This window comes from Anolis carolinensis, unplaced genomic scaffold (genome assembly GCF_035594765.1).
Source record: "Anolis carolinensis isolate JA03-04 unplaced genomic scaffold, rAnoCar3.1.pri scaffold_11, whole genome shotgun sequence".
Lineage (NCBI taxonomy): Eukaryota > Metazoa > Chordata > Lepidosauria > Squamata > Dactyloidae > Anolis > Anolis carolinensis.
The window spans coordinates 20084005-20228183 of record NW_026943822.1 but is presented as its reverse complement, the minus strand read 5'-3'; the positions used below and the strand labels follow the sequence as shown (position 1 = coordinate 20228183).

Sequence of the window (144179 nt, the reverse complement as noted above, 5' to 3'; positions counted from 1 at the left end):
TAAACCTGGCAGCACAACCCCTCATCCATGCCTCTACGTTCATACAACAAAAAGAAAAGAAAAATTAAGTCCTAATTAGAGGGAGAGGAATAATTGTTTTTATCCAATTGCTGCCAGTTAGAAGGCTAAGCTCCGCCCACTTGGTCTCCTAGCAACCCACTCATGCCAGGGGACAGGGAGAGTTAGGCCTCATTTAGGCCTCTTCTACCCTGCCTATAAAATACAGATTATCAGATTAGAACTGGATTATATGGCAGTGTAGACTCAAGGCCCTTCCACACAGCTATATAACCCATTTATAATCTTATATTATCTGCTTTGAACTGGATTATCTTGAGTCCACGCTGTCATATAATCCACTTATACAGCTGTGTAGAAGGGGCCTCATATAATCCAGTTCTAAGCAGATAATATAAAATTATAAATATACAGTAGAGTCTCATTTATCCACCATAAACAGGCCGCTGCCATATAATCCACTTCAGTGTGCATTTTATACAGCTGTGTAGAAGGGGCCTCATATAATCCAGTTCTAAGCAGATAATATAAAATTATAAATATACAGTAGAGTCTCACTTATCCAACATAAACAGGCCGCTGCCATATAATCCACTTCAGTGTGCATTTTATACAGCTGTGTAGAAGGGGCCTCATATAATCCAGTTCTAAGCAAATAATATAAAATTATAAATATACAGTAGAGTCTCACTTATCCAACATAAACAGGCCGGCACCTTTACCCTTTACCTTAACTACCACCAATTCCTCAATACTTTATTTCCCATACCACCATACTTCGCCACAGCAACGCGTGGCCGGGCACAGCTAGTCATTTGTAAAAAAAGAAAAGAAAAAGAAACGCTAACTTCCCAATGGAATTTCCCTGCAGCCCTCCAATTGCTAGCACTGCAAAAAAGCGAAACATTGAAAACTATTCCACGCCTAAATCTCTCATATTCGCTGCCTTTTCCTCACCTTCCTAACATTATGAATAGGAACGTCTGTCTCCTCTCCCAAGCTTCAAAGCGCAGAACAGAGTACGGTTTTTTTTAATAGAGAGAGAGAGTTTCCTTAATTTCAGCAGCTCTGAAAAACCCATTAGCATCCTACTCGAGCCTGCCTAAAATATTCATCTGCAAGATGGTTTATGCAAAACTGCCATGCTCTCTTAAAAGCAGTGGCACACACACACACACAAATTCGTGTCAGCTTTTAAATCCGTCGCCCTTGCCCCTCCAGCCTGCCCATCCATTTAAAAAAATAGAGAGAGATGTTCCCGGAGCAAATGGATGGAGCTGAACTGCTGCGCAATTGCAGAAAAAGCTGCAACAGTTCCAAAGAAACTACTCCCAGATGCAGGTGATCACCTCAAAATTGATGCTCAGAAGTATCTTAAGGGCTCATCTACATTGATTCCCCAAATAGTATATTCCCAGCGACCCCATTAACATCACACAACAGTGAGATCACTATATCTGGCCACGTGCCTGCCAAACTCACCTCACTGTTAGGGTGTGCAAAAAATGAATTAAAATAAAATTAACTAGAGCTGTTCACAGATCCAGGTTTTATTGCATGATCTGAGGGGAAACGATGCCAGAAAAAGTGGTTTCTTAAGTCTGATGCTTTAAACCTAGGTCTTATTACATGATCCGAGGAGAAACAATGCCAGAAAAAGAGGTTTCTTAAGTCTGATGCTTTAAACCCAGGTCTTATTGCATGATCCGAGGAGAAACAATGCCAGAAAAAGTGGTTTCTTAAGTCTGATGCTTTAAACCCAGTTCTTATTGCATGATCCGAGGAGAAACAATGCCAGAAAAATGGTTTCTTAAGTATGATGCTTTAAACCCAGTCCTTATTGAAATATCTGAGGAAAAACGATGCCTGAAAAAGTGGTTTCTCAAGTCTGATGGGTTAAACCCTGGTCCTATTGCAGGATTTGAGGAGAAATAATGCCAGAAAAGGTGGTTTCTTAAGTCTGATGCTTTAAACTGAATGTATTGGTGGTTGTTTGATATTATTACTGTTGTATTAACTTTTGTTTTAACTTTTGTTTTATTACCTTATTGTGTTTTAACCTGTGTATATTGTGCTAATGTATTTGTGTTGTTACTTTTGTAACAATGTGAGCCGCCCCAAGTCCCCACGGGGAGATGGTGGCGGGTATAAATAAAGTATTATTATTATTATTATTATTATTACTACTACTATTATTATTATCCAAGGTCTTATTGCATGATCTGAGGAGAAACGATGCCAGAAAAAGCGGTTACTTAAGTCTGATGCTTTAAACCCAGGTCTTATTGCATGATCTGAGGAGAAACAATGCCAGAAAAAGTGGTTTCTTAAGTCTGATGCTTTAAACCCAGGTCTTATTAAAGTATCTGAGGAAAAACGATGCCCAAAAAGGTGGTTTCTTAAGTCTGATGCCTTAAGTTCAAGTCTTATCGAAGGATATAAGGGGAAACGATGTCTGAAAAAGTGGTTTCTTAAGTCTTGTGCCTTAAACCCAAGTCTTACTGAAGGATCTGAGGAAAAAAGTGGTTTCTTAAGTCTGATGCTCCAAAAATTATGGAAAGGGAAGCCTGGAAAGTTTCCCCATTGCTGCTAAGGGTCGAATCTTTCTGGATCTTTTAGCTGCTGGATCCCAATCGAAAAATAGATTTTTCTCCAGTGGAATTTGGGAAGCTCCCAAAAAACAGATCGGGGGGGGGGGGGGGGTTGAAATCCAGCCACCAAAATGGCATGGTTTGTAGCTGAATTGTACACCTCTAATATTCACTAAGAAGATACACAGTGCTTAATAAATACTGCCATTGGTGCAAATGTCCTCCCAAGTGTGAATACTCTCAGTGGGGCTTCTCCTATAACAGCAAGTATCCATAGAAAGAAATGCAAAAGCAGTGGTTCCCAGCCTTTGGTCCTCTGGATGTTTGGCCAAGGACAAAGTTAGCCAGTCCAGACACTGTCTGGAGACACAGGAATGCCAAGAGTCAAGGAGATTAAACTGTTGTAAACAACAAACATTCTCCACAAATGCTTGGAGATTTACAAGGGGCTGTCTCTGGAGATCAGGTGTTTGGTGAGTCAGCGTCTTCTCTTTAACAGATGGTGCATATGAATCTTCTCCTTCTCTTTTTTGGCAATTCCAAAGGGCGTATGTGTCTCTTCATCATCTGTCAGGAACTACTAAGAAAGGAGTCCCTCCAGCTCCTTAAACAGCCAACTTCTCAGCTTCAAGGAGAGAGAGTCTGGAGCAAAGAAAATCCTCCTCACGATCGGATTCCTCTCCATCAGATTCCTTGGATTCAGAAGACGACTTATGACAGACAATAATTTCAATGTGTTGTTGAAGGCTTTCATGGCCGGGATCACTCAGAGGTTGTGCCTGCCATAGATGTGGGCGAAATGTCAGGAGAGAATACTTCTGGAGCATGGCCATACAGCCCGGAAAACATACAACTACCCAATAATTTCTTATTCTCATACAATAAGGGCATTTACACCCCTTATTTGGTGTAGTTATAATTACAAATAGTGTTTGAGTTACAAATAACAAATAAAGCCAGTTTCTCATTATCCCATTATTTTTTCTCGTTCCTGAGTTTCATGACTCACGGGCACAAGGCAGAATCCCCCATGTTTTGTACAGTTTGGTATGGCAAGCAAAATAAACAGTTGGAAAGGACTTTGACTTGCTAACATGATCCGGGATTTATTGACATGCCCTTGCTAATGAGAGAGAAAGTCTATGGCTGATAAATACATTTGGCAGCCATGGATAGAGGTGGTGAGGGTGGGAAGAAATGCCAGAGGCATTGTGTTAAACAAAAAGCACCAAGCAAGCTGTTGGGAGGAAGCAGCCTGTTTAGAAAGAGGTTGAATCAGAAAGGGGGACAGGAATGAAGAGGTAAAACTAGGTTATGGAAGCCAGAACATTCAAGCTACACCTCAATGGATATCTTCTAAATGTCAGCATCCACCTAAAACCTTCCTAATAACCTGGAAGTAGGTAAGGTAAAGATTTCCCCCTGACATTAAGTCCAGTTGTGTCCAACTCTGGGGGTTGGTGCCCATCTCTATTTCTAAGCCAAAGAGCTGGCGTTGTCCATAGACACCTTACAAGGCCAAGTGGCTGGCATAACTGCATGGAATGTCGTTACCTTCCGGCTGGAGTGGTACCTAATTATCTACTCACATTTGCATGTTTTTGAACGGCTAGGTTAGTAGAAGCTGAAGCTAACAGCAGGCGCTCACTCGGCTCCCCGGATTTGAACCTGCGATCTTTTTTTTTTTTGTCAAATTTTTTATTGAAAATTTTATATTAAGGAATATGAGAAAGAAAGAAAAAAAATTTGCACATCGAAAGTGGTAGAACATTGTTTGTTTATAGTAAAGTAGGAAATAAGTTAGAAGAAAGAGAAAAAAAAGGATTTTGTTAACTTCCATCTAACTTTAACTGGTTCATCCTAAAAAAACAACTACAGTAGAGTCTCACTTATCCAACACTCGCTTATCCAACATTCTGGATTATCCAACACATTTTTGTAGTCAATGTTTTCAATGCATCGTGATATTTTGGTGCTAAATTCGTAAATACAGTAATTACTACATAGCATTACTGTGTATTGAACTACTTTTTCTGTCACATTTGTTGTCTAACATGATGTTTTGGTGCTTAATTTGTAAAATCATAACCTATTTTGATGTTTAATAGGCTTTTTCTTAATCTCTCCTTATTATCCAACATATTCGCTTATCCAACGTTCTGCCGGCCCGTTTATGTTGGATAAGTGAGACTCTACTGTATATATATAAAAATTCATAGATCACCGCATCCCCTTCGTCATCGATAACCTCAAAGATTGTCTCTAAATCAGCAGACAGGTTCCAATTTCATTTGTTTTAGATAGTCCTTTACCAAGTCCCAATTAGTTTCTTTCTTCGGTAAACCTTGATTTGAAGATAACCAATATGTGAGTTTGTCCATGTTCATCACCTCCATAACTTTATTTAGCCACTCCTCCTTATTCGGAATCTCCTTTCGTCTCCAAAACTTGGCATATGTTATTCTGGCGGCCGTTACTTGGAACCTGCGATCTTTTGGTCTGCAAGTTTAGCAGCTCAATGCTTTAACACGCTGTGCCACTGAGGGCTCCTTAGCCTGGAAGTAACAAGCTACAAATAGCTAAAGCGAGCCCTTCAGGGATGCATTTACACAGTATAATTAATGCAGTGTGACACCACTTGAACTACCATGGATTATTATTATTATTAATAATAATAATAATAATAATAATTTTTTTGTATGCTGCCTCCATCTCCCCAATGGGGACTCAGAGCAGCTCACAATACAATAATATAATATCTTAAATTCACAGTTGAGACATCAAAGAATGTATTTAAAAACAAATTAAACAAGTCATGATTTAAAATAGACATAATTAAAATATTAAACAATCATCCAAGGCGTTAAAAGGTCCACTATAGGACAACAGTCTGGGCGACAGTCAAAACTGATGAAGGGAGTGTCTATTACAGAATAGAACAATACATCAAAGTTTCAATGTGGATATGGGCCAGGTTATAACGGACTTGTCTACTCAAAAGTACAATGGAACAGCCATGTTTTTAATTGCTTCCAGAAGACAGTGAGGGTGGGAGTCAACCTAATCTAACTAACCTTAAGTGGGAATCCCTAACCTTAAGGAAATTGAATCCAAGGAGTTGCAGTTTGGTGAGGTGGAATTGTAGGCTCCTGCCACAAATTGTGATGGAATATCCTTCCCTAGAGAAGCTGGATGTCCATCTGTGTTTCTGTATATCCAGGGCTTGGACTGGATGGCTTTGGGGGTCTCTTCCCCACCTTGGATCCAAAGCATCACTGTTTTCCCATCCACCCTGAAAGTGTGAATCTTCTCAAGCTGGCAATGCAATGCTTCCCACTTGATTTGGATGAGCCCAAAGAGGGACAAAAGGAAGGACACCGTCTCATCCCACTTAGAGAACAGACGAAGGCCACCCCAAGGTTCCCTACCAAATGTAAATGAAATACCGTGAGATGAGCCGAGCTGATCATCTTCCCACCAGTTCCATTTCAGGAGGCAGCCAAGCACTTTGCGGATCTTTTTTTAAACCCAAAAATCTAATTAGCGCAAGGTCTCCTTGAGCAGGGTCAGCGCGCTGGGTTGCTCAATCTGATTGATATTCTCTCCGCCGAGGTCAGGACAAGGACGAGGTCAAACCAGCCTCGATCAAAGGCACCTTAATCTCCCACTGTTTGCTGCTTCCTTTCTGTGCTTTTAACACATTGTTCGGCTGGGAACTGGCGAGACTCGCCAACTTGGGAGGCTGGAGGAAGGAGGGAGACGGGCCAGGAAAGCATTGGGCTTTCTGAAACAGAAGGTCAAGTTCATCTCAACACATTTGACTCCCTGCAGCGAAGGGCACAAAGGAGCTTCTTCCATTCCTCGGAGTCCACCAGACTGTCTTTGATGCCGGCAGGGTCCTCCAAGGCATTTGCAGAAGCAGCAGGAAGTCAAAGGAGGTAGCTCTGCCTTTCAACAGCTTGCCGCCATTGCCTGGCAGCTTAAGACAGGTGCCACATTATTTTCACATCATGGCTGCCATGCCAGCCAGGTGATGAGAACACTAAATTTTCCATATAGGCTTTAAGATGAGCTCTCCAAGGTGCTGAAGCTTGTCCCTAAATAGGTCCAGTACCTTGGAGAGCTCCTTAAAACCTGTAAAAACAGTCATTTTTTAAAAAGATTGAGTGGTATTGGAAGGAGGGTTAACAGGAGGACTTTACGGATCTAGAAATGAAGAACCAGAGGGCCATGTGTGGCTTGCAGACTTCAATTACTGCTACAAATCTTTTTCCTTTCCACAACTGTGATGTCTGGTGTGTTGTGTTCCAGAACTTTGTCAGTCTGGATATTATTATTATTATTTCACTCTGATCTTATTATTATTATTATTATTATTGAATTTATTATTTTACTCTATTTATTATTACTTGTATTATTTTCCTGTATTTATTATTATTATTATTATTATTATTATTATTATTATTATTATTACATGTATTATTTTGCTCCATTATTATTAAAATGATACATAAGCACATTGACATTGAAGAGGATGAGAATAATGATTTGATCAGAGTTGGACAGTCTTATCTTAAATTTGAGCTTTATGTAAATATTCAAAAACATTTAACCTACTGATGCCTCAGTTAATGTAATTTTATTTGTATCTGTTTTTATTTCTGAAATTTACAACCCTCGGCTTATACTGGAGTCAATGTTTTCCCAGTTTTTTGTGGTAAAATTAGGTGCCTCGGCTTATATTCGGGTCAGCTTATACTCGAGTATATACGGTATATCTTTCTTTTAATTGCTATTAAATTTTTAAAAAAATTAATTTCCAGGGGGCACTGAGTAATATTTTTTCTGGAAATGGGGTGGTAGGCCAAATAAGTTTGGGAACCACTGGTTTAGACCAACACTCAACACTTGGTCATTTATCCATGTTTCATAGACTCATAGAGTTGAAAGAGACCACAAGGGCCATCCAGTCCAAATCCTTGACATGCAGGAACATAGAATCAAAGCACTCTTAACAGATGGCCATTCAGCTCTAAGCATTTTCTAGGTCCTCCAGTGGTATTCATAGAGCAGAAGTCTGCCTTTTCAATAGGTTTGCTATTATCCATGGTTTCATGTATCCAGGAAGATCTTTCCCATGGATACAGGGGTCGTACCATACTCTTAGACCTCCAGTCACTAGATGGCAATGTGGGAAAGCACACAAAAGTCACACAGTTGTGCAGCTACAATCTCAGCAGCTGTCGTTCCTTCTTTTCACTGGGGTTGAGGCATCACGGCGTAATCTTCTAGGTATTCTCTTGCCACCTGTCAAGGGAAAAGACATGATTTCCACTTAAATACAATTATTGCTGAGCAATTTATTTCTTTTTAGTATTTTGATTTCCGTGTCAGTCACTTTCTCAAGCATGTGTTGAGTTTCCTTTCCCTGAAGATCAGCATTGAAAGAATTGGAGATAACAGCAAAATTCCTCCCAGGATCAACAGCTTCAACTCAGGAGTTTTAGCAGTTGTATAAAATTGCTTGAATATCAGTCATCCCTTCACATTTGCTGGGGTTGAAAACATAGGATCCCTATGAAAATTGAAAGATCTTCTAGCATGATTCTGTGATCAACGTCTGCTGGAAACTGACCATAGACTCACACTGGAGGAAATAAAAGTTCCTAGCAATCTCTACTAGGTCTTCCATCATGATTGGAGAAAGTTCACCATACAAGCACACTGCAAGACCAAGAGCAAACATATCTATAAATAATCAAATTTGCAAAAAAATCAAAATGGCAAATATTATGTAGGAATGACTGTGCAAATACTCTATGTGTATTTGCAAATAATTTGTGCAAATACACATATCCAGATTATAAAATTGAGAAGAGATGAATTTCTGTCTAGTATAGAATACAGGAAGGCTACCAGGATACAAAGACCACTATCTTCCAGTCTACATTTACTTGTTTAATTCTGGAAATTTACAGAATGATCCTACTTTAATTGTGAACTAAAATAAACAAAGATCATTATGACTCTATGGGAAAAATGACCATTAAGCATATATGTGTGCTTGACATCTCAACGGGGTGTATCAAGTGTCATCGAAGGCTTTCATGGCCGGAATCACTGGGTTGCTGTGAGTTTTCTGGACTGTATGGCCATGTTCCAGAAGCATTCTCTACTGACGTTTCGCCCACATCTATGGCATCAGGAGAGAATGCTTCTGGTACATGGCCATACAGCCCAAAAAACTCACAGCAACTCAGGGTGAATCATATTTTTAATCCCCATTCAGGCTCCTTCTACACTGGCATATAAAGTCCAGATTGTCTGCTTTGAGCTGGATTATATAGCAGTGTAGACTCATATAATCCAGCATTCTCTCCTGACATTTCGCCCACACCTATGGCAGGCATCCTCAGAGGTTGTGAGGCATCCTCAGACCTCACAACCTCTGAGGATTCCTGCCATAGATGTGGGCGAAATGTCAGGAGAGAATGCTTCTGGAACATGTCCTCAAATAGAGTGGGCTAAATAATTGAGTTCGAAACACATTTGAGAATATTGGCTCAAATGATGCCCTTGATTCTCTTTAGCGCATCACTTGGTATGGATTTCAAGTATTTCTATTATGTGTGATTTTCTAAATCAGGATACAGATCCTTATCACTTTTCAAGTTACAGGGACCTTAATATCCCTTAACCGAATTCATCCCACTGGAACTGCTCTTGGATAATGTTACGAGGCCCCAATTGCGAAAGACTAACAAAAAGGTAAGTAGCAGTTTTGGAAAACTCCAAGAGAACTTAGCTTTGGGTAAAGAAGCATCTGGGAAGCAGAGATGTTGTTGGCTCTTTAGCACCATTTCTCATTTAATTCATAAAGAACTTAATTCTGGAATGGTGAGATTCCAACTTAAGTTAATCACTTCCATTTTAAAAAATAACTTTAATTAAGTTTCTCCTTTTCATTAGAAAATGTCCAGTTTAATTCAATTGAAGACCTTTTTTTGAGAGAGAGAGAGATTGGAAACCGTTTATGGATTTTGTTTGAGCAATCAGACACCTAATGATGTAATAATTTGTGGTTATGATTACTTGCAACTCTACCAGGATGATTTATTACTGATCTATAAAGATAGAACAATATAAATTTTACTAATTGTTTTTTTTTACTTATTGTAACCTTTGCACGGGGAGGGGAGGGTTTCAGAATTCTTCTGTGGTTTAGTCTCTGCTTAGTTAGGCTGTGTTTGTTGGAATAAAATAGAAAATGTTCTAGAAAGCAGACATCTACTGTGACTGCTGAAGTCCCATTTTGCACAATGGCATAGTAACATTGTGCCAATTGTATAAAATGGCAAAATCAAGGTTGGCCTTTTGGATGTTTTCCTTCCTTCCATGTCCATATCCATGTCCATGTCCATGTCCATGTCAATCTCCAGCTCCAGCTCCAGCTCCATCTCCACCATCTCTGCCTCCATCTCTGCCTCCAGCTCCATCATTTCCAGCTCCATCATCTCCATCATCTCCATCTACACTATCTCCATCCACCTCCACCATCTCCACCATCTCCACCTCCACCATCTCCACCTCCGCCTTCAGCTCCATCATTTCCAGCTCCATCATCTCCATCATCTCCATCTCCACAATCTCCATCCACCTCCACCATGTCCATGTCCATGTCAATCTCCAGCTCCATCTCCAGCTTCAGCTCCATCATTTCCATCTCCACCATCTCCAACATCTCCACCTCCGCCTTCAGCTCCATCATTTCCAGCTCCATCTTCTCCATCTCCACAATCTCCATCCACCTCCACCTCCACCATCTCCATTTCCATCTCCATCTCCATGTCAATCTCCAGCTCCATCTCCAGCTCCATCTCCAGCTCCATCATCTCCATCTACACCATCTCCACCATCTCCATCATCTCCACCTCCACCTCTGCCTCCAGCTCCATCATTTCCAGCTCCATCATCTCCATCATCTCCATCTACACTATCTCCATCCACCTCCACCATCTCCATCTCCATCTCCTTCTCATTCTCCTTCTCCTTCTCCTTCTTCTTCTCCCTCTTTTTTGGGCAATATTTTCAAGCCACGGATGGTTGAATCCATAAATACAGAATCCATGCATATGGAGTGCTGAAACTGTGTTATCTCGTAAGTGTAGATTCGTATAATGCAGTTCAATTGCATTATAGGAGTCTACACTGTCCAAATAACGCAGTTTCAAACTGCATTGTCTGGCAGCATAGACAGGGCCTCGGTGACTCTTCTCCAGACTCTGGAAGACTGGGAAACACCCAACGACGATGGCGTCCAAAATCAATATAGCTTTCCACGCTTATTAATTCCTCACCCAGGGAAAAACACACAGAACTTGCATTGAACTATGAAATGAAGTAGGCAGGGAGTAAGGAAAGCAAATATTAAAAGGTTTTAATGGCCTTTTGTTTTACCGGAGAAGCTCTATTAATCACCCCCGTGTGTGAGGAGGAGAAGCTATGCGGGGATCATGTTGAACGGAGTTTTAGCTGTGCAAACAGAAGATGCACATGAAGAATGAGGCCAGCTGGCTTAATGGCAGAGAGTTTCCACTCGGGCTGGCAATTACGGAGAAAGAGGGGGAAAGGCAGGTATGTCAGGCAAGGCAAAGTCCTGGTGTAATCTACCTTATGCTCCCCCAGCCGCCCTTTTGCAGCACGGAAGACCAGATGGGGTCATGCATTCACGGATTCATTTTTAAAACAGCAGGAGCTGGCAAAAGCAACCCTCCTCTGAACAAACCTTGCCAAGAAAACTCGTGATAGGTTTGCCTTAGGGACACCATAAGTCAGAAACGATGTGAAGGCACACAACAACAAGAAATTCGAACCACCAATCTCAGAAATTCCTCCCTTCTAGATCCTGAGATGGAATCCTATTTGGATCTTATATAAGTATACAGTTCCTTCTGAAAATATGAGTTGCACATTTTTGTCCAATACTGAACACCCATGTTCAGTTCAAGATTGTGGAAGCAGAGTTATAAATAATAATAATAATAATAATAATAATAATAATAATAATAATAATAATAATAATAATGCCTCAAGTACCACCTCCCAGCAGCAAAGAACTGGTGGGATCACAAACCTGCAAAAGGATTGGAACATGAACACACAAAGACACTGTGGGACTACTGAATCCAGACTGACAAAGTTCTGGAACACAACACACCAGACATCATAGTTGTGGAAAAGAACAAGGTTTGAATCATTGATGTTGCCATCCCAGGTGACAGTCGCATTGACGAAAAACAACAGGAAAAATTCAACCGCTATCAGGACCTCAAGATTGAACTTCAAAGACTCTGGCAGAAACCAGTGCAGGTGGTCCCGGTGGTGATGGGCACATTGGGTGCCGTGCCAAAAGATCTCAGCCGGCATTTGGAAACAATAGACATTGACAAAATCATGATTTGCCAACTGCAAAAGGCCACCCTACTGGGATCTGCATGCATCATCCGAAAATACATCACACAGTCCTAGACACTTGGGAAGTATTCGACTTGTGATTTTGTGAAACAAAATCCAGCATATTTATCTTGTTTGCTGTGTCATAATATAATAATAATAATAATAATAATAATAATAATAATAATAATAATAATACTTTACAGTAGAGTCTCACTTATCCAAGCCTCGCTTATCCAAGCCTCTGGATTATCCAAGCTATTTTTGTAGTCAATGTTTTCAATATATCGTGATATTTTGGTGCTAAATTTGTAAATACAGTAATTACAACATAGCATTACTGCATATTGAACTACTTTTTCTGTCAAATTTGTTGTATAACATGATGTTTTGGTGCTTAATTTGTAAAATCATAACCTAAGTTGATGTTTAATAGGCTTTTCCTTAATCCGTCCTTATTATTCAAGATATTTGCTTATCCAAGCTTCTGCCAGCCCGTTTAGCTTGAATAAGTGAGACTCTACTGTATTTATATACCACTCTATCTCCCCGAAGAGACTCAGGGCGGTTTCCAAAGAGTACAAATACAAATACAAAACAACATACAATAAAATATAACAAAAATACATCATAGGTAAAACACAGCAATTTCAGTTAAAAAAACAATCGCAGTGACAGCCTTCGATCAAGGCGTGGGAAACAATTCCTTGAGTGTAATAAAAACATGCAGTAGATTCTACTCCCGACTTCAGAGAAGCTATCCAATGTGCTAAACCTCTTTGGGGAATGCGATTCAGCACCTTGGATAGTTCCCTTAAAATCTGAACCAGACTCTTCAATAGATTCCCTGCCCAGCTGAGCTGCCAATACTTGTGATTAGTTGCTAAGCTCATCCAGCTGGGCATCCTACAAAGTCATTTTTTGAGTCAAAAATGGGTTGTAATGCCCAGTCTCCTATTCTGTTTCAGATCTACGCAATCTGGAGTCTAGATCTTCCTCTCCTTGTTGCCTTCTGCTACAAGGAAAGGAAGCCAAAGGCTTACCCTGCCTCTTTTTGGGATGACACGCGAGCCTTTTTGTTCTCATATTTAGTACATTTCTCTGCTTCTTTGTTACAAATGCTGCACCTGCTTCTGACAACTCTGCTGGCAAACTGCTGTCTGTCTTGCCTAGGAACTGGATATCACAACGTTGCTATGATGTTCTGAGTTTTGAAATCCAACCAACATTAGTGTTGCAGGAATGCGATGGCAGGTGTATACACAAATGTGCCAAACTCAAAGGTATGGCATTTCATGGAGAAGCGCCACTTTTCATTCCTGTTGAGCTGGAGGAAAGACACATTTCGACATTGCTCTTTCAAACTTTGCAAGTATTCAACATGACATCACCTTCCATCAAGTGACCGTGGCGATTCTAACAAAAGAGTTCATTCCAATGGACCCACAGCAATAGGTTCGAATTTCAGTTCTGAATATATATTAGGAAGCAATTCTTTGACAGCGGAGAAGGAAGAAGGATATCTTCGTTGGAGATATCTATCTCTATATATAAAAGAGTGATGGCATCATGGCGACCCACAAAACAATAAAACTATAGGCCCCCCAACCTCGAAATTTGACAACACAACCCATCATCCACGCCTCTAGGTTGATACAACAAAAAGAAAAGAAAAATAAAGTCCTAATTAGAGGGAAAGGAATAATTGCTTTTATCCAATTGCTGCCAGTTAGAAGGCTAAGCTCCTCAAACTTGGTCTCCTAGCAACCCAATAAAAAATAATTAAAAACACTAAAAATAATTAAAAACACTAAAAAATTAATACAATAAAATACTATAATAACAGAAAATAACTAAAACTAATACAAGAAAATAATAAAATATAATAAATAAAAAGATAACTTACAATAAAAATAATTTAAAAATACAAATTACGTCAAATAAAAATTACACAACAATTTTTAACCAATACCACCACCACTTTGCCACAGCAACGCGTGGCCGGGCACAGCTAGTATATATATAAAAGAGTGATGGCATCACGGCAGCGGACAAAACAACAAAAGTAAACACCCCACAACCTCGAAAATTGACAGCACAACCCCTCATCCATGCCTCTAGGTTGATACAACAAAAAGAAAAGAAAAATAAAGTCCTAATTAGAGGTAGAGGAATAATTGTTTTTAGCCAATTGCTGCCAGTTAGAAGGCTAAGCTTCACTCACTTGGTCTCCTAGCAACCCACTCAGCCCAGGGGACCCTTTACCTTAACTACTACCAATTCCTCAATACTTTATTTCTCATACCACCATACTTCGCCACAGCAACGCGTGGCCGGGCACAGCTAGTATTTTAAAAGACTGGCTGCCAACCTATGTCACCAACTTATGGCCCTGAAATATGCTGCACAGTTTCATCTATTCCTGATTATGGACCATGTTAATTTATGAGATTATTGATCCTCGCCACCCGATTGGAAGCTGTTGTATTATTATTGATTGTTATTTTTAGTGTAAAGGTTTTATTTTTTGTAATAATGTGTTTTTAATACTGTTATGTGCTGTATGTTGTTGTATTGTTGTTGGAAACAGCCCTGAGTTCCTTTTGGGAGATAGGGCGATATATAAATAAAGTTGTTTTTATTATTACAGTAGAGTCTCACTTATCCAAAGTTCTGGATTATCCAACGCATTTTTGTAGTCAGTGTTTTCAATACATCGTGATATTTTGGTGCTAAATTCGTAAATACAGTCATTACTACATAGCATTACTGCGTATTGTACTACTTCTTCTGTCAAATTTGTTGTATAACATGACGTTTTGGTGCTTAATTTGTAAAATCATAACCTATTTTGATGTTTAATAGGCTTTTTCTTAATCTCTCCTTATTATCCAAGATATTCGCTTATCCAACATTCTGCCGGCCCATTTACGCTGGATAAGTGAGACTCTACATTATTATTATTATTATTATTATTATTATTATTATTATTATTATTATTATTATTATTCTGGGCTATTTTAGACGCATATTACTTCTAAGAGACTAAATGCTATTTAGTGATGGATATCCCGCTGGTTTAAATTGCCTTAAATTGTCAAGAGGTTAAACTTTCGCACCAACATTGTACAAGGAGAGTTCCCCATGTGATACCACCACATGATTGTACATTGATAGTACATTGCATGTGAGCATTCACTGATGTGAAATAAGCTTGCCTGCACATCCATGTGCAATGCACATTTAGTGCCCCGACATTGCGATTCACTATTTGTTTGTTTGTTTGTTTGTTTGTTTGTTTACAGTATTTATATTCTGCCCTTCTCAGGGTGGATCACAATGCACATATACATGGCAAACATTCAATGCTATTTGACATACGACATATATAGACAGACACAGAGGCAATTTAACATTTTCCCGCTTCCGGCTTCATGAGGGTATGCTCGATTCCGGCCACAGGGGGAGCTGCAACTTCATTGTCCACTTGTGACACCGAGTCCTTGATGGAGTACTTCCTCATTCTTCTGCACGCTGCTGGAAGGGTTTTTTTAATGGTGTCGTAATTTTGTTAAATTAGCCTCCCCGCATAAAGTGGTGCCTAAATTTCCTACTCGACAAATGCAACTGTCTTTCGGGCTGCATAGGTGAGGCCACTCTGCAATTTCTTGAGTCACTCTTTTTCTTCTCAAGGTCGAATCTCAACCTATGCTTTTGATAGTTTAGGAACACAATTCTATATGAGGCTGCTTAGAAATAATGGCCAGTGAATCAACTCCCAGAACAGGGCTATTGAACTGTGGGCTATGGTATCAAATCCGTTCCTGGCTTTTCCTTATGTTTAGCTGGGCATCTAACAAATTGCTGGCCTTGGCTTAATGCTTCATCCTGGTACATTCGTGGCCTGAATTGGAGCACTGAATTCCCCATGTACAGCTAGACATTTAAAGTCTTCATATTTAATTCCAGAGTTAATCTGTCTGGAGCACGATGTGCATTTCTGGTCACTGCACATCAGAAAGGATAGTGAACAGTTGAAAAATGCACAATTAAGGGAAGCACTGGTCATAGTCAATAGAAACAGCCATACTGAACATGGAAAGGTTTTTATAAGTATCCTTAAAAGTATCCTTAAGTATTTTATAGGATACATGCAAAGTCCACAAACTTCAGAGTAGGAAGAGATCATCATTGAGAACTGTGTAAGGCCAAAGGTATTTCTAGCTACCAAGCTATATTCCTTTATGGATTATGAAAATCCCCATAAATAAGATGCAAAAATCTATCAACTTTTTATCTAGAAAGCAATGTTCTGTGAGGTTTTTAATCTGTTATAAGCTCTTTATAAATATCAGTAATTGATTTATATTGCATTATTATGTTGCAATATCATAGTGCAATGTTATATTTCACACTGCGGTGGCGCAGCGGGTTTAAAGCGCTGAGCTGCTGAACTTGCGGACTGAAAGGTCACAGGTTCGATTCCATGGAGTGGAGTGAGCTCCCGCTGTTAGCTCCAGCTTCTACCAACCTAGCAGTTCAAAAACATGCAAATGTGAGTAGATCAATAGGTACCGTTCCGGCGGGAAGGTAACGGTGCTCCATGCAGTCATGCCAGCCACATGACTTTGGAGGTGTCTATGGACAACGCTGGCTCTTCGGCTTAGAAATGGAGATAAGCACCAACCCCCAGGACTTAATGCCAGGGAAAAATCTTTACCTTTATCTATTACTGTATATACTTGAGTATAAGCCGAGTTTTTCAGCCCTTTTTTAGGGCTGAAAAAGCCCCCTTCGGCTTATACTTGGGTGAGGGTCCTGGTTGACTTATATTCGGGTCGGCTTATACTCAAGTATATATGGTACATTTATTATTTTTCTCTATTATTATTAGTATTATTACATGTATTATTTTACTCTATTGATTATTATTACATTTATTATTTTACTCTATTATTATTATTACTATTACATTTATTTTACTCTATTTTTATTATTAATACATTTATTATTTCACTCTGGTATAATTATTGTTATTACATGTATTATTTTACTCTATTACGATGAAAAGGATACATAAGCACAATTACATTGAAGAAGATGAAAAGAATCAGAGTTGGACAGTCTTATCTTAAATTACAGTTTCATGCAAATATTCAAAAACATTTAACCTACTGATGCCTCAATTAAAGTAATTTTACTGGTATCTCTTTTTATTTCTGAAATTTACCGCTCTCGGCTTATACTTGAGCCAATTTTTTCCCAGTTTTTTGTGGTAAAATTATGTACCTTGGCTTATATTTTGGTCGGCTTATACTCGAGTATATATGGTATATTGCACTTCATGTTGTGACCTGATCTAGACAGTTTGGTCTGATATAACTATCCATGGTAGTTGCTAGCTTCCATATTGAGTCTCCTTCTGCTTTCAGTCTAGATAAAAAAAATATTTTTTGCTGCTATTAGGAACTAATAATCCCATCATATATCACAAGGGGAGCTTTGGGCTGAGCATCATCTCTTCTGGTGGCGCACCCAGCAAGCCACAGTTACAGACCTTTTGGCTTCAAGCTGTGGCTTCCAAGCCTTCTGGCCTTGCAGAGCACCATGAGATCAAACCCACTGCCAGTTCAAGTCAAGAGGGTGCAGGTGAATTTAAATCTCTACTCTCGCCTTGAGGATAATATAGGGAAGATAGCCTACACTGAGAAATTCAGCCGGAGGATAAAAAAAATGCTGGCGGTACTTTCATTTCTTTTGTGGCTGATGCACCATCACCACCATTTGAAATGCATGTATTGATTCCGTAATGCTTTTAAGAAGCACATTATTACTGAGCACACTGGAGCCATTGATTCTAGTTCAGAGCAGCTCTGCCGAAATGGAAAAGCTCGAGCTCCTGTCTGCTTAGTCAAATCTAATTCGGATACTTTCTTATTCATTTTGAGGGGAGGATAAGAACCTCAAAGCGGTGGCTGCGGAAACGGCGAAATGCAACTCTGACAGTCTTGACCCCAGAGCTTTCCATAGGTGTTCCTTCCACCTCCTTAATAGAGTGGCCATGTGTTGTGGAAACATAACATACTCACGTATGTTTAGCTGGAACTCAGTCTTATTATTAGGACCAGCCATGGTAGACTCTGGGTGCATCTACACTGTAGAATAAATACAGTCTGACACCACTTTAAACCCCATGGTCTTTGACCTTCTCTGTGAAAAAGTGTTGAGTCACCATGGGGAGAAAGGTGGGGTATAAATAATAATAATAACAACAACAACAACAACAACAACAACAACAAGAAGAAGAAGAAGAAGAAGAAGAAGAAGAAGAAGAAGAAGAGAAGAAGAAGAAGAAGAAGAAGACTCCTTTGGAAGAAACCAGTGCAGGTGGTCCCGGTGGTGATGGGCACACTGGGTGCCATGCCAAAAGATCTCAGCCAGCATTTGGAAACAATAGACATTGACAAAATTACGATCTACCAACTGCAAAAGGCCACCCGACTGGGATCTGTGTGCATCATCTGAAAATACATCACACAGTCCTAGACACTTGGGAAGTGTTTGACTTGTGATTTTGTGATATGAAATCCAGCATATCTATCATGCTTGCTGTGTCATACTATGTCATTGTGTCAATAATAATAATAATAATAAATATAATAAATAAACAATAAATATAAAGGATGATGATGATGGTGGTGGTGGTGGTGATAATAATAATGTGTTGTTGAAAGCTTTCATGGCCAGAATCATAGGGTTGTTGTGTGTTTTCCGGCTGTATGGCCATGTTCCAGAAGCATTCTCTCCTGACATTTCGCCCACATCTATGGCAGGCATACCCCACTTGCCTGGTTTCCAACTGGCCTCACAACCTCTGAGGATGCCTGCCATAGAGGTGGGCGAAACGTCAGGAGAGAATGCTTCTGGAACATGGCCATACAGCGCGGAAAACACACAACAACCTAATAATAACAATAATAATAATAATAATAATATAATAACACAGTCCTAGACACTTGGGAAGTGTTCGACTTGTGATTTTGTGATACGAAATCCAGCAGATCTATCTTGTTTGCTGTGTCATACAATGTCATTATGTCAATAGTAATAATAATAATACATCACACAGTCCTAGACACTTGGGAAGTGTTCGACTTGTGATTTTGTGATACGAAATCCAGCAGATCTATCTTGTTTGCTGTGTCATACAATGTCATTATGTCAATAGTAATAATAATAATACATCACACAGTCCTAGACACTTGGGAAGTGTTCGACTTGTGATTTTGTGATACGAAATCCAGCATATCTATCTTGCTTGCTGTGTCATACTATGTCTCTGTGTCAATAATAATAATAATAATAATAATAATAATAATAATAATAATAATAATAATAATCACACAGTTCTAGACACTTGGGAAGTGTTGGACTTGTGATTTTGTGATACGAAATCCAGCATATCTATCATGCTTGCTGTGTCATACTATGTCATTGTGTCAATAATAATAATAATAAATATAATAAATAAATAATAAATATAAAAGATGATGATGATGATCTATCTTGTTTGCTGTGTCATACTATGTTGTTGTGTCAATAATAATAATAATGCCACACCAAACTACAAACCCCAGGATTCCAGAGCACTGATCCATGCTCCCAATGCACTATTATTCCCTACCTTTATGATACTCAAAAGAAACTGTAGAAAGAAGGAGTTTGACAGACATAAGCTGCGACTGTATTCCGTGCCACATCAATGGTCCATCTAGCCCAACGAGTCTTGATAGCACAGCAAAAAGCGGCCCATATTTTCTCCATCACAAATCATTAGAATATCAAAGGCGGCTCAAGTCCTAACACGATCCGGGCCGATATATCATCATTAGTGGAGTTTAGCAGCTTCCATGACTAGCGAAGCCAAAACGAGAAGTGTTCAACAAAACACAATGTTCAAACAGCTGGGCCAAGTCAGCGCTCAAACAATATATAATGAGTGGGAAGAAGAAAGTGAACCGTGATCGCTGGGGATGCCAAGACGGGCATAATCACTAGTAATCGAGAAGACGACATTACCTCCAATGTGTCACAGATGAAAATGCTTGAAACATCCTCGCAATGAAGAAACGTCAAGGCTTTGACTGGCTTTATTCTTCCTCCTCCTACCCAGCAACAGCCTCTCTTGGCCTGACTTCGGAAACAAAAGGCATTATTAAGACCATAATAATAACAATACTTGAAGATGATGGCAAGGGAGATTCCAAAATGCCTTGGAGCTGACTGTTAAAAGAGTTTTGGATCACTTCATGTTCTTTATTTTTCTCTATTATCATTGGTATTGTTACATTTATTATTTTATTCTATTAATTATTATTAATACATTTATTATTTTACTCTATTTATTATTACATTTATTATTTCACTCTATGATTATTAAAAGGATACATAAGCACATCTACATTGAAGAAGATGAGAATAATAATTTAATCAGAGTTGAACATTCATATCTTAAATTCCAGTTTGATGTAAAGATTCAAAAACATTTAAACTACTGATGCCTCAATTAATGCAATTTTATTGGTATCTCGGCTTATACTGGAATCAATGTTTCCCCAGTTTTTTTTGTGGTAAAATTAGGTGCCTCGGCTTATGTTTGGGTCGGCTTATACTTGAGCATATACGGTATATATGTTATTGTAAACTTTTATTACGGTCAATGACCAGCTCATATCAAGGGCACCCGTATATCCATATGAAATCCGAGAGGTTATATACTTTAAAATTAATAAAACTCCTATAAAACTAAATCATTGACAAAATTTAAAATCTAGGCTAAAAACTTCAATATTAATATAAACCATTATAAAATTGAATCATGTGAGTTTTCCGGGTATATATGTTATTTCCTTTACTGTTAGCTGCTTTGGCTCTCTAATAATAATAATAATAATAATAATAATAATAATAATAATAATAATAATAGGTAAAAGTTTTTCCCAGGCATTAAGTCCAGTCGTGTCTGAGTCTGGGGGTTAGTGCTTATCTCAATGTCTAAGCCAAAGAGCCGGTGTTGACCATAGACACTTCCAAGGTCATGTGGCCAGCATGACTGCATGGAGCGCTGTTATCTTCCTGCAAAAGCAGTACCTATTGATCTACTCACATTTGCATGTTTTCAGACTGCTAAATTGGCAGAATCTGGGGCTAACAGAGGGATCTCACTCTGCTCCCCGGATTCAAACCGCTGACCTTTTGGTCAGAAAGTTTAGCAGCTCAGTGGTTAAACCCGCTGCACCACCAGGGACTCCGTGATTCATTGTTGATATATAACAATGATTCATACCTTAATAATAATAATAATAATTGGAATGTATACTTTCATGTTTACATGTTAAGTTCTAAGTTATATATTGTATTTCCTTTACTGTTAGCTTATTTGGATCAATAATAACAACAACAACAACATTTTTTTATTATTTTGCCAACTGCAAAAGGCCACCCGACTGGGATCTGCGCGCATCATCCGAAAATACATCACACAGTCCTAGACACTTGGGAAGTGTTTGACTTGTGATTTTGTGATACGAAATCCAGCATATCTACCTTGTTTGCTGTGTCATAATAAAATAATAATAATAATAATAATAATAATAATAATAATAATAATAATAATAATAATAGGCCTATTGTACCATCAGCTAGGCCATTGTGCAATCCAGTGACTTAACTGCAGCTCCGCTGGCATAATTTTATGCTACACAACCCACAGGCCTTGTTGTTGTTATTTTTTTTAACTCAAAGGGAGGACAGATGCCAGAAATAACTTGACCTGATTTGCATATGATGCAAATCCACTTGGGAAGGATGCCATTTGCCGCTCTTCCTGGGGCAAACTATCTTGAGCTGAACCCTCACAGCTGTAGGGCACGCCGTACATCTGGGAAATGTCATATCCCCAGAGCTACCCAAACATGCTGGTGAACTGGGCTAACAACTTTTTTCAGGATGCTTCTGATGCCTAGGGAGAAGACGGGCATTTAAAAGGAGAGGGACAGACAGCCTTCGTTCTTTTATTCCAGATTTAAAAAGGGAACGTGGATATTTTTCTTTACGCGTTGAGCGGTCAAGTCATCTGTAATAATACCGACTCACCACTTCATTAAAAACATCCTCTCCAAATAGAAGAAAGAGTGGGAGTAACATGGAGCAATGGCAGGCGGCCAACCTTTCCTTTGCTGAGCAGTTTATTGCTTAATAGCCCAAGGTGATTGATTGATTGATTGATTGATTGATTGATTGATTGATCATTCATCAATGGGGAATTCATCACTCTCTGACAGATAGGAATAGGAACCACAGATCCTGGAACTGCGGGTTGCCAAGTGAAGAAACATAACATGTGTTGCTAAAGGCTTTCATGGCCAGAATCACTGATTTGCTGTTTGATTTACAAGCTGTATGGCCATGTTCCAGAAGCATTCTCTCCTGATGTTTCACCAACATCTATGGCCGGAATCACTGGGTTGCTGTGAGTTTTACAGGCTGTATGGCCATGTTCCAGAAGCATTCTCTCCTGACGTTTCACCAACATCTATGGCCGGAATCACTGGGTTGCTGTGAGTTTTCCAGGCTGTATGGCCATGTTCCAGAAGCATTCTCTCCTGATGTTTCACCAACATCTATGGCCGGAATCACTGGGTTGCTGTGAGTTTTCCAGGCTGTATGGCCATGTTCCAGAAGCATGCTCTCCTGACGTTTCACCAACATCTATGGCCGGAATCACTGGGTTGCTGTGAGTTTTCCAGGCTGTATGGCCATGTTCCAGAAGCATTCTCTCCTGACGTTTCACCAACATCTATGGCCAGAATCACTGGGTTGCTGTGAGTTTTCCAGGCTGTATGGCCATATTCCAGAAGCATTCTCTCCTGACGTTTCACCAACATCTATGGCAGGCATCCTCAGAGGTTGTGAGGCTGTTAGAGACTAGCCCGGAGGGGAAGTAAAGGAGAGAATTCCAGGAGAGCAATAAAACAAGCCTTTTATTGTTATCACAGCTGATGATAAGGCAAACAGCTGTAGGCACCGACTTTATTGGGTCCGTACCATGCAAATGGCCGTTGCGACATGTGCGTAGCAAAGATTATATACCTTTGGCTTATCTAAAATTGACCAATGGCTGAGGGTCTTCCTCACCTTCCACACCTACTTGGCATAAGTGATACCTGTGATCTCACTTGTTGATTTACTACTTTCTGGCTTATGGTCCCTTCAAGGCCTGTTGGAAACTTAATTTGCTTAATTTGTAAAATTTGTAAAATTTGATGTTTAATAGGCTTTTCCTTAATCCCTCCTTATTATCCAACATTTTCACTTATCCAACGTTTTTATTTTTCAGTGATTGGTTTGGGGGGGGAATTCTGTTCGCTTACACTTGAAAATTACCTAGGGCCGGCCTTGCACTCAACACCTCTTTGATTGGAAGGATGGGGGTAGATGTGTGCAAGGAATAAATTGTCAGCTTGGAGGTGGCAAGGAAAACGAGCCCAGGGAGTTGGCAACACCAAGGAATAGGAAGAAGCAGACTGAACGCAGCAGTGGCAGCGCTCTCTCCCTTTGAGAACAAAATAGCCCGTGAATCATTTTCTAACCAAAATCATAAATAAACATAGGAGGGAGAGAGCATGTGATGAGAGACCATAAAATGCACCTCTCATAACAATTTCAGGGTGATTAATCCATCAGTTGTTCCTAGTAACCTGTTCATAAGCTGCAGCCTACACTACAGAATAATAATAATAATAAAGACTTCAGCACACTTTGTGCCATTAACTGTCTCTGTAATTTTTCTATTAGGGATATGAACGGAATGAAGACAAATATCGCATTATCTCCCTGAGTTTGCACACAACTCTATACCTGTGCTGTATTTTCATACTCTCCGAGGCAGATGAACACGGTGGAAACTATTCCCTCTCTAATATTCTCTGTAACACAATTCATGCTAAGGATATTGCCCTGACACATAGTTTGTGTGTGTGTGCCTTCAACTGGTATTTGTTGGAGGTCTCCCATCCAAGTACTAACTAGGGCTGATCCTGCTCAGCTGCCAAGACCAGGTGAGATTTGGTGCCTTACTCAGTTGCCAAGATGCTACATCAGGCATGGGTGAGTGAATTCTGGATGAGTGAATTCTGTTGGCTTCAACTCGGTCCGGATTAAGGTTTATGTACAAGGTCTTGTGGATGAATGGCTCAAGTACCGTATATACTCGAGTATAAGCCGACCCGAATATAAGCCGAGGCACCTAATTTTACCACAAAATAACTGGGAAAACATTGACTCCAGTATAAGCTGAGGGTGGTAAATTTCAGAAATAAAAACAAATACCAATAAAATGACATTAATTGAGGCATCAGTAGGTTAAATGTTTTTGAATATTTACATCAAGCTCAAATTTAAGATAAGACTGTCCAATTCTGATTAAACCATTATTCTCATCTTCTTCAATGTAAATGTGCTTATGTATCCTTTCAATAATAATGGAGTAAAATAATACATGTAATAATAATAATAATAAATACAGGAAAATAATACATCTAATAATAAATAGAGTAAAATAATAAATGCAATAATACTAATAATAAAATAATAAGATCAGAGTGAAATAATAAATGTATTAATAATAATAATAACAAAATTAGAGTAAAATAAATGTAATAGTAGCAACAATAATAGAGAAAAATAATAAATCTAATAATACCAATAATAATAGAGAAAAATAATAAATGTACCATATATTCTCGAATATAAGCTGACCCAAATATAAGCCAACCAGGACCCTCACCTGAGTATAAGCCGAGGGGGGCTTTTTCATTCTTAAAAAGAGGGCTGAAAAACTAGGCTTATACTCGAGTATATACAGTATTTTATAATGTATGGTTTTAAATCTATTTATTGTATTTTGTTAAATTATCCAATTGTTTTAATTGCTTATGTTTTATCTTTTTTGTATTGTATATTGGCATTGAATTTTGCCAGATGGTGATCTGCCCTCAGTCCCTTCGGGTGAGAAGGGCGGGATAGAAATGATGGAAATAAATAAATAAATGTATCGGCTGAATATCTCTTACCTGAAATGCTTGGGAGCAGAAGAGTTTGGGATTTTGAGGAATTTTGGAATGCCATTTCGGGGCTTTTTTTGCAGTCTCTCCCAGAAGGCTTTAAGGGCTGGAAACTGTCCCCCAAAACGATGCAGTTTCTCATGTGTCTTTCTGGTGGTTCTTAATACAGGTGCCAGGAACGGACTCCAAACCCTTCTGTAGGTTAAGTGCAGGTTTTACCAGTACTGCTAAAAAATGCTGTTGCAAAAAGCATTTTGTTTTGGTCATCACAAAAGTATGCTGGAAAGAAGTATGTTAAATGAACCTGAATTGCACTAGTTCTGCTACGCCGCTCAGAATTGTTTATTATTCAGGCCAGTGTCTGGCTCAATGGTGTTTTATACTCTGTCATTTTGTATGCTGCCTATTTTGTTTATTATGATGTTGCTTTTATGAATCCTATGCTATATTTTAACTGTGTTGATTGGGCTTGTCCCCATGTGAGCCGCCCGAGTCCCTTCGGGGAGATGGAGGCGGGATATAAAAATAAAGTTATTATTATGATAAAGGAGCTCCCAGTGGTGCAGCGTATTAAAGCACTGAGCTGCTGAACTTGCAGACCAAAAGGTCCCAGGTTCAAACCCGGGGAGCGGAGTTGAGCGCCCGCTGTTAGCCCCAGCTTCTGCCAACCTAGCAGTTCGAAAACATGCCAATGTGAGTAGATCAATAGGTACCGCTACGGCGGGAAGGTAACATTGGTGCTCCATGCTGGCCACATGACCTTGGAGGTGTCTATGGACAACACCGGCTCTTCGGCTTAGAAATGGAGATGAGCACCAACCCCCAGAGTCAGACACGACTGGACTTAATGTCAGGGAAAACCTTTACCTTTACCTATTATTAATATTATTAGCATTAGCATTAGCATTATTATTAGCATTATTATTACTGGTATTATTATTGTATTATGAACCTTGAGGCTGGCGTGCATACTTATGAACCTTGTTCAGGAGGGCTCGAGAGAACCCCAATTTTAATCCAATTCTCCATTTGATCCATTTGCATGGAGCCATAGAATACAACTTGGCAGGCTGTTTTGACCATGATATCAATGTAGAGGTGTTTTGGGTTTTTTTGACATACAGTAGAGTCTCACTTATCCAATTATTGTTGGAAACCGCCCTGAGTCCCTTTTGGGAGATAGGGCGATATATAAATAAAGTTGTTTTTATTATTACAGTAGAGTCTCACTTATCCAACGTTCAGGATTATCCAACACATTTTTGTAGTCAATGTTTTCAATACATCGTGATAATTTGGTGCTAAATTTGCAACTACAGTAATTACTACATAGCATTACTGCATATTGAACTACTTTTTCTGGCAAATTTGTTGAATAACATGATGTTTTGGTGCTTAATTTGTAAAATCATAACCTAATTTGGTGTTTAATAGGCTTCTCCTTAATCTCTCCTTGTTGTCCAACTTATTCGCTATGGCGCAGGCTGTTGAGCAACCAGCTGCAGCCAGCTGCAATGAATCACTCTGACCAGGAGGTCATGAGTTCGAGGCCAGCTCGGAGCCCCGTGTTTGTCTTGTCTTTGTTCTATGTTAAAAGGCATTGAATGTTTGCCTTATATGTGTATATTGTGATCCGCCCTGAGTCCCCTTCAGGGTGAGAAGGGCGGAATATAAATACTGTAAATAAATAAATAAATATTCGCTTATCCAACGTTCTGCCGGCCCGTTTATGTTGGATAAGTGAGACGCTACTGTACTTGCTTCCACTTTATGAAAAGAGGCCCATATTTTTAAAATAAGCAAATGAACCAAATCAGAATACTCTCGGCCAGCATCCAGATATGTCCAGGATGCTCTGTGCCTTTAAATCCTCCTGCTCGGCTCAAGCCTCGCCTCCTTTTCTGACACAGCACAAGCTGAGCATCTTTAAGCTGAACCATAGTCTCCAAGCTGGAAGGCTGGGAAGCGAAGGAACACAGTTCTCTCCAGTTTCTTGGCAGGAGAGGAAGAAGAGGAGGAGGAGGAAGAGGAGAAAGAAAGAGGCAGCTAGCTGCAGTGCTCTTTCATTTGCGCACACATGCCCATCTCCCCATCTTCACATCCCCTGCTGAGCAGCCAAAGACAGAGAGAGGAGCATGCATTAGGAGAAGAGGAGAGGAGGAGGAGTAGCTGTGCCTTTCGGATGGAGCCGTGGGCTTCCAAAGCACTAGCTGTCACTGTCAGCAGAACTGGGCATCTCTGAAGCTTTAAAGAAGACGTGCGTTCTTTTTTGGAAAGCCTTAGTCTTCTAACCAGCTTGGCTTCCTCGGTTCGGTTCCATCAGGATGTGAGCTGCATCCGAACTCGGTGACTTCTGGATCCAGCCAGAAGACAACACAGGACTGGGCTTCCCCAAGGAGTTAACCCACCTGAGAAGGACAGGGACTCCATCCTCTTCTTCTTCTTCTCCGAGGTTCACCATGTCACCTGTGGACTGGAGACCAAGGCCCACGGCACGGTGGGGTGGAACCCTTCTGCTATGCAGATGGAAAGGCTGCAAAGCCAGAGCTTCTGAACTGAATTGATTCATCTTCCCAGCTGGTTGCAGGGAGAGGAGGAAGAGGCTCTTTCTATTCATGCAGAGAGAGGGTTCGGTGCCCCCCTTTCCTCCTCACTCCTTCCAGCATTCTTGAAAGAAACCACGATGCATCCGCATGGGATCCAAGGGTTAATCTGAGAGGGTTAGGAGCTCAACATACCCTGGATTATTATTCTAATTTCTTCTTATTATTATCATTTTTGATGTACCCAAATGGTTCTCCATGAATGTCCAGACTCACTCAGCCAAAGAGGACTGAAGGATCTTTTTTGAACACCCAAAAAAAAAAAAAGAGGAGAAGGAAAGGAGTTCTACGGCGTTCTGGAGCAGCCGTCTTGCTCGTAAGTTGCCTTTTTAAATTGTCTTAATGGATTAAAAATAAGCTGCTCTTTTCCTTTGCAAAGGATTTTTTGGAATGGAAAACGTTACCCAATCCAGGCTATTTAAAGGCCCGGGAGAATGTGGTTGGGGAGAAGGGGGGAGAGATTAAAGTTTGCATTGGACGGTGTGCAAAAGTCAGCACACAGAACACATTGACTCATCTCTGTGTCTTCTGTTCATGCGTGTGCCCTTGTGTGATGCCAACATCTCACAGTCGGTGGGGATCCTTGCTTGAAGGGCTGATCCTTCCAAGGGGAAGTTAGCCCTGCTTGGGGAGGGATGGGGTTAGTCCCATGTTTGTCCCAGAAAAAGGCAAGCTTCCTTTGAGATAGAGCAAAAGCTCATTCTGGCATTGCTCTCAAGGGTATGGGAAGCCACCACAAGAACCTGAGATCAGGTTGAATTGAATTGATGTCAATGATGTGTGGTGTTGTCCAAACAAAATCTCTTATATGTAGAGCAAAAGCTTATTCTGGCATTGCTCTCAAGGGTATGGGAAGCCACCACAAGAACCCACGACCAAGTTGAAATGAAGCGATGTCAATGATGTGAGGTGTTGTCCAAATGAAATCTCTTGTATGTAGAGCAAAAGCCTATTCTGTCGTTGCTCTCAAGGGTATGGGAAGCCACCACAAGAATCTGCGACCAAGTTGAAATGAAGTGATGCCAATGATGTGAGGTGTTGTCCAAACGAAACCTTGTATGTAGAGCAAAAGCCTATTCTGGCGTTGCTCTCAAGGGTATGGGAAGCCACCACAAGAACCTGAGATCAGGTTGAAATGAATTGATGTCAATGATGTGTGGTGTTGTCCAAACAAAATCTCTTATATGTAGAGCAAAAGCTTATTCTGGCATTGCTCTCAAGGGTATGGGAAGCCACCACAAGAACCCATGACCAAGTTGAAATGAAGCGATGTCAATGATGTGAGGTGTTGTCCAAATGAAATCTCTTGTATGTAGAGCAAAAGCCTATTCTGTCGTTGCTCTCAAGGGTATGGGAAGCCACCACAAGAACCTGCGACCAAGTTGAAATGAAGTGATGCCAATGATGTGTGGTGTTGTCCAGACAAAACCTTGTATGTAGAGCAAAAGCCTATTCTGGCTCTCAAGGGTATGGGAAGCCACCACAAGAACCTGAGACCAAGTTGAAATGAATTGGTGTCAATGATGTGTGGTGTTGTCCAATCCAAACGTCTTGTATGTAGAGCAAAAGCTTATTCTGTCGTTGCTCTCAAGGGTATGGGAAGCCACCACAAGAACCTGAGACCAAGTTGAAATGTAGTGATGTCAATGATGTGTGGTGTTGTCCAAATGGAACCTCTTGATCTGATGTGGGTTCTCTTGTTGCCTTGCTCTTCCCCTCCCCTCTTTCCTTTTGATGCAGGACATGATGTAGAACCTCCTGTGCTTCCAGCGTCCCATGGATGCCCAATTTTTATGCTTAACCCAAACCACGTTTGCCCTTCAAAGGCACTTACTGTGAACCCTACAAAGAAACTCCAGACCTCAGTCAGGGTGGACATCTCCCATAATGGAGCCTTCCAAAGAAAGGCAGGTGGCAGTGGCAACAAGGTTATCCTGTTCGGCGAGGAACCCGTTGACCAAGGAAGCTGTGTGAACGTGACCAGCTTGAGGAAGGGAAGCAGAAGACATTGTCTTCAGGATCTCCTCAAGGAATGCCTCCAAAAAGACTGATGAATTAAGGAATGGGAATGCCCTCCCTGTTGGGACAGCATATATGGCATAGACTGGAGCTTTCTTTCTGCAACTTTTTCTAGACCCTGGCATTTCGGAGCACAGATGCAAACCCTTAACTTCTTAAGGTGGCCATTCCTGGTGATTTCATCTCAACTGGCTTTGCTGGTGGTTCTCAACCTTCTAGACCTGTTTTGCAGCAGGAATGGATGGCGTGTGCTGGGTTGGTGCTCGCCTTGATCCCGACGCAATGGCTCCGGCTTTGTCGCCCCGATCCGACTAGGGCGGGGAGATCAAGGGGTGGCAGGTCAAGGTGCGGCTGAGGCGTTCTGGGGCAGGGTGGGGGAGCGTTAAGATGTGGAGATCTCCCCAGCCGAGAGACGTTCCGTGGAGGCACAGTCTGGCTGGGCAAAAGCAGAATGCACAGCGCGGCTCTGCCCCAGCTCCCTGGCACCGTGTGAAGGATGAACTCCCGGGGCTTGCAGGATAGGCAGCCCACGGACAACGCGACCAGCGGCAGCAACACCGGCGAGAGGGAGCGCATCAGGGGACGCATGAAAATGGTGATCGGACAGCTGGAAGGCATCCTGCAGGAACTCAAGGAGGTGGCCAAGGAACTCCGAGACGTAAGTGTGGCTTGGGATGCAATGGGAAGGGCGCAAAGGTGCATCTAGAGCAGGCATGGGCAAACTTGGGCCCTCCAGATGTTTTGGACTTCAACTCCCACCATTCCTAACAGCCTCAGGCCCTTTCCTTTCCCCCCTCAGCTGCTCAAACCCTTACTCTGCAACCCTTATGTGAGTAACATAAACATACAAATCTTGCCATCCAATCGTGCGACTATTAAAGGTAAAGGTTTTCCCCTGACGTTAAGTCCAGTCATTGTCGAAGAGATAAGCAAACACTATAAAGGTTCAAAACATAAAAAGAGATGTGTATATTAGAGCATCTTGCAAAGGCCACAGAAATAGTCAGGCCTCTCTGAGTATAGAGCTATCTTCCTTCTATGTAAAAAGGATAAGCAAATACTATCGCTGTATTTATTGTTAAATCCAGTCATGTCTGACTCTGGGGGTTGGTGCTCATCTCCATTTCTAAGCCGAAGAGCCAGCATTGTCCGCAGACATCTCCAAGGTCATGTGGACGGCATGACTGCATGGAGCGCCATAACCTTCCTGCCGGAGTGGTACCTACCTATTGATCTACTCACATTGGCATGTTTTCAAACTGCTAGGTTGGCAGGAACTGGGGCTGACAGCGGGCACTCATTCCGCTCCCGGGATTTGAACCTGGGACCTTTTGGTCTGCAAGTTCAGCAGCTCAGTGCTTTAACACACTGCGCCACCGGGGCTCCCCTTGCGACTATTATGCGATGAAATCTGCCACACTCCTCAGCTGAAGTGGCTGAGGTGAAAAAGGAAGGGGCCTGAGGCTGTTAGGAATGGTGGGCGTTGAAGTCCAAAACTCCTGGAGGGCCCAAGCTTGCCCATGCCTCTTCTAGAGTCATAGGCGGGAAATTAGATCTAGAACAAAGGCCCGGTCAAAGGAGTTATGGAAAACTGGACATGCATAAAGTAGGTGTAGAATTTATACAAGGTCTCCAGTAAAAAAATAAAGCATGCATACAAGTAATGAATAGAGAATCTGCAGAATCTATTTCTCCTTTTCTGAAAACCTATGTCCAGTTCTCTGACACTCTTATGATGGTCCTAGTTGTTATATCCATATGACTACACCTATCATGGGTCCAGTGATGTTAAGGTTGTGTAAATGTTCTGCAGTTGTGAATTTCATCCGCGGTTGCACTGCATCTTGGGACTTGTCATCTGAAAGCCATGTCAATGTTTCTTTGGCTAACTAGGGCATGTGTGTTTCATTCTAGGTTGCCTTTGATATTTTACCATCCTCATAGGAGATGTTTTAGCTGGATAGTACTAAACTATTGCAAGAAGGCAACCACTTGGTCAGCTAACAAGTATGATGGGTATACATAACAATTGAGAGCCTCATTCAAGAGCCATAGGAGACGTTGAGCCATATTTTTGGGAAATGGAATCTAAAAGTGCCATGATCATGTTATTTAAGACACATAATTTTTGTGGTTGTCTCTGTAAGTTGGGTCTACCTTATGGCAACTGTTAGGAATTATGGAAGTTGAAGTCCAAAACACCTGGAGGGTTGAAGTTTATCCATGCCTAGTCTACCTCCTTTGTCTCCCCAATTTATGTTGGGAGATAGCCAACCATGTCATTTTTGGAGACACATCTGTCAGGGATGTGTGATAGGGCCTTCTCAATGTCTATCCCTAGGAAAGTTTAGAGAAGGGCAATAAACATGCTAAGACATATGTCAAACAAGACATAAAATGAAAAATTGAGAGGTTTGGGCCTGTTCACCCTGGTGAAGAGAAGATTGAGAAGAGCTATTTCAATATCTAAAGGGGTTCCCAAGGAGATCATGGGGCAGGTATGTTCTCTGCTGTCCCAAGTTTAATGGTGTGGAAGGTATATTTTGTTTGAGCATTGGAAGGAATATCTTGACAGTAAGAGTGGTTTATCAATGCAACCAATTATTTAGAGCAGTGGTTCCCAACCTTTTTTTGACCAGGGACCACTTGACTAAGGACCATTTTCCAACATTAGTACCAAAAAGGTTACAAATCAGTTTTTGGTCAATGTTAGATTCGGTTTGGTTATTTAGGGTGCTGATTTAGAAAATTGCATTGGATAGACCACATCAGCTCTAGTTTCTGATCCAGAACATATGCCATCCAGTAGTTGCCATCTGTTCTCACATAAGAAAGCCATATTTATTAATCTAGAGCTGATGTGGCCTATCCAATTTAATTTTCTGAATCAGTACTCCAAATCAACCCTTTTTGAGGCTTGAAAAGTTGAAAAAAGCATAAATTGAATGGCTTCAGGCTACATATAGCTCATGGGGCACCCAATTCCCATTCTTATCATAGAGTGCCTCTGGGGTTGTACAGAGTAACCACATTCAATAGTTGGAAAAAAACAGTCCAGATCCCAGCCTTGCTTTGAAAGATGAATATACTGTATATACTTGAGTATAAGCCTAGTTTTTCAGCCCTTTTTTTTAAGACTGAAAAAGCCCCCCTCGGCTTATACTCGGGTGAGGGTCCTGGCTGGCTTATATTTGGGTCAGCTTATACTCAAGAATATATGGTACATTTATTATTTTTCTCTATTATTATTCGTATTATTACATTTATTATTTTTCTCAATTATTGTTGCTACTATTACATTTATTTTACTCTATTTTTATTATTAATACATTTATTATTTCACTCTGATCTTATTATTATATTTATTATTTTACTCTATTTAATATTACATGTATTATTTTCCTGTATTTATTATGATTATTATTACATGTATTATTTTACTCTATTATTATTAAAATGCTACATAGGCACATTTACATTGAAGAAGATGAGAATAATGATTTGATTAGAGGGTTGTTGTATGTCTTTCGGGCTGTGTGGCCATGTTCCAGAAGTATTCTCTCCTGACGTTTCACCCACATCTATGGCAGGCATCCTCAGAGGTTGTGGTTTATCCATACCTCACAACCTCTGAGGATGCCTGCCATAGATGTGGGCGAAACGTCAGGAGAGAATACTTCTGGAATATGGCCACACAGCCCGAAAGACATACAACAACCCTGTGATCCCGGCCATGAAAGCCTTCGATTTGATTAGAGTTGGACAATCTTATCTTAAATTAGAGCTTTATGTAAATATTCAAAAACATTTAACCTACTGATGCTTCAATTAATGTAATTTTATTGGTATCTATTTTTATTTCTGAAATTTACCACTCTCGGCTTATACTGGAGTCAATGTTTTCCCAGTTTTTTCGTGGTAAAATTAGGTGCTTCAGCTTATATTCGGGCCAGCTTATACTCAAGTATATACGGGTAATATACAACTACTTTAAACACTTTTTATTATGAGGTTTTTAATTATACTTTGTTTCAAGCTTTGTAAACCAACCCAAGTGAATGAATGAATGAAATATATGGTAAATTACCTATAGGTTTTGTTGCATTTCCCTCCTTATCCCACCAACAGTTTCAGAGAAGCTCAGACTATTTATCTGTTCAGCTTAGTATTATCTTCTTTCGGTCTCCAGAATCTCGGTTAGGATTTTCCCCCCACAACCACCTGCTCACTGAGCCTTTTCACCCGATAGCTTCTGCATGCAAAGTGTGTGTCTTTCAGTTGAGCTGTGGGTACAAAACCCTTGCGCTTTTTGTGTTGTGTATTACAGAAAACATGAAACCCTGCCTATTTTTGGCTATTCAATTTGCATTTAAAATATAGCCTGAAGCTGGTGGCCTCTAGGTTTGTGAGACAGCAAACCTACACCTCCTTATTATCCAACATATTCGCTTATCCAACGTTCTGCCGGCCCGTTTATGTTGGATAAGTGAGACTCTACTGTATTCAAGTATAAGCCGACCTGAATAGAAGCTGGCCAGGACCCTCACTCGAGTATAAGCCAAGGGGAGTTTTTTCAGTCTTAAAAAAAGGGCTGAAAAACTAGGCTTATACTCGAGTATATACAGTAAGTTGTAGTTTACAAGGTGTTGTCCGTAGACACATCCAAGGTCATGTGGCCAGCATGACTGCATGGAGCGCCGTTACCTTCCCACCGGAGCGGTACCTATTGATCTACTCACATTGGCATGTTTTCGAACTGCTAGGTTGGCAGAAGCTGGAGCTAACAGCAGGCACTCACTCCGCTCCTGGGATTTGAACCTGGGACCGTTCGGTCTGCAAGTTCAGCAGCTCAGTGCTTTAACACACTTCGCCACCGGGGCTCCGTAAAATAATACATGTAATAATAATAATAAATACAGAAAAATAATACATGTAATAATAAATAGAGTAAAATCATAAATGTAATAATAATAAGATCAGAGTGAAATAATAAATGTATTATTAATAATAATAAAAATAGAGTAAAATAAATGTAATAGTAGCAACAATAATAGAGAAAAATAATAAATGTAATAATACCAATAACAAGAGAGAAAAATAATAAATGTACCATATATTCTTGAGTATAAGCTGACCCAAATATAAGCCAACCAGGACCCTCACCTGAGTATAAGCCGAGGGGGGCTTTTTCAGTCTTAAAAAAAGGGCTGAAAAACTAGGCTTATACTCGAGTATATACAGTAAGTTGTAGTTTACAAGGTCTATAGTCTTTTTTTTGCCAAACTATAAATCCCAGGATTCCATAGCATTGATTGATACCTCTTAAAATACAGTAGAGTCTCACTTATCCAAGCTAAACTGGCCGACAGAAGCTTGGATAACCTTTTTTAGGGCTGAAAAATCTCCCCTCAGCTTATACTCGAGTGAGGGTCCTGGCCAGCTTCTATTCAGGTCGGCTTATACTTGAATACAGTAGAGTCTCACTTATCCAACATAAACGAGCCGGCAGAATGTTAGATAAGCGAATATGTTGGATAATGAGGGATTAAGGAAACATCAAATTAAGCTATGATTTTACAAATTAAGCACCAAAACATCGTGTTTTACATCAAATTTGACAGGAAAAGTAGTTCAATACGCAGTAATGTTATGTTGTAATGACTGTATTTATGAATTTACCCTGTTTCCCCAAAAATAAGACATCCCCAAAAAATAAGATCTAGTAGAAGTTTTGCTGAATTGCTAAATATAAGGCCTCCCCCGAAAGTAAGACCTAGCAAAGTTTTTGTTTGGAAGCATGGAGGATCGGTAAATGTACATACCATAAATTGTTGTACATGGAAATAAAGGTAGTAACAACAAATAATAATAATAATAATAATAATAATAATAATAATAATAATAATAAAACTTTATTCTTGTATCCCACCTCCATCTCCCAGAAGGGACTCAGGGCAGCTTACACAGGCCCAACAACAACATAAATTTACATATGAACAGAAATTTAAAACAGTAATTTAAAAACAGTATAGCAATAAAATATAATATAGACATTCTTGAAAGGATTCACAGTTTGGTTATGCTGGTTTGTGATGACAACTACTCTACAGTAGATAATAAATGTTCATTTTTTTAAAAATTCAACCATAAATGTGAATTCTTTTTTGTGGAAAAATAAGACATCCCCTGAAAATAAGACCTAGTACATCTTTGGGAGCAAAAATTAATATAAGACACTGTCTTATTTTCGGGGAAACAGGGTAGCACCAAAATATCATGATATATTGAAAACATTGACTACAAAAATGGCTTGGATAATCCAGGACCTTGGATAAGCGAGGCTTGGATAAGTGATGCTCTACTGTACTGTCAATCTACATTCATTCTACAGTGTTGACTCAACCTATGTGTTCATTGTGTAATCAATGTGAAGGCAAAAAAAAAAAAATCTCAAAATTCATAACTGCATAAATAAAAGTTTCCAGATTGTGGAAAGTACTAAGACCACTCGGGTTTGCTTTGGTCAAGGGTTCTTTGTCCCGTCAGAGTTTTACGACGTGGGCACGGCAGCTTAAAGCAAGCTGGAAAATATCCTGAGAAGGACGCCGCTAGTAACCTAGAGACCAAACCCTGTGATGATAAGTTGTAGGAGTATGTTTATCCTGGAATGGAGATGATTAAGAGATGGCATGATAGGCGGGCGCCTTCAAATCTTTGAAAGGCTGTCATGGAGATGATGGAACAAAATCCATCCCTGTTGCCTCGGAATAGAAAGCTGCAACGAAAAGCATTTGCATTACTAGAAGGAGAATAAACAAGTGTATTATAGGAATAGTCTCATCCATGATGTGATGCGGCAGTTCGAAAAGCCAATGGGATTTTCGCCTGCATAAATAGGAGTATAGTGTCTATATATCAGGGGTCCCCAAACTTTTTATGCAGAGGGCCAGTCCACAAACCTTCAAACTGTTGAGGGGCCAAATTATCATTTGAAAAAAAAATACAAACAAATTCCGATGCACACTGCACATGTCTTATTTGTAGTGCAAAAACAACAACAACAAGAACAATGAAATAACAATAAAAGAGCAATACAATATTTAAAAATAAAAACAATTTTAACCAACATACATTTATCAGGATTTCAATGGGAAGTGTGGGCCTGCTTATGGCCAATGAGATAGTCAAGTCAATTAAGATTGTTGTTGTGTGCTTTCAAGTCATTTCAGACTTTGGGCGAGCCTAAGTCTAAAATTTATTTATTTACTATATTTATTTACTACATTTGTATCACACCCTTCTCACCCCAAAGGGGACTCAGAGTGGCTTACAAATTATATTGTTATATTGTTAGCATAGCACACTATTATATATTACTATACTAGCTGTGCCCGGCCACGCGTTGCTGTGGCAAAGTGGTGGTGGTATCGGTTAAAACTTGTTGTGGAATTTTTATTTGACGTTATTTGTATGTTTTAAAATTAATTTTATTGTCACTTATCTTTTTTATTTATTATATTTTATTAGTTTGTTGTATTATTTTTAGTCATTTTGTTATAATATTTTATTGTATTAATTATTTTAGTGTTTTTTATAATTTTTTATTGTATTATTTGTATTTATTTTTTTATCATTATTTTATTAACACTGGGCTGAGTGGGTTGCTAGGAGACCAAGTGGGCGGAGCTTAGCCTTCTAACTGGCAGCAATTGGATAAAAACAATTATTCCTCTCCCTCTAATTAGGACTTTATTTTTCTTTTCTTTTTGTTGTATCAACCTAGAGGCATGGATGAGGGGTTGTGATGTCAATTTTCGAGGTTGTGGGGCGTTTACTTTTGTTGTTTTGTCCGCTGCCGTGATGCCATCACTCTTTTATATATATAGATTGAACTATACCACTATACTGTAATATTATTAGTAATATTATTAGTAATATATAATTAATACTATTGTATGGTATTATCATTATTAGTGTTATATTGTATTACATTATAATATTATCAATATTATATGTATATACAATATATTATATTATAAAACTGAGGGCGGGGGCTAGGTAAATGACCTTGGAGGGCCGCATCCGGCCCCCGGGTCTTAGTTTGGGGACCCCTGCTATATATCATGCTACCCTCGATTCTGCCTTGGTCAGACCACACCTGGAATCACATTGTGTCCTATTCTGGACAATTGAAGGGAGATGTTGACAAGCTGGAATGTGTCCAGAGGAGGGCGACTAAAATGATCAAGGGTCTGGAGAACAACCCCTATGAGGAGCGGCTTAAAGAGCTGGACATGTTTAGCCTGCACAAGAGAAGGTTGAGAGGAGACATGATGAGGGCCATGGATCAATATGTGTGGGGAAACCATAGGGAGGAGGGAACTATATAATGAGTTTTTCCTGCTTCTTGGCAGAATGGGGTTGGTCTGGATGGCCCACAAGGTCTCTTCCAACTCTATGATTCTATGAAATGGACTGACATGGGAGGTGATGCATGGCCCTTTTTAGAGTCTGGATGCCCATGTTGTAGACAAGGGGCCCAAGCACTGAATCAATAGAACCTATACAATTGTTGACTTCTCAAGTTCCAACTGGATTTATGCTATAGATTTATTGCAGTTTGGGAATCATCCCTTGAAGCAATGATTCAAGGAGAATGGGAAGAATGGACAATACAGTATTATGTGTGGGATTTCTGGACCCTTCTACATAATCTGGAATCCTATTTTTCATATCTCTAATGAATAATAATAATAATAATAATAATAATAATTATTATTATTATTATTATTATTAGACACTTGGGAAGTGTTCAACTTCTGATTTTGTGATACGAAATTCAGCATATCTATCTTGTTTGCTGTGTCATAATAAAATAATAATAAATAATAAATGTGGCCCCTGGTGGCGCAGTGTGGTAAAGCATTGAGCTGCTGAACTTGCAGACTGAGAGATCACAGGTTTGAATCCGGAGAGCGGAGTGAGCGCCCACTGTTAGCCCCAGCTTCTGCCAACCTAGAAGTTCGAAAACATGCGAATGTGAGTAGATCAATAGGTACTTCTCCGGGGGGAAGGTAACGGCGCTCCATGCAGTCATGCCAGTGGCCACATAACCTAGGAGGTGTCTACGGACAACGCCGGCTCTTCGGCTTTGAAATGGAGATGAGCACCAACCCCCAGAGTCGGACATGACTGGACTTAATGTCAGGGGAAAACCTTTACAATAATAATAATAATAATAATAATAATAATAATAATAATAATAATAATATGCTTTATATATATTCTGCCCTTCTCCCCAAAGGGACCCAGAGCAGATTACAGTATATATAATGCAGACAGAGGCAAACATTTAATGCCTTAGTTGTAATCAATTACATACAATGGGACACACAACATAGACAAGGCAAAGGCCTCTCCTTTCATTTCCGGCTGATCTCTAGCTTTGGGGAGATGTTCTCCATTTTCAAGCCATGGAGCCTCTTAGTTGTGTGACTGACATCTTTTTCCTTTTCCCTCTAAAGTTGTACCTATTTACATACTCACATTTGCATGTTTTCGAACTGCTAGGTTGTCAGGAACTAGGGCTGTCAGTGGGAGCTCACCGTGTCCTGCAGATTCAAGCTGCCAACCTTCTTTCTTGGCCTTCGGTCAATTCTGTGGTCAAGGTCCAATGGAAATATTGGTGGAAATTGACCATAAAATGGTATTTGAGGCCTAGAGGGAACATTTCTCTTGGCCTTTTCTAGGTAATTCAGAACTCTTTTGAGTCTAAATGAGCTCGCATTTAACGAGCTCATGCAATAAGCGGGCCAACCTTAATATATTCACAAAGTGATTGTTGTAATTAAATATTAAAGAGTTTCCCGCATGTTGGCACTACAGAGCGTAATCCTTTACCAAAGGATGGACCTCTGGAAGCGGCTGGGTAGACTAGAAAGGAGATGTGCCGCCTATCACAACCTCCCTTTGTGTTTATGTCTGATTAACCTCCTGGCTATATATATTGGAGGCTTGAAAGGCTAATTAGGATATCAGGATGACTCAGTGTATTGAACCGACTTTGTATCTGATAGACTGGGCGAAATGAAAAATTTGCAAAAGCAAAGATAATGCGAACGAGGGAGCCGAGACCGACCTGTCTATTGAGCTGAGGCTGAGATCGTCACGGGGGATATTTGAATCGATGTTTGCAAAATTTGCAGAGGTTGGGAAGGCAACAATACATTTGGAAAATATAATATGTCAGTCTCACCTTCACAGTAGTCAATAGTCTATTCGAGATTGAAGGGAAGGTCTCTGAGCATCACCCAAAGATATCCAACATAGAAAGAATGACTCACTGGACTTCCTAAAGGAAAGGAATCCTTATGGAAATACCAGGATGACCAATAGATGTTAAAGAGTTCATCTGATGATATTTATCCAGGGTGGGATTCCATCCTAATACAAAAGCTTTCTGGGAGTCATCGCTTGAGATGAATGGGAAGAGTCAACTGTGCCTTTGACAGCGTGAGACAGGGAGAGAGAAAGAGATTGAGAACTAGAGAACAAGCCCCATGAGGAGCGGCTTAAAGAGCTGGGCATGTTTAGACTGCAGAAGAGAAAGCTGAGGGGAGAGAGAAAGAGATTGAGAAGTGGAGTTAGAAAAAGAGAACGGAGAGGTTCGGGAGGAGGGTGACTTCAATGATCAAGGGTCTGGAGAACAAGCCCCATGAGGAGCGGCTTAAAGAACTGGGCATGTTTAACCTGCAGAAGAGAAGGCTTAGCGGAGAGAGAAAGAGACTGAGAAGTGGAGTTAGAAGAAGAGAACGGAGAGGATCGGGAGGAGGGTGACTACAATGATCAAGGGTCTGGAGAACAAGCCCCATGAGGAGCGGCTTAAAGAGCTGGGCATGTTTAGCCTGCAGAAGAAAAGGCAGAGGGGAGAGAGAAAGAGATTGAGAAGTGGAGTCAGAAAAAGAGAATGGAGAGGGTTGGGAGGAGGGTGACTACAATGATCAAGGGTCTGGAAAACAAGCCCCATGAGGAGCGGCTTAAAGAACTGGGCATGTTTAACCTGCAGAAGAGAAGGCGGAGGGGAGAGAGAAAGAGATTGAGAAGTGGAGTCAGAAAAATAGAATGGAGAGGGTTGGGAGGAGGGTGACTACAATGATCAAGGGTCTGGAAAACAAGCCCCATGAGGAGCGGCTTAAAGAACTGGGCATGTTTAACCTGCAGAAGAGAAGGCGGAGGGGAGAGAGAAAGAGATTGAGAAGTGGAGTCAGAAAAATAGAATGGAGAGGGTTGGGAGGAGGGTGACTACAATGATCAAGGGTCTGGAAAACAAGCCCCATGAGGAGCGGCTTAAAGAACTGGGCATGTTTAACCTGCAGAAGAGAAGGCGGAGGGGAGAGAGAAAGAGATTGAGAAGTGGAGTTAGAAGAAGAGAACGGAGAGGGTCGGGAGGAGGGTGACTTCAATGATCAAGGGTCTGGAGAACAAGCCCCATGAGGAGCAGCTTAAAGAGCAGGGCATGTTTAGCCTGCAGAAGAGAAGACTGAGGGCAGAGAGAAAGAGATTGAGAAGTGGAGGTAGAAAAAAAGAACGGAGAGGGTTGAGAGGAGGGTGACTACAATGATCAAGGGTCTAGAGAACAAGCCCTATGAGGAGTGGCTTAAAGAGCTGGGCATGTTTAGCCTGCAGAAGAGAAGGCTGAGGGGAGAGAGAAAGAGATTGAGAAGTGGAGTTAGAAAAAGAGAATGGAGAGGGTGACTACAATGATCAAGGGTCTGGAGAACAATGGAGCAATGGCTTCAAAAAAATTATTTTAGTGCCTGGAGTGACTTGAGAAACTGCAAGTCGTTTCTGGTGTGAGAGAATTGGCTGTCTGCAAGGACATTGCCCAGAGGACATTGCCCGGATGTTTTGATGTTTTACCATCCTTGTGGGAGGCTTCTCTCATGTCCCTGCATGGAGCTGGAGCTGACACTGGGAGCTCATCCACGCTTTTCCTGGGTTGGATTCGAACCAGCAACCTTCAGGTCAGCAGTCTGCCGGCACAAGGGTTTAACCCGTTGTGACACCAGGGACTCAGCATCAAATTACAGATTCCACCTGTATGAATGAGCTTGGCTACTCCTTCCCCACAAAACTCTGCCGCTTGCGTCCTCAACGCAGCGTTTTGGCGACGATGCGCAGCTGCGGAAAGGGGTGACTGGCTGGTTGAGGATGCAAGTGGCAGAGTTTTGTGGGGAAAGAGTTGCCAAGCTCATTCATCACTATGATAAGTGCCTAGATTTGAATGGCGACTATGTTGAGAAGTGGTATTTGGGTGTGGCTTTCAACTGCATATGGTCAATGTTTTCTCCTATACTTTTTGAGGACGCAAGCGGCAGAGTTTTGTGGGGAAGGAGTTGCCAAGCTCATTCATCGCTTTGATAAGTGCCTAGATTTGAATGGCGACTATGTTGAGAAATGGTATTTGGGTGTGGCTTTCAACTGCATATGGTCAATGTTTTCTCCTATACTTTTTGAGGACGCAAGCGGCAGAGTTTTGTGGGGAAGGAGTTGCCAAGCTCATTCATCGCTTTGATAAGTGCCTAGATTTGAATGGCGACTATGTTGAGAAATGGTATTTGGGTGTGGCTTTCAACTGCATATGGTCAATGTTTTCTCCTATACTTTGTTTATTTTTAATTCCAAAACGTAATCTACTTTCTGGATAGCCCTCGTATATAATAGAGACTGGGCAGCCTCAGATATTGGTATCCTGGGAACCAAGACCCAATAGATGCCAAGGTCCACTGTTCTTGCTTTTTGGCTTTTTCTCTGCCGACATTATTCCTGGGGGAGTGCAGCCTTAAATGAGAAAAAAGAAGAAGTTTCCCACCGCAGTGGCATTCCTCAACCTGCTCTTCATTTCGTGCCCTCCTCTCTTTCTTATGGCTGCTCTGACTTGCTCAACAGTCTCCTGGGCCCAGTTCATCAGGGATCAGGGCTGCGTGTCAGTGGCGGCAGAGAAATTATTGTGGTCAGTCGGTGCTGCCTGCAAATCTCCTTGGGAAAAGTCTGAAGGCAGCGAGTGAAACACAAAGGCACAGGAAGAAGCAGCAATATTTATTAGCAGTGAAGCTTCTCCTTGCCCACTGTTCCTTTGAGATGTGACCAAATGTCCATCAATGACTTCTCAGGCTTGCAGATGACTTGGTGGTTCAACTCCAAAGCTCAGTGTGAAATTTGATGGGCGAATCCTCCGTCTCTGTAGACTTGGAGTTGGACTTGGGATTTGTCCACTGTGACCCAATCCATTTCCATAGTGTGAGCAATAGTATACGTGAAGCTTCTGGACTTGTGCCAGAAGCGAGTTGAGACAAGTCTCTTCTGATGTGAGAGATTTGTCTGTCTTCAAAGACGTCGCTCAAGGGATGCTCGGATGTGTCACCATCCTGCAGGAGTCTTCGGTCATGTCCCTGCATGGGAAGCTAGGGCTGACAGATGGGAGCTCAATGATAAATACACACAAATGTCTATACTTGACAATGTTGAAGAGATAAGCAAACACTATAAAGGTTCAAAACATAAAAAGAGATGTGTCATGTAAAGGCCACAGAAATAGTCAGGCCTCTCTGAGTATAGAGCTATCTTTGTTCTATGTATAAAAGATAAGCAAATACTATAAAGGATCAAAACATAAAAAGAGATGTGACATGTAAAGGCCACAGAAATAGTCAGGCCTCTCTGAGTATAGAGCTATCTTCTTTCTATGTATAAAAGATAAGCAAATACTATAAAGGTTCAAAACATAAAATGCACTATGTAATTTAGAGCATCATGTACATACATTATTACCTGAGATTTAACAACAATAATGAAAATAATAAGTACAGTCAACTGTTGTAATCCACAGTAGTATCTTCCAGACTGTAATGTTTAAAAGAAACTGTAATTATCAAGGCTTAAATGTGGACCAAAGTCAAAACATATCAAGTAGTCTCCACTATTTAAACAGTTTCTGAAGACTCCAATTGGATTTGGCAACCAACATAATATAAACACATTCAACCTTTGCAAAATAATATTGGTTAATATATCTTTTAAGACTTCACAGGTATTGAAAAGTTTATTCTAGAAAAAACCTTGGGAGCTCAACCCATCTCGTGGGTTCAAACCGCCAACTGTAGGGTCAGCAGTTCAGCTGGCACAAGGGTTTAACACATGAAGAAACCTTTGAAAGATACCTGAGGAAAGAGATACTTCTCCTGAAACAAGGATTATAAACACCTGGGAACCCTTGTTGTTTTCTCATCACGAACTTCTAAGACTTTGTATCTCAGTTTATACTTGAATGGGACAATACTGGATTCATTTAAAGAAGAACATTTATGGAAGAACTTATTGTTTATTTGGGAAAACATTTAAGCATGATTATAATGTTTTGTAAAAGGTAAAGTTTTCCCCTGATGTTAAGTCCAGTCGTGTCCGACTCTGGAGGTTGGTGCTCATCTCCATTTCTAAGCTGAAGAGCCGGCGTTGTCCGTAGACACCTCCAAAGTCATGTGGCTGGCATGTCTGCATGGAACACCATTACCTTCCCGCCAGAGTGGTACCTATTGATCTACTCACATTGGCATGTTTTCAAACTGCTAGGCTGGCAGAAGCTGGAGCTAACAGCGGGCGCTCACTCCGCTCTGCGGGTTTGAACTTGGGACCTTTTGGTCTGCAAGTTCAGCAGCTCAGTGCTTTAACACACTGAGCCACTGGAGGCTCCATGTACAATGTTTTGTACATCTTTGTAAAACAATCCTAATTTGTTTGTTCCCAACGTTCTTGAATTATAATAATAGTATTTTCTTATCACATACTTTTAAGACTTGTATCTCAGTTTATACTTGCATGGGACAATACGTGATTTATTGAAAGCATTGACCACACCATTTATGGATGAACTTATTTATTAGTTAAGTTGTAAAACATTTAAGCATGAATTTAATGCTTGGTACATCTTGGTGGCGCAATGTGCTAAAGCGCTAAGCTGCTGAACTTGCAAACCGAAAGGTCGCAGGTTTGAATCCGGGGAGTGGATTGAGCTTCTGCCAACCTAGCAGTTCGAAAACATGCAAATGTGAGTAGATCAATAGGTACTGGTATGAATCATTATTATATATCTGCAAGAAATCCAGGAGCACCCGGTGGCACAGTGGGTTAAACTGCTGAGCTGTTGAACTTGCTGACCAAAAGGTCGGCAGTTTGAATCCAGGGAGCAGAGTGAGCTCTCTCTGTTAGCCCCAGCTTCTGCCAACCTAGCAGTTCGAAAATATACAAATGTGAGTAGATCAATAGGTACTTCTCCAGCGGGAATCTAACGGCGCTCCATGCAGTCATGCTGGCCACATGACCTTGGAGGTGTCTATGGACAACACTGGCTCTTCGGCTTAGAAATGGAGATTGGCACCAACTCCCAGAGTCAGACACAACTGGACTTAAAGTCAGGGGAAGCCTTTACCTTTACCTACATATTTGTAAAATAGTCCTAAATTGTTTGTTCCCTATGTTCTTGTATTATAATAATAGTCGGTTATAATTATTATTCTATCCTGTATTACTGGTGAGTCTATAGTAACAGGACAACTTTGTGTTTCAGGGTTGTTGTATGTCTTTCGGGCTGTGTGGCCATGTTCCAGAAGTATTCTCTCCTGATGTTTCACCCACATCTATGGCAGGCATCCTCAGAGGTTGTGAGGTACCTCACAACCTCTGAGGATGCCTACCATAGATGTGGGCGAAACGTCAGGAGAGAATACTTCTGGAACATGGCCACACAGCCCGAAAGACATACAACAACCCTGTGATCCCGGCCATGAAAGCCTTCGACAAAACTTTGTGTTTACACTAAATTTATAGATATCTATATAGTTGGCACAAGGGTTTAACCCATTGTCCGCAGCTCTTTAACAAGAACGATGAAGCTTTATTTTGCTACTAATGCCATTTCATTAGCAAGGTTTGATGTTTCAAGGCAGCATTCTCACCCAGAGATTCTTCCCTTAGCCTTGAAAACTGGAGAAGAGGTTCCAGTCAATTCTAGACAACTATTAGGAATATCTTAGCTTCTGCAGGAATAGGAAGACAGGTAGGAGCACTAAAAGCAGAAGGGTCAAACAAGACCAATCCAAGTCTATCAGTCATTGCCATTCTCTACTACTTTCTGTCTACAAACGATGCACATTGGCAGCTCAAGGGACTGCAGAATTCCCACAAGACTCGCAAAATGAGGTTGGAAAAGATGAGTTCCAGCTAAATTAGGATCTCTTTCAGGCCCAGGCAGGATGGAGAATATTGTTCGGCTTGCAATTTTTAAACAAACTGACCCAATTTGGAATTCCCAAATGAAGGCGTGGATCAGAACACGGTTATCCTGCAGCATGTAGAGCCCTCCGCCTTTGCGATGCAGCTCTTTTCCTCGAGAAAGGCAGTTTTAGAAAAGCTGCACGTGAAAGGAAATGAATATTTATATTTAAATCAAATTACAAAATGATTTGAAAATAATGATACTAATACAGTAGAGTCTTACTTATCCAAGCTAAATGGGCCGGCAGAAGCTTGGATAAGTGAATATCTTGGATAATAAGGAGGGATTAAGGAAAAGCCTATTACACATCAAATTAGGTTATGATTTCACAAATTAAGCACCAAAACATCATGTTATACAACAAATTTGACAGAAAAAGCAGTTCAATACACAGTAATGTTATGTTGTAATTACTGTATTTACGAATTTAGCAGCAAAATATCACGATATATTGAAAACATTGACTACAAAAATGGCTTGGATAATCCAGAAATTTGGATAAGCGAAGCTTGGATAAGTGAGACTCTACTGTACTAATAATAATACTAAAAATACTAATAATAATACTAATTTTATTTCTTACCCGCCTCTCTTCATGACTCGAGGCATCGACAACGTACACTCATGATTATTATTATTATTATCAACACAACGACGTTGTATGGCACAGCAAACAAGATAGATATGCCGGATTTCGTTTCGCAAAACCACAAGTCGAACACTTCCCAAGTGTCTAGGACTGTGTGATGTATTTTCGGATGATGCGTGCAGATCCCAGTAGGGTGGCCTTTTGCAGTTGGCAGATCGTGATTTTGTCAATGTCTACTGTTTCCAAATGCCGGCTGAGATCTTTTGGCACGGCACCCAATGTGCCCATCACCACCGGGACCACCTGCACTGGTTTCTGCCAGAGTCTTTGAAGTTCAATCTTGAGGTCCTGATAGCGGCTGAGTTTTTCCTGTTGTTTTTCATCAATGCGACTGTCACCTGGGATGGCGACATCAATGATCCAAACCTTGTTCTTTTCCACAACTGTGATGTCTGGTGTGTTGTGTTCCAGAACTTTGTCAGTCTGGATTCGAAAGTCCCACAGTATCTTTGCGTGCTCATTTTCCAAGACTTTTGCAGGTTTGTGATCCCACCAGTTCTTTGCTGCTGGGAGGTGGTACTTGAGGCATAAGTTCCAATGAATCATTTGGGCCACATAGTTGTGCCTCTGTTTGTAGTCTGTCTGTGCAATTTTCTTACAGCAGCTGAGGATATGATCAATGGTTTCGTCAGCTTCCTTGCACAGTCTGCATTTTGGGTCATCAGCTGATTTTTCGATCTTGGCCTGAATTGCCTTTGTCCTGATGTCTTGCTCCTGGGCTGCAAGGATCAGGCCTTCTGTCTCCTTCTTCAGGGTCCCATTCGTGAGCCAGAGCCAGGTCTTATTATTATTATTATTATTATTATTATTATTATTTCATTTTCGTCTTTAACACTAATTTTATTTCTTACCTGCCTCTCCACATGACTCGAGGCATGGACAAAGTAGACTCATGATTATTATTATTATTATTATTATTATTATTATTATTATTATTTCATTTTCATCTTTAACACTAATTTTATTTCTTATCCGCCTCTCCCCATGATTCGAGGCATGGATAAAGTAGACTCATGAGTATTATTATTATTATTATTATTATTATTATTATTATTTCATTTTCATCTTTAACACTAATTTTATTTCTTATCCGCCTCTCCACATGACTCGAGGCATGGACAAAGTAGACTCATGAGTATTATTATTATTATTATTATTATTATTATTATTATTATTCCATTTTTGTATTTAACACTAATTTTATTTCTTACCCACCTCTCCCCATGATTCGAGGCATGGACAAAGTAGACTCATGAGTATTATTATTATTATTATTATTATTATTATTATTATTATTACATTATACCGGCTGTTAGGAATTGTGGGAGTTGAAGTCCAAAACACTTGGAGGGCCGCAGTTTGCCCATGCCTGATCTACACAGTTAACACCAATTAACACTATTGGATTCCACTTGAACTGCTAGTGAGCCCTTGGCAACTAAAGTGGTGTCAATCTGCATTAATTCTGCAGTGTAGATGCACCCTACATCTGAGACATGTTAGGCTGGATGAGTCATCACTGGTGTTTTGTATTGTGCCCAGCATCCAGAGATGATCATTATTCTTTTATCCTGGGCTGTATGATATGGCATTGTGTTGCCAGTGGCTTTTAGTTGACAGCGGAATTTACTGTCTTCTATTGTGCTCGAATGTGCACAGCGCCTGGAGAAACTCAGGCTGTGAAGCATTTAAGGAATTCAATAAATAAATAAAACATATATTTGCTTTGGAGTAAACGGAGTTAAGAGGACTCTTCCTGGACTTTTAAAAAAGTATCTTGCAGTAGGAATATTTGCATGCAAAGTGAGTAGTAGAGAGTCCTTGATATGAATACAATTAGGGGCCATTGCCATTGGAAGAGACACAGAACGAACACAGAACGACTGTGTAAAATATTAGTTTGAAGTCCAATTCTCATTCTCCTCCAGGGATGTAGTTATGATGCCAATCTCCATTTCTAAGCCAAAGAGCCGGCGTTGTCCGTAGACACCTCCAAGATCATGTGGCTGGCATGACTGCATGGAGCACCGTTAGCTTCCTGCTAGAGCAGTACCTATTGATCTACTCACATTTGTGTGTGTGTGTGTGTGTGTGTGTATATATATATATATATATATATATATATATTAATAATAATAATAATAATAATAATAATAATAATAATAATAATGCAAAAGGCCACCCTACTGGGATCTGCTCGCATCATTCGAAAATACATCACACAGTCCTAGACACTTGGGAAATGTTCGACTTGTGATTTTGTAAAACGAAATCCAGCATATCTATCTTGTTTGCTGTGTCATACAATAAAATAACAACAACAACAATAGTAATAATAATAATAATAATAATAATAATAATAATAATAATAATAATAATGTTTACCTGTAATGTATACTTTCATGACATTAGAATAACTATTATTATTTTGAATGGGATGTTATGTCATAATATTCAATAATAATAATGCCTGGAAAGTATACATTCCAAATATACATAATATATATTGAATTCTCCTTTTATAGTTCCTTTCTCTACCTCATTAGATTTTAATCATGCACTTTGCACCACTGCCCAGCCTTTTTATTATCTTGTTCTTATTCGGCGATTTTACTTACCATTACATTACTGTAAATTGTTGGTTTGACCTGTGTAATGTTAAATGTTAATGATGTTTTATTGTGAATGTATTTTTTAATTTGTTTACTATTTGGGCTTGGCCTCATGTTAGCCACTCTGAGTCCCCACAAGGAGATGGAGCCGGGGTATAAAAATGAAGAAGTTGTTGTTGTTGTTATTATTATTATTATTATTGACACAACAAGATAGATATGCTGGATTTCATGTCACAAAATCACAAGTCGCACACTTCCCAAGTGTCTAGGACTGTGTGATGTATTTTCGGGTGGTGTGCGCAGATCCCAGTCGGGTGGCCTTTTGCAGTTGGCAGATCGTAATGTTGTCAATGTCTATTGTTTCCAAATGCCGGCTGAGATCTCTTGGCACGTCACCCAATGTGCCAATCACCACCGGGACCACCTGCACTGGTTTCTGCCAGAGTCTTTGAAGTTCAATCTTGAGGTCCTGAGTTTTTCCTGTTGTTTTTCGTCAATGCGACTGTCACCTGGGATGGCGACATCAATGATCCAAACCTTTTTCTTTTCCACAACTGTGATGTCTGGTGTGTTGTGTTCCAGAACTTTGTCAGTCTGGATTCGGAAGTCCCACAGTACCTTTGCGTGGTCATTTTCCAATACTTTTGCAGGTTTGTGATCCCACCAGTTCTTTGCTGCTGGGAGGTGGTACTTGAGGCATAAGTTCCAATGAATCATTTGGGCCACATGGTTGTTTGTAGTCTGTCTGTGCAATTTTCTTACAGCAGCTGAGGAGATGATGATGATGATGATTATGATGATGATGATTATTATTATTATTTGAAACACAACAAGATGAGTCCACAGCAGACACTCTGCTGGCTGTTGTACTGGATTACACGTCGGACACTTCCCAAGTGTCTAGGACTGTGTGGTGTATCGGCAAATAATGTGGGCAGATCCAAGTAAGGTGGCCTTCTGCAGCTGGCAGATGGTAATTTTGTCAGCACCGATTGTGTTTAAGTGCAGGCCAAGGTCTTTAGGCACTGCAGCCAGTGTGCCGATCACCACTGGGACCATCTTGACTGGCTTGTGCCAGAGTCTTTGCAGTTCGATCTTTAAATCCTCATATCGTGTCAGCTTTTCCAGTTGTTTCTCCTCAATCCTGCTATATTATTATTATTATTATTATTATTATTATTATTATTATTATTATTATTATTATATAGCAATCATCATAATCATTACCATCATCATTCCCTGCCTTCCTCTCGCAAATCAGACTCAAATGTATCAGGAACTGACGTTGACTAGATGTAGACTGGTTCTTAAATATCTAATCCTAGCCTACATTTAAGTACATGCCTCGAATGTATATTTTCATGACTATATCTAAAGGATTATTTAATGTATTTATGTCTTTGTTTAATGCATTCCTTTATGGCCTCCAGCTACTTCTGGCTGTCTCTCTTTGCAATTGCGATGAGTGGATCACCAATAAATTTACTGAGGAATGACTGGCATTTTGTCCTGTTTCCAAAATTATTTATCAGCTATTTGTCAGGATGATGGGGCTTCTCACACAGCCCTGCATCCAAAGGATTTGTCATTTCGAAAAATAAGGAAACCCAACCAATGTGATCTTCGGTACAGCCATGGCATGTGTCTGTGAGTCGAGGCCCTGACATTATAATGAGAATGGGAGGCGAAACAGTAAGGGAAATGGAGTAGAACAGGTAAAAAGATTAAATCAAATGAGAGGCCATGCGGAAAAGGTCACGAGAGAGCAATCTTTCCTGAGTCCGTTTAGCCTCTCTGCTTCTCTAATCTTCTTGGGTCTCACGTCTGAGAATTAATGCCAGGGAGGCATTGGGGTGCCATAAGTGAATATAGGGATCGAAACCTCCGTTCGAGCTCTCCAAGTTGGGAAGACGTGACCTAGCCTCAATTCTTTCAATATATCCTATTGAGGGAAGCAACCATTTGATTGGCAACCTCGTAGCATTGCAGTATGTATGAGGAAGGTCACCGGGTCAGTCCCTGGCAGCGCCAGTGGAAATAATTAGACAATAATAAGAAGGAGGGGGTTTGTTTTGCAGACAAAAACAACACTGGGTGAACATCATGAGACCAAGTGTAGAATGAGTGCAGTTTGACTCCACTTTAACTGCCATGGCTCAATGCTATGGGATACTGGGAGTTATAGTTTGCCCTCTTTGGCTTTGTGAAACTACAAATCCCATTGCTCCATAGTCTTGAGCCTTGACAGTTCAAGTGGTGACAAACTGTATAGACCCAAGTTTCCCATGGACCTACTGATCTACTCACATTGGCATGTTTTCAAACTGCTAAGTTGGTGGAAGCTGGAGCTGACAGCGGGAGCTCACCCTGGGATTCGAACTGCTGACTTTTCGGTCAGGAAATTCAGCAGCTCAGTGGTTTAACCCACTGTGCCATATTTTGTGATTATAATTTATATATATATATATATATATATATATATAGTGGTGGCGCAGTGTGTTAAAGCGCTGAGCTGCTGAACTTGCAGACTGAAAGGTCCCAGGTTCAAATCCCAGGAGCAGAATGAGCGCCCGCTGTTAGCCCCAGCTCCTGCCAACCTAGCAGTTCGAAAACATGCAAAATGTGAGTAGATCAATAGGTACCACTCTGGCAGGAAGGTAACGGCGCTCCATGCAGTCATGCTGGCCACATGAACTTGAAGGTGTCTACGGACAATGCCGGCTCTTTGGCTTAGAAATGGAGATGAGCACCAACTCCCAGAGTCGGACACGACTGGACTTAACGTCAAGGGAAACCTTTACCTTTACCTAGGTTGGCGGAAGCTGGAGCTGATAGCGGGAGCTCACCCTCGGATTTGAACCTCCGACTTTTTGGTCAGCAAATTCAGCAGCTCAGTGGTTTAACTCACTCTGCCATTTTTTGTGATTATAATTAATATTATATATATATATATATATATATATATATATATATATATATATGTACGTTTGTAGGACTGAGTAAACAACAAAACTACAGAACCAAATCTCACCAAATTTGGCCACAAAAGACATAGTCATCCAATCTATGTCTTTCAAATAAAAATGTCTACAGCAACTCGTGGCCGGGCACAGCTAGTTAATTATAAATACAGTAGGGTCTCACTTATCCAACATTTGCTTATCCAAGGTTCTGGATTATCCAACGCAGTCTGCCTTTTAGTAGTCAATGTTTTTGTAGTCAATGTTTTCAATACATTGTGATATTTTGGTGCTAAATTTGTAATACAGTAATTACAACATATGCACAACAGTTTGTATGACTACTATTAGAATGTACAGTAGAGTCTCACTTATCCAAGACTCGCTTATCCAAGGTTCTGGATTATCCAAGGCATTTTTGTAGTCCAAATCCAAATCCAAATTTATTTAATGCTTAGACCATATTATTAATACATTTACTATTTCACTCTGATATTATTATTATTATTATTGCATTTATTATTTTACTCTATTTATTATTACTTGTATTATTTTCCTGTACAGTAGAGTCTCACTTATCCAAGACTCGCTTATCCAAGGTTCTGGATTATCCAAGGCATTTTTGTAGTCCAAATCCAAATCCAAATTTATTTAATGCTTAGACCATATTATTAATACATTTACTATTTCACTCTGATATTATTATTATTATTATTGCATTTATTATTTTACTCTATTTATTATTACTTGTATTATTTTCCTGTACAGTAGAGTCTCACTTATCCAACACTTGCTTATCCAATGTTCTGGATTATCCAAGGCATTTTTGTAGTCCAAATCCAAATCCAAATTTATTTAATGCTTAGACCATATTATTAATACATTTACTATTTCACTCTGATATTATTATTATTATTATTGCATTTATTATTTTACTCTATTTATTATTACTTGTATTATTTTCCTGTACAGTAGAGTCTCACTTATCCAACACTTGCTTATCCAATGTTCTGGATTATCCAAGGCATTTTTGTAGTCCAAATCCAAATCCAAATTTATTTAATGCTTAGACCATATTATTAATACATTTACTATTTCACTCTGATATTATTATTATTATTATTGCATTTATTATTTTACTCTATTTATTATTACTTGTATTATTTTCCTGTACAGTAGAGTCTCACTTATCCAACACTTGCTTATCCAATGTTCTGGATTATCCAAGGCATTTTTGTAGTCCAAATCCAAATCCAAATTTATTTAATGCTTAGACCATATTATTAATACATTTACTATTTCACTCTGATATTATTATTATTATTATTGCATTTATTATTTTACTCTATTTATTATTACTTGTATTATTTTCCTGTACAGTAGAGTATCACTTATCCAACACTTGCTTATCCAATGTTCTGGATTATCCAAGGCATTTTTGTAGTCCAAATCCAAATCCAAATTTATTTAATGCTTAGACCATATTATTAATACATTTACTATTTCACTCTGATATTATTATTATTATTATTGCATTTATTATTTTACTCTATTTATTATTACTTGTATTATTTTCCTGTACAGTAGAGTCTCACTTATCCAACACTTGCTTATCCAATGTTCTGGATTATCCAAGGCATTTTTGTAGTCCAAATCCAAATCCAAATTTATTTAATGCTTAGACCATATTATTAATACATTTACTATTTCACTCTGATATTATTATTATTATTATTGCATTTATTATTTTACTCTATTTATTATTACTTGTATTATTTTCCTGTACAGTAGAGTATCACTTATCCAACACTCGCTTATCCAATGTTCTGGATTATCCAACGCATTTTTGTAGTCAATGTTTTCAATATATTGTGATATTTTGGTGCTGAATTCGTAAATACAGCAATTACTGCATATTGAACTACTTTTTCTGTCAAACTTGTATAACATGATGTTTTGGTGCTTAATTTGTAAAATCATAACCTAATTTGATGTTTAATAGGCTTTTCCTTAATCCCTCCTTATTATCCAACATATTCGCTTATCCAACGTTTATGTTGGATAAGTGAGACTCTACTATGGTAACTTTCCGCACATAAATGTTATAGAGAGTTGTTCGGCATCACCCGCCTCGGATGCTGTCAACCAGTATAGTTGGCACCCTCCGCTGCCCTCTGAGGATGCCACCCATCTCTGGGTGTCTTGCTGTGCTTATTCCCTTGGCACAAACAGGGCGCCTTTGTGCTGATGCATCTCTTCCCGAGTCCCATAGCCCTGGAGGTGCAAGTGACTGTCGAACAGCATGGCGTGCCGGGCTCCGTTCCAAATGGCACACGCCATTCCCTGAAATCCACCGCGGCCGCGACGCAATCCCTTGCCAAGTGGCTCCGTCCGATCCCGGGGGCTCGCTTGGATGAAAAGTAAATCTTCATTAAAATGAAATCATCCACGCCGCGGCCCCGACGGCTCCCCGAAAAGATGCTAGGAGCGACGCCAGAGAGGGCTTAGCCCTCTCTGGCGTCGCTCCTAGCATCTTTTCGGGGAGCCGTCGGGGCCGCGGCGTGGATGATTTCATTTTTATACCCATCTTTCATCAGCAAAGCCCTCCGCCCACACTGGCATCTCCGCCTTGGCGCATATTTGGGTTTCCTATTGACAGCCGTCAGGGAAAGAGAGCCGCCTGGCTTGGTGCCGTCAGCTGTCAGGGCTTCTCAGCTGTATCCCCAAATCCTCGATGCCGAGAAGCATAGATTGAATTTTCCAGACTGACAAGGCCTTTTGCTGTAAATATAATAAGGGGGGGGGCTCTTACTCCTCCTGCTGTTGCTATGGCGATTCGGAGTGACCAGCCTCCAGCAAATATCAAATCTTTTGAACTGTATGATTTATATTCCCCAGTAGTCCTCAAACGTGTTAAATACAGCGTCTTAATTGACTCGTTGTTCAGAAGTCGGGTCAAGTTAATTAAAAATACACAGTGCTTCCGAACTGGCGCCGTGGTTTTCCCCTTCAACCCAACCACCCATTTCCCCGCTTTCTCCAAGAAAAGGCTGGGTTTATCTTTGCAAGTCATGAATCGTTCCGTTTCGTCTTGAAATCCCCTCCCCACCGGCTGCGATGCAACAGCTTTTAGCTTGGAAATGTGCGCCTGGACCAGAGATTTTTATTCTTAGCTAAGGAAACAGCTTGTACATCACTTAATATGTCAGAGAGGGTGCTATACTAAACTAAGATTAAACCAAGCAATATTCTTGGCTCTCTATATAGGGCAGTTTCCATAGCTGTGCTCTCTCTAAAATATCTCTAGATCCTCCAATTCAAATGTATGGTCAGCTTCCAGAAAATGTTGACCAAAGATCAGGATATTCCGCTTTGTTTTTTAAAAAATAACAGTAACATAGTGTATATACTCAAGTATGAGCCTAGTTTTTCAGCCCTTTTTTTAAGACTGAAAAAGCCCCCCTCGGCTTATACTCGGGTAAGGGTCCTGGTTGGCTTATATTTGGGTCAGCTTATACTCGAGAATATATGGTACATTTATTATTTTTCTCTATTATTATTGGTATTATTACATTTATTATTTTTCTCTATTATTGTTGCTACTATTACATTTATTTTACTCTGTTTTTATTATTATTAATAATACATTTATTATTTCACTTTGATCTTATTATTTTCCTGTATTTATTATTACTTGTATTATTTTCCTGTATTTATTACTGGAGCCCCGGTGGCAAAGTGCGTGAAAGCGCTGAGCTGCTGAACTTGCAGACCGAAAGGTCCCAGGTTCGAATCCCGGGAGCGGCTTGAACGCCCGCTGTTAGCTCCAGCTCCTGCCAACCTAGCAGTTTGAAAACATGCAAATGTGAGTAGATCAATAGGTACTGCTCCGACGGGAAGGTAATGGTGCTTCATGCAGTTATGCTGGCCACATGACCTTGGAGGTGTCTATGGACAACGCCGGCTCTTCGGCTTAGAAATGGAGATGAACACCAACCCACAGAGTCGGAATGACTGGACTTAACGTCAGGGGAAACCTTTACCTTTTACCTTATTATTATTATTATTATTATTATTATTACATGTATTATTTTACTCTATTATTATAGTGTATTATACAATTTTATGTGTGTGTTTATTGTAAGCCGCCCTGAATCCCCTGTTGGGTGAGAAGGGCGGGATATAAATATTGTAATAAAAAAATAAATAAATTAAAAGGATACATAAGCACATTTACATTGAAGAAGATGAGAATAATGGTTTGATCAGAGTTGGACAGTCTTATATTAATGTATTAATAATACATTTATTATTTCACTCTGATATTATTATTATTGCATTTATTATTTTACTCTATTTATTATTACTTGTATCATTTTCCTGTATTTATTATTATTATTATTACATGTATGATTTTACTCTATTATTATTAAAAGGATACATAAGCACATTTACATTGAAGAAGATGAGAATCATGATTTGATCAGAGTTGGACAGTCTTATCTTAAATTTGAGCTTTATGTAAATATTTAAAAACATTTAACCTACTTATGCCTCAATTAATGTAATTTTATTGGGATCTATTTTTATTTCTGAAATTTACCACCCTCGGCTTATACTGGAGTCGATGTTTTCCCAGTTTTTTTGTGGTAAAATTAGGTGCCCCGGCTTATATTTGGGTTGGCTTATACTCGAGTATATACAGTATTCATTTCTAGTTTTTCACTTTCATAGAGGTCTTGTTCTCCTAAATGTGGAGGATTCACTGTTTTGTCCAGTGGCTTCCCTATCATACGTGTAGTTAAGGCATTATTGCAGGCTTTGACGTAGCTATCCATGGTCCTGAATGCAGACTAGATTCAGCACATTGGACAGCTCCTTTCAACTCTGCAATAAACCCCAGACTGGATTTATTATGCCCAACACATGAAAGCCAAAGGCAGCCACTGTGCTCAGCATCAAATTTATGAAGTCATTTATACATTTTAGAGAGTTTTTTCATGAAAGGTTTTTTATACATAAATATATCCATGTATGAAAAAAACCACGTTGAAAGGAATGGAGCAAAGATCAGCTGCATCCAGCCTCCAGTTTAGGAATGAAATACCTAATGAGGTTTCTCGAGTTCGGAAGAAGAATGTATTTCTTTTCTGCTGTCTGTAAGATAGCAAAATTTTGTTGCAGGGGAGGTGAAGAGTGCATGCAAAATTTGTGTATTGGTGCCATGTCTCTCTATATAAAAGTCAAAGTATGTGTGTTTGTTTGTCCCACAAAGGCTGCTGCTAGGTGAAGTGGCCATCTGTGATGTCACTGGGAATGAAAAGTGGCATGTGTATAAGAGGAAGAGATGGAGGAAGAGAGGGAGGGAAGGAAGGAAGGATGGAAGGGAGGAAAGAAGGAAAGAAGGAAAGAAGGAAGGAAGGAAGGAAGGAAGGAAGGAAAGAAGGAAGGAAGGAAGGAAGGAAGGAAAGAAGGAAGGAAGGAAGGAAGGAAGGAAGGAAGGAAGGAAGGAAGGAAGGAAGGAAGGAAGGAAGGAAGGAAGGAAGGAAGAAAGGAAGGAAGGAAGGAAAGAAGAAAGGAAGGAAGGAAGGAAAGAAGGAAGGAAGGAAGGAAGGAAGGAAGGAAGGAAGGAAGGAAGGAAGGAAGGAAGGAAGGAAGGAAGGAAGGAAGAAAGGGAGGAAAGGAGGGAGGGAGGGAGGGAGGGAAGGAAGGAAGGAAGGAAGGAAGGAAGGAAGGAAGGAAGGAAGGAAGGAAGGAAGGAAGGAAGGAAAGAAGGAAAGAAGTGAAAGGGAAAGAAATGAGAAAGGAGGGAAGGGGAGAAAGAAAAAGGACTGATGGATGGAAGGAAGGGAATACTGTGTCCAATTCTGGGCACCGCAACTTAAGGGAGATCTCGAGAAACTGGAATGTGTCCAGCGGAGGGGGACTAAAATGACCAAGGATCTGGAGAACAAGCCCTATGAGCAGCGGCTTAAAGAGCTGGGCATGTTTAGCCTGCAGAAGAGAAGGCTGAGAGGAGACATGGTGAGGGGAAGTCATAGGGAGGAGGGAGCAAGCTTGTTTTCTGCTGCCTTGGAGACTAGGACGTGGAACAATAGCTTCAAACTACAGGAAAGGAGATTCCACATGAACATTAGGAAGAACTTCCTAACTGTGAGAACTGCTCAGCAGTGGAACTCTCTGCCCCAGACTGTGGTGGAGGCTCCTTCTTTGGAGGCTTTGAATCATAGACTGGATGGCCATCTGTCAGGGGTGCTTTGAATGCGATTTTCCTTCTTCTTGGCAGGGGCTTGGACTGGATGGCCCACGAGGTCTCTTCCAACTCTATGATTTTGTGCTTCTATGAAGTGGTGACTATTTGCAGCAGTGTTTCAAACTTAAGAGTTAGAAAGTCTTAACATGTATTGGGAAAAGCAGTGGTGCTTAATATGTTTATGCTGTATTCTCATATTCGGTGTGATATAGTACTATATGCACTAAGAAAAGGACTACAGTCCACCTGATGAAGACTCTTTTGAGTTGAAACTGGTTGTGGTTTTGGAGTCTACTATCCATAATAAAGAAACAAGAACAATCATTATATATAAGAAGAGGACTCAATTTGTGTATTTGGAACAATCAAAGAACTAAAGAACATTTATTGTTTATGAGAAGAGGAGTAAATTCATCCTTCAAGAGAAAGATATTGTGTTTACTGTGAATGTAACAGTCCTTTGTTTGATTGTTTAACAACGCCTTTTGTATCTGTTTTCATATTGATGTATTGAACTAAATTTAGGTTTAATGATTTCTATATTACTGTAATAGTGGATACTTGTCTTTATAGTACTACTAGCTGTGCCCGGCCACGCATTGCTATGGCACTGTCTGGTGGTGTTGGTGAGAAATTGTTGAGGTAGTGGTGGTATTGAATGTCTATTGTATGGTTGTTTTTATGTTTAGTATTCACACTGAAGTGGATTCTATGGCAGTGCGGAGTCAAGATAATCCAGTTCAAAGCAGATAATATAAGATTCTAAATGGGTTATATAGCTGTGTGGAAGGGCCTTGAGTCTACACTGCCATATAATCCAGTTCAAATCTGATAATCTGTGGAAGAGGCCTAAGTGAGGCCTAACTGTGCCTGTCCCCTGGGCTGAGTAGGTTGCTAGGAGACCAAGTGGGCAGAGCTTAGCCTTCAAACTGGCAGCAATTGGATAATAACTACTATTCCTCTCCCTGTAATTAGGACTTTATTTTTCTTTTCTTTTTGTTGTATTAACCTAGAGCCGTGAATGATGGGTTGTGTTGTCAAATTTCGAGGTTGGGGGGCCTGTAGTTTTGTTGTTTTGTCCGCTGCCCTGATGCCATCACTCTTTTATATATATAGATATGCACCACAGTTTGTATGACTACTATTAGAACGTATTAAGTTACTCTCTAGACTATAGCTGCTGGAATGTCTTAGGGTCCAATTGGACGTTGCCAAGGCTAGGTTGGGGATTATGGGAGTTGTAATCCAACTAAACTTTCCCATCTTAATTTCCTCCACCACTCGTCTTAAGAACCAAATGTTTCTGTTGTTTCTCATCTTGGTTTCGAGGGTAACAAGTGGCAACGAAGAAATACCGTAATATTCTTGCAATCAATAGAGGAGGAGGAGAAATAGTCTCGGAAGATGAACAATTAGGGAGACGGGTTATTATCCTAATGGGTGTTGTTTGAGATCTGCGTAAATGATTCAAAACGGTGGAACACACGGTTCGGCCGCCAAAGGAGCGAGGGCCTGCGCCAGCATTGTCAATGGAGCTCCATCGCCATTCCAACCCTCGCCTACGACGCCAGGCCTTTACTGCCACATCCAGGCATTTGCTCAGAAACCGGCTCCAGTTCATCATGAAAAGTCTTATCAATTATTTACACATGTTGCTTACTGCCAGCAGGCTTTTGGGAATGGGGTCGGGCTCCTTTTCTAGGGGAAAAAAACCACTCACACCGGGTTTTTCTCTCTCTCTCTGTGGGTGGCTTATGCTTTTTGCTTTTGTGAGCAGTTCAATGCCAGGTCTGAGTTTTGGTTATGCTTTTTAAAGTCAATAATAGGCTAAAGCTGGCATAGGCGACTGAGTGAGGAATTCGAGGATTGCGGTGGCCATCTGTGGCTGCTTTTGAGGGCCAACATACCCACCAATTGCACCTCCATGCTGCCACTTTTGCATTGTTTTGTGGAAGAGAAATCTAAAATATCCCCAACAATTGTATAAGATAAAGGTGGGCAACTATTGCGGTTTAGGGAGCTGCGCCACAACTTGGAGTTTTGGAAACCAAACTCAGAATTTGGGATTGCTGAGCATTTCAAATTTGGTTACTCACCTCATTACATGGGGTGAAAGAATGGGTGACCATCCCTTTAAGAATAGAGAATCGCCCTTCTTATTTGCTCTTATATCTTCACTCAGCATTATACGAGGGCTATCCAGAAAGTAGATTATGTTTTGGAATTAAAAATGAACAAAGTATAGGAGAAAACATTTACCATATGCAGTTGAAAGCCAGACCCAAATACCACTTCTCAACATAGTCCCCATTGAAATCTAGGCACTTCTCATAGCGATAAAAGAGTTTGGAAAGTCTTTTCCCACCAAACTTTGCCGCTTGGCTTGCGTCCGCAACCAGGCGGGCATTCCTTCCCGTAGCTGCGCATGTGCATGCTCCTCCTGGATCGCTCTTCTAAGGTTTTGCAAGAAGCACACCTTTCCTATCCCAAAAAAAGATCCTTGCAAACATTTGCAAAACAGAAGAGCGATCCAGGACAAGCGTGGGGAAAAGTTGAGCACATGCACATGCGCAGCTGCGTGAAGGGACACCCACCTGGTTGACGATGCAAGCCAAGCGGCAAAGTTTGGTGGGGAAGAACTTCCCAAACTCTTTTATCGCTATGAGAAGTGCCTAGATTTCAATGGGGACTGTTGAGAAGTGGTATTTGGGTCTGGCTTTCAACTGCATATGGTAAATGTTTTCTCCTATACTTTGTTCATTTTTAATTCCAAAACGTAATCTACTTTCTGGATAGCCCTACTGGCTGTTAGGAATTGTGGAAGTTGAAGTCCAAAAGGCCTGGAGGGCCAAAGTTTGCCCATGCCTGGGCTATATTGTCAATCTGGCTGCCCGCATGAAAAACAATCCAAAGCTATGTTGGCTCTCTTTTCCTCCTAATGTAAGATTCAGGCTGAAAGGTGAGTTTTCTGAGATATCCCATGTGTCTGGAGGGGACGAGAAGAAGATAATGGACCCAGTTGCTCTTACCAGGAATGATTGCTTTTTTTCCTTCGGTCTTGGCGATTACTGAAGGCATAACAAACAGGAAGGACTAATTAGCAAACTGCGGTGAGAGCTTAGACTTCAATTTCCTTTTTCATTTGGCTCTGGGCAGAGGAGTCTAGGAAAGACACAGAGAAGTGAGGTTCTGCCGTATCGATGAGAAAAAGACCAGCAAGTGTGCAAATAACTTGTGCACAGGTCTCTTTTCCTTTCATTTCTGCCCATGAAAACAAGTACCATATATACTTGAGTATAAGCCGACCCAAATATAAGCCGAGGCACCTAATTTTACCACAAAAAAACTGGGAAAACATTGACTCCAGTATAAGCCGAGGGTGGTACATTTCAGAAATAAAAACAGATACCAATAAAACTACAGTAGAGTCTCACTTATCCAACATAAACGGGCCAGCAGAATGTTGGATAAGCGAATATGTTGGATAATAAGGAGAGATTAAGAAAAAGCCTATTAAACATCAAAATAGGTTATGATTTTACAAATGAAGCACCAAAACATCATATTAGACAACAAATTTGGCAGAAAAAGTAGTTCAATACGCAGTAATGCTATGTAGTAATTACTGTATTTATGAATTTAGCACCAAAATATCACGATATATTGAAAACATTGACTACAAAAATGTGTTGGATAATCCAGAACGTTGGATAAGTGAGACTCTACTGTACATTAATGAGGCATCAGTAGGTTAAATGTTTTTGAATATTTACATAAAGCTCAAATTTAAGATAAGACTGTCAAACTCTGATCAAATCATTATTCTCATCTTATTCAATGTAAATGTGCTTAATGTATCCTTTTAATAATAATAAAGTAATACATGTAATAATAATAATAATAATAATAATAATAATAATAAATGATACAGGAAAATCATACAAGTAATAATAAATAGAGTAGAATAATAAATGCAATACAGTAGAGTCTCACCTATCCAACACTCACTTATCCAACGTTCTGGATTATCCAACACATTTTTGTACTCAATGTTTTCAATACATCGTGATATTTTGGTGCTAAATTCGTAAATACAGTAATTACTATGTAGCATTACTGCGTATTGAACTGCTTTTTCTGTTAAATTTGTTGTTAAACATGATGTTTTGGTGCTTAATTTGTAAAATCATAACTTAAATTGATGTGTAATAGACTTTTCCTTAATCCCTTCTTATTATCCAACATATTCTCTTATCCAACGTTCTTCCAGCCTGTTTATGTTGGATAAGTGAGACTCTACAATAATAATAATAAGATCAGAGTGAAATAATACATGTATTAATAATAATAAAAATAGAGTAAAATAAATGTAATAGTAGCAACAGTAATAGAGAAAAATAATAAATGTAATAATATCAATAATAATAGAGAAAAATAATAAATGTACTATACATTCTTGAATATAAGCTGACCCAAATATAAGCCAACCAGGACCCTCACCCAAGTATAAGCTGAGTGGGGCTTTTTCAGTCTTAAAAAAAGGGCTGAAAAACTACACTTAGACTCGAGTATATACAGTAACTTCAAATATTTTCTTCCTGTTGGATGAGATTACAGGAGTGATTTTATGCACGTCCCAGTGGTCTTTCTGCTTTCCAGGAGTTCTGTGTGAAAATTTCATGAAGTTTTTTTTTCCTTTACAGAAAACCATCTATATTTTATACCGGTGGTTGGTTTTAAGCAAAAACAATGTACGATATCGCACGGCGTTATGTTAGACGGCGGATGCTTTTTGTCCAACACAACTGCTTAAAACTCAAGCAAAACTCAGTGGTTCTGTCCTATGCTAACAAAACGCAATATGAATGAATGCATTTTATTGTGGTGGTCACTACCCAGGAGTATAAAACTTTACAACTCTGCAACATTAAAAAACAGAGGTTTTTATTAAGTATCAGCAGTAAAACTAAAAATTCACATTAAACGTCCATGAGTAAATTAGAACTAAAGCTCAGTGGTTCTGCCCTATACTACCAAAAAGAAAGATGTGTGTGTATGTGTATGTATATATATAAAAGAGTAAAAGTAAAGGTTTCCCGTAACATTAAGTCCAGTCGTGACCGACTCTGGGGGTTGGTGCTCATCTCCATTTCTAAGCCGAAGAGCCGGCGTTGTCCGTAGACACCTCCAAGGTCATGTGGCCGACATGACTGCATGGAGCGCCGTTACCTTCCCGCCGGAGCGGTACCTATTGATTTACTCACATTTGCATGTTTTCGAACTGCTAGGTTGGCAGGAGCTGGAGCTAACAACGGGCGCTCAAGCCGCTCCTGGGATTTGAACCTGGGACCTTTCAGTCTGCAAGTTCAGCAGCTCAGCGCTTTAACACACTTCACCACCGGGTCCATGTATGTGTGTGTGTGTGTGTGTGTGTGTGTGTGTGTGTGTGTGTGTGTGTATATATATATATATATGGAGAGAGAGAGAGAAGTTTAGGTACCCAGCATTGCCCAAGTTATTTTTTTAAAGTCAATTTTAATTGTACAAAATGCATAAGCTTGTGGCTTAACTACAACTCACATCATGCCGGGCTAACCCCAAGAAACTCCATCAGTACTTAAAGTTTGTTATGTTGGGCAAGTTTCCTCTAGATGCATCATTGGTGGAGTTCAGTGTGCTCTCTGACTGTAGGGTAAACTACAACTCCCACTATGGTGAGTCAGTCCCGTCAAAACCCTCCAGTAAGTTGAGTAAGTCATGGAGGGATCTCTGTGCCAAGTTTGGTCCTGGTCCATCATTGGTGGAGGTCAGTTTCCCTGGTTGTGGGTGAACTACAACTCCCAGAAAGGAAGGTCAGTTTCCCCCAAACCCCATCAGTAATCAAATTTCAACATATCAGGTATGTGTGCCAAGTTTGGTCAAGACCCATTGGTGTTTGGGTTTACTGTGCCTGACGAAGAAGCCTGTGTAGATCTCCAACAACAGTGTAGTTTTCTGCTGCTTCCAACTCAACCCCACTCCCCAATGTTTCTAAATATCTTCATTGGGATCTTTTTTTAATGGGTCTTAATTGGGAAGATTAACGGTGGGAAGAGAACCGATAAAACATCCTGCAGGATAGCCAGCTGCCTCCGTTCTACTCAGGAGCAGAATTTGGCAGAGCTCCTTTCTTGGGGGGAAGCTGGTGGAGGTAGCCCAGCTGCTCTGCCTTCCACTAAACATTGCTCTAGGTGATAAAGCTGTTGCAGAGAGATTTTAGTTTATGTTATATTGTTTTAAGAAAGTCTTCGCCATCTCGCAAAACCTCCAAAAAGTTCCCAAGCTGGCTTGCAATGAGTGCTTGATTTATGAACTAGGTTTATGCATTTCGGCTGAACCACGATCCGGATAGCAGTAGACCCCCATATGCATTTTTGTGTGCCTCCCAAAAATGGGTGGATAGCCGTTTTTGTATCACAGTCGGAAAATACAGCTAGATATGTCCCATTGGCTTCCCTTCCCATCATTTTAGGCTTTGTTTTTACTTATATCCTCCATTAAGATCTGGATTAAAAGCATCAGAGTTAAGATATCACTCTTTCTGCGATCTTTCCTCCTTTGGTCTGTAGAGGAGACCTGAGTTTAAAGAAAGGGCTTAAGATACCACTCTTTCTGCAATCTTTCCTCCTTCGGTCTGTAGAAACCTGAGTTTAAAGAAAGGGCTTAAGATACCATTCTTTCTGGGATCTTTCCTCCTTCGGTCTGTAGAGACCTGAGTTTAAAGAAAGGGCTTAAGATACCACTCTTTCTGGGATCTTTCCTCCTTCAGTCTGTAGAGGAGACCTGGGTTTAAAAAAAGGACTTAAGATACCACTCTTTCAGGAATCTTTCCTCCTTCGGTCTGTAGAGGAGACCTGAGTTTAAAGAAAGGGCTTAAGATACCACTCTTTCTGGGATCTTTCCTCCTTCAGTCTGTAGAGGAGACCTGGGTTTAAAAAAAGGGCTTAAGATACCACTCTTTCTGGAATCTTTCCTCCTTCGGTCTGTAGAAACCTGAGTTTAAAGAAAGGGCTTAAGATACCATTCTTTCTGCGATCTTTCCTCCTTTGGTCTGTAGAGACCTGAGTTTAAAGAAAGGGCTTAAGATACCACTCTTTCTGGGATCTTTCCTCCTTCCGTCTGTAGAGGAGACCTGGGTTTAAAAAAAGGGCTTAAGATACCACTCTTTCTGCAATCTTTCCTCCTTCGGTCTTTTAGAGGAGACCTGAGTTTAAAGAAAGGGCTTAAGATACCACTCTTTCTGGGATCCTTTCCCTTTGGTCTGTAGAGGAGACCTGGGTTTAAAGAAAGCGCGTAAGATACCACTCTTTCTGGGATCTTACCTCCTTCAGTCTGTAGAGGAGACCTGGGTTTAATGCTTTGTTAAAGCTGTTAGGAATTGTGGGAGTTAAAGTCCAAAACACCTGGAGGGCCAAAGCTTTCCCTTTCTTGGTGTAGATACATCCTTAGACATCTGAAACCTTCCATACATTCAAAAATGGGCCCCACAGGTGTGCATATAAGGTCCTATTATTTTAAACATGCATTCACTATGTTTAATACATTTTAATGGGCTGGTGTGTTGGAAACCTTCTATGCCATCTCGACTCAGACCGGACAAGCATAACATGTCGAATTCTGACAGCATCACAATGTTGCTGAAAGGCTTCAGGGTACTGAACAAAGGGTCCTTTCCAACATCCCCATTTTGCTGGGAAAGAACTCCGGGCACATTTGCTGTAGCTGCAGAAAATAGAGAATAACAAAGGAGACAGGTGGACTTTTTTCATGCCAGAATTCTGTCTTTTGATGAGCAGGGAAGGGACAATAAAAAGGAAGTGCCTTAAAATTGCAATTGAAAACGTAAGAATGGTTCCTCTAAAGGGGCTCAGCAGTCCTGAATAGAAGCACCAATAGCAATGACCCTCTGCTTGGGAATGTTAAAATCCATGCCTACCTTCTGTTGTCGAAACCATCTCTGTGGCCAGAGAAGAGGAAGCAATGGTCAAATGTTATTATATTAGCTAGGAGAGATGCCAACTGGCTGTCCAGCAAAAGGACACGTTGTTTCATCTCCATCGAAAGGAGGGCTAGGGAACAGGACGTAGCCAAGAAGAGGACAACGTTCCAGGGCTTCTGTATTAGAAAGGATGGAGAGATGCGCCAGGTACCTTCAACGTTTCTTTTTCCCCCTGGGATTGAAAAATGCTTAACCTGGACTGGGCTGGGGCCAAATTGGCAGGACCGCAGATATCTTGAAGAAAGCCTGTCTGCAGAATCTTGATTTCCTTAGTGGATTCTGTCAGTCTCAGCGATGCTGTCTTCCACTATCTGGATGCGTTCAGCAGGAACACATTGCACACCGATTTTCAGGGCTACTGTTTTCCCAAATGAAAATGAGGACCTTTCCCTCTTCTTCTAGGACAGAGAATGCATCTACACATTTGGCTCCTATCTTACACTTGTGTGGTTGGTAGTAGAGTTGTGCACAGATCCGTTTTCCTTCATTACATTCGTTATTTCGTTACTTTCATTACCTCTGGGAGCACGTAATGGGAAGCCCCCTCCCAGTACGAGAATCAACTCGACATGAAAGCAAGCGGGAGCTGATCCAGCTCCTCATCTGTTTTTTGTTAGCAGCCTTCTTGCTTTGGAAAGAGAGTGTGTGTGGCATGCAAGCCCAGAAAGTGTGTGCACCTGCCTGCAGCCAAGCGCCTCCTCTAGAGTAAGAAACAGAACTTGCCTCCTTGCCTTGGAGAATATGTGTGGTGCGCAGGCCCAAAAAGCACGTGTGCCTGCCTGCAGCCGAGCGCCTTTCCTCTAGAATAGAGAAACAGATAAAAGCAGACTCCTTAAAGCACTACCTGCCTGCAACCGAGTGCCTCCTCTAAAGTAAGAAACAGAACTTGTCTCCTTGCCTTGGAGAATGTGTGTGGTATGCAGGCCCAAAAAGCATGTGTGCCTGCCTGCAGCCGAGCGTCTCTCCTCTAGAATAGAGAAACAGATAAAAGCAGACTCCTTAAAGCACTGCCTGCAGCCAAGTGCCTCCTCTAGAGTAAGAAACAGAACTTGCCTGTTGCCTCCTTATCTTGGAGAGTGGTCTGTGGCGTTCAGGTCCAGAAAGCGTGTGCGCCTGGACCTGCAGCCAAGTGCCTCTCCTCTAGAGAAACAGGTAATAAGCCTCCTTAAAGCGTGCACCTGCCTGCAGCTGAGCGCCTCTCTTCTAGAGTAGAAAGAAACAGCTTAAATGCCTATCATGGGAAGGGGAGCCTGGGAAGCCCACCCATCCCCCAATAATGGGCCAATAGAAAACAGGTCTTTCAGCACTCCAGAGCAAAAAACAGATATCTGCCCTCCCGATTTCGGGAGGCTCCCAAAAATAGAGTGGGGGCCCCACCAAAAGCCTAGACATGAAACGGGTCAAGGTTTACCCAGATTGCACAACCCAAGTTGGTAGCAAATTGTGAGTGCATATGTGCTTTCTATTTTCATTTGTCCATCCGCCTCACCACATTTCCCACCATTTCCTAGGACCTCATCACACTTGAGTATTTTCCCACTTCAATCCACTTTAAATGCTGTGACTGCCTCCTGCAGAATTCTGGGGTTTGTAGTCTACAGAAATCCTGGGTTTCCCTAAACTACAAGCCCCAGAATTCCGCAGGAGACAGCGACAGTATTTAAAGTGGATTAAAGTGGGAAAATGCTCAAGTGTGATGAGGCCCTTCACATGCTTCCTATGAAACTGTCAAGGTCGGATGAAATTCTTGACAGTTTCAAGGAGGCTGATTGCCTTCACCGAGCCATTTCTTTGGACTTGGGTGGTTTTTATTACACCCAACCTAATGGGAGTGCTTCTTTCTCCAGCGGCATCAGGATTTATGCATTTTCCGTAACAGCATATTACCCTAAAGTCTTGTTTGGTGTTCCTTCCCCCCGGCGGCATGGTTAATGTCAGGATACGATATGCCTTGGTTCCTTTACAATCATCTTTTTGTTCTCAAAACATAAGGATGGGAGCTGTTTGATAAGGAAGGTCACTCAAGGCTGGAACTTTAATACTTACTACAGAACAAATGTTCCCAAAACAAGAACATGATGAGGTCTGTATTATAATGAGTGCAGAGAGCCAGTCTCAGCAAGGAGAAAATCAAAGCTTGGTTGATTTGTGCTTGTGGCACCTGGGCTGTCACAAATGCCAGGTTGGCACCCCCAAGCCTACCTGAAGGTGTCAATCCTATATCAGCCATGGCACATCTGCCAAAAGCACAGGAACGGAGAAATTTAATTTAGCAAAAGTTGGCATGTGGATGGAGGTGTTTCCAGCCTATGTAATCCAGTGAAAAATAAACGTTGTTTATACCTATACTGTGCCAGCAACCTGCCCACTAGACAGCAGCCCATCTGCATGTTGAATATCGCCAAATAGTTCTGGGCAATGGAGTTCAAGCAGCACCAGTTTTCATGCTGTTAATAGAAAACCAGACCTACTATTAGGCAGAGTGAGGCAGTGCCCTCAAATGGAGCAAATTGAGAAAACAAAGTGTTATGGACCCCATAGCCTGCTTTCTGTAAGCTAACCTGCTGGCTTCAGGTGCCGTGGAGAATGCTCTTCCATTATCAATGTTAAAGAAAACCTTGTCTTTCACTGTAGTTGGCTTTTAGAGATTGGAAGAGAAGGAGTGCCATCTTATCCTAGACCTCAAGAAACAGAAGGTTCTGACCTTGGGAGGAAAGCAAACCATTTCCAACTGGCATTGACCAAGTTCAGAAGAATTTATTCAGAAGCAGAAGGTCTCCTCGGCTCAGTTCTAGTCCTTTCAGTTAAAAGGACCAGGTCATAGATGATGGGGAAAACCACTGTATGAGATATAAGATAATTGCTTCCACTTAATGTAGAATATATTTTCCCAGATTTGGGTCCCTAGATATTGTTGGATGTCAGATCCCTTCAATCCTATCCATTTCTCAGAATATAGTTCAACCCCATCTGTGGAGTCAAGGGGAACAGAAAATGGTGGGCAAGAGGCACCTATATTTTGACCTTCTAAGCTAGTGGTTCCCAACTTTTGGTCCTCCAGGTGTTTTGGACTTCAACTCCTAGAAATCCCAGCCATCTTACAGATGTTAGGAATTGTGAGAGCTGAAGTCCAAAACATCTGGAGGACCAAAGGTTGGGAACCAATGTTCTAAGCAGTTATGTACTGAGCAAACTGTGGACTTCAAGATGTTTTTGGGATCTCATTCCAATCTATTAGTCATGATATCTGAGAGTAGAGTGAGCCAGCATCCAATGACATCTAGAAGATTTAAATTCTCCATTTATCTTGACGAAGACATTATGGTGTGCCATCTGACCAGGTTTGTAGATAACTACCAAGAATGGAAGACTAAGAAGTCAATATTCTTGACTCTATCTGGTTAGCCTATTCAATGGATGATGCAATATATATTAAAGGACTTAGTCTAGCCAACCCTTCAAAGAGAGAATCTGTTCAGATGGAGAAGTGACCTTCAACAACCTTCCAAATAAAATACTGTCCACAATAAGCTTTGGATATGTTGCCATCTTACTCAGGAACAATTGGCCTTTTGAGCTGGGCCTAATGGAAGATGTATGGAAGACATCTACGAAATGTCCTATACTTCAAGACTGGATTGTCTTTGCTTTGTCTTTCAATGGATTCTATCTGGATGTTCTTATCTGTTGTTGTTATTTTGTATGGCGGCATTTATAAAGCTTCAACTGGTATTATTTCCCATCTTGATAGTAACTCTGATCCATTTTCAATACAGTTAAGGAGAACTAACAAGTAGCATGTCATCTTTCCTCATTTTGTGGTGGCACCTTGTCCCACAATCTTCATCTATATGATTCCCAACTTTTGGGCCTCTAGATGCTTTGGACTTCAGTTCCCACACTTCCTAACAGCTGGTAAGCTGGCTGCGATTTCTGGGAGTTGAAGTCCAAAACACCTGGAGGCCCAAAGGTTGGGAACCACTGGTTTATGTCCATCTGTTTATGCCCCTTGCAGAGAAAGGAACAGAGAAGCCTGCACATGGAGAAAATCCCTTCTCATGTTTCTCGTGATCCTGTTAGATATCAAGCATATATGAAATAAAACTTGCTATCTCTGATCAAGGACAGTGAGATCCCCCCACTTGCCCCATTTACCTTCCCAGTTGGGTTCGTTTGCTTGGCACAGCATTCATCTCGCTTGTGAAAAAGGTAGGAGAATACAATTTTTAGAAAATGAATACATAACTGAAGGACGTGGCTTCTCAGCCCACAATGAATAGCTTCTGAAATACCCAACTTGGCCTTTCAAGGACTGGCAGCTTTGTACATTTGATGAGTAGTTCTGTGAGGCTTGATTATGGCTTTCAACTTGTTGGAGTCCTACAGTTTACAGCAAATCTGTTTCTCTGATTGAAATAAAAAGCCGTGACTACAACCCAGCCCTCCAAAGAAAAACAAACCCTCATGACTTTGAAACTAGTCTAGACTTTTGTAATTTGACAGGCAGGGGGTCCGATTCCCAGTGTTAAAGATCAGCAATGTCACTCACAGACTGTACGCCTGAATATATGCGAACTCTTTGACTTCCAATGCCGGCTCTTCTCAGACCCTGGGATTCCATCGACGGGATTTCTGTTTGCTCGTTCACCTGATTGTTTTGCCTGGCTGACTATGGTGTGCTTTCCCAATGCAATTTAGCTTCAGTGCTGTTTTTATAAGTTAAACAAATCAACTGCCAGCTTGGAATCTGGTTTGTGCTAATAGCCTGTTGCTACTCCCTCTGCTGTCGGGGTTGGGTTTAATTATGTTGTCAGGAGAGCTTGGAAGCCTGCCAGTGGCAAGGCAAGGCCAGGCATGCATCTACAATGAAGAATTAATGCAGTTTGACACCACTTTAACTGCAATGGCTCGATGCTATGGAATATAGGAGTTGTCATTTTTATCAGGTCTGCCAAAGGATGCTGGTGCCTCACCAAACTGCAACTCAACGCCATGGAGTCCTGGGTGTCGCAGTTTTACTTTTCTCTGCCAGAATGTTGGTGCCTCACCAAACTACAACCCCCATGATTCCCTAACATTGAGCCATGACAGTTAAAGTGGCATCAAACTGTATTAGTTCTACAATGTACCCATGGATTGGGACCACAACCACACTGAGATGGAAGCCACAGCCATAATGAAATCATGCAAATCATCTAACAAGCTGATGGATGCTATGCCAAATGTATCCGATGACTTGTGTTGGAGACTAGCCCGGAGGGGAAGTAAAGGAGAGAATTCCAGGAGAGCGATAAAACAAGCCTTTTATTAACACAGTTAATGATAAGGCAAAACAGCCGTAGGTACCCACATTTTGTGGGTCCGTACCATGCAAATGGCCATTGCAACATGTGTGTAGCAAACAAATAATTTTATATCTCGGCTTATCTACAATTGACCAATGGCTGAGGGTCTTCCTCACCTACCACGCCTACTTGGCACAAGTGATACCAATGACCTAACTTGTTTACTGTGAGCTTTCTTCTCTCTCTGGATCTTCCTGAAGAAAGGCACCAGCTCACAGGAAGTAAGGGGCACAGGCCCTGTATTGCACATACTACTTTGGTTCATACAAAGTGCTTATATTGTCTATATAAAGGCTATATGTTATATGCAGAGACAAAGCTATATTAGGCAAAAGTTTATTATTTTCTGTCTTATGGTCCCTACAATTGTTTGGGGCTCAGCAAGCAGGAGAGGATTTTTCAGAGGATGAGGGAATTGATGGGTCTCAAAGTGGAGTCTGCTAGGAATCAGAGAGCATTGCAGTCCAATGTTTGGGATTCCTGTGCCCAATCTCAGGCAACAGAAAGTGAAGGTTTCAGTTTCCTTGTGAAACGGCCTTCAGCCAATGAGGAGTTCTCTTGAGAAGCCAGATTAGATTTGAGAATGGAGGGAGTAAAGAATAGACCAATTAGACGGTCTGAGAGAATTCGTGAGAAGTCCTTGAAGCCCAGGTGCATTCAATATGACCTCATGGCTACTTGGTTGGGCAGAAATAGGGGCTTTGGGGCCTCAAGCTCTCAGAGGAGACAATGTTGCCATAATAAAGATGTTCCTGTCTCGCTCTCAAGTTCATGATTCAAGTTTCTAGTTCTGGTTCCTGTTTATGGAGTAAGTTCCTGTTTTCATGCTTACTGATCAAGTTCCTGTCTTCATGCTTATGAATTTATGTCTGAATGTCTGCTGTGGATTTTGGCTCTCTTGACTTTATGTTCTTGGATTGCTACTATTTTGGAATTTAGACTCTACTGCCTTTTTGGGAAATGTCCTTTTTTCCTTTGTACATGCTTTCTTTGATAAACTTTTGTAGGTAGTATTACTGGACTCTGGTGTGATGCTGGGTGAAAAGCTGTTAGAGTTCAACATGACCAAGAAAATGTAACCATTATGTATTTACATCCTGCTGGGATAACTTTCCAGGTTCCCCAAGTGTGTTCTTGTGTTGGTGGGACTGGGAAGTTGTATTTTCTTTTATTGGAGATGTATAAGGAATTATCAAATTCACTTCTTTTAGGGATCTTCTAGCTGCATCCTGCATTGCAGATCTTTCACGGAGCCATATGTTGAATTAAATAAAGGACAAGCAATTGGAGTTTACGAGATGTTGAAAGAGGATCAGAGCTGGAAGTATAACTGAATACAGAAATGTTACAGAACCATAAATCTAAGTTACAAATCCAATACAGGATACATCATTAGATGACCTTGCTTTGCAAATTCCAGTGTGCTGTTGACTCCATTTGCCTTACTTCCACCAGAGAACTGCCTATGAATTAATTCATTCATGAATGATGGGCTCATTGAATGCATGTTTTGCCTAACAGCCTATGACTGGAACAAACCCCATGCTGACTTCACCAAGCACAGTAGGGGTGGAAAGATTATCCCTGGCTGAAAACTCAGATTTCTGACAGTTGGAGATGGCAGAAAACGGTGACATTTTATGCAGTTTTTATTCAGTACTTGCACAAATTATCGCTGCTTTGTGTGTGAATACCGGGCTCTCGCATAACATAGATGCAAATATGGGACTATGACATATACAAATACAGGTCTTCCAAGATCCAAGACATTTTCAATCCTAAGCATTTCAGACAAAAAATTACTCAGCTTGTATTTGCAGTGAAGCAAATCAAATGAAAACTTGGTTCAGGTCTCAAGTAGGGTTGTGCTTTTGGGGTAAACCTTGACCCGTTTCGTGTCCCAGCTTTCAGTGGGAGCTCGGCTTTTTGGGAGCCTCCTCAAATTGGGATGGCAGATACCTGTTTTCGCTCTAGGGTACCAAAAAATCTATTTTCTATCAGCCCATTATAGTGAGGGGGGGGGCTTCCCAGGCTCCCCTTCCCATCATTTTAGGCATTAAAGCTATTTTACTCTAGAGGATAGGCACTCAGCTGCAGGCAGGCATGTGCTTTAAGGAGGCATCTTATCTATTTCTACTCTAGAGGAGAGGTGCTCTGTATCAGGAGAGGCCTTCCCGTTACGTGTTCCCAAAGGTAACGAAAGTACCAAAAGAACAGACGAAATGAAAGAAAACGGTTCTGCGCACAACTCTAGTCTCTAGTGTTGTGTTGATTATTTTGAATGTGTAAATACTCTCCATTTAGCCAAACTCTCGACAAATGTCCTAAAATATTAGCAGCTGCCTCAATCCATGGTGGCTTCCAATTTTAGCACTTTTCAGTTTTACCGTGAGCAGGTTCTTTGTAAAGATGAGGAGCCTTGATTGCCTATTGAGTCCAATCCAACCCCAAATGCATGATGCTCCAACGGAGATCATTTATAATATACTGTTGCTGGGAAAATTCACTTTGCCCTTGACATTTCTCCCTTTCTGGGATTCAGATGAGCAGGTTCGGTCCTCTTATTTGTGTTTTACAGTATTTCTCTATCTAGCAGCTCCAGAAAATCCTTCATTCTCTGCCTTATTAGGTTTTTATAATTAACATGCCCGAATCCACCGCTTCTTTGGTTCTACCCGTATGGATTACAGTTTCTTCTTGTTTTATATAAAATAAGCCTCTGTCTCTTTTCTGCCCTTTTAATATCTTCCATAACATTGTTCTTCCCCCCTCCCCTCCTCTGAGTTTTAATTAAGGTTTGCATATTTATGCAGAACTTCTGATGTGGTCTTTTCAAAACAACTTCACATCTGGGTGTTTTCCCCTGATTAGCTACTCTTTGAATCATTGTTTGCGCTACTAACACCTTCGTTTGCAGTTGAAGATAATAGCATCCGTATCGGGAGGGTCGGGAAACTGCTCTGGGATTTTAGTACAAACTTTAAAGGATTTCTCCAAGATAAGGAAACTATTTGGTAGCTAATATCACTCCTTTAATATTCAGACAAAACCCAGAACAGATTCACTGCCTTTAGCAATAATGGAGGGGTGCAGGGGGTGTGAACTGCATCACAACACCCAAATGACAATCTATAGACTTTCTTTACAATAATGGGTTTTCCTCTGAAGCTGAGAGAGTGTGTCTTGCCCAAGGTAACCTAATGGATTTCATGGTTGAGTGGGGGTTTAAACTTTAGACTCCAAATTTGTAGACCAGTGCTTGAACCAATTATGTTCAACCTTTGATCCGCTGGATGTTTGGGTCTCCAACTTTTGGAAGCCCTGGCCAGCTTGTCCAATGCTCAGGAAATCTAGGAGCTGAAGTCCAAAACTCCTGGAGGACCAAAAATTGGAAACTACTAACTTAATGTCAGGGTGGGTTTTAAAAACATCAGCTCCACAGCACCCTGATTTATTGGTGATCCTTTGACTCTCACCAATTCCTCCTTGGTCAGACTGCTTCCCGTCTGGAGAAGCAGTATCGACAAATGACACCTCAGTCGCAAATCAGTTGATCTTAGTGGTTCAAAGGCTTTATTCCATATATATACAAAGATATTTACAAGCTACAAAGTCCATCGCTTGTTGCAGACATGCTTTCTCCTTGCCGTTCAGCAAAGCACACACACTACTGATAACATCACATTCCACACAGAATGACGAATGTCCTGTCAGACTGGAAGTCACGACCTATTGGCTGCAGCAGGCTATCACTCAAACTGGCCTACTGTTAACAGTTAAGGTGCCAGAACACATGTCTGGTATGCACAGTTGCAAACAGTAAAAATACTTGATTCATCATTTCATCCTTACACCCAAAATAAACCAACACTTAAACTATTACTCTATGTTGGCCTTCGACTCTGACTTATGATGACTCTGAGGGCAGTTCCACACAGGGCTTTAACCCGGGCGTGATTGGGTTTCTTAAATCTGATTGGGTCCGGGTTGAGGTCCACACACTTACCCCAATTTCTGCGCTTTCCTGGGTGGTGGATGTCCAGATGCCTCGCCAGACTTTTTGTCAGGGCACCCGTACACAAAACAACCCCCCTCCCAGAAAAGCATTAAAACTGAAAAATAACGTGCCAGGAGAAGACGGGGCAGAAGCGATTTTACGAGGGCACCGTCTGTGTTTCCTTAATCCATTCGTATATACAAAACTTACGAATTAGATACAACTTACGATTTAAAAACAAAGATTTGCGCACACCTAGTAAACATATTAAACTACAGTAGGGTCTCATCCAACATTCGCTTATCCAACGTTCTGGATTATCCAACGCAGTCTGCCTTTTAGTAGTCAATGTTTTTGTAGTCAGTGTTTTCAATACATTGTGATGTTTTGGTGCTAAATTCGTAAATACAGTAATTACTACATAGCATTACTGCGTATTGAACTACTTTTTCTGTCAAATTTGTAAAACATGTTTTGGTGCTTAATTTGTAAAATCATAATCTAATTTGACGTTTAATAGGCTTTTCCTTAATTCCTCCTTATTATCCAGCATATTTGCTTATCCAACATTCTGCCAGCCCGTTTATGTTGGATAAGTGAGACTCTACTGTACCTACTTTTTCAAATTTTGGAGTAAACAAAGGAATTCAGGAAAGAAACTTCAAGAAATTGAGATACATTGTTGCAAATGCAGGCTAATTTCTCATACTTTTCTGCAAAAGCACAGACATCCTGGGAAACACTAATTCCCTGAACTGCTTACCTAAAGACCTGAAGGTTGGTGGTTCAAATCTGTGAGATGGGGTAAGCTCCCATCTGTCAGCCCCAGCTTCCCATGCAGGGACATGAGAGAAGACTCCCACAGGATGGTAACACATCCGGGCATCCCCTGGACAATGTCTTTGTAGACAGCCGATTCTCTGACATCAGAAGTGACTTGCAGTATATTTTGCTTCTGACATGATAAAAAAAATATGGTCAGTGCTGATCCAAATAAAGTAGTTCAATGCAGTTTGAACTGCATTATATAGCAGTGTAGATCCAGCCTGGTGGGATTGTACCAGAAATTTTCATCCCCTTGTATCCTGATAAACAATTCCATCAAGAATCTCATCCAGGCATAACACATCATCAGATGCCTGACCATTACGTTAATAGTTAATATTCTCAAAGATCTGACTCAATGGTGTTTGTGTTGGAAAGGAACATGTTAACAATTAAGCTAATTTTAAATTGGTGTTTAAATAAATAATACATCGACTGAGGTCCTACATGCAGGCGATGGAATGTAACTTTATATTCATCGTTAAGTGATAATTGCGCATAAATAAATTGCGATTCTGGGCACCTGAATGCGAAAACAGATGTAAATCCGTACAATTGCAATGCTCAATGTGTGTGCCGTGCACAAAGGAATTAGATGCTCAGTGGCACCATATGTTCAACTCTGCTTTGCCTGGATCCAGATAATTTTCCACAGCCAGAAAAAGGACAATGGCTTTAATCAGGGAACATATGTCTGTTAAAGTCACTAAGAGCCTTTATATTTATAATTTTTAGAAATGAGGTTGGGGGTTCTCTCTCTCTCTCATTCAGAGGATCATCATAAGTCAAAGTCAACAGTAATTCAAACCAACAAAGGTTGTGTGGTTGAATAAATTAGATTATTAACTCGCCTGCTTTTATTAGGTCTTCATCATTAAACCCATTCAAGAGATTGGAACTATTTCTTAGTCAGTGGTCACTTAAATCTTATAATTTCTTCAATATCAATAGAGTAACAAAAGCAGGAGTAGTCAAAAAATCAAGAGAGAGCCGGGATTCGGGCAAAGGACCAGTTTGGCAATCTAAAATGTGCTGACTTTAACTCTGTCGCGTATTTAGTTAATTAATTTTGGAGGAATATCGGAATTTCTGCTCAATCCAATTGCTTTTAATTTGCCCCTATTAATGTGCAGAAACCGAACTGACTTGGTCGCTGTCTTATGCTACCAACGTCATTGCCGTGAGTTTGACGCCTCTTCAATGGCCATGGCTCAAAGGGATGGCATCCTGGGATTTGTAGTTTGCAACTTTAGGCAGGGAGTCCCCAGTGACGCAGCGGGTTAAACCACTGAGCTGTTGAACTTGCTGAGCAAAAGGTTGGTGGTTTGAATCTGGGGAGTTGGGTGAGCTTCCACTGGTAGCTCTAGCTTCTGCCAACCTAGCAGTTTAAAAGCATGCAAATGTGAGTAGATCAATAGGTACTGCTCCAGTGGGAAGGTAATGGCGCTCCATGCTGTCATGCCGGCCACATGACCTTGGAGGTGTCTATGGACAATGCCAGCTCTTTGGCTTAGAAATGGAGATGAGCACCAACCTCCAGAGTCGGACACGACTAGACTTAATATCAGGGGGAGACCTAAAACATTTAGGCAGAGAAGGCGAAAGGCTTGTCAAACTACAACTTCATGATTCGATGCCATATTGATATTCCAGATTAACACGGCTACGTCTATGTACTCATGATTACGATGATCATGATAACTGTTTGCTATTAACTGAGTTTGCTCATCAAAAATACACACACAGATGCAGAGCATAAAACAAATGGCATGCAAGAATGTGTGCATTACGGAAAATAGCAGAGCAGCAGACATATATTAGCGCATTATCCTCATCACAAAATGTGTTACATCGGGGCAACTTGCCTAGGAAAATGTATGCGCGTTTCGGAGCAAAGGCGTACGACTTTCTCGGTGGCTTAAAAAAACCAATCCTCAAGGAGTTTTGGAAATTGACCAAGCTTGACTCAGGCTGGATCAAAAAGCGAACGCTACAGAAAGTCAAAACAGATGGATCTCTCCATCCTGAATCAGAGCAACGGCATCTGGTATGTTGCGCCATGGCAAAGAGGTCAACCGTTTTGGCCTGGTTTTGGAATGCCTGCAATGAAGACAAGGCTGGAAATGCAGGGACCATATGTGTCACGTTTTTCCAAAATATGAGTCACAGATCTCCCTTTCCGTCCCTTGACCTCTTCTCTCTTTGCTACTACCGTTCTTTGGGAGCAGATGGCACAAAACAGCTAACCAGCTGACCAACAAGGTGCAAAGGATTCCTTGTCAGAGTCTCAATCTATATATATATAAATGAGTGATGGCATCATGGCGACCAACAAAACAACAAAACTACAAACCCCCCAACCTCGAAATTTGACAACACAACCCATCATCCACGCCTCTAGGTTGATACAACAAAAAGAAAAGAAAAATAAAGTCCTAATTAGAGGGAGAGCAATAATTGTTTTTATCCAATTGCTGCCAGTTAGAGGAGTAATCTCTGCCCACTTGGTCTCCTAGCAACCAACTCAGCCCAGGGGACAGGCAGACTTAGGCCTCGGCCTGTTCCACAGATTATCTAATTTGCACTGGATTATACGGCAGCATAGACTCAAGGCCCTTCCACACAGCTATATAACCCTTTTATGATCTTATATTATCTGCTTTGCACTGGATTATCTGGACTCCACACTTCCATATAATCCACTTCAGTGTGCATTTTATACAGCTGTGAAGAAGGGGCCTCATATAATCCAGTTCTAAGCAGATAATATATGATTATAAATATAATATGTAATAATTACTGTGATATAGAATCATAGAATCATAGAATAGTAGAATTGGAAGAGACCTCATGGGCCATCCAGTCCAACCCCCTGCCAAGAAGCAGGAAATCACATTCAAAGCGATTAATAATAATACAGAACAATATAATCTCTAAAATCAGGACAGTAAATAAAGAGCAACACTCTGAAAGCATAAGCCACAGCAATGCGTGGCCGGGCAAAGCTAGTGGTATCTATTTTGGAACACTAGCCTCAATCCTATTTCTGTTCCAAACTAGAGTAGATCTACCAAATCACTGATATTTACTTGCATGTGGATTCACCTTCAATGGTCTTCTCTAGATAGAATTCAGTTAGGACTGTGGTTCCCAACCTTTGGGACTCCAGGTGTTTTGGACAACAGCTGGTTAGCTGGCTGGGATTTCTGGGAATTGAAGTCCAAAACACCTGGAGGCCCAAAGGTTGGGAACCACTGAGTTAGGAGGAGAACATCAGGGGAGAAAGAAGCATCGGTGGTGACGTTCACATTTGAGTCTCAGACTTCTCTTAATATCCTCATGTCTACTTTTGAAGACATGTAAATATGAAGTGCAGCGAGAGCAGGTGGATATTCCTTCAATGGTTATGGAATCATGGATGGATTATTCAATAGAGCTCTCTAAAACATTAGCCCACAATACTTGGCCTTCTGAATGTCTTGGAGCAACTGTGACCCAAATGGTTGATGGTTGTGGATTCAATGAGATGATTCAAACTATCTGGAAGACTAAAGATTGAAGACCTCTACCTTAGCCTAATCTTCACTAGAGATTTAGCTGTGACTATGTGATTATGGATTCAAGAAGATGGTTCAAAATACCTGGAAGACTAAAGGTTGAGAACTTCTAACTTGGCCTAATCTTCACAAGAGCTTTTAAACCAGTGGTTCCTAACCTGTGGTCCATGGACCACCAGTGGTCTGCAAGAACTAAAATATGGTCTGCAGCTTCACTGTTACTACTACAAATAATAACACAGCCTAACCAAAAAATAATAATTTTTCTTGGTGTGTTTATTTTTAGGTCTGTTCCTGGGGTTATTTGGGGTGCTGATTCAGAAAATTGCATTGGATAGACCACTTCAGCTCTAGATTATTAAATATGGTTTTCTGTGGGTGAGCAGATGGCAACTACTGGATGGCATATGTTCTGTATCAGAAACTAGAGCTGATGTGGTCTATCCAATGCAATTTTCTGAATTAGCACCCCAAATAACCAAACTGAATCTAAAGTTGACCAAAAACTGATTTGTAATCCTTTTGGTACTAATGTTGGAGAATGTTGGTCAAAGTGGTCCCTGGTCAAAAAAAGGTTGGGAACCACTGCTATAAATGCTATAAATTTTATGAACCCAGGGTTAATAACGAAAAGTTATGGCCGCATACATTGCCAGACCCTGAGAACATCCTTTTAAACAACAAACAAACTTTGACTACATTCTGTGCTGCCCCCGTAGACCTCAGATAAGGATTCTGCTTTATATAATGTTTATTTATTTTCATACATTCAAATATATATACATTGCAAGTGTTTGTTGCATACAGCGCAATAATTTCATCTATTAGCCTTTCATAATCATTTCTCAGACAATATAGTTTCAATAAGGGGTCACAGTCTTCTATTTGAATAGTACATATAAAAATATTATAAGTTCCAAATTAATATCCATTTCCTCCCTGCCTTCAGTCTATTAGCTTCCTCTATGTACATTTTTAGATTCATTTTACATTGAGATGTTGGATCATTGGTTGCCATTCATTAACAAAGTTCTCTAAAGGTTCTCCTCTTAAGTGTATCGTTATTTTGTCCATCATCAGCAACTCTATAATATATTGTTCCAATTCTGCTAAGAAGGGTTAATAATGAAAAGTTATGGCCGCATACATTGCCAGACTCTAAGAACATCCTTTTAAACAACAAACAAACTCTGACTACATTCTGTGCTGGTCCCATAGACCTCAAATAAGGATTCTGCTCTAAACAGAGAAGTCTAACTAGGTCCTCCAAGTGATTCAATGTTATGCTACCCCTGGAAACACCAGCGAGTCATACTGCAGGGTCCTAGCAAATTCCTGGATGGGATACCTTTCCAGGGATCTCTAGGTCTTACGGCATTATTATGTAGCATACTGGGAAGTCTGATCATTTAATGGGTTGTATGCTGGAGTTTCAGGTAATCGTGGTCCGGGAGGGAACACCTCCACTGTGGATACTGGGGGTCTTACTGTACCTCTCTAATTACAAATCTCAGAATTCCATAGGATTTACTTACAACAGTTAAAATACTCTACCAGCTATAGCTGTAAAATGCACGTACGCTCAGTTTGAGGAAAATATGCTGATGATGCTACGTTGGCTGACAGGAATGAAGATTAAGATGATAAGAAAATTGTACGTAATGAATTGGGTATATGATTAAGGCCAAGCCCTGATGAGCGGCAACCTGCATAAAACAGAAGATCGTATCACCAGAAATAATCTATGGTGGGAGCTCTCTGTCGGGATGTGACAGAGAAACAATGAACACCTGTGTAAGTGCTGTAAACAGAGCTGCTGGGAAAGAGGATAAACCAGGCATGAAAGAGCTATGTCTGCTACTTCTTCTCTCCATCTGAGGACAGGGCAGTGGCCGTTGTGATGGAAGGAGGACTTTTCTTCTTCTTGGCTCAGATGTGATAAAGCTATGTCTCCTTTTTTTCTCCCCCTTCAAGGCTAGGACAGTGACAGTTGGGATGGAGGATCTTTCATCTGCTTCTGGGTCCAGGCATGATGAGTTGTGGTTGCCCCTTCTCTCCACCTCCATGGTCAGGGCAGTGGCAGTTGGGATGGATGATCTTTCATCTGCTTCTAGGTCCAGGCATGATGAGTTGTGGTTGCTCCTTCTCTCCACCTCCATGGTCAGGGCAGTGACAGTTGGGATGGAGGATCTTTCATCTGCTTCTAGGTCCAGGCATGATGAGTTGTGGTTGCTCCTTCTCTCCACCTCCATGGTCAGGGTAGTGACAGTTGGGATGGAGGATCTTTCATCTGCTTCTAGGTCCAGGCATGATAGGTTGTGGTTCCCCTTCTCTCTATCTCCATGGTCAGGGCAGTGACAGTTGGGATGGAGAATCTTTCATCTGTTTCTGGGTCCAGGCATGATGAGTTGTGGTTGCTCCTTCTCTCCACCTCCATGGTCAGGGCAGTGACAGTTGGGATGGAGAATCTTTCATCTGTTTCTGGGTCCAGGCATGATGAGTTGTGGTTGCTCCTTCTCTCCACCTCCATGGTCAGGGCAGTGACAGTTGGGATGGAGGATCTTTCATCTGCTTCTAGGTCCAGGCATGATGAGTTGTGGTTGCCCCTGATGTTTCGCCCACATCTATGGCAGGCATCCTGAGAGGTTGTGAAGTCTATCGGAATCTAAGCAAGTGGGGTTTATATATATATATATATCTGTGGAATAACGTCCAGGGTGGGAGAAAGAACTCTTGTCTGTTTGAGGCAAGTGTGAATGTTGCCATTGGCCACCTAAATTAGCATTGCCCTTGTTATTTTTACTCTGTTTAAATGAGCCGGGTTGGGTTTCTTGGACACCCACAATAGACGGTAGGATGAACACATTTAAATAAATCAACATTCAATAATTCATGGCAGAGTGAAACAGCAACCAACTAACAGCTTGCTCCCCCTTTGAAGGTGCTCTAACTCTGCCACCTGAAATAGGGCACTCGCTCTACCTAATGGCAGGTCAAACCTTGGACAAATAACTTCCCAAATGTATATGCAGAGGCAGGTCTGGAATTGCAAGATGCATATAAATAAAGAGAGGGCGTCTCATTGGAAATGCTAATGCCTCCAGTCTCATCAGGCAGTCCCAAAGTTCTCTGTTTAACCCATTGCCCTCTCCCGAAAACAAAGATCTTAATTTCCATTCCAAACCATGTCTGCTAAAGGTAATGTACACATTTAATTTTAGCAGCCAGTTTAGCATTTGAATTGAGTTTGCAGAAGAATCTCACCATAGGAAAGGAGCCCCGAGAAATGCTCACCTTTGCTGCAGACACGGCCCTTGTCCTTGCTGCATAACATCCAACACATCACAAATCAAAACTGGGACACGTGTAACTGAGGAACATCAAAGTGAAATTGGGATTAATGAATTAAGTGATTAATGAGGATGAAGAGAAGAGTTAGGAAGCCTTGCAGTGGCTTGCTGTTGTCTGGGTCTACTGGGATGAGCAACTTTCTATCCCTTCCTTTCTTCCTTGGCTGATTTAACTGAATTGAAAGATTTTTTTTCATTTTGAAATCAGTTTGTATTCTCTGCAAAATTCTCATGTGGTTGTTTTGTCCCGAAAATACAAAATAAAAGTAATAGCCAATTTTCAAGATCAGCTATGTAAATAGGTTAAGGTAAGATTTTCCCCTGACAATAAGTCTAGTCATGTCTGACTCTGGGGGTTGGTGCTCATCTCCATTTCTAAGCCGAAGAGCCAGCATTGTCTGTAGACACCTCCAAAGTCATGTGGCCGGCATGACTGCATGGAGCACTGTTATGTTCCCACCGGAGTGATACCTATTGATCTACTCACATTTGCATGTTTTCGAACTGCTAGGTTGGCAGAAGCTGGGGCTAACAGTGAGAGCTCACTCCACTCCCTGGATTCGAACTGCTGACCTTTTGGTCAGTAAATTCAGCAGCTCAGTGGTTTAGCCCATTGCACCATCGAGGGCTCTATATACCAAAGTAGCATTCCTCAATTGAATCCTGATTTGGTTAGGGAGCAGCTGCTGCAAGCAATGTGGGTCTGTCCTCCTCTCAATTTGGATCCTGCTAGCAATCTTCATTCAAAAATTTAAATGCAGGATCCCTGTCCCAATTCCTCCTTGTTCCAGAGTTTTCTGGAAGGAAACGGATGGGAAAGTGAGTTTATTGCATCCGCATTGACAGGAGATCAAAAACCCTCTGCTCACAGCAGCTGCTTAGCAGGGTTGTGAGGCCTATGTATTCCCTACACTACTGAACTGATATAAATATGAATTTGTTAAAAATGTGCAAATTTACATTAAAAGGGTAAAGGTTTCCCCTTGACATTAAGTCTGGTCGGGTCCGACTCTGGGGATCGGTGCTCATCTCCATTTCTAAGTCGAAGAGCTGGCGTTGTCCGTAGACACATCCTAGGTCATGTGGCTGACATGACTGCATGGAGCGCCATTAGTTACATTCCCACCGAAGTGGTATTTATTGATCTACTCACATTTGCATATTTTCAAACTGCTAGGTTGAAAGAAGCTGGGGCTATGACAGGAGCTCACCCTGTTCCACAGATTTGAAAACTTCCAATCTGCAAATTCTTCAGCTTAGTGGTTTAATCCACTGCACCACCGTGGCCCATTGACTCTAGATTATACATTCATAAATGTGATTATACATTCAATTTTTCTGGCAAAAAATACCATGAATAAGTTTCTAATTTTGAATAATCTTAAAACAAAAAAAACATCATTTTTTAAGACTTTCTTGTAACTGGAAGAAAATGGCTAAAATTACTCACCGCTTTCTCTTAGTAAAACCTTCCATCCCTAGAGATAGGCATAGCTAGTAAACATTGGACAATAGAGCTTGCTGTGTATCCCTTAAGCCGGTGTGGTTTAAACAAGTTCTGGTCTAGACCAATATAGAGTTCAATAAATAATACTGATTTTAGCTTTAACAAAAGAGTAATTCTTGCAAGAGCAGCCCCAATCCGACTCCTGTTTGGTACTGTTTTGGTGACTCAGAGGGTTTCTGTTCTATTCCTAGCTACTTTCTTTGAATTGTTGCCAGGGGGTAGAAGGAGCCAGTCTTATTTCCTGAGAGACAGATGGGCTTTGGGATATAGTGTACTTGTGTGTTTAAGGAAGCAAGTGGGTCTAGCACAAACCAATGGAAGCCTAACGTCATGCTTGGATCACTTTCCGGAAAAGAGTGGAAACCTCTGTCTGGTTGGGACTTTTACAAGATCTTCCTCCTCCTCTTCCAAGGAGTGCTGGAGTCCTCATCAAACTACAACTCCTAGGATTCCATAAAAGTGAAAGTGGGATAAAATAGCATTAATTCTACAATATAGATGCACCTAAAGGGGTAGATATTAGAGGTGTGCACAAAATTTTTTCCTTTGTTTCCTTTGTGCTATCGTTTTGTTTTGACCGTCTACACAAAACCAATGATGATATTTTCATAGGAAACGAGAGGCAACACGAAAACAAAAGCAGCACAATAATCGTGTTTGCTTTTGTTTCCCTTCGTTTGGGCCCTGCAACAATAAGCAAGTATTGACAGAGGGCTGCTTTCCCATTACAGATGATGTGTACCAATGGGTGTTAATAATAATCTATATACAGTAGAGTTTCACTTATCCAACACTCGCTTATCCAACGTTCTGGATTATCCAACACATTTTTGTAGTCAATGTTTTCAATACATCGTGATATTTTGGTGCTAAATTCGTAAATACAGTAATTACTACATAGCATTACTGCGTATTGAACTACTTTTTCTGTCAAATTTGTTGTATAACATGATGTTTTGGTGCTTAATTTGTAAAATCATAACCTAATTTGATGTTTAATAGGCTTTTCCTTAATCCCTCTTTATTATCCAACATATTCGCTTATCCAACATTCTGCCAGCCCATTTATGTTGGATAAGTGAAACCCTACTGTATATATAAATGTAATGTGCATTTTACTATGGAGTAAACAACAAAACCACTGAACCAAATTTGGCCATAAAAGACATAACCATCAAAAATATGTCTTTCAAACAAAAAAACCTAGAAAAATAAAGTCAAAATTAGAGGACCAAGAAAAGCCTGTTTTTCCCCTTGCTGCCAGTTAGAAGGGTAGGCCCTGCCCACTTCGTCTCCTAGCAACCCAGTCAGCCACAATGGAGCTCAGGGCCTCTTCAATCAGGCCTCTTCCACACTGACTATAAAATACAGATTATCTGATTTGAACTGGATTGTATGACTCAAGGCCCTTCCACACACCTGTATAACCCAGAATGCCAAGGCACATAATCCACATTATCTGCTTTGAACTGGATTATCTTGAGTCCACACTGCCATATAATCCAGTTCAGTGTGAATTTTATACAGCTGTGTAGAACGGGCCTCATATATTCCAGTTCTAAGCAGATAATATAAGATCGCTGCTATTCCACCTGGCCAAGAAGTGATTCCCATAAGCCGCAGCAACGCGTGGCCGGGCACAGCTAATATTAATATAAATACAGTAGAGTCTCACTTATCCAACACTCGCTTATCCAACATTCTGGATTATCCAACGCATTTTTGTAGTCAATGCTTTCAATATATCATGATATTTTGGTGCTAAATTCGTAAATACAGTAATTACTACATAGCATTACTGCATATTGAACTACTTTTTCTGTCAAATTTGTTGTTAAACTTGATGTTTTGGTGCTTAATTTGTAAAATCATAACCTAATTTGATGATTAATAGGCTTTTCCTTAATCCCTCATTATCCAACATATTCGCTTATCCAACATTCTGCCGGCCCGTTTATGTTGGATAAGTGAGACTCTACTATAATGATACTTACTCTGGTACCCTAAACTGAGTCTGAGAGATCCAAAATTTTTAATTTTTCATAAACCAGGCGAAAATTTGTGATGTATAGGCGGCCCATTTTCGTTAGCTGGACACGAAAGCGAAAATGAGACGATATGAATGAAACTACACAAAACAAACAGCAATTCTATACAAATGCACACCTCTAATAGATATACAGTAGAGTCTCGCTTATCCAACGTAAACGGGCCAGCAGAATGTTGGATAAGCGAAAATGTTGGATAACAAGGAGAAATTAAGGAAAAGCCTATTAAACATCAAATTAGGTTATGATTTTATAAATTAAGCACCAAAACATCATGATATGCAACAAATTTGACAGAAAAAGTAGTTCAATACACAGTAATGCTATGTAGAAATTATTGTATTTACGAATTTAGCACCAAAATATCACGATGTATTGAAAACAGTGACTACAAAAATGTGTTGGATAATCCAGAACGTTGGATAAACGAGTGTTGGATAAGTGAGACTCTACTATACGTATAGATATTCCACCTATGCCATCTTAAACTCCAACTGGACTCTAGCTATGAGCAAATCCTTGCTCTTCTTAATCCTTAGCTGTGATGCGCAGTAATTTGGATGATCACAGAGTTTATTATTATCCGATTATGCAGACGAATCCAGTTGGAAATATTAAGGAATCGGGAAGCAGCTCTGTATCACGAGGGAAAGAGTAAGAGCCGGATCATTTAACCTTTGCATCTTTTGTAGCCCCACGATCTGCTGCCCCTGTTCCCTCCATGCCTCTCTTTACATCTTCCAAATGAGGTCAGGAAAGCTGCAATGGAAAACGTGGTTTTTTTCCTCCCATCTCCTCCCTGTCTGCAGCCTGTGGCTGAGGAGCTGGTTGCATAATTGTGTCCAGAGGACAGGCAGCAGAGAGAGACAGAACGGGGAGGGGCTTGGATGCTATATAAAAACCAGGACAACAGCTGGGCAGGCTTTTGCTCCATACACAAACCGATTTGCAAGGGTAAGCAAAAACCTGCACAACCAGAACACAGGCCATGGCTTAAAGAGAAAAAAAAAATTGCACCTGTTTCCTTTCTTTGCACGACCACTCCAAATCCAGATTGTTTCTGTTTTTCGCACAAATCTATCCTTGCCTAGCTTGCTGATTCGCTGTACAGAATGGATACGGTTGGACTAGGAAAAGGTAAAGGTAAAGGTTTTAACCTTTTTAACCCTGGTGTTAAGTCTCGTCGTATCCGACTCTGGAGGTTGGTGCTCATCTCCATTTCTAAGCCGAAGAGCCGGCATTGTCCGTAGACACCTCCTAAGTCATGTGGCCGGCATGACTGCATGGAGCGCCTAGGTAAAGGTAAAGATTTTCCCCTGACATTGAGTCTAGCCGTGTTCAACTATGGGGGTTGGTGCTCATCTCCATTTCTAAGCTGAAGAGCCAGCGTTGTCCGTAGACACCTCCTAGGTCATGTGGCCGGCATGACCGCATGGAGCACCGTTACCTTCCCACCAGGATAATACCTATTGATCTATCCACATTTGCATGTTTCTGAACTGCTGGGTTGGCAAAAGCTGGGGTTAACAGCAGGAGCTCACCCTGCTCTCCAGATTCGAACCGCTGACTAGCAAGTTCAGTAGCTCAGCTATTTAACCCACTGTGCCACAGGTGTTAGGAATGGAACTACAACTCCCAAAATTTCAACCATGCTGGATGGCAAGGTCTAGGAATTATAATTTTGCATCTGGAAGATATAAACAGACGTTGTTTATCAGTTGCAAAAAAGAAAAAGAAAGAAGTTAATTGCACAATTTGGGAAGAGTTCTGCAGAGAAGCGCTGCTTAATGAACCAGATGATATTGAGCATTGGGAAGACGAATCAGTTTGCTGCAAAAGATGCAAAAGAGAAAGAAGATGCCTGAGAAGATGGCTTTGTATTCCGTTATTGGTTTCATTTATATCCCATTTTCCTCTAATATTCTCAATGTCTCTCTTCTATCTACTTCATCTTCCAACAGTCCTGGCAGGTAAGGCAGACTGAAAGTTAATCTATATTGTAGAATTAATGCAGTTTGACACTGCTTTAACTGCCATGGCTCAATGCTATGAGATGATGGAAGCTGTAGTTTTACAATGACTTGAGCCTTCTCTGCCAAAGAACACAGCTGCCTCACCAAACTACAAATCCCATGGTCCCATAGAATAGAGCCATGGCAGTTAAAGTGGTGTCAAACTGCATTAATTCTATAGCGTAGATGGACTTGGAGAAAGACTGATTGACCCAAAGTCACTGGATTAATTAATTAAGTTAAACCAATGCTGAACGAAAGGTTCGAATCCAGGGAGCGGGATGAGCTCCTACTGTTAGCTCCAGCTTCTGCCAACCTAGCAGTTTGAAAACATGCAAATGTGAGTAGATCAATAAGTACGAAGGTAATGGCACTCCATGCAGTCATGCGATTGGCCACATGACCTTGGAGGTGTCTATGAACAACACCGGCTCTTCTGCTTAGAAATGGAGATGAGCACCAACCCCCAGAGTCGGACACGACTATACTTAATATCAGGGGAAAACCTTTATCTTTACCTTAAACTGTCTGTGGAAATTTGAAAGAGAAAGCCAGGCAAGTGATCTGAGATGTCATTTAAAAAAAATAACTGCTTCTCATGTAAATGTAATATCTGTGATGACAATGATTTATGAGCATCAGTTCGGTAGCTGATGAACATCAGTGGCTCACATATCATACATAACTTTATAAACTGGAAATGAGTACAAAGATAAATCAGTGGAAGTCTCTCGTGAATTTTGCCATTGTTAGTGACGATATCCTTGAAAATCATTATTGCAATGTGAGCACAATCCACACAAAACAGGGCTTTCCCTATTGTGGAGCCAAAGCTTTGGATCTCCTTCCTTAAGGAGGTTAGAATGTCTCCTTTTTGTTGTCTTACTATCGGCAAGTGGAGACATTATTCAGACCAGCTTTTAGAAGTGCCGTCTTCTACCAAAGGGCTCTAAATGTACTGTATATATTCGAGTATAAGCCGAGTTCTTCAACCCTTTTTTTAATACTGAAAAAGCCCCCCTCGGCTTATACTCCCTTCCTGCTTCTTGCACCTGAAAACCATCATCATTAACAACATCATTTCTTCCTGTGGGAAAGCCTCCCTGCTCCTCATCTCCCACAGCAGGAACACTCTGCACCTGAATCCCATAATTCCCATCAGAGTCATCTTGAAATTCATCTTGAAACTCATCCTGAACCTGAATCCCATCATTACGCACTTGCATCCCAAAATCCTCATCAGAGTCACACAAAGGCTGAGTCACAACAGCTCTCAAGTTCAAGATTCAAGTATTCTGAAGCTCCCTGGTTCATGTCCTTGTTTCCTGGAAGGGTTTACCTTGGAAAGGTTCTTGCTTTCTGATTTATGGATTTATATTTGAAGTACTGCTGTGGATTTTGGTTATTGATTTTATGTACTTTGGCAGTTTTGGATTCCCTATTCTGCTGACCCCTTCTGGCATTTCTCCCTTTTTACCTGCTATCTTCAATAAATATTTTTAGATAGAAATACTGGACTCTGTTGTGGTGCGAGATGAGCAGGTGTTATCAGCACTAGAGTGCAACATCTATATATATAAAAGAGTGATGGCATCACGGCGACCCACAAAACAACAAAACTACAGGCCCCCCAACCTCGAAATTTGAGAACACAACCCATCATCCACGCCTCTAGGTTGATACAACAAAAAGAAAAGAAAAATAAAGTCCTAATTAGAGGGAGAGGAATAATTGCTTTTATCCAATTGCTGCCAGTTAGAAGGCTAAGCTCCTCCAACTTGGTCTCCTAGCAACCCAATAAAAATAATAAAAAACACTAAAAATAATTAAAAACACTAAAAAATTAATACAATAAAATACTATAATAACAGAAAATAACTAAAAATAATACAAGAAAATAATGAAATATAATAAATAAAAAAATAACTTACAATAAAAATAATTTAAAAATACAAATAACGGCAAATAAAAATTACACAACAATTTTTAACCAATACCACCACCACTTTGCCACAGCAACGCGTGGCCGGGCACAGCTAGTCCTCTATAAGCTCAAATCCCAGGGTATGGTATCAAAATATTCCAATTCAGTTGTGTAAACGGGCCTCCTGGTTTTACAGGATCTGTCCAAGGTGCTAATCTATAATCCTGCCACAGGTTCAGCACCTTGGATAGTTCCCATTAAAACCTGGAGTTGCTTTTTCAAAACCTAATGCACCAGAACTGGTGTCACCTTCCGAACCTTACCATGCAGCTCATATTCTCCAGGAATTCATATCCACAACCCTACAACACAAGGGAAGGTGGTTCAAGATTAAATCTAGACACAACCACCACTATCACCTGTTGCTTTTCCCTCCTGCTGCGAAGCTCTCATGGGTTACAAAGCTTTGCATTTGACAAGTTCTAGTTTGGCATTCATTTACTGCCAGATCATCAGCTGCTTTCCCCAGGGAGGTTTGAAAAAAGATGTTTTTTTCCAGAGTCTGTCGACTTTATTCCTTCTGGGCATAATGAACCGGGTAGTGTGTCATTTTCAAAGCCCGCTCTCCCTGAGTCGAGGCACTCGGAAATGGGCGAATCATTGCATTGATTATTTCTCCACCTCCATCGTTACATTTCCAGCAAGGTGGGGCTCGGGGAGGTAGGAAGCTCAAAGAGGCAGCAGTAATGTAGTCCTTGCGGAACGGGCTCTCTTCGCGCATGAATATTGCATGGGCGAAGCGTCTTCCTGGGCACATTGGGAGTGGGAGTAAACTCCGTCTCTTTGAACGTACCCCCCAAGTCAGCTTCTTCAAACGCATGCCAACCCATTTAACCATGCCACTTAGTGCGTGGCAGTGATCAAATGCATTGAGAGTCGAAATGAAATGATGTGGTATATGGCGCAAAGGGGCGACCCGCTGGGACTTCGAATGCTCCGATAATGAACAAGCATCAAAGCCAAAAAGAGCTAAACCTCCAGTTCTGCAAGTGCATCCTTTGCGTAAACAAGAATACGGTATGTACTCTAGTATAAGCCTACTTTTTCAGCCCTTTTTTAGAACTGAAAAAGACCCCCTTGGCTTATACTTGGGTGAGGGTCCTGGTTGGCTTATATTCGGGTCGGCTTATACTCGAGTGCATAGGGTACATTTATTATTTTCCTCTACAGTAGAGTCTCACTTATCCAAGCTAAACGGGCCGGCAGAAGCTTGGATAAGCGAATATCTTGGATAATAAGGAGGGATTAAGGAAAAGCCTATTAAACATCAAATTAGGTTATGATTTTACAAATGAAGCACCAAAACATCATGTTAGACAACAAATTTGGCAGAAAAAGTAGTTCAATACTATGTTCAAAAGTAGTTCAATATTACTAATGCTATGTGGTAATTACTGTATTTACGAACTTAGCACCAAAATATCACAATATATTGAAAACATTGACTACAAAAATGCGTTGGATAATAATGTATAATGTATATTGTATATACATATACAGTAGAGTCTCACTTATCCAACATAAACAGGCTGGCAGAAGCTTGGATAAGCAAATATCTTGGATAATAAGGAGGGATTAAGGAAAAGCCTATTAAACATCAAATTAGGTTATGATTTTACAAATTAAGCACCAAAACATCATGTTATACAACAAATTTGACAGAAAAAGTAGTTCAATATGCAGTAATGCTATGTAGTAATTACTGTATTTACGAATTTAGCACCAAAATATCATGATATATTGAAAACATTGACGTCAAAAATGGCTTGGATTATCCAGAAGCTTGGATAAGCGAGGCTTGGATAAGTGAGACTCTACTGTATTATTATTGACATTGTTACATTTGTTATTTTACTCTACTTATTATTATTATTATTATTATTATTATTATTATTGTTATTACATTTATCATTTTACTCTTGTTATTATTGCTGCTGTTCCATTTATTTTAATCTATTTTTTATTATTAATACATTTATTATTTCATTCTGATATTATTATTGTTATTGCATTTATTATTTTACTCTATTTATTATTGTTAATACAGTAGAGTCTCACTTATCCAACATAAACGGGCCGGCAGAATGTTGGATAAGCGAATATGTTGGATAATAAGGAGCGATTAAGGAGAAGCCTATTAAACACCAAATTAGGTTATGATTTTACAAATTAAGCACCAAAACATCATGTTAGACAACAAATTTGGCAGAAAAAGTAGTTCAATATGCAGTAATGCTACATAGTAATTACAGTATTTACGAATTTAGTACCAAAATAACATGATGTATTGAAAACATTGACTACAAAAATGTGTTGGATAATCCAGAACATTGGATAAGTGAGACTCTACTGCACATTTATTAATTTATTATTACATTCATTATTTTACTCTATTTATTATTATTACTATCACATTTATTATTTTACTCTATTATTATTATTTTATTATGACACAGCAAACAAGATAGATATGCTGGGTTTTCTCTATTTTCACTCTATTATTATTATTATTATTATTATTATTATTATTATTATTATTATTATTAAAAGGATACATAAGCACTTTTACACTGAAGAAGTTGAGAATAAGGATTTAATCAGAGTTGGACAGTGTTATCTTAAATTACAGTTTTATTTAAATATTTAAAAATCTAATTTTATTAATATCTATTTTTAGTTCTGAGATTTACCACTCTCGACTTATACTTGAGTCAATGTTTTCCCAGTTTTTTGCGGCTTATAGTCGAGTATATACGGTAATTCTCATTGCTATGGAGTCTTGAGAGTTGTCGTTTCAGAAAGTCTTCATTTTTATTTCAAAACGGATTGACCATTGACCATCCGTTTTATTTCAAAACGGATTTCAAAACGGATTGACCATTGAGTGCTGGTGCCTCCCTAAACTACAATTCCCATAACTGCAGAATATTGAGCTATGGCAGTTAAAGTGGTGTCAAACTGCATTCATTCTACAGTGTAGATGCACCCTAGGATACCAATAATAATAGAGAAAAATAATAGATGTACCATATATTCTCGAGTATAAGCTGACCCAAATATATGCCAACCAGGACCCTCACCCGAGTATAAGCCGAGGGGGGCTTTTTTAGTCCTAAAAAAAAGGGCTGAAGAACTAGGCTTATACTCGAGTATATACAGCAGGGGTCCCCAAACTTTTTAAACAGGGGGCCAGTTCACAATCCATCGGACCGTTGGAGGGCCGGACTATGGTTGGACACCGAGCAATAATAATAATAATAAATAATAATAACAACAATAAAAAGAGGGTTGGCAGAGACCCTTTGGGCCATTGAGTCCAACTCCTTCTGCCTTTGTGCACCGAAAACACAAGCAAAGCACCCCTGACAGATGCCCACCCAGCATCAATGTTAATAATAATAATAATAATAATAATAATAATAATAATAATAATGATAAAAACAGCAATAATAATAAAAAAGAGGGTTGGAAGAGACCCCTTGGGCCATTGAGTCCAATCCCCTTCTGCCTTTGTGCACTGAAAGCATAAGCAAAGCATCCCTGACAAATGGTCACACAGCCACAATGTTAATAATAATAATAATAATAATAATAATAATAATAATAATAAAGAAGGTTGGAAGAGACCCTTTGGGCCATTGAGTCCAATCCCCTTCTGCCTTTGTGCTCCAAAAGCACAAGCAAAACACCCCTGACAGATGCCCACCCCGCCTCAATGTTAATAATAATAATAATAATAATAATAATAATAATAATAATAATAAAGAAGGTTGGAAGAGACCCTTTGGGCCATTGAGTCCAATCCCCTTCTGCCTTTGTGCACCGAAAGCATAAGCAAAGCATCCCTGACAAATGGTTACACAGCCACAATGTTAATAATAATAATAATAATAATAATAATAATAATAATAATAATAAAGAAGGTTGGAAGAGACCCTTTGGGCCATTGAGTCCAATCCCCTTCTGCCTTTGTGCTCCAAAAGCACAAGCAAAACACCCCTGACAGATGCCCACCCCGCCTCAATGTTAATAATAATAATAATAATAATAATAATAATAATAATAATAATAATAAAGAAGGTTGGAAGAGACCCTTTGGGCCATTGAGTCCAATCCCCTTCTGCCTTTGTGCTCCAAAAGCACAAGCAAAACACCCCTGACAGATGCCCACCCCGCCTCAATGTTAATAATAATAATAATAATAATAATAATAATAATAATAATAATAATAAAGGTTGGAAGAGACCCTTTGGGCCATTGAGTCCAATCCCCTACTGCCTTTGTGCACCGAAAGCACAAGCAAAGCACCCCTGACAGATGGCCACCCAGCATCAATGTTAATTAATAATAATAATAATAATAATAATAAAGAGGGTTGGAAGAGACCCCTTGGGCCATTTTGTCCAACCTCCTTCTGCCTCTGTGGACCAAAAGCACAAGCAAAGCACCCCTGACAGATGGCCACCCAGCCTTAATGTTATTACTATTATTATTATTAATAATGGTTGTAAGAGAAGAAGAGAACCCTTGGGTCATTTAGCCCAACCCCTCTCAGCCCTTGTGCCATGGGGGCCGGATAAATGGCTTCGATGGGCCGCATCCGGCCCCCGGGCCTTAGTTTGGGGACCCCTGATATACAGTATATTTTTAAGTCTTAACCTGCCTACAAATATCTAACAGGAAGGTGCCTGGCTTTTTACGGGAAGGGTAAAGCCAACTGGCATCCCATAGGATCTGATGTTCCGAGCTCTCCGTCCTTTTCGCATTTGAATGACCTACATGCAGGGGAAGAAAAAAAGAGAAGGAGAAACTCAACATGAATTAAATGTGGTGTTCATGCATAACAGAAACAGGTGGGGATGTAGGATGCTGAGTACAGAGACAACCGACGCTGGTGACATTTACGGGATTCTGGCTCGGCTTCGACACAGAGGGTGAAGCCTGCGGGGATCAAGCCGAGGAACGGGAAGATAGAGATGGGTGAAGGAAATTATAAGAGAGACAAAATGGGCAGAAAGAGATGGCCTTTTGTTGACAATTTGCTGGACGCAGCTTGCAATTCAGACCCAACCATAAAGGATCCACTAACCAATGTCTCTTAGTGTCCATGTCTGTGTGCAATATTCAAATTTGGCCTTTCCCTGAATTAAAACTGACCATGAGTAGCTGGGGATTTGGGGAGTTGTATTCCTAAATTGGAGCCCCCAGTGGCGCAGTGTGTTAAAGCGGTGAGCTGCTGAACTTGCAGACCGAAAGGTCGCAGGTTCGAATCTGGGGAGCGAAGTGAGTGCCCGCTGTTAGCTCCAGCTTCTTCCAACCCATGCATCAACACAATAGCAGGTGCTTCGCAGCTAGCTATTGTATTTGCTGTCGCCCATTCTCCTGAGCTTGAAAAAGTTCTTTTAAAAACAATATTATTATTATTATTATTTTATGACACAGCAAACAAGATAGATATGCTGGATTTCATATCACAAAATCAAAAGTTGAACACTTCCCAAGTGTCTAGGACTGTTGTTGTTGTTGTTATTATTATTATTATTATTATTATTTAATATTATGACATAATACTACATTTAAAATAATAATTATTATTATTATAATGTCCAGAAAGTATACATTCCAGGTACTTATTATTATTATTATTATTATTATTATTATTATTATTATTATTTAGATATGAATCATTATTATATACCTACAATGAATCCAGGAGCACCCAGTGGCACAGCGGGTTAAACCGCTGAGCTGCTGAACTTGCAGACCAAAAGGTCGCAGGTTTGAATCCGGGGAGGGGAGTCGGCACCCGCTGTTAGCTCCAGCTTCTTCCAACCTAGCAATTTGAAAACATGCAAATGTGAGTAGATCAATAGGTACCACTCCGACAGGAAGGTAATAGCGCTCCATGCAGTCATGCCGGCCACATGACCTTGGAGGTGTCTACGAGCAATGCCGGCTCTTCAGCTTAGAAATGGACATGAGCACCAACCTCCGGAGTCGGACACGACTGGACATAACATCAGGGGAAACCTTTACCTTTACTTATTCGTAAACAAGTCCCTGGTGGTGCAGCGTGTTAATGTGCTGAGCTGCTGAACTTGTAGACCAAAAGGTCGCACATTCGAATCCTGGGAGCGGAGTGAGCACCTGCTGTTAGCTCCAGCTTCTTCCAACCTAGCAGTTCGAAAGATGCAAATGTGAGTAGATCAATAGGTACTGCTCTGGAGGGAAAGTAATGGCTCTCCATGCAGTCATGCTGGCCACATGATCTTGGAGGTGTTTATGGACAATGCTGGCTCTTTGGCTTAGAAATGGAGGTGAGCACCAACCCCCAGAGTCGAACACGACTGGACTTAACGTCAGGAGAAACCTTTACCTTTACTATTCCTAAACAGCCAATGTTTTTCCAAGCTCTAAAGACAAGTACATGGGGAATAATATCTGCTTGCAATGCTCGGGGCTGCTTCTCTCAGAAAATAAATGCAAGTCAGGGAGGCATGACAGAGGTGTATAAAATTATTCATGAAGTGGCAGAAATCGATAGGGAGGCTGTCCACTCTCTGCCTCCATTTCTCTTTCTCCTATACTAGGATCAAATGAAGTTATCCATGAAACAGTTTGAGACTCCAGATAGAAAAATGAAGTATTTGTTCCCCTGGTACATCATTAATCTGCAGCTTCTGGATATTATCAGACTGCAACTCTCATCAGTCCTTATGTAGTTTTGAGGAATGTTAGGAGTTGCAATCCAAACATATCTGGATTCCAATCCCTGCTATTCGGAATGTGTGACCAAAAGATGTGAAAGCCTGAAACAAATTACTGGACTTTCCATAGTATTTACTAGAGTTGTGCATGGAATTAGTTTCTCCCATTTCCTTTGTTTCGTTCGGTACTTGGGCAGCACTGAATGGGTAGGGTTGTGCATTATTATTATTATTATTATTATTATTATTATTATTATTATTTAATACATTTATATCCCGCCCTTCTCACCCCGAAGGGGACTCAGAGTGGCTTACAAATTAAATGTACATACATTATATTATTAGCATAGCACAATACTGGCAATAAATTACTATATTGTACTATATAAATATATTGTAATATTATTAGTAATATTACATTTAATATATAATATATAATTAATATTATTATATTGTATTATTAGTATTATATTGTATTACAAAATAATTTTAATATTATATGCATATACAATATATTACAATATTATATATTATTGTAAGTTATATTGTATATATAACTTATTGAACTGGGTTCCGAGGTGGTTTGGCGCTTCTGAATTAACATTCAGGTAAACCTTGACCCGTTTCATGTCCCGGCTTTTGGTAGGGCCTCAATCCATTTTTTGGGAACTTTCCAAAATCAGGAGGGCGGTTATCTATTTTCAGAAGGGTAGATATCAGCTAGTGTTGTGCATTTGTATGGAATTGCTGTTCATTTTGTGTAGTTTCATTCATTTCATCTTATTCTTGTTTCGTACGAAAATGTCATCTATTGTTTCGTGTAAAAACGAAGCAAACGAAGGACAATTTTTCATGCACATCTCTAATATCTGCGAGTGTCTAAAGTAGAAAGAAATAGCAGGTAAGAAGAAGACTCCTTAAAGTGCAAGATAAGCCCTTCCCGATAATGGGCAGATAAAAAATGGATCTTTCGGCATCCCAGAGCAAAAACAGATACTTTCCCTCTCGATTTCGAGAGGATCCCAAAAACCATATCAGCCAGGACACAGCCGGGACACAAAATGGATCAAAGATCTGTTCCTGGGCATCCTTGCACCCACAAAATTTGTATAGCTCAATAGTTTTCCTTCAGGTAAAAAAATGTATTGTATTGGTGAAGCCTCCTTCTCTGGATGGCCATCTGTTAGGAGTGCTTGGACTGTATCTTCCTGCATGGCACAATAGGGTTAGACTGGATAGCCCATCCAATATTTTGGGCCTATAAATCTATGAAGGAACCCACACATAAACACATTCTCTGTGTTGGTATACATACAAAAAGATAAAAGGAGGAAGTGAAAGCATAAATACACCTCCCTCATCGATTGTCTGGATTTGTTAGCGGGATAAAAATGGTTTGAAACTACCTAATAACCACTCACATTTCCAGAAGGAATGTGGGCTATAACAGACGGGAGGGACACCAATAAAATGTCCTTGTACAATGCCCAGGGAGCTCTTAATGTCCTGGCACACGGCCTGGCTGAGCTATGTGAGGCTGGCCCTGCCAGAACGGGTGGAAATTAAATCCTGTAGTTGATCAAGGGTTACCGTGCCAGATGCTATCCATGATGATTTTCACAGGGCTTCAGAAATAATGAAAACGGGAGGACTGTTTGTGCCAAATCCGAGTGTCTGCCCAGTCCAGCGTTACCTGCTCCTATGGGCTATGCAAGTTTCAGGATTTCAGGTAGAGAGTAAAAACATAAGAACCTGGTTTGAATCAAACAACAGGGTCTTTTTGGTTCTCATTGTGTTCAATCAGTGGTCAATCAGTTGCTGATGGGAAACCCAGTAGCAGGACAAGAATGCAACTTTTTCACAAATTGATGTACAGAGGCCTATTGCTTTCTTACAGTAGAGCTAAAATACAGCCATTCTGGCTACCATTTGTCTTGGGCTTACTTTAGTTGCTGTAAACAAGGTTGATAGGGAAAAAGGAATTTGCATTCTGTTGGTTGAGCAGCCAGTTGCAGCCAGCTGCAACAAATCACTCTGACCAAGAGGTCATGAGTTCGAGGCCAGCTCGGAGCCTGCGTTTGTCTTTGTCTTTGTTCTATGTTAAGGCATTGAATGTTTGCCTTATATGTGTAACTAGCCGTGCCCAGCCACGCGTTGCTGTGGCTAGGACTTTATTTTTCTTTTCTTTTTGTTGTATGAACATAGAGGAGTGGATGAGAGGTTGTGCTCTCAATTTTTGAGGTTGTGGGGTGTTTAGTTTAGTTGTTTTGTCTGGTGCCGTGATTACATTACCCTTTTATATACATAGACTAGATGTGCCCAGCCACGCGTTGCTGTGGCGAAGTATGGTGGTATGGGAAATAATGTCAGGGGAAAACCTTTACCCTTTACCTTAACTACCACCAATTCCTCAAGACTTTATTTCCCATACCACCAGACTTCGCCACAGCAACACGTGGCTGGGCACAGCTAGTCTATATATATAAAAGGGTCTATATATATAAGTATATAAAATACAGATTATCTGATTTTAACTGGATTATATGGCAGTGTAGACTCAAGGCCCTTCCACACAGCTATATAACCCACTTATAATGGACTTAATGTCAGGGGAAAACCTTTACCCTTTACCTTAACTACCACCAATTCCTCAAGACTTGAAGTCCATTATAAGTGGGTTATATAGCTGTGTGGAAGGGCCTTGAGTCTACACTGCCATATAATCCAGTTAAAATCAGATAATCTAAGTGAGGCCTAACTCTGCCTGTCCCCTAGGCTGAGTGGGTTGCAAGGAGACCAAGTGGGCGGAGCTTAGCCTTCTAACTGGCAGCAATTAGATAAAAACAATTATTCCTCTCCCTCTAATTAGGACTTTATTTTTCTTTTCTTTTTGTTGTATGAACGTAGAGGCATGGATGAGGGGTTGTGCTGCCAAGTTTAGTGTTTCTGCGATGTGTCGTTTTGTTGTTTTGTCCTAGGCCGAAATTTCATTACCCTTTTATATATATAGATGTGATACGCCCTGAGTCCCCTTTGAGGTGAGAAGGGCGGAATATACAGTAGAGTCTCACTTATCCAACATAAACGGGCCGGCAGAATGTTGGATAAGCGAGTATGTTGGATAATAAGGAGGCATTAAGGAAAAGCCTATTAAACATCAAATTAGGTTATGATTTTACAAATTAAGCACCAAAACATCATGTTAGACAACAAATTTGGCAGAAAAAGTAGTTCAATACGCAGTAGTGCTATGTAGTAATTACTGTATTTACGAATTTAGCACCAAAATATCACAATATATTGAAAACATTGACTACAAAAATACATTGGATAATCCAGAACGTTGGATAAGCGAGTGTTGGATAAGTGAGACTCTACTGTACTGTAAATAAATAATAAATAATAAATAAATTTTGCAAGGCCTTTAGCCTTTTCTGTTAAAAAGTGCTGGTAACGCACCAAATTGCAATCCCCTAGGATTCTATTGAGCCCTGGCAATTAAAGTGGCGCCAAACTGCATTAATTCTACAGTATAGATACATCCCCGTTTTCCTCTGTGTAACACTAGAAGAGACATTACGTCTCCAGGAGACTGGTATGTCTCTTATCCGTTTTGGCTCCTTTGACTCTTCTTCTCAAAGGCTTGAGAGGAACACTTGGAAAGCCCAAATTGTTTGCACGCCAGGCCGGTAGGGATTCTCAATTCCGACGCCGCTAATTCTCATTTCTGTTCCAGTAAACACACTCTAATAACTAGGACGGTCCCCCAAGAATCCGTTCAGTTGCCTATGGTGCGGCGAGAGCTCGGAACGCTCTCCCCCAAATCAATAAGGGGAGGAAAATGATTTAACGATATCAAATCACAGGTTCCCACCAAAGAGAGAAGGTGCGAAGCATCCGCCCGCCTTTGTGGAAGATGGAGACGATAACTAACCAGCCAAGAAATTTAGTCCCTGGGCTGTCAGCTGGAAAGTGATAATAATCATAACAACAGCTTGCTGGCAGACACCCACAATTGTGGTGTGCAAGAATGATAGCCAAGCGGGGAGGGCGGAAGGCCCGCAGGGGTGGCATCGAGCAGCGTTTCTCCTCTCGTCACCTTCAGGAGGATCTATTTTTGTTTGCCCCATTATGTAGGACAGTCTTCTTTTTCTTTTGAACAGTAGCCATGGAGAAATGGCGCTTTGCCCTTTCCCCACACTGATTCTTTTTTATGAATCAACATCCCCTTCTGCTGTTGCCAGAATCACAGGAGGAGAGGATTAATAACAACGCCCACCAATATCACCCCGCTTCCCCATTCCCCGCTGCAGTTGGAAAGAAGGGTTATCCGAGGAAACGGCTCCTTTTCCCTCGCAGCCTCCCCACAGCTATCTTTCAGTGTTATTATTACCATATATACTCAAGTATAAGCCGACCTGAATATAAGCCGAGATACCTAACTTTACCACACACAAAAAACTGGGAAAACATTGACTCCAGTATAAGCCGAGGGTGGTAAATTTCAGACATAAAAATAGATACCAATAAAATTACATTAATTGAGGCATCAGTAGGTTAAATGTTTTTGAATATTGACATAAAGCTCAAATTTAAGATAAGACTGTCCAACTCTGATAAAATCATTATTCTCATCTTCTTCAATGTAAATGTGCTTATGTATCCTTTTAATAATAATAGAGTAAAATAATACAAATAATAAGAATTATTATTATTATTATTATTATTATTATTATTGACACAACGACATTGTATGACACAGCAAACAAGATAGATATGCTGGGTTTCGTTTCACAAAATCACAAGTCGAACACTTCCCAAGTGTCTAGGACTGTGTGATGTATTATTATTATTATTATTATTATTATTATTATTATTATTATTATTATTATTATACAAACTACAAACAGAGGCACAACCATGTGGCCCAAATGATTCATTGGAACTTATGCCTCAAGTACCACCTGCCAGCAGCAAAGAACTGGTGGGATCACAAACCTGCAAAAGTATTGGAAAATGAGCACGCAAAGATACTGTGGGACTTCCGAATCCAGACTGACAAAGTTCTGGAACACAACACACCAGACATCACAGTTGTGGAAAAGAAAAAGGTTTGAATCATTGATGTTGCCATCCCAGGTGACAGTCACATTGACGAAAAACAACAGGAAAAACTCAGCTGCTATCAGGACCTCAAGATTGAACTTCAAAGACTCTGGCAGAAACCAGTGCAGGTGGTCCCGGTGGTGATCGGCTCATTGGGTGCCGTGCCAAAAGATCTCAGCCAGCATTTGGAAACAATAGACATTGACAAAATCACGATCTGCCAACTGCAAAAGGCCACCCAACTAGGATCTGCGTGCATCATCCGAACATACATCACACAGTCCTAGACACTTGGGAAGTGTCCGACTTGTGATTTTGTGATATGAAATCCAGCATATCTATCTTGTTTGCTGTGTCATAATAAAATAATAATAATGATAGTAATAATACATCACACAGTCCTAGACACTTGGGAAGTGTTCGACTTGTGATTTTGTGATATGAAATCCAGCATATCTATCTTGTTTGCTGTGTCATAATAAAATAATAATAATGATAGTAATAATACATCACACAGTCCTAGACACTTGGGAAGTGTTCAACTAGTGATTTTGTTATACGAAATCCAGCAAGTCTATCTTGTTTGCTGTGTCATACAATGTCATTGTGTCAATAATAATAATAATAATAATAATAATAATGTGTTGTCGAAGGCTTTCATGACCGGGATCACAGGGTTGTTGTATGTTTTCCGGGCTGTATGGCCATGTTCCAGAAGTATTCTCTCCTTCTGGAACATGGCCATACAGCCCGGAAAACATACAACAACCCCAATAATAATAATAATAATAATAATAATAATAATAATAATAATAATAATAATAATAATACATCACACAGTCCTAGACACTTGGGAAGTGTTCGACTTGTGATTTTGTGATATGAAATCCAGCAGATCTATCTTTTTTTTTTTTTGCAAAATGATTTTTATTAGTGAAGTTTCTCAACAGTCAAACAAACAAATAAACATATATACATTCACCCTAAAACAATGTGACATTAATACAATAATCAAGCGGGGGCTGAGAGGTACACAAATAGATAAAAATCAGACAAAAGGAGAGAAGAAGAAAAGAAAAGAAAAGAGAAAGAAAGAAAGAAAAAAGAAAAAAAGGAGGGGAAAAGAGGGAGGTGTGAGTGCATGTAATTTGGACTTCCATCTATGATTCTTCTTATCTTGTTCCTAATCAGACTTAACTTATTTGTATTTTTTCCCTAAAATAGTCCTCGAGATAAGTCCAGTCGGTGGCTTTCATTGCTGTTCCATTCATTCTTTTGATCAGAAAGGATAATTGATCCATATTCTTGATTTCCAATAATTTCTCTAGCCATAAGTCTTTTGTTGGGATTTGTGTGGATTTCCAGAGTCTTGTGATAACGAGTCTTGCTGCAGTAATAAAAAAGGTGAAGAGTTTGTCTGTATTGGGGTCAATCTTCTCCTCAGGGTCATATAAGCCTAATAATAGTAATTCTGGTTTTTTAACAAATTTAGTTTTCAATATTGTATTGGTCTCCTCCAGGATTTCAGTCCAAAATTTCCTTAGTTTCTTACATTTCCACCACATGTGGAAGAAGGAGCCTATATAGTTTTTACATCTCCAACACTTGCTACTTGTATTTTTATACATTTGGCCAATCTTTTTTGGTGTCAGATACCACCTGTGTAAGAGTTTGAGCCAATTCTCCTTCAGGTCTACGGAATATGTATACTTAATTTTTTTATTCCAAATGGATTCCCACTCATACATCTGAATAGGCCTTTCTATATTTCTCGCCCATAGTACCATTGCGTTTGTTACAGTCACTGCTTCCGTATCCCAGGCCAGTAGGTTGTTATACATTATACTTATATTTTTCTTATTTATGAGAATAAATTTATCCCAGAAACCCTGCTCTTGGTCGAAACCCACCAACTTATCTCTTTTATAGGCCTCTTTAATCTGGAAATACTGGTACCAGGACACATTTCTATTTGTCTCTTGTATTGTTACTAGATCCTTCAGTTTTGGGGGGATTTTTTTGTCATTCTCTATGATTAATAATTCTCTGTAAGTGGGCCAAGTTCTCCAACCTAATAATCTTCTATGGTCAGCTTCTACTGGGGATAACCATAGTGGAGTTTTGGTATGAAAACGGCATTTATACTTGTCCCATACTCTGAAGATGGCAGATCTTATGAACATTCTGTGGGATTCTGGGATTTGTAGGTTGGTGAAGGTCAAGAGCTCTCTGACAGAGACTTCTAGATGTTCTTTTCCAAACTGCAAATCCCAAGATTCCATACTACGTTCCCATGGCAGGTGGAATAGTAGTACTATACAAGTATGATGTGATAGGACCTTTAGTGTCACATCTCCTGGATGTGTTTCCTGCCATGATGGAGGGAGATGGAAGCTGAGCATTCCCAGAAGATGTCACATTTAGATGAAACTAGTCTTTAATTTTTGAGTAAAGATGATAGGGATTGAAGTTGGTTTGCATTCAAAGCAGGAACTCTGCTTATATGGCTCTGTACTTTCCTTGTAAAGCTACTTGGAATGAAATCATTTGGAAACCGGCCCTGAGCTATCAAGAGCAGAACCTCTTCTGGGCCCAAAGATCTCTCCGTGCTTTCCAAACGCAGCACCATCTCCCTTGTTCATCAGCGATGACTAAAGCGAGCGGAACGTGTTTTAATTGCCCTTCCGACGGTTTTTATTACGGACCACCTGACTGTAACTTTTAACAGCCCCAGGCAGAAGAACATGTTCAGTTTCCCATAGGAAATAACCGCATCGGTTCCAAGCTCAACCTGTTCGTTTCCATAGCCCGGATCATCCTTCTCAACACTTCCTTTCTCTGAAATGAATATTCAAGATGACATTGAAATGCGATGAATTTCACTGAGGGTTCTTTTCTTTTTTGTGCCGCATAAATTCAAATGCAAACCAGGTCGGGGAGTTGGGGTTGGTAAAGGAGTTGCAAAAAATATATGTATTTTTGTGCCTGTTCGTGTGATGCTTTCCAATGCGGCCTTGATGTGATGTCAATGTTTAAGTAACGCCGGCTCTTAGCGTATGAATTATTTCAAGCAATGGAAGCGTCCTCCTCTGTGGTGGTGAAAACAATTGCTAAGCTAAGCAAATTTGTTAAATCCATGCCGGAGATGTATCAAGCTTGGTTTTCGGATGCTCCAAAGGGCAGGACACGGAAACAATGGCTGGGAATTGCAAAGAAACAGATGTGAGCTTTATATCAGAACCAGAGTGAGAAAACGCTTTCAGAATCAAGACCAAGTTCAGTTTCAAAGAAGTTCCAAAGTAGAGAAAAAAAAATGTCTTCTCCCCAGTAACTCCAGAAAAAAATAATATGGCCATGCGGGTGAATTAGGGATCTAATATTATTGAAATACATGCATTTATTACACAGTGGTTCCCAAGCTTTATTTATTTATTTATTTATTTTTATTTACAGTATTTATTTTCCACCCTTCTCACCCCGAAGGGGACTCAGGGCAGATCAGAATGCACGTATACATGGCAAACATTCAATGCCATTAGACATACAACACATATAGACAGACACAGAGGCAATTTAACATTTTCCAGCTTCCGGCGTCATGAGGGTATGCTCGATTCCGGCCACAGGGGGAGCTTTTGCTTTATTGTCCACTTGTGACACCGAGTCCATGATGGGAGTACTTCCTCATTCTTCTGCATGCTGCTGGAAGGTTTTTATGGTGTTGTAGATAAATTAGCCTCCCCACTTAAAGCACTTTGCATTGTTTTAAACTTTGTATATTGTATTTTATGACTATTTTATGACTGTTTTAATCATTTTAGTTTATTGTATATCAGTGTAACGGCATCAATTGCCACTTGTAAGCCGCCCTGAGTCCCCTCGGGTGAGAAGGGCGGGGTATAAATAATTGAAATAAATAAATAAATAAATAAAGTGGTACCTACATTTTCTACTCGACAGATGCAACTGTCTTTCGAGCTGCATAGGTCAATAGCAAGCTAAGCTATTAATAGTTGGGGCCTTAATCCGACCCTGGCTGGCTTTGAACTCATGACTTCTTGGTCAGTAGTAATTTATTAAAACTGGAAACTAATCAGCTGCGCCATCTCAGCCCTTTAGTTCTCCAGGTGTTTGGGACTTAGGCCCCTTCCACACAGCTTTATAAAATCCACATTGAACTGGATTATATGGCGTGGGGGACTCGGATGCAATTGGATGCAGTTGACTTACTGTGATTGAGAAGATTAATATGGATTTTTTTTTCTTGACCAGTATTCTATATCAGCTATTTCATTACTCAATTGCAAAGTAATGCCCAAAAAAGTGGCTTCATATATAAGATAAGGTAAAGGTAAAGGTTTCCACTGACATAAAGTCCAGTCGTGTCTGACTCTAGGAGTTGGAGCTCATCTCCATTTCTAAGCCAAAGAGCCGGTGTTGTCCGTAGACACCTCCAAGGTCATGTGGCAGGCATGACTGTATTCCCGCTGGAGCAGTACCTATTGATCTACTCACATTGGCATGTTTTCGAACTGCCAGGTTGGCAGAAGCTGGGGCTAACAACGGGCGCTCATCCCACTCCCCGGATTCGAACTGCCAACCTTTCAGTCAGCAAGTTCAACAGCTCAGTGGTTTAATCTGCTGCACCACCGGGGGCTCCTACCTTCTTGCTAATGTAAGATTGCTTAGATAAAAGCCTTTCTCTTCACATGCCTTTGCTCAGCGTGTATCCATGTACGCATATATATTTTTCATTTCTTAAGAGGGAAAAGGGTCTCTGCAAGGGCAGAGGTGGAAAAATGCAAGTTAACCCCCCAAGAAATGCTAAATCAAGTCCTAGGCAAATATCTACTCAGATGGAAGTCTGAAATTGTAACATGCATGCAAAAGGGAGTGTGCATGCATATAGAGATATCAATGCTAATACTTCTAGCCTCATCACATAGTCCCAGGCTCTCTGCTTAACCTGCTGCCCTTTGCTGGAAGCAAGGTTCTGAATTTCCATGCCGAGTCATGTCTTCCAAAAGTGTTGCACAGATTTAATTTTAGCAGACATGGAGATGCGGGTGGGAATTGTCCTCTCCACATCATGGCGGGGATTGGTATTAACATTCAGAACCCGCCTACAGGCAAAGGGCAATGGTGAAAAACTGAGTCAATTTTATGAAAATTGTCCTGCTTATCAAAGTATTTTCTACCTCGGTGTGCAGTGTGATGCAAATGGGATATTAGTAACTATGATAGAGTTCCCTTGGGTTGAATGATGGTTGGTTGCGAGAAGAAAAAGGACCACCAACTACCCAGTCCTCTTTCTCGAAACAAACCAGACCCAACCCATGAAAACGTGCACAAGATAGTAAAAACCTGGAAACCAAGCCCTATGGGGTGATAGTTGAACGATAATAATAATAATAATAATAATAATAATAATAATAATAATAATAATAATAACAACAACAACAACAACAACTTTATTTTTATACCCCACCCCATCTCCCCGAAGGGACTCGGGGCGGCTTACATGGGGCCAGGCCCGATAAAACAAACAAAACAGTAACAAAGCAATAAAACAATTATCCCAGTAAAAAAACATCAACATCAATAAAAACAATCATTAAAATCAACAAGCAGGATATCATTATGTATAATCTGGTGAAGAGAAGATTGAGAAATTACCACTTTCAAATATCTGAAAAGCTCAGGTGTGTAGTGTTGCACTCTAGCCTTGAGACACCTTTTGTTTTGTTTGTTTGTTTTTTATTTATTTATTTATTTACAGCATTTATATTCCGCCCTTCCCACCCGAAGGGGACTCAGGGCAGATCACAGAACAAATATACAGCAAACATTCAATGCCCTTATACAGACAGGACAGACAACAGATAGAGGTATATTAGGCATTCTCCCATCTTCGGCGTCCTGGAGGTTGTGCTTGATACTGGCCACAGGGAGGTGCTGTCACTCCATCCACCATGTCGAAGAGCCCTGATCACAGACTTCCTCCTTTCTTTTGATCGCCGGCATTTTCTGTTATTTCCTTTTTATGGTGCCATAAAAAACCTCCCCGCTTAAGCGATACCTAATTTATCTACTCACAGTTGTTTTCGAACACTGCTTAGGTGGGCAGTGAGCTGGGCTGAAGGTCGGGTGCTCACCCTGACCTGGGCTTTGAACTGCCAATATTTCTATTGGTAAGATTTATTGCAGCATGATGAGAAAAGTAGAAGGAAGGAGAGAGAGGAATTAGGACATTTTAGAAGCAGCTGGAAAGTAGAGAATTCATCTGAACTCTCAATGCCAAACCAGGACACTTGGAGGATATAGACATATGTCATTTTTCCAGGCAAGACTCTCACCCTGAGATTCCTCCCCTTGAAAATCAGGATGGGAAAGGGCAATCTGGAAACTCTAATTCTGGCCACAGTGCTTGCTTTTACACTTCCATTCCTTTTGCCATGTTTCTATACTCAATGATTTCCCGGCCAGAGCTTCCAGAAGCTTCCTTTCAACCTTCTTGAAAGGCTAACACTGGAACTCTACCTAGAGTGCAAAGGCTATTGCAGCTCCATTAATAGCTCTCTCTCTCCCTGCCTGAAAAAGCCCAGCAAGGATCAAATGGCTTTTTTTTTTTTTGAGCCATTGTGAACTTACTCCGAGCTGCTCCCCACCTCTAACTTGTCCCTTTGTACGGACAAATGCAGATTTTTCCATCGCCTTCCTCCTGTCCCTGCTGCTGCAATATCCTAGCCTACTCAGTACTTTATTCAGAGTTGTGTTGGTGTCCTATGATTAAAGATAATAATAGTTTGTGCGTCCTGTTTTAGGTCCATGACTAAGTCGACCTACGGCGGCTCAAGGTAATCGGCCACTCCTCCTAGCTGAGTTTCGAGCCGCCAGACATTTCTTTCAGTGTCAAAGGGAACAAAAGGGCCAGATTCTGCATGATGTTCATTGTGGGAGAGCAAATCACGTCTGTTGTTTAAAGATGTTTTAAAGATGTTTTTAAATTGTTAGATTTTAGCCTTTCTTGTAAGCCACCCTGAGCCCTAGGGGAGTGGTGGCATATAAGTTTAAATAATAAATAAATAAATAAAAACTATTCACACAAACATGTAAATAGCCACCACCAAAGGCAGTTGGTGACTTCCACATCAGTGGTATGCTGAGCCTACTCTGATTTTTAGAACTTTGTCTCAAAGTACATTTACATTCATGGAGCCCCAGTGGCGAAGTGTGTTAAAGCGCTGAGCTGCTGAACTTGCGGACCGAAAGGTCCCAGGTTCAAATCCCGGGAGCGGCTTGAGAACCCGCTGTTAGCTCCAGCTCCTGCCAACCTAGCAGTTCGAAAACATGCAAATGTGAGTAGATCAATAGGTACCGCTCTGGTGGGAAGGTAACAGCGCTCCATGCAGTCATGCCCATGGCCACATGCCCTTGGAGGTGTCTACGGACAACTGCTAGTGGTAATATGAAAATAACCAAACAAACTCAATGTATATATTACAATAACATATATCCAAAAAACAGGACTGTTCCAATCGCATAGAAGTAGAAACCAGCGGTTCTTCTCTCGAAGTATAAGGCCAAGTTTTTCATGTAAGTAAATGTCCTGTTCTTTATTACATATGAGTAGACTCCAGTTCTCATATAACTTGACTCAAACCTGCAACCAGTTTCGACTCACAGGAGTCTTCATCAGGCGGTTGGGTCTACAAATAATACATATCATAAATACATACATGCAATTAAATAATTTGTACAGAAAGTTTAAAGAAAAAGTTTACAAAAAAGTATATTCAGGCACTTTACTTACTTCAATAATCAACAAAGGTTCAACTTTTGAGGTGAGAAATTCACCATCAGTTTTCTGAATAGGTAGATCCTAAGGGGACATAGATAGTGGAACAGTCCTGTTTTTTGGATATATGTTATTGTAATATATACATTGAGTTTGTTTGGTTATTTTCATATTACCACTAGCAGTGGATTTTGGTCTCCACAGTTTTAGGGGAACCCATTGTTCTTTTAGTTCTACGGACAACGCCAGCTCTTCAGCTTAGAAATGGAGATGAGCACCAACCCCCAGGGTCAGACATGACTGGATTTAATGTCTGGGGAAACTTTTACCTTTTTTACATTTACATTACCACTTTCACTGCCATAACACATAAGAGGCATCGTTTTACAAGGTCTTTACTTTTCTCTGGCAAAAAGTGCAGGCGTCTCATCAAACTACAACTCCCAGGATCCCCTACCTCAAGATTTTGTGGATGCTACTGGCAAATACAGTATAGAAAGCAGTTATAGTTGATAGTGTGGGGAGAAAGGAAAGGATTGCAGAGAGACAACGATGGAAGAAAGGTAGAATCCATATAGAGGGAAAGATAGTTAAAGATAGGAAGATTGGAGAGAGACCAGGGATAGATGGAATAATAGAGCAAGATATGGGAAAGAAGAATGGGGCCACCAGTCACGAAGTGTGTTAAATCGCTGAGCTGCTGAACTTGCGGACCAAAAAGTCACAGGTTCGAATCTGGGGAGCGGAATGAGTGCCTGCTGTTAGCCCCAGCTTCTGCCAACCTAGCAGTTCGAAACCATGCAAATGTGAGTAGATCAATAGGTACCACTCCGGCAGGAAGGTAACGGCGCTCCATGCAGTCATGCCGGCCACATGACCTTGGAGGTGTCTACGGACAACGCCGGCTCTTTGGCTTAGAAATGGAGATGAGCACCAGCCCCCAGAGTCGGAAACGCCTGGACTTAACATCAGGGGAAAGCTTTACCTTTACTATGGGAAAGATGAGATAGATATAGGTAAGGATTGTAAAGAGATAGAGATAGGCGAAGGATGGGATAGAGTTAGAAAAGTATTACAGAGAGACAGAGATAGGAGAACGATGGGAACGAGAGCAGAAAATGATTGCGGAGAGATAAGGGAAAGATGGGATAGAGATCAGGGAAAGCAGTAATAGATATAGCATTGGGTTGCTGTGAGTTTTCTGGGCTGTATGGCCATGTTTCAGAAGCATTCTTTCCTGGCGTTTTGCCCACATCTATGGCAGGTATCCTCAGAGACTGCTGTTGAGGTGGTCCAGGAACTTATTTATTTATTTACAGTATTTATATTCCGCCCTTCTCACCCCGAAGGGGACTCAGGGTAGATCACATTACACATATAAGGCGAACATTCAATGCCTTGACATAGAACAAAGACAGAACACAAACGCAGGCTCCGAGTGGCCTTGAACTCATGACCTCTTGGTCCGAGTGATTGGTCTCAGCTGGCTGCTCACCAGCTTGCGCCACAGCCTGGGCTGTGTTTAGTTTTTCTTCTCCATGCCTCCAAATGGTGACGGTGTCATCCAATTCACCATAGTAAATGAAAATGATTTTTCTAGATTGGGCCGCACAGTTTAGAGAAAATCTTCGTTTTCAGTGTTTGTGTTCCTGGTTGACCCCAAACATCTGAAAACCCGACAGCATCTCCAAAGACCAGCTTAACACTCGGTCCTCCCTGGGATGTTTGGCTTTGCAGCCACTGCCTTTGGATTGTTTTTAAGAGATTGTTTTGTGTTTTTGTCCCTTTGGATCCACCTGAGCATGCTAATCGCTCCCTCCCGCTTGGTGGTGACCTTATTTTGGCTGGCGTCCGGGTGGCACTCAACCGCTTCGGTTTGCTATTAGCGGGAATGATGTTCTCACTGTCCATTCCTTCCTCTCCTTCTGAGATTCGTCTCTGGCGAATCGGCCTATTCCCTCTCTCCCTTTATCTGTCTTTAGAGATAACACTAACACCAAAGCAAGTGTAAAAGAAAAGAGCCGGTTCTTCCTTTCTGTCTTTGCTGGTGTTCTTATTCTCAGGGGGTTTGGATCTTTTTCTGGAGTCTTTCAACGTTCGGTTGTGCATCGTCTCCCCCATCAAGACTCACTGTGCAGATCTGCAGGAGTTGCCAATGTGTCTTTCTGAGCAATTGATCCTTTATGACTCAATGCTTTTCTCCTCATTTGCTCCCTGGTTTATCTGTAACCGAAACAACAAAGACCCTCCTGGCTTTCAAACGGGTGCCTGGCAAAAGATTGCAGCAGAAACAGGACACGATCCAGATTGCAGAATTCGAGTAGTTTGGCACCACTGCGACGTCTTCATCTTATGAAATCCTAGGATGTGACGTTTGCTGTTGTACTGGAGCACTCTCACAGAGAACTCCCACAAAACTACAAATCCCAGAATTGCATTGCATTGAGTCATGGCACATAACTGCCATTCATTCTGCAGTATGGATAGATACTAGGCATGTCCAATCGATGAAAAAAAGTTTCAATTCTCGTTTCTAAAGTAGGGGGCGCTGGCGCTTCGATATAGAAAGTATTTCCGAATTTTTCACCCAAAAATTTTGGATATTTCCGAAAATTCGTAATGATTCTAAATGTTTCTAAAATGGCGGACGCGCATGCGCAATCGCCAAAAATAGGAACGGGGGGGGGCTTTTACAGGGCTCTCCCGCCCTCATTTCTTGAGCTATCCTCATCAAATTTGGTACAGTGGGAGAACACATTCAACACTCTTAGCTCAACAAATTGCAGAACGTTTCCTGTCTCCTATGATTTCTGGCGAATTTTCATAACTTTTTATAGTACACTGGGCCAGTGACCACGCCAAGCAATGCCCTGGCAAGGAGTGCAAAGATACTTTGAAAACTATAAATTCCCTTGCTATATTTGTAAGCAAGAACTCTGGAAATCAATGGTGTTTCTGGCTATGTGATCCCACAAGCCTGAAAGGCAATGCCTTCTTAATGAAATAGACTACTGATTCTGCAAAGGTATGCTATGATCCAGCAAGAACTATTCTTAACGAAATTGAAAGCTCGATAATTTTTTTAATAATATGGAAAAAAAATAATGAAACATTAAGAGACAATTAGAGAATGGGCCAACGATGGTTCAAATTACATTGCCGGTTGCGCTGTGATACAACGTCTCGGAGTGCGTCTCAAAAAGCGAGAACAATCCGATATAAATCCGATATAAGATTCAAAACGATTTTTTTGGACATACCTAATAGATACATCCAAAATGGGCCTCAACTTGGGCATATTTTGAGCTAAGAAGGCACTATGCTTAGCTAGACATTGAATGTTTGAATACGTTCTTTAATTGTTTCAGTTTTTAAAAATTCATCTTTTTTGCAATGAATGCCAAAAAGTCTCTCAAATGTGCAGATTCCTGATGCGTAGTGTGCTTCAATCAACACCAGTAGAAACATACTGTTCTGAACTATCCCTTCTGTATGGCAATGTATTTCATGGTGGCTTGATTTTCAAATTTCATTAGCTTTATAATAGACAGATTTGATGCATTTGAAAATTAGAATACTGTATATACTAGAGTATAAGCCTAGTTTTTCAGCTCTTTTTTAAAGACTGAAAAAGCCCCCCTCGACTTATACTCAGGTGAGGGTCCAGGTTGGCTTATGTTTGGGTCAGCTTATACTCGAGAATATATGGTAAATTTATTCTTTTTCTCTATTATTATTGATATTAATTACATTTATTATTTTTCTCTATTATTGTTGCTACTAGTACATTTATTTTACTCTATTTTTATTATTATTAATAATATGTTTATTATTTCACTCTGATATTATTATTATTATTATTATTATTATTATTGCATTTATTATTTTATTCTATTTATTATTACCGTATATACTCAAATATAAGCTGACCCGGATATAAGCCGAGGCACCTAATTTTACCACAAAAAACATATATGGTATGTATCCTTTTAATGATAATAGAGTAACATAATACCTGTGATGATAATAACAATAATAATAATAATACATGTAATAATAAATAGAGTAAAATAATAAATGCAATAATAATAATAAGATCAGAGTGAAATGATAAATGTATTAATAATAAAAAATAGAGTAAAATAAATGTAATAGTAGCAACAATAATAGAGAAAAATAATGAATGTACCAAATATTCTCGAGTATAAGCTGACTCAAATATAAGCCAACAAGGATCCTCACCCGAGTATAAGCCAAGGGGGCTTTTTCAGTCTTAAAAAAGGGGCTGAAAAACTAGGCTTATACTCAAGTATATACAGTACATGTATTATTTTCCTGTATTTATTATTATTATTATTATTATTATTATTATTATTATTATTATTACATGTATTATTTTACTCTATTATTATTAAAAGGATACATAAGCACATTTACATTGAAGAAGATGAGAAGAATTATTTGATCAGAGTTGGACAGTCTTATCTTAAATTTGAGCTTGATGTAAATATTTAAAAACATTTAACTTACTGATGCCTCAATTCATGTAATTTTATTGGTATCTGTTTTTATTTCTGAAATGTACCACCCTCGGCTTAAACTGGAGTCAATGTTTTCCCAGTTGTTTTGTGGTAAAATTAGGTGCCTCGGCTTATATTCGGGTCGGCTTATACTCGAGTATATATACCGTAGGTTTTTAGTATGGCTCAACACAGCATCTTATTATTTTTGGGAACATTGGGCATGTTGGCTAGTAGATTTTAGGAATTGTTGTCCTAAAATGGTTATTAATATGGCTCAACACAGTATCTTATTATTTTGGGGAACATTGGGCATGTTGGCTAGTAGATTTTAGGAATTGTTGTCCTAAAATGTACTTATTCTACTCGTGTTATTGGGATAATGATGTTATCTTCCACTTTGACCCAAATGGCTATCAATTCATTACCCTTGTGCCAAAATAGAAGTGCCACTCTCTGTCAATCTCCATCCCATAGGACATTCCCAACAACAAACTCGTATTCCATCCAGGTCCGTGGTCACCTGGACTCCCCACAGCCCTGCTAATATTCCGCCACCACGTCGCTTGATATATGTCGCACAGTGCGGAGGAGGCATGAATATTTATTAACCAAACAAGATGTGTAAGGACATAAGTAGGCATCCATTATTCAATATGACAAGGGCGGCTAAATGTGTTTGTGCTTGGAGACCTGACTGGTCTGCTGCCAACAGCGGCAGCCTGAAGACTTTTCAATAGCTTTTTGCGGCCACGTTGTTTCCACGTCCTGTAGTTAGAACAGTACATGCTGGTCTTGCTTTTGCAGCTGAAAGGAGTGCTTCCAGAAGGTCATAAAGAGGCAGAAAGAAACCTATTGGTGACTATTGAAAGTCCTAATTTAAGTAGAATCATAAAGTTGGAAGAAACCCCAAGGTCCACCCAATCCAATCCTTTTCTATCAATACAGTAGAGTCTCACTTATCCAACATAAACGGGCTGGCAGAATGTTCGATAAGCAAATATGTTGGATAATAAGGAGGCATTAAGGAAAAGCCTATTAAACATCACATTAGGTTATGATTTTACAAATGAAGCACCAAAACGTCATGTTAGACAACAAATTTGGCAGAAAAAGTAGTTCAATATGCAGTAATGCTATGTAGTAATTACTGTATTTATGAATTTAGCACCAAAATATCATGATATATTGAAAACATTGACTACAAAAATGCGTTGGATAATCCAGAACATTGGATAAGCGAGTGTTGGATAAGTGAGACTCTACTGTAATAACCAATCAAAGCACTCACAACAGATAGCCATTAGAGATGTGCAATTCGGCAAAAAACCCGTGACGTTCTCAGTGCCCGGTTTTCAGCTGCCCACTATTCCATTTTTAGGGAACTTCCCAAGTTTGGGAGACGTTTATGTTTTCATGCTGGAAAGATTCAGTTCATTGGCACCAATGGGGAAACATTGGAGGCTCATTTTTCCATCGTTTTAGGTCTAGCAGCATGAAACTCGTCTCACTTGTAGGCCATATTTACTCCTGCAAGCCTGCCAAGTTTCAGAATGTTTCACCAATCTACTAACATTTCACCAAACCACTCCACCCCTTCAGAAAAGGATGAAGGGGCCGGGCTGTGGTGCAGGCTAGTTAGCAGCCAGCTGCAATAAATCACTTTGACCAAAAGGTCATGAGTTGGAGGCCAGCCCGTGTCGGGGTGAGCACCCGACAATTAAAAATAAAATATAGCCGCTGCTCGTTGCTGACCTAAGCAACCCAAAAGATAGTTACATCTATCAAGTAGGAAATTTAGGTACCACTTATATGTGGGGAGACTAATTTACGACACCATAAAAATCATCCAGCCACTGTTGGAATGAGGAAGTTGTCGTCGCAGTGGATGATGAAGCAGCTACTCCCCCTGTGTCCGGAATCAAGCATACCCTCAGGAAGCTGGAAGCTGGAAGGTTTAAATTGCCTCTGCGTCTGTCTCTGTCTCTGTTCTATGTGTATATGGAATTGAATGTTTGCCTTATATGTGTACAATGTGATCTGCCCTGAGTCCCCTTTGAGGTGAGAAGGGTGGAATATAAATAATGTAAATAAATAAATAAAATAATTAAGGAGAAGCCATAGCTTTCCTGATTTGTGAGGCTGCCCTTCCCACACACCAATGCCTCTGTTTCAGGTAGGCATTGGTCCCCATTAGCCCCCATTAGCCAAAAAGTTTCCATGGATTTGGCAACTGAATCTGCCAAATCCTCCGAATCAAATGCACAAAAATGAAATCGTGCACATCCCTAAGTTTCAAGCCCTGGCTGCAACCCTATCAAACTCCCAATACCAAGCTTTGCCACCAATTTGCAAAAGGAAGATTTGCAATTTGCAAAAATAAAATTGGGCTCTTGATTTCACACACACACAAAGCAAAACATAACAATTGTGCGGTAGACTTGGAATCTATAATGTGAGCTCCACCATAGACGGAGAGCAGCATATGGAACCCAGGCTGAAAAACTCACTAAACTGGGAAGTCGAAGACTACAGACACTTAAATACATTCTGGTTGATCAGGGAGAACTTGTGAGAACAATCTCATTGGTTATTTATCAGTTACTGGGGATATTGGGATGGTTTGAATCCACGTGATTGGATTTCTTTTGATTTGAGGTGGGGCTGGATGCTATTTTTTTGCCAATGTCATCTTGGAAACAAAAGTGACAGGCCTGGATGGGCAAGGGAATCCTTCCTGGGCAGAGTGATGAATGCTAGAGAAAGGCAGGCATTGCTTTTCGCAGCCAACAAACCGGCATGAATGTTGTTTCAGGACATTTTGGGGGAAGTATGTGCCCAGATTCGCAAATCGCTGGCATCCTGTTGGTAACATATGGAGACATAAATTGCTTTATGCCTTGCACTACTGTGCCAATCACCGCTTTGGATTTTTCACCCTCTCCCCAAATTTGTAAAGAAAGCTTTGGGGGACCCAATAGGAATGTCGAGACTACATCAAGCCACGGGCCTCCCTTTCTCCATCCTGAGTTTGTGGGCATGGCAGTCCAACAATATGTAGAATATCTATCTATCTAGGCCGGCTGTGGCGCAGGCTGATGAGCAGCCAGCTGCCAGCTGCAACAAATCACTCTGACCAAGAGGTCATGAGTTCGAGGCCAGCTCGGAGCCTGCGTTTGTCTCTGTCTCTGTTCTATGTTAAGGCATTGAATGTTTGCCTTATATGTGTGCAATGTGATCCGCCCTGAGTCCCCTTCGGGGTGAAAAAGAAGGGCGGAATATAAATACTGTAAATAAATAAAATAATAATAGAAGGCCAAGAGCTCTGCAACTTTGCTATAAAGCATATGATGTGGGAATGTATCATTTTAAAAAAAGCAAGAGGCAATGCAGACTATAATATGCAGATAGATAAATAGATAATTTATGAGACTGAGAAAGAATGACTTACCCATAGTCATCCATTCGGCTTCCATGACCAAGCAAGACTTCGATCCTGATCCAAAGAATCTCAGGGTGCATCTACAGTTTGACACTACTTTAACTCCCATGGCTCAAGGCTATGGCATCATGGGAGTTGTAGTTTTACAATACCTCAAACCTTCTCTGCCAAAGGGTGCTGGCACCACACCAAACTATAAGTCCCAGGATCCTCGCTGCCAGGTGATTTTGGCAAAGTCTTTCCCGGCCCCTTTCAATCTCGCCGTCCTGGCAGAAGAGGATGAAACCGACCCCCCTTATCTTCTCCTTCCGCCTTCTAATCACTTTGCTTATTAAAGAACAGGAAATTAAATCCCTGCCAACCTTTTGCACATTGCGATTTGTCTCGCGGCTCTATACAGGAAGGTCAGACCAGGCCCTGCTGCTCAGAATACGAGATAAGCTGAGATTGAAAGCAGATTGACTCCTTCTGAGATTTGTTGGCCTCGGTGGGCGAAACACGTCGCAGGGAAGGAGAAGAGAGCAAGAATGGTGCCGGAAAAGGGCTTTGTTGGGTTGCCATCCAAAAATAAGGATTTGAAGCTTTGGGAGAGAAAGTCCAAAGCTGAAATCCTGTTGGTACATGTGAGTAATAGACATGTCCAAAAAATCGTTTTGAATCGTATATCGGAATTATTTCGGATTGTTCTCGCTTTTTGATACGCATTCCGAGACATTGTCTCACAGCGCAACCAGCAATTTAATTCGGAACAATTGTTGGCCCATTCTCTAATTGTCTCTTATTGTTTGGTTATTTCCCCCCCCCCCCAAATTTTTTTTAAAATATATTTTTAAAAATATTTTAAAAAATTGTTTCTGCAACCCACCTTGAATGGGAGCTTAGCGCAGCCTAACATGGCTGCCGCTCCCCGGCCAATCAGAAGCTTCCACGATGGACGCAAAGGTGGGGGCCAAGATTGCCATACAAGCCTGGTGTGTAGCAATTGCGCATGTGCGTCCGCCATTTTAGAAACATTTAGAATCATTACGAATTTTCGGAAATATCCGAAATTTTTGGGTGAAAAAATCGGAAATACTTTCTATATCGAAGCGCCAGCCCCCCCCCCCCCCACTTTAGAAATGAGAATTGAAACATTTTTTTCATCGATCGGACATGCCTAGTGAGTAAGGGTGCATCTCCACGTCAACTGCCATGGTTCAATGTTATTGACTCCTTGAGATTTGTAGTTTGGTGAAGTACTCTTTGTCAGGGTTGTTGTATGTTTTTCGGGCTGTATGGCCATGTTTCAGAAGAAGAGAATACTTCTGGAACATGGCCATACAGCCCGAAAAACATACAACAACCCTGTGATCCTGGCCATGAAAGCTTTCAACAACATACTCTTTGTCAGATAAAGCTATAGGCTTTTCAAAACCACATCTCCTTGGTTGCTATAGTGGATTTGGAAATTAGAAAGCCGGGCAATAGATACCTTTGACCTAACCCCTTGCGAGCAAGCGTCGACGGTTTCTCTGCACTTTCTTGCCCAGCGACTTTAAACAAAAGCTTCCCACTTAGTGCTGAAATAGAAGTCAAGCACACTCAGGTCTCATTATTGGAGCCCTTATGTTTGGAGAAGAGGCTGTCGAAACATCAGTAAGCAATGACTGAGTGGTTTGAAAGGGGATGCGTGCCAGAGCAATGGGGCCGAGGCACAATTGCTGGTAATCAGAGGCCATTCCGAGATGTCTCGGAGCTCCTTTCTTCAACCAATTCACCTTGTTTGATTCTTGCGCCCGTCTCCACTGCACCTACGCTCTTAACACGGAGATGCATTTATTATCCACCGTTTTGTTGGAATTGCATGGCAATCATAACAGGCCAAGTATGATTGCCTTCCAAGTGGAAGGTCTTGGCGATGGGTACATAGGTGACTGTAGAGACCTACTCTTGATCTGCATGTTCTTTTGCAGTGAAGATATTGGTTTTCAGATTGAAGGCAGTCCCGACAAGGGTTGGCTTGACATGTCTTCCTCTTGACACGTTTCTCCTTTTCCTCCTCCATTTGTGCCTCTTCGAATTCCACAGCACTGTTGGTAACAGCCAACTTCCCATTAAAACACTCAAAGGCCAAGGCTCCCCAGTTCTCGGTGTCTATGCCACCGTTTTTAAGGTTATTTTAGCCCATTTTTACATTTCTTTTGCTGCCCACCAATATTCTGTTTTCCATTCTTGAGTTGAGGGTTTAGTAACTGCTTTGGGAGATGACGACAGGACACGCGTTGCTGTGGCTTATGGGAATCCTTATGGAATAGCAGTGAATAGCCTTGCAGCCTCAAAGCCTGGCCGTTTTCTGGAGTAGCTGGAGCTTTTTGTTGTACGAACGTAGAGGCATGGATGAGGGGTTGTGCTGCCAAGTTTAATGTTTCTGGGATGTGTACTTTTATTGTTTTGTCCTAGGCTGAAATTACATTACCCTTTTATATAAATATATATAGATTTTGCTTATTTATTTACAGTATTTATGTTCCACCCTTCTCACCCCTAAGGGGACTCAGGGCGGATCACAATGCACATATACATGGCAAACATTCCATGCCATTAGACAAACTACATTTAGGCAGACAGACAGACACAGAGGCAATTTAATATTTTCCAGCTTCATGAGGGCATGCTTGATTCCGGCCACAGGGGGAGCTGCCTCTTCATTGTCCACTTGTGACACCAAGTCCTTGATGGAGTACTTCCTCATTCCTTTTCCGCACTCTTCTGGAAGTTTTTATGGAGTTGTAAATTAGTTAAATTAGCCTCCCCGCATAAAGCGGTACCTAAATTTTCTACTCAACAGATGCAACTGTCTTTCGAGCTGCTTAGATCAAAAGCGAGCTAGGTTATTAATGGTTGGTGGCTCAATCCAACCTAGGCTGGCTTTGAACTTATGACCTCTCGGTCAGTAGTGATTTATTGCAGCTGTCTACCAACCAGCTGCCAAAAAAGAAAAGTACCAAAAAAAGAAAATGGGTTCCCTGGAACTACAAAGACAAGTATCCACTATTACAGTAATGCAGAAATTGTTTTAGATGTCATTAAACCTATATTTAGTTCAATGCATCAATGTGAAAGCCATTGCTATACAATCAAAGGACTGTTACATTCACAGTAAAAACAATATTTTTCTCTTAAAGGATGAATTTACTCCTCTTCTCATTAACAATGAATTGTTCTTTAGTTTCTTAATTGTTCCAAATACACAAATTGAGTCCTCTTCTTATATATAATAATTGTTCTTATTTCTTGATTTATGGATAGTAGACTCCAAAACCACAATCGGTTTCAACTCAAAAGAGTTGCGCCATAAGCTATTGTCTCCCTATGAATGTACCAATCCTCTACTTCATTTGAAAAAAATCCTGCATTTAGAGCTCAAATGATGTATTTCAGTTTCAATGTTGATTCTTGTGGATAGTTAGCTGCCAAAGTAGTGTGAATGGTCAACATTTACTAACGTTGCACCATTAAGCTGTATTTTTGGCATTGCAGAGAGACTGGTTGGTCCATGACACCAGAGCATGGATTTATATGGGAAAATAAATCTGTAGCCTATAAGACAATATACCTGGAGGAGCAAAATTCACACGGCCCCTATAAGTTACCTTCACGGCATGTTCATATTGTGCTCACACCGTACCCGCAACATTCAGCGCCATGCTGTGAAGGCCAAGAGGATAATTGAGTTTTCAAAGAGGATTAGTCACGTTCACGGAGGACAAGCAATCACCTTTGGATAGTTATTAGCCTGGATGTTCCAAAGGTTGATCCTCACGCCAAACATGCCCCTAAATCTCCAAGAAAGGGAAGTGACTGCTGGATGGGCAAATAATCGCTCTGTTATTTTTCCGCTTCCTTTCTCCTTGAGCCAATGAAAAGCTTCAATGGAAGTGTGGCAATTCCATGGTTTTAGTCTGAACTTTGAAGGAACTCTCCCAAATGAATGGGTCTACTGTAGCTGGAACTAAACAATAGGAAGCCAATCAAAAAACTAATGTTCTTTTTAAATAAGCTATTATATTCTAACTTCTGGAAAGTGAAAGAGACAATTTGTCGGGTTGGGATAGGCCAACAACTATTATTTATTTTATTTATTTACCATACATACTCAAGTGTAAGGCGACCCAAATAGAAGCCGAGGCACCTAATTTTACCACAAAAAAACCTGGGAAAACATTGACTCCAGTATAAGTCGAGGGTGGTAAATTTCAAAAATAAAAATAGATACTAATAAAATTACATTAATTGAGGCATCAGTAGGTTAAATGTTTTTGAATACAGTAGAGTCTCGCTTATCCAACATTCTGGATTATCCAACGCATTTTTGTAGTCAAATGTTTTCAATATATCGTGATATTTTGGTGCTAAATTAATAAATACAGTAATTACTATGTAGCATTACTGCGTATTGAACTACTTTTTCTGTCAAATTTGTTATCTAACATGATGTTTTGGTGCTTCATTTGCAAAATCATAACCTAATTTGATGTTTAATAGGCTTTTCCTTATTGCCTTCTTATTATCCAACATATTCGCTTATCCAACATTCTGCCGGCCCGTTCACATTGGATAAGTGAGACTCCACTGTATACTCGAGTATAAGCCGACCCGGATATAAGCCGAGGCACCTAATTTTACCACAAAAAAACTGGGAAAACATTGACTCCAGTATAAGCCGAGGGTGGTAAATTTCAAAAATAAAAATAGATACAGTAGAGTCTCACTTATCCAACATAAACGGCCAGCAGAATGTTGGATAAGCGAATATGTTGGATAATAAGGAGGCATTAAGGAAAAGCCTATTAAACATCAAATTAGGTTATGATTTTACAAATTAAGCACCAAAACATCATGTGTTACAACAAATTTGACAGAAAAAGTAGTTCAATACGCAGTAATGCTATGTAGTAATGACTGTATTTACGAATTTAGCACCAAAATATCACGATGTATTGAAAACATTGACTACAAAAATGCATTGGATAATCCAGAACATTGGATAAGCGAGTGTTGGATAAGTGAGACTCTACTGTAGATACTAATAAAATTACATTAATTGAGGCATCAGTAGGTTAAATGTTTTTGAATATTTACATAAAGCTCAAATTTAAGAGATAACTGTCAAACTCGGATCAAATCATTATTCTCATCTTCTTCAATGTCAATGTGCTTATGTATCCTTTTAATAATAATACAGTAAAATAATATATGTAATAATAATAATAATAATAATAAATACAGGAAAATAATACATGTGATAATAAATAGAGTAAAATAATAAATGCAATAATAATGCTGTGTTAATAATATATTGTATGTACATTTGATTTGTAAGCCACTCTGAGTCCCCTCTGGGGTGAGAAGAGCAGGATATAAATGTAGTAAATAAACTAATAAATAAATATGGCGCTATTGCATGTAGTTCTGCATAGATGCACATACATATGTGGATTCAGTTACACATGATTTGCAGAACACTGCACTTCATCAATGTCATGCTGTTGCACAATTGCTGCAGGAAAATATCTTGTGCCTTCATGATACAAAGATCTCAACCTACATTTCCTTCATTCCATTGTACTTTGGCTTTCCTATTCTGTGTAAATCCCTGTGGTTTGGAGCTGTCCTTCATTCAACGCAGACTGAATGAATGCTCAGACTGCCAGGTTTGCTCTGTGGGCCTCCTTTAAAAGCATTCAAGAAGTGTGAAAGGAATGCTTCACAGCCCCAAATGGATTTGCTCAGAGTGTACTTGAATCGGTTGTAGGAAGCTTTATGTCTCTCCAGGAAGCCATCAAAACCGCCTGACTTGTCATAATCATGTCTCCATCTGCTGGGCATTTTCAGGAATGTGGTTCCTTCGGAAGTTGTCCCAAGGACTGAGATGTGTGGTTACTGGTGAGTTGTTATTGTTTTGCCAAGCTGGGCAGGCCCAAGGTAATTTTCAAGTGTAGGCGACCAGAATTATGGCGCGCCCTCCCCCCCAAACCAATCACTGAAAAATAAAAGCATTGGATAAGCGAAAATGTTGGATAATAAGGAGGGATAAGGAAAAGCCTGAATAAAGAACAACACTCTGAAAACAGGGGAAATCCAGACAGGAAACAATCAGGGCCAGCGAACACCTCCCAACCAAAGATGCCCCCAGGGAGAAAGCAGCCAAGCTTTGAATCTGCAAGGCCATTAAATGCTAATCAAGCTGGCCAATTGCAACATTCACACTAGCCTCAAACAGACAAGAGCTCTTTCTCCCACCCTGGATTTTCCACAGATATATAAACCCGACTTACCTAGCTTCCAACAGACCTCAGAACGTCTGAGGATGCCTGCCATAGATGTGGGTGAAATGTCAGGAGAGAATGCTTCTGGAACATGGCCATATAGCCCAGAAAACTCACAGCAACCCAATGGTTTCCACTGTTTGTGTAAACCATTTTAACTGCCATGGCTCAATACTATGGCTCAATACTTCCCCACCAAACTTTGCCGCTTGGCTTGCATAGAATCATAGAATCATAGAATAGTAGAGTTGGAAGAGACCTCATGGGCCATCTAGTCCAACCCCCTTCCAATGGAAATCGCATTCAATTGCGTCCTCAACCAGGCGGATTGCTCTTCTGTTTTGCAAATGCTTACAAGGAAGGTTATGGCGACCATTTTTTGGGACAGGAAAGGTGTGCTTCTTGCAAAACCTTAGAAGAGCGATCTAGGATGAGCGTGGGAGAAAGTTGAGCGCATGCACAAGCGCAGCTGTGGGAAGGGACACCCGTCTGGTTGAGGATGCAAGACAAGCGGCAAAGTTTGGTGCAGAAGGACTTTCCAAACTCTTTTATCGCTATGAAAAGTGCCTAGATTTCAATGGGGACTATGTTGAGAAGTGGTGTTTGGGTCTGGCTTTCAACTACATATGGTAAATGTTTTCTCCTACACTTTGTTCATTTATAATTCCAAAATGTAATCTACTTTCTGGATAGCCCTCGTATATAGATAATTTAATGAAAACAACCCGGTGGAGATAACCACAGCTGCCTCATGATTGTGCTTCACTGTCTCTTTTTCTCCTCCTCCCCAGGTGGTCAGCCAGATCGACAAGTTGACTTCAGACTTTGAGTTTGAGCTGGAGCCAGACGACTGGACCACGGCGACGGTGAGCAGCACGTCCAGCAGCGACAAAGGCGCGGGCATGTTTGACCTTGGGAACCTGGACTTCATGACCTCGGACATCCTCTCCGACAGCTGGGAGTTCTGCTCCTTCTTGGAAGCCTCCACCCCGTCGGACTCAGGCGATGGCTCGGAGCAGCAGCAACCGCAAGGCCGCCAGCCTGACTACCGGCTCATGAACGGCGGGGTGCTGATCCCCAATGGACCCCGAATCGGAACGCCGGACTCTTCCAGCGAGGAGGCCTTCAGCTCGGCCCCGAGCCACAAAGCCCAGCACCAGCGGACGGCGGGCACCAGGGAGCGGGTGCGGTTCAGTGACAAAGTCCTCTACCACGCTTTGTGTTGCGATGACGATGAGGAGGCGGACAGCAGCCCGCTGCCCGAGGACCCTCCGGAAGAGGCCAGTGACCCGGCTCACAAAGCGGGGCAGGTCACCAAGACCTTGCCACGGCGGTCACCTCAGCAACAAAAGCTGACGCGGAATAGCAGCACGCAGACCGTATCGGACAAAAGCACCCAGACGGTGCTGCCTTATGTCTCGAGCAAACAGAAAATCACAAACAAAAACTGAGGACCAGAGAAGCGGGGAGGAATTCGGGGTGGGAACGGCGGAGCAGGGCGGGTGGGGGGAAAAGCTTCAGATATATATATAAATATATAAATCTCTCTATATATTTAAGTCAATAAATACTAACGATATGATTAAAAAAAACCCGAAACCACCATGGTGACAGGATCTCATCCTGAAGCTACCTATCCGTAATGTCAAGACTCAGGGAATTTCAATATGTTTTCATTTTACTGGATGGCGCTTTGTTTTTTCTAGCTTAATAAATGCGAGGCTTAGCCAGAAATATAAAGAAACACATACCCCACCTCTTGCCTGAGAAAAATATGGAAACTTTTAAAAAAAATAGGAATCAAAGGATATGTTCCATGAAATCACATGGGCTTCTTTGAAGGGAGGAATTGACACAGCGAAGTGTTTTTGGAAACATGGTTGACTTCCAGGGCTGGAGAAAGTGGGTCTTGGGGAAGTAGGACTAGACTTGTGTAGACTGAACATCCCATGTGGATTCACAATAAGGGCATCACCAACCCAAAGAAATATTTGTTAAATAGCCAAAATTTCTAGCATTGCAGAGAGTACAGTATGATCCTTGTATCCATGGGCAATATTTTCCCAAACTTCTCATGAAGATGCAAAACTTTGGATAACAGTGAACGTTATTGAAATGAAGGCTTCTGGCCCAAGCACACACCATACAGATGAGTTGAAGGATCTAGAAAATGCCTAGAAATGTCATATTTTGTTGGACATGGATATATGAAATTTTGTTGGTATTATACATTGGTTTCTGTCAGAGTAATGCGCACAGCGTAGCAGCAGATGAATGACGTCAGTTGAAGCGCAGAATGAACGGACGATCAGAGATGATGTAAAAAGTATTTACAAAGTTTACTGGACAAGACAAACAGACTTGCAGACAATAGACATAGGACTTTCTCTCTAGTCAAACAGCACAGATCTTCTCAGCAGGCAGAAGAGATCTCACCTGATGCAATCAGCAATATACAAACACACTTGTAGTCTGGACACTCCTATCTGGCTCCAGCCACATATCCAAGGTCAATACAGCTTCTTACCAAATTAACTCTTTACACACTATAGCATTTCCTGGATGATGCAATACATGCTAGACACACATTTCATTTAAACACTACCTATACACAAATCCCACATTAACAATTTCATTATGCCAAAAGAAAAAAAAATATCATGGGCACAGTGTCTACGAAAAAAGAGAATCAGAATTCTGCAACTGGATGAAGATTAGAGATCAATTCATACATTTTTGGCTGCAGGGTTCCCATGTTTAGGTCGACATCTGGAGCAACAAAACAATCCAAAGTTTAAAATGCACCAGAGAGATTGATGCAATAATCTTAAAGAAGTGGCAATCCTTTGAGAACAAATGTTCTGATTTTTTATAAGTAAGGGACATCTGGCATATTTATTTGCATCTGGCCCAAACAAACCCTTGACGCTCTTTCAATCCTGATTTGTAGCTTTTCCTATTAAAACCAAAGTGAGAAGAAGGGGGATCAATGCAACTGAATGCCTTTTTTGGGCTCTCCTTGGGTGCACGGGTTGCTCCACTATTGTCTACGAGCCCCTTGCTTGTTCTTTTACACCCTCGTCCATTTTATCCCAACCGTTTTAGGCAGGAAAGGAACAGTTTCTAGCATGTTTCACATTCGTTGACATTTTTTAGATCCATCAGAAACCGCTGTCAGAAGCATCTCTGCTAAGTGCTGGGGAAGGAAGGGTCTCCACCAATTTGTCCCTTTGACAAGGCAGGCTGCCAAGAAATGACACTTTTCGACATGTTGGTTGTTTGGTGTCTGCATTGTTTTTTATATAAAAATAAGGCAATCGCAACTTTCAGCTTCATTCCATCAGCCTTTGCTTGTCAGCGCGGCTTTGCTTCAATTGATTTCTTCTGGTCCATCTCAAGGCTTGTTTTGACAACATATCTTCTTGGGTCTATGTTAACTTTTCTTCAAATTACTCCACCATCCATGTCCATTGTCCACAAAAATATGGGCCATCTTATAACTCAAGTATAACTCAAACCTTAGGTATAAGTTGAGGGCAGGTTTTGAGGCCAACATGGAGAAGTTGAGACTTATTTCATGGAGAGCGGAAAGCTCAGAGAAGGTGATGGCTGCCTTTTTGGTTAAGCGTGATAGTACAGTACTCATATCGACCCGTGAATAACTCAACCCAGATTTTGAGGGTTGTTTTCCCCCCTAAAATTTCTAGACGTATACCTGAAGAGATAAAACATTTCTTTAGGAATTAGAATTCAGTAGTTCAGTGACATCCATATTTATTTACAGTATTTATATTCCGCTCTTCTCACCCCGAAGGGGACTCAGGGCGGATCACATTATGTACATATAGGGCAAACATTCAGTGCCCATAAACACATCAAACCGAGACAGAGACAACGGACAGACAGACAGATGCAGAGGCAATTTAACCTTCTCCTGAGGGGATGTTCACTTCTGGCCACAAGGGGGAGCAGCTGCTTCATTATCCACTCTGATGGCACTTCCTCACTTCCTCATTCCAACGTTGTAAATTAGTTAAACTTGCCTCCCCACTTTTATAAGTGGTACCTTATTTCCTATTTGATAGATGCAACTATCTTTCGGGTTGCTAGGTCAGCAACGAGCAGGGGCTATATTTTATTTTTAATTGACGGGTGCTCACCTCGCCATGGGCTGGCCTCGAACTCATGACCTCATGGTCAGAGTGATTTATTGCAGCAGCTGTTTACCAGCCTGCACCACAGCCCGGCCCCATATCAAAAAAGGGTTGGTGCTTAGTTACTAAGTGGAGGTGCTGGCAAAGTTACTGATGGTCAATTGGACTAATGTGCAAGAGGTTGGGCATTACATCAAACCCCAAGGACTAAAATACGGTCCACAACTCACAGTTACTACACCGTTGCAACGAGAGCAACTGTTCTCGCAAAATCAGTCTCAGAGATGTCGGGAGGCTGGTGAGCAGACTGCGACAACTGAATGGCATATGTTCTGTATCAGAAACTAGAGCTGATGTGATCTATTCAATGTAGTTTTCTGAATCAGCACCCCAAATAACAAAACCAAATCTAAAGTTGACCAAAAACTGATTCATAACCCTTTTGGTACTAATGTCGGAGAGTAGTCCCTGGTCAAAGTGGTCCTTGGTCAAAAAAAAGGTTGGGAACCACTAGTCTAGACACTATACTCCTTTTGATGTAGCCCAAAATCCCCTTGCTGCATCACATTGTTGGCTCGTGTTCAACTTGTTCTCCACTAAGACTCCAAGATCTTTGTTGGACAAAAACACTGGGAAACTTGGGTTCAGACGTAGGTACCCATTTGTGGGTCCGTACTATGCAAATGGCCGTCGCAACATGTGCGTAGCAAACAAAGAATTTTATATTTCGGCTTATCTAAAATTGACCAATGGCTGAGGGTCTTCCTCACTTTCCACACCTACTTGGCACAGGTGATACCAATGACCTAACTTGTTTACTCTGAGCTTTCTTCTCCCTTTGGAACTTCCTGGAGAAAGGCACCAGCACCCAAGAAGGGAGAGACACAGTCACTGTGTTGCACATACTACTTTGGTTCATACAAAGTGCTTATATCGTCTATATCAAGGCTATATGATAGATGCAGAGGCAAAGCTATGTTAGGCAAAAGTTTACTATTTTGTGGCTTATGGTCCCTACAAGTTATGTATTCTCGAATGAAGTTGGTGAAATTGAATCTCTAAGCTAACATGCCCATGGACACTGAGGGATTCTGAGCACTGTGGTTTAAAAAATGCAATTTTCCCAGACTCTCCACCTGGGGCAGATCACAGTTCCAGGGAGGAGGTAATGAATCTGATTAACATCATACAGTTCAATGCCTGGATCAATAGACCCCTTGCCTTTTCATCCAAATTGATTTAGAAGCCCAAAGGGCTGTCAGGAAGATTTCAAAAAAAACCTGGTATCATTGATTGCCTTGCAGCCAAATCCTATGCATGTTTACTCAAATCTTGATCCCTGGAGTTTAATAGGCCTGATTGCCAAGTGTGTTTATTTAGGAGTGCTGCCTTCGAGCCAGAGCTGTTTTCCTGGGCAGGGAACGGTGGTGGAAGCAATATGAGGATAATGTCAAAGGATTTCATGGCCGGAATCACAGGGTTGTTGTGTGTTTTTCGGGCTGTGTGGCCACGTTCCAGAAGTACTCTCTCCTGTATATACCTCACAACCTCTGAGGATGCCTGCCATAGATGTGGGCAAAATGTCAGGAGAGAATGCTTCTGGAACACGGCCACACAACAACCCAATATGAGGATAAGCCATCCCCTTCAACTACACTAAAGGAAAGGATGATGGCACAGTGTCCATCTGAACATCATATCAGATTAAATTGGACCTATTATATAACAGCCAGCAAGAGATTCAAGAAAAATACGATTACTTTCTTTTGTAGGACATTTTAAAAGCAAAACAACTGGAACATATGTATTTGGAGGGACCTGTAATGGACTTTCCTTGTATTCCCTCCATCATTCATAGATGAAAATTGGAACAAGCAACACTAGTGTGGTCATAAATTATGAATGAAAAAGAACGCACAAGCTAGGAGTGGATACAGCAGTTTGCTTTTGCCCGAGCCTCCTGGGAAGAGCAGAATTTTGTGCCTTTGTTTCTATTATGCTGAGTTAGTTGAGTGCAATCTATTTTTGTACTTGGAGTCTGCGGCAATGAGATAAACTAAGAAAAGGGGCAAATATGGAAGGGAGAAAGAGAAACAGGGACATTTTCAAAGCAGTTCGAAAAATCAGACTGCAGAGGGTTAATCAGTAGGGTTGTGCATTCGGAGTAAACCTTAACCTGCTTCATGTCCCCACTTTCGGTCCATTTTTTGGGAGCCTCCCAAATCGGGAGGATATATATATATATATACACACACACACACACACACACACACACACATACATATATACGATCTGGGTTGTTGAAAGATTTGTTTTCTATCATCCCATAATGGGGTGGGCTTCCCAGGCTCCCCTTCCTGTGTGCTTTAAAGAGGCTTCTTCTTACCTTCTGTTTCTTTCTACTCTAGAGGAGGCGCTCAGCTGCACATGCTTTCTGGGCCTGCACGCCACACACACACTCTCCTTGGAAAGAGTGTGTGTGTGGTGTGCAGGCCCAGAAAAGGTTCACGCCTGCCAGTGTCTGCAGCCAAGCACCTCCTCTAAAGTAAGAAATTCTTACTCTATAGGAGGTGCTTGGCTGCGCATTCCTGGGCCTGCATGCCACACACACTCTCTCCTTGGAAAGAGAGAGTGTGTGTGGTGTGCAGGTCCAGAAAACGTGCACATCTGCCAGTGCCTGCAGTCAAGCACCTCCTCTAGAGTAAGAAATTCTTACTCTAAAGGAGGTGCTCAGCTGCGCATGCTTTGTGGGCCTGAACGCCACACACACGCTCTCCTTGGAAAAAGAGTGTGTGTGTGGTGTGCAGGCCCAGAAAACGTGCCTGCCAGTGCCTGCAGCCAAGCACCTCCTCTAGAGTAAGAAATTCTTACTCTAGAGGAGACGCTCGGCTGCGCAGACGTGCACGTTTTTCTCCTGGGCTACACTACACCAGCCAGCCACACACTCTTTCCATTCCAAGGCATTTTAAGAAGGCTTCCCACTTCCAGGTAAGGAAGAGTGATGTCCTCCTGGAAGAGGAGAGTAATTTTCAGGGAATGAGTGTTTACTTTTTGTTTGCTGTGGGATTCATAAAAAAGATTAAACTGTAATGCTGAAAAGAAGGCTTGGAGCCAGAATTGGCTCCCACTTACTTTTGAGACAAGCTGATTTTCGTACTGGGAGGGAGGTTCCCGTTAAGTGCTCCTGAAGTTCCAAAAGAAATGAAAGAAATGAAGGAAACGGGAGAAACGGATTCCGCGCACAACTCTATTAATCAGGACTGTCTTTGCTGAATCTATCACAAGGTATGTGCCCAGGCCACATCTTAAAAACAGCCTAAGGGTGCATCTACACTGTAGAATTGATGCAGTTTGATACCACTCCTTGATAGAGAAGGCTAAAGACCTTGTAAAACTATAGTTCCCACAATTGCATAGCTTTTTTCTAAAATAATTTTTTATTCAAGCTTTTTCAAATCAACAGTGACGTAGACATGGACATATAGCAAAGTAAAATGCAAAATTGAGAGCAGGGTTGAAAATGTAAAAAAGAAAGAGAGAAAGAAAACAAAACAAAAAAAAGAAAAAAAAGAGAAACCAAAAGAAATACAGTAGAGTCTCACTTATCCAACATAAACGGGCCGGCAGAACATTGGATAAGCGAATATGTTGGATAATAAGGAGGGATTAAGGAAAAGCCTATTAAACATCAAATTACATTATGATTTTACAAATTAAGCACCAAAACATCATGTTATACAACAAATTTGACAGAAAAAGTAGTTCATTACACATTAATGCTATGTAGTAATTACTGTATTTACGAATTTAGCACCAAAATATCACAATGTTTTGAAAACATTGACTACAAAAATGCGTTGGATAATCCAGAACGTTGGATAAGCGAGTGTTGGATAAGTGAGACTCTACTGTAACACTAAAATCGACTTCCATCTATTGCATGGTGACGTTACGGTTCTTTTTTCTTTATAATTTCTCAGCTTTATTCTGGTAACTCGGTCCGCTCCTATTCTCCTATTGTAAGGCTCAGTTTTTAGTTTTGCATACTTGGATCTCATATGATAATTCTCATTTTTTTCCTCTCTTAAGTAATTTTTAACCAATTCCCAGTCGGTTTCCTTTCTTGGACGGCCTTGGCTATTCTTTAGCAGGCATAGCTTTGAGCCACAGCAGTTAAAGCGGCATCCAAATGCATGAATTCTACAGTGTAGAGCAAATTATGCCTAGAATGTCTCTGCAACAGATGGAACACATATAAATGAAAGAATAAGCAAACATAGACATACACACATGCATAAGCTCCGTGAGGTTGTAATTGATTTATTTCATGCTCCCTGGCACACAGCATTTGGGAGTTGTGTGATGGTTTCCCATTAAGCTTGTTCTTGTCTTTGGTTAATTATTTGTATTTGTGGCGGGGAGGCTTTAATTCCCCGGTGCCGACTCAATGACAGAAGCAGCAAAGGCAGGAAATTCACCGCTGCTGCCTGCACGCTGGAGGATAAATCCTGCCTCTCCTTTCCCTTCCAGATACCTTATCAAAAAAGTACATCTGAGGGATGTGTCTGTCGCGGCTGAACAAGCTGCGAAAAGTGATGAGAAAATATGCTTTGCAATTGCCGGTGAGAGGAGGAGAGAGAGGAAGGACAGAAGGAAGAGCAGAGGACAGGATGGCCTATTCTTCCCCTGGATTGATGTGAAATAAAGGAATTGGGGAGGGAAACACCGTTCTCAAGGTTCTTCAACAAGAAGTATGCTTTCTATCACCCTTTGCTCTCTTTTTGTTCTTATGCTGCAATTGCACAATTGCGCAGTTTCAATGTTTCTTGCAAATGTGGGAAGTTGCAGTCTATGCAATAAATGTTCCCAGTTCTGTACCTCTCCAAGCAAACATCCATTACTAACACCCTAATTTTGGCATGGCCATTTCTAATGAATCCCACTTTTTTACAACTGTTTTTAACATCGGGTTGCTATGAGTTTTCCTGACGTTTCGCCTGCATCTGTGGCCGGCAGCTTCAGAGGTCTGTTGGAAGAGAAGCAAGTGGTGGAACAGAAAGGGGGAAACGATGAAAATGAACAAAATCTGGCTACCAGTATTTCAATAACTCTAAAATCAGGACAGTAAATAAAGAGCAACACTCTAAAAATAGGGGAATTTCAGACAGAAAAAAAAATCAGGAACAGCTAACACCTCCCACCAAAGGAAGAAAAATAACGAATTGAAATTAATGGACAAAGTGGCCAGCTAACACCTCCCACCAAAAGCAGAAAAATAAAGAATTGAAAATAATGGACAAAGTGGCCAGTTAACTCCTCCCACCAAAAGCAGAAAAATAAAGAATTGGAATTAATGGACAAAGTGGCCAGCTAACACCTCCCACCAAAAGCAGAAAAATAAAGAATTGAAAATAATGGACAAAGTGGCCAGCTAACACCTCCCACAAAAGGCAGAAAAATAAAGAACTGAAATTAATGGACAAAGTGGCCAGCTAACACTTCTCACCAAAGGCAGAAAAATAAAGAACTGAAATTAATGGACAAAGTGGCCAGCTAACACTTCCCACCAAAGGCAGAAAAATAAAGAATTGGAATTAATGGACAAAGTGGCCAGCTATCACCTCCCACCAAAAGCAGAAAAATAACGAATTGAAATTAATGGACAAAGTGGCCAGCTAACACCTCCCACCAAAAGCAGAAAAATAAAGAATTGGAATTAATGGACAAAGTGGCCAGCTAACACCTCCCACCAAAGGATTCCCCCAGGCAGGAAGCAGCCAGGGTTTGAAGCTGCAAAGCTATTCAATGCTAATCAAGCTGGCCAATTGCAACATTCACACTTTCCTCCAACATACAAGAGTTCTTTCTTCCATCCTAGACATTATTCCACAGATATATGAACCCCATTTGCCTAGTTTCCAACAGACCTCACAACCTCTGAGGATGCCTGCCTACCAGCCGTTAGGAATTGTGGGAGTTGAAGTCCAAAATACCTGGAGGACCAAATTGTGCCCGTACCTGATATAGACCTTTCATCTTAAACAAGCCCCACTGTGATCCATCCATGGAATGTTTTCCCTGCATTGGGTTGTTTACCCCAACTTTCCAGCAGCTTTCTTTGCACTGATCGTAAAGGTTAATGCTGCTCTTACTGCCTCCATTGCCTGGATTTATGGGAAAGCATGAAATAAAGCTCACAGAGTTGTAAATATGGCCTTTAATAGAAACATGGAGGGAAAGAGGCTGAAGGAACTAGTATTTACCCTTGTGCATCCATTCATCCCTGCCCTCAGATATAAATCAAGCCTTGGAGATTTCTTTTCCAACATCTGTTTTCTGTACTTTCTCCATCCCAAGGTGAAGTGGAGGGAGAGAAGGCTTGCGGACGGGGAAAATCTGGATGGAACAAATAGCACAAGAATCTTATTAATTTGTATCCAAGCTTTTCCCAATAATAGGGTCAAGATGGCCCAACCTTGGATTGTCTACCTTGGATTCTTCTCACCAAGATAGTCCAATACTTGAGAACAGGAATTTTTTTTTGCTCATGGGTTGTATATAGTAGGCTTGTGCACAAATTCGTATTTAGTCGTTTCCTTCGGCCAATCTGGTTTCTTCAGTTTGGTCGGGTGCACAAAACGGCAAGGGCCCACCCATCATCACAGTTTAATCTTCAACATGGCAGTTTAATCTTTTGCATTAATCCCAGTAAACAAAAAGAAAACCTCTATTCCCTGAAAACTACTGCCACCTAGTTACCTCTCTATTAGGAAGTAGAAACAGTTCTAAGGAAGCATTAAAACCAAAGCAGAAAGAAGATCGAAAAGTGCCAAGAAAAAGAGGGGATTTTTAAGGAAGTCCAGGGAGGGAATTTTTAAGGAAGTCCAAGGAGGGGATTTTTAAGGAAGTCCAGGAAGGATAGCTCCAGGCGATCATCGCTTTTCCTTATATGGAAGTGGGAAGCCTCCTTAAAATGTCTTGGAAAGAGTGTGTGATGCGGTGCAGGCCCAGGAGAGAAAGCGCATGTACCTGCCTGCAATGCCTCTCCTCTAGAGTAGAAGCAGCTTAAATGCCTACAATGATGGGAAGGGGAGTCTGGGAAGTGTCCCCCCCCCCCCCCAATAATGGGCTGGATAGAAAATGAATTTTTCAGCTTCCAAGAGCAAAAACAACCAGTTTGAAGCTGAAAGGCCATTAAATGCTAATCGTTCTGGCTAATTGCAGCATTCATACTGGCCTCCAACAGACAAAAAAAAGGAACAACCAGAAATATTGTATATTCACATGTTTTAGGAAATAACATCTACTAATTACCACGAATTCCTCAATACTTGATTTCCCATACCACCACACTTCACCACAGCAATGCTTGGCCGGGCACAGCTAGTATGTTTGTGTGTGTGTGTGTGTGTGCGTATATATATACATATACACTAGCTTTGCCCGTCCACGTGTTGCTGTGGCTTATGGGAATCATTTGTTGGCCAGGTGAAAAAGGCAGTGAATAGCCTTGCAGCCTCAAAGCCTGGCCTTTTGGACACAAAGGGGGCAGGGCCTAAAGGGGTGGGGCCTAAAGGCAGCAGGGCATACCTTTCTGACTGGCAGTTAAGGGGAGAAAGGCTCTTCCTCATCCTCTGTAATTTGGACCATTTTTCTAGGTTTTTTTGTTTGAAAGATATATTTTGGATGACTATGTCTTTTGTGGCCATATTTGGTGTGATTTGGTTCAGTGGTTTTGTTGCTTACTCCATAGTAAAACGAACATTACATTTATATATATATAGATATAGATATAGATATAGATGTATATATATAGATATATATACAGTAGAGTCTCACTTATCCAAGCCATTTTTGTAGTCAATGTTTTCAATATATCGTAATATTTTGGTGCTAAATTCATAAATACAGTAATTACAACATAACATTACTGTGTATTGAACTACTTTTTCTGTCAAATTTGTTGTATAACATGAAGTTTTGGTGCTTAGTTTGTAAAATCATAACCTAATTTGATGTTTAATAGGCTTTTCCTTAATCCCTCCTTATTATCCAAGATATTCGCTTATCCAAGCTTCAGCTGGCCCGTTTAGCTTGGATAAGTGAGACTCTACTGTATATATATACTAGCTGTGCCCGGCCACATGTTGCTGTAACAAAGTATGGTGGTATGGGAAATCAGATAATCTGTATTTTATAGGTAGTGTGGAAGAGGCCCAAGTGAGGCCTAACTCTGCCTGTCCCCTGGGGCGAGTGGGTTAATAGGAGACCAAGTGGGAGGAGCTTAGCCTTCTAACTGGCAGCAATTGGATGAAAGCAATTATTCCTCTCCCTCTAATTAGGACTTTATTTTTCTTTTCTTTTTGTTGTATCAACCTAGAGGCATGGATGATGGGTTGTGTTGTCAAATTTCGAGGTTGGGAGGCCTGTAGTTTTGTTGTTTTGTGGGTCGCCGTGATGCCATCACTCATTTATATGTATAGATATACATTTTTTTCTATTACTATCTGGGAAATGCAATAAATAATTGCTTGCAAGCTAGATATTGTTCCTGATATTGTTCAACGTCTTGGATTTTGCTGCCGAGGAAAGCTATGGTTCAGCAGGAACAGAACCATCAGAGAGGCCTTTTGGAATGGACTATGAAAGCATTCCTTTATAAACTCCCAGGACTAACAAAATCCTCCAGGAGACGAAGGACTGAATACACAAAAGCTGGATAGAGAACTACATCTCTCAGGCTAAGAGAACATCTTCCAGTTCTTCCGGGAAATTGAGACCCTCTAAATCCTCCGTATTGCCTTTTTCTCCAATTTAATTATTGTTTGTTCAGCAGTGCAATGGAGTCACCGCCACAGCGCCACTGCACACCGCTCGGCTGCTGCGTTATCGATCGCCCAGCAATGGCGGGGAAAACATCACTTTATGAAACTGGATTTCCAAACCAACACGACTGTGGTTTCACATTGCAAGTAATTGAATCTGTTTTCCATCACACCATCTGTTGCATTTTGCAAAAACACACAGGTCATGCTATGGGAAACTTCTCATTCTTTAAAATAACATCTATTTTATTTATTTATAGGAAGATTTCATCCCAATCCTTCTAGAGCTTTGGCGCGATGCGGAGCAGCTTGTAAACCTTTGAAATCGCCACGTCTCAAAATACAATAAAACGCATTAAAAATGCAATACCATACAACACCAATAACTTTGAAAAAAAATACAGCAGAAGCAGAAACCACAGATAAAGCAAAACGTTTACATAAAACAGCAGATACGTAATAGGCTAAAAGCTGCTGTAGGGGATGAAAAGCCTGAAAAGGGACCAAATAGCAAATCGAAGCTTTAAAAACACTCTTGTGCTGGGGAAAAATTCCATTCCATTTTCATTGCTTACAGATGGGAGTGATATGAAGAATATTTCTTACAAGTCTTATATACAGATGACCCTCCAGCCCAAGGTGGCTTGTCGGTGGCTTCCAGGTTTGTGGGATGGTGAACACTCTAAGATATCATAATAATAATAATAATAATAATAATAATAATAATAATAATAATAATAATAATAATCCTTGCAGCCCAGGAGCAAGCTATCAGAACAAATGCAATTCAGGCCAAGATCGAAAAATCAGCTGATGACCCAAAATGCAGGAAACCGACGAAACTATGGATCATATCCTCAGCTGCTGTAAGAAAATCGCACAGACAGACTACAAACAGAGGCACAACTACGTGGCCCAAATGATTCATTGGAACTTGTGCCTCAAGTACCACCTCCCAGCAGTAAAGAACTGGTGGGATCACAAACCTGCAAAAGTATTGGAGAATAAGCACACAAAGATACTGTGGGACTTCCAAATCCAGACTGACAAAGTTCTGGAACATAACACACCAGACATCACAGTTGTGGAAAAGAAAAAGGTTTGGATCATTGATGTTGCCATCTCAGGTGACAGTCACATTGACAAAAAACAACAGGAAAAACACAGCCGCTATCAGGACCTCAAGATTGAACTTCAGAGACCCTGGCAGAAACCAGTGCAGGTGGTCCCGGTGGTGATGGGCACATTGGGTGCCGTGCCAAAAGTTCTCAGCCGGCATTTGGAAACAATAGACATTGACAAAATTGGCAAAAGGCCACCCTACTGGGATTTGCACACATCATCCGAAAATACATCACACAGCCCTAAACGCTTGGGAAGCGTTCGACTTGTGATACGAAATCCAACATTTCTATCTTGTTTGCTGTGTCAGACTATGTTATGTAATAATAATAATAATAATAATAATAATAATAATAATAATAATAATAATAATAATAGTAATAATAATAGGATGAAATGTCCTTCATATTGACCCCATTTGTAAGCAGTGAAATTGGAGGATCCCCCCAGACTCCCACATGGAGCCCCCGGTGACACAGTCGGTTAAACCACTGAGCTACGGAACTTGGTGACCAAAAGGTTGGTAGTTTGAATCCAGGGAGCGGGGTGAGCTCCCACTATTAACCCCAGCTTCTGCCAACCTAGCAGTTCGAGAACATGCAAATGTGAGTAGATCAATAGGTACCGCTATGGCGAGAAGGTAACAACACTCCATGCAGACATGCCGGCCACATAACTTTGGAGGTGTCTATGGACAATGCCGGCTCTTCGGCTTAGAAATGGAGATGAGCACCAACCTAGAGTCGGACATGACTAGACATAATTTCAGGGGAAAACCTTTACTTTTTTAACTCCTGACCAACAATGTTTTAAAAGTTCATTTTCTAGTTTCGTTACCTTTTCTTTGCAGCCAATGCCATTGAAAATAATAGTAGAATTGCCATATCACCTCATTTCCAGAATGTCCAGACATGGCATTTCAGCAGGTAAAAATGGCAACCACCACAACATGGCTAAAATTGGATCATCCTGGAAGATATAGTCTCTAAAAGGCAACTTTTCCAACTGGTTTTACAATAGTTTTGATTTTATAGTGGGAGAGCAAAAGCCATAACTTTGAGGGTCACCAGATGGCCCCCGTTGAGCGAATCCTAAACTGTGATAGTTTGTAACTATGTGGTATTAAACCTTTATGCTTCCCTGGAAAGCCCAACTGTAACAAATTGGGGAGAATACAATTAAGGCCACAATTAGTCTGGAACAAATATGCCAACAATGCTACAATTGGGTGAAGCAGTATCTCTAACTGCGGCAAGCAGTTTGGGTTTTGGTCTGGCTTGTCTTTCCCAAAAGATGTGCGGAGGTAATTGTCGCTGTCTTGTTTACGAGCTGCTCTGGATACAACGGCTGAATTACTTGGATGCTTGGAATAAATAATTTGTTTGCCTCGGCTGCTTGGCACGGTGTGGAGCTGTCTTCATCAAAACAAGATGTTGTGTTCGTTCAATTTGAGCAAATCCAGCTCTGTACGGGAAGGTTTGGGGGGTTTCTTTTGCTTCCAGAAGGACATATCTCCTTTCTTCTCCACTTTCTTACCTTCCTCCTCAAAGGTGACGATCCCAGATCAATTTCCCCGGGAGTCAGTCCTATTGAACTCAACGCATGTTTGTGTCTGAATAGACCCGAAGCTGAGAGCCTTTGCTTTTGATACTTCTCCGCAAAGGACATTTTGACCCTAAAGGGAACGGCGGACCAAAAACCCCATGTTTGTTCCAGCAGCACAAACAAACAGAATAATAGAAAACTCTCCACAGTTTTCTTTTAATGAGTTACTTGGTGATGGTGTAGTCGTGACCCATAGACCCCAATTAATGCCAATAAAGTAGAAAGCCTTTCACAGGCAAGGCAGGATGAGCCGCCCTTCTCTGCAGATGTCTGGCCTGCCATAACATTTCTTCGGATGCAGAAACAAGCTGGAATCTTCCTGGAGTTTTAGGTTATGCAAACCAGCAGAATGCATAACTGGTTTTCATAACTGTAGTGTGTTATGACAGCTTAAAAAAGCCAATGTGATTCTGGGCTGCATCAGTAAGAACAGTGTCTAGATCAGCATTTCTCAACCTGGGGGTAGGGACCCCTAGGAAGGGGTCATGAGGGGTCTTCATAGGGGTCACCAAAGACCATCAGAAAAAAACTATTTTTTAATGGGTTAAACTGATGTTTTGGTTCTTTTAAAATAATAATAATAATAATAAGATCCCTCTGTCAACAATCTAACAAAAAACAAATCTCGGCTATCAAACATCTAAGAAACCTCACAAAATTTCGCATCTGATGTACATGGATGACCTGAAGCTGTATGGGAAAACGGAAACTGAAATCCAGTCTCTGACCAACACTGTCCAAATCTTTAGCACTGATATCAGCATGGAGTTTGGTTTGGACAAATGTTCGACAGTGGCATTGAAGAAGGGAAAAATCATTGAAAGTGAGGGCATAAATATGCCTAATGGCCAAACGATAAAGTGTCACCAGCCAGAGGCCTATAAATATCTGGGCATACTACAGCTGGACAACATCAAGCATGAACATGTGAAGACTGTGGTCAGCAAAGAATACATACAAAGGGTCAGAAAAATTCTCAAAAGCAAGCTCAACGGAGGCAACACCATCAAGGCCATAAACACCTGGGCCATACCAGTCATAAGATATACTGCTTGCATTATAAACTGGACACAGGTGGGACTGGACAATTTGGACAGAAAAACAAGAAAACTCATGACCATTCATCATTCACTGCACCCTCACAGTGATGTTGACCGGCTATATCTGCCTAGAAGATCAGGGGGCAGAGGACTCTTACAAGTAAAACAAGCAGTCAAAGAAGAAAAACATGCCCTGGCAGAATATGTCAAGCAAAGTGAAGAACCTGCTTTGATTGAAGTCAAAAATCAGAAACTCCTCAAAGCACAGCAGACAAAGAATCAGTACAAGAAAACCGCACTACAAGCTAGAGCTGACAGCTGGCACTACAAACATTGCATGGAAAGTTACTTGACAAAATTGAAGGAAAAGCTGATGAGAAGACCTGGCTCTGGCTCACGAATGGGACCCTGAAGAAGGAGACAGAAGGCCTGATCCTTGCAGCCCAGGAGCAAGCCATCAGAACAAAGGCAATTCAGGCCAAGATCGAAAAATCAGCTGTTGACCCAAAATGAAGACTGTGCAAGGAAACCGACAAAACCATGGATCATAGCTGCTGTAATAAAATCGCACAGACAGACTACAAACAGAGGCACAACTATGTGGCCCAAATGATTCATTGGAACTTATGCCTCAAGTACCACCTCCCAGCAGTAAAGAACTGGTGGGATCACAAACCTGCAAAAGTATTGGAAAACGAGCACGCAAAGATACTGTGGGACTTCCGAATCCAGACTGACAAAGTTCTGGAACACAACACACCAGACATCACGGTTGTGGAAAAGAAAAAGGTTTGGATCATTGATGTCGCCATCCCAGGTGACAGTCGCATTGACGAAAAACAACAGGAAAAACTCAGCCGCTATCAGGACCTCAAGATCGTAATGCAAAGACTCTGGCAGAAACCAGTGCAGGTGGTCCCGGTGGTGATGGGTGATAGATGAACTACAACTCCCAAACTCAAGGTCAATGCTCATCAAACCCTTCCAGTATTTTCTGTTGGTCATGGGCGTTTTGTGTGCCAAGTTTGGTTCAATTCCATCATTGGTGGTTTTCAGAATGCTCTTTGATTGAAGGTGAACTATAAATCCCAGCAACTACAACTCCCAAATGACAAAATCAATCCCTTCCCAACCCCACCAGTATTCAAATTTGGCGTATCGGGTATTTGTGCCAAATTTGGTCCAGCATATTGACAACTGGTAACTTGATGTCCTCCAACCATTCCGGATTCCAATATCCATATTCCTTATCCAATTCATGCCGACCGGATTGGTGGGAGTTGTAGTCTAAAAGCATTAGGAGGAAATGAGACTGGTTCAAAGCCGGCTTCGAAAGATGTTTTGCTCTAATGTTTAATTTGGCCCATTCATTTGCTTTATCATTAAAAAGCGCGATCTAACGCACACAGAGACGAACCATAAGAAAGTTAAAATGAATCAGTTCACGCAAGCAAGAGGCTGCCAGAGTGGGATGCTCTTATTATTAACAGCATAATACAATTTTTTTTAATAACGTCCACAGCATCCAAACTGAAATGAAAGCAGGGAAATTAGAAAGCAAGGGGGAAAGCAGATTAAGGGGCGAGAAAGCCTTAAATCAATTTAAATATTAATTTTCACAATTGGAAACTAACAGCAGCGAGAAAAAGAATGGCCAACGTTTTGCTGCGGGCATCAATCCACCGGAATTTTTTTTAAAAAGAAAAATACGACTCGGGGAAAACAATTATATGGAAGGATTTTTTTTTCTTTCTGGATGATAATACGTTCTCAATTTAATCATAATAGAAAAGAATCTGTTTTGACTTCATATGGAATTGATGTCGTTAGTGGCCTTCACCGGTTTGATGAGACGAATAACAGGTTCTCTTTTCGGCAATATGATAAGGATAAATGGAAGCCCCTGGAAACGTCAAGATCAGTCTCATTTGCAACAGTGGAAGAGCTCGGAAAAGTCCCTTTCATCAATGCGACTGTCACCTGGGATGGCATCATCAATGATCCAAACCTTTTTCTTTTCCACAACTGTGATGTCTGGTGTGTTGTGTTCCTGAACTTTGTCAGTCTGGATTCGGAAGTCCCACAGTATCTTTGCGTGCTCATTTTCCAGTACTTTTGCAGGTTTGTGATCCCACCAGTTCTTTGCTGCTGGAAGGTGGTACTTGAGGCATAAGTTCCAATGAATCATTTGGGCCACATAGTTGTGCCTCTAGAATCATGTTTGTAGTCTCTACAAGACTCTGTTTGTAGTCTGTCTGTGCGATTTTCTTACAG

The 144179-nt window shown here is 40.7% G+C and overlaps 1 protein-coding gene across 1 annotated transcript; it reads left to right on the top strand.

Moving 5' to 3' along the window:
* The first annotated feature begins 27101 nt into the window (after nucleotides 1-27101).
* Nucleotides 27102-137850, top strand: insyn1 (inhibitory synaptic factor 1). Its single transcript, XM_062962983.1, has 3 exons — nucleotides 27102-28105; nucleotides 29530-30466; nucleotides 125951-137850. Exons 2-3 carry the CDS (start codon nucleotides 30305-30307, stop codon nucleotides 126608-126610), a joined length of 822 nt encoding a protein of 273 aa, XP_062819053.1. The 5' UTR covers nucleotides 27102-28105; nucleotides 29530-30304; the 3' UTR covers nucleotides 126611-137850.
* Nucleotides 137851-144179: the final 6329 nt, after the last annotated feature.

What these genes read in the sequence shown, in the direction of transcription:
- insyn1 (XM_062962983.1), top strand. Translation starts at nt 30,305, where the DNA reads ATGAACTCCCGGGGCTTGCAGGATAGGCAGCCCACGGACAACGCGACC. An exon ending in TGGCCAAGGAACTCCGAGAC is followed by an intron (nt 30,467 to 125,950) that starts GTAAGTGTGGCT and finishes CCTCCTCCCCAG; the next exon opens with GTGGTCAGCCAGATCGACAA.